At 42.7% G+C, this 144,179-nt stretch overlaps 1 protein-coding gene across 4 annotated transcripts; it reads right to left on the reverse strand.

Annotated features, from left to right (window-relative positions):
* Window positions 1-964: 964 nt before the first annotated feature.
* On the reverse strand, window positions 965-60,029 carry nek8 (NIMA-related kinase 8). Of its 4 annotated transcripts, none has more exons than XR_010968767.1 (16): window positions 59,968-60,029; window positions 56,044-56,249; window positions 53,213-53,442; window positions 50,751-50,882; window positions 49,292-49,500; window positions 49,025-49,104; window positions 44,665-44,849; window positions 42,971-43,118; window positions 39,081-39,157; window positions 37,822-37,939; window positions 28,483-28,633; window positions 27,395-27,558; window positions 18,697-18,855; window positions 13,170-13,328; window positions 12,779-12,888; window positions 965-3,928 (listed from the first exon to the last, which is right to left on the reverse strand). XR_010968767.1 is itself a non-coding variant. In XM_068010475.1 (15 exons), the coding sequence occupies exons 1-15, from the start codon at window positions 60,012-60,014 to the stop codon at window positions 12,860-12,862; spliced, it is 2,094 nt and encodes a 697-aa protein (XP_067866576.1). In that variant the 5' UTR covers window positions 60,015-60,029; the 3' UTR covers window positions 7,033-12,859. The 4 variants fall into 4 exon arrangements, 2 of the variants coding, with proteins under 2 accessions (XP_067866576.1, XP_067866577.1); XR_010968766.1 differs by lacking the exon at window positions 965-3,928 and adding an exon at window positions 7,033-7,939; XM_068010475.1 differs by lacking the exon at window positions 965-3,928 and having other exon boundaries at window positions 7,033-12,888.
* Between the last annotated feature and the right edge of the window lie 84,150 nt (window positions 60,030-144,179).

Here is a 144,179-nt window from a genome sequence, read left to right on the forward strand (position 1 = left end):
GATGTGAAAGATCCCACGGCATTATTTGAAGAGTAGGGCAATTTCCTGGCTAACAGTAATCCCTTAACCAACGTCACCAAAAACAAATCAACAGATTATCATCTTGCTGTTTGTGGGATCTTGCTGGGTGCATAGTGGCTGTCAGGTTTCCTACATTACAACAATGATTACACTTTAAAAGTACTTCATTGGCTATGAAAATGCTTTGGGATGCCCCGAGGACATGAAAGACACTATATAAATACAAGTTCTTTCTTTCTTGTCTTTTCCCATCTATGTTTGTAGAATAGCAATTCCACAGAGTAGGTGGCACCGAGGTTGCAATAATTCAATTTCTAATTTAATGCTTCACATCAGAAATTCACAGGGAATTATTTTTTTATCTGTTATATTACAAGCAATTTGTGTTCCTTAGAAGCAGAGTTAGAAATCGGTACTCCAAGAGTTACCATTACATAAAGGATGGGTTGGATTGCATTTAATATGTACAAGTCACTCCATACGAGGCATCTTGTCCCAATGAGAATATATATGCCTGAGGCCAGATTCTTGCTAAATTTACTTGTTTATCAGGCCATCTTTGAACATACCAAAGCATTGTTCCATTTAATTACTTCCTAGTGAGATTTCAAATTGCACATTAAGCCTCAAAAATGCAATCAAGCAATGTCAAGAGTATTGTTGCAATTTACAAAAATAAATCTTTTGAGAATTTTCATACAGCATAAAGTACATCATTACTTTTTCAAAAAAATATGAATTACATATGGGACTGCTAAGGGATCGGGGGAATAAAGGCACTAAGCGAGATCAGGAGAATTACAAGTTCTAATTCTTGGTCTGGGCTAAGTTAGATAAAATTAGCTATAGCAAGAAGGGAGGAGAAAAAATTGACCTTCATAATCTTGGGCTGTGGAGGTTTTGTAATCTTAATAGCTCTTCATTGCCCTATTCATGCTATATATAATATATTCAAGGCAATAATGATACTGGGCTTTGAATCTGTTTTATAAACAGTTTTTAATGTCAAAAGTTTATGCAATAGTTACACCTAACCTGCCACCTGAGTTGCATTCAAAAACATCATGCAAGTCTCAGTGCTGAGTGGTCACAAACAATCTAAAACTCAATACATCACAGTGCATGTGTACGCCTGTACATGCAAAGTAGTCCTCTGAGTTTTAGAGTAAGCTGAAACAGTCAGTGTGTGTGGCTGGCATATGTTACTTAAACTACCACTGACTGACCCAGAAAAATTCTCATTAGTTGGTGGGTAAAACTGGCAGCTTCAAACACTCATCATGACACAATATGGTGGTTTACAGGCCATCCTATCAATTGATCAGATAGCAATGAAAAAGGTAACTGTTATTGCATCGTCAGATTGAGTGGGTCTCAATGGAGATGATGCAGTTGGGGGCCACTTTGGAATTGGTATATTTATACTCAGATTTTGTACACTGCATATATGCTTCTGTGATCAAAAATGCAGCATAAAGATCCCAGTTAAATATTCATTTTCATGTATCATTTATTCTAGTAAGATTCAGAAATGGTCTAGCTGAATTTATCAGTGAACTGTCTCATTTGCAAAGGTGTATTCTGGAAGTCTTGCCAAAAATCATACAACATTGATATGTGGTGATAAACATTATACCACTGACAACATTACTATTCATACTCATGGGATAGACAAGATAATGGGCACTTGCAGAATAAATGAGATTGCATGGACTATGACCACTCATGAGACAAAAGACATTAGACAGGCAAACGAGATTACACGGGTGGTGGGCAGCAACATTAACTAAGCACACCAATGAAATAGATGAGATTATCATTTACACTGGGAGAATCAAACAAGATTACACTGGTAGACAGCAGTGATTTTATCATCCACGCATAAAGTTTACAGCACAGAAACATCATTCAACCCAACTGATCTGTGCCAGTGTTTATGCTCCACATTGCTTCATCCAACCCTATCAGCATATTCTTCTATTCCTATCTCCCTCATGCACTTATCTAACCTCCTCTTAAATCCATCTCTGCTATTCACCTCAACTAGTCCATGTGGCAGCAAGTTCCACATTGTCCCTATGTAATATGTACGTTGTTACTTTTTGGGATTAGATGGTAGACCAAAATTCTACTGGCCATTAAATGCCAGACCAAAAGCACCGTCCACCATGTTACTTAATTTGGTGTTAAATGGGAATCACATTTAACTCATAGGCATGGATGATGTCTCTGCCACAATCAGTGATTTAATCTTATTGTAAATGAGCGTATCTATAAAAAGGTATTTCATTTTTAATGCAAATATTTAAAAACACAATCAGAAAGTCAGCATGACAGCTTCAGAACAAATTATATCTGAGTAACAAATAAATTACAAATCTACAAGATGAGGGTTAAACTTGGATAATTTTACTAATCTGCGAAGTAGTGGATTATTTTATATCTTTTTGAAAAATGAACATCTGGTTGTATTTATTTTTAAAATGAAGATTCGCATCTACAAAATGCCTTTCACAACCTCGAGACATCCCAAAACGCTTTTACAGCCAATGAAGTACTTTTGAAGTGTAGTCATTGCTATTATGTAGGAAACGGGGCAGCCAATTTGCACACAGCAAGCTCCCACAAATGGCAATGTGATAATGACCAGATAATCTTTTTTTCAAGTGATACTGGGTGACTGGTTGAGGAACAAATTTTGACAGAACACTGGGGTGGGGTGGGGGAGTTACTCACCCACTCTTTGAAATAGTGCCATGGGATCTTTTACGCCCACCAGAGAGGGTAGATGGGGCCTCACTTGAATGTCTCATCTCAAAGAGGACTCCCTCAGGAGCGCACTGGAGTGTCGGCCTAGATTTTGTGTTCTGGTCTGTGGAGTGATGCTTGAACCCACAATCTTCAGACTCAGAGGTGAGAGTATTACCAACTGAGCCACTGTGATCAATAACTAAAGAGAAATCCTTGAGTGACAACTCCAATGATGATTGTGGTGTAAGCTTTACTCTCACCACAACCTGCTAACTGCCTTTGACATCTGCAACAGTTGAATCCAGTCCAGTATGTCACAGCCTCTAAGGAAGAGTCAAATCTACAAACCCAATATCTGATGAAACTCTTCATGTGAACAAAACGTCATTAAAGAATGAACACACAGACAGTGTTGTCATTTCCCCAAAGGAAATAATTTATTTTTTAATTCTCCTGCCTTGTCTGCATGAGAATATATTTCATTTCCATTCCTAGAAGGTACGACGCAAGAGATTTTAAATAGTATCTATGACTATAACACCATCACCACTGACACAAACACTATTTGGATGCCTTTATCGATCAGTAGGAATGTATTTCTTGCAAGTATCCCAAGATTTCAAATTCACCAAAATAAATAGTTGAGCTGTCAGTTCTGCAGTCTTTTTGACACTTCTACTGATATTCTATATTAGAATGCATTTCTGTAGGTTTGAGGCAATCTCAAGAACCTCGGTATTCTGAGGATCGATGGCATGCATGGTCATATCCCCACTATCTCTATGAAATTTAAACTCCTCTCAGGTATACCTATTTTTTTTAAATGTTCCCATTTTTCTTGCTTATTCATGTATTATACTCTTGAGGTTCAGAAAAAATTGACTTTTAATGTGTGATCATTTGATTGTTTATTTGAGTTTATTTCCTTTTCTTCTATCAAGCAAATGCTGAATAGTTTTTCAGCATACATCATCTAAATACTTGCACAGAGGGAGCAAGGGAACATAAAGTGAAGAATGAGCCAACTTGGGCTCGTGTGCACCTTCAAATGGCCATTTAGTAGAGGCACGGGTAGGAACTGGATGGCAGAGACCAGGGAAAATGGAAAGTTACAAAAACAGAAAGTGCTGGAAATATTCAGCAGGTCTGGCAGCATCTGTGGAGAGAGAAACAAAGTTAACGTTTTGAGTCGGATGCCCCTCACAAGAATGTTTAATAATGCTGACTATATATGGCTGGATTTTTACCAATCCCCTGATGCCAGGGGTCGTGGCAGGGTGGGGGGAGGGGGCCCAGAAAATACCTCTGGGAGAGGCCTGCCACAGGCCTTGATGCCGGGAAGGCCCCACTCCATTTTGCCAGTGGCAGCGAGGCTTCATGGTGGCACCCCCGCTGCTCGGCAACAGAAACTTAATTTAAATATTAAAATGAATGCTAATTAATGATTACCTACCTCGCTGGGTCGGCCGTCCCATGCCGTTATTCCAGCTGGTTGCCGGAACTCCAGCGCCGTTCGGAGAGCCGAGGCAGAGCACTGATGGGGAGGAGTGAAATTTTCAGGGTGGTTTGGGGGGGGGGGAAACCTAACGCAATTGGTTGAGGGGATGGTGGGAAGGGGTTTAAGGTTGAAGTCAAGCAAGTTCTGGGTGGGGGGAGGGAAGGTCAGGATCGAGAGTTAAATTTTTTGGGGGGAGAAGAGTACAAAAAAAAGGATTAGTCGTGGGGGGGGGGGGGGGGGGGTAGTGGGAGAGGGGACTGGCACTGTGAATAAATGTTTAATTTTTTTAAAAACTGTGACTTTAAAAATGGAAATGAAATGGAAGGGCCTGAAGCCCTTTAAAAATGGTGCCGGCGCCTGCGCAGTGACACACATCTCATGCATGCGCCGTGCCGTTTTTGAAGCTCACCGCCGATCTAAAAATTCAGCCCATACACCTAACACACATTGTCAGCATGGCCAGTTTCATATAAACTTAAGACAGCAAGTGTTAGAAGCTTATTCCAGTGTAGGTGGCATTACAGTTCAGCTCAAACACAGTCTCAACCAACATTAGTATCCACATTAGTATCTTTTCAGAGAGCGGTGGAGGCAGGGTCATTGAATATTATTAAGGCAGAAGTAGATAAACTTTTGACTAACAAGGGAGTCAAAGGGTATTGGGGTAGGCGGGCAAGTGGAGTTGAGGCCACAATCGGATCAGCCATGATCTTATTAACTGGCAGAGCAGGCTCAAAGGGGCCAAATGGCCTACTCCTGCACCTAATTTGTATGTTCGTATGTACCTTCCAACCCAAATCACCAGATAGCGATAAAGGGCACAAACTAAAGCTTCATTTCCACCCAGCTCAGGCCAATTACAACATGCCTATCAACACCGAAGATCAGCTACTTCAGTACAGTTTACAGATCAGACTGGGACCTTACTGTAAAGGAGTGCAAAGGAAACCTGACCCCAGTCCGAATGCCGGACCCAGAAGCCCGACATGGCCCGGCCCGAACCTGACACGTGTCGTCGGATCCCGTTGGGGTCGGGTAGCAGGCCTTTACATCAGTACATGGGTAAAGGCCTGCTACCCGACCCAACCCCGACGGGTACCAACGACAAATGTCGGGTTCAGGCCAAGTCGGGTCGGATTTCGGGGTCCGGCATTCGGGCTCGGTCGGGTTTCCTTTTCTTTGCACACCTTTACCTTACAGACCTGTGTGACTCAGTTCTGCAGGTACTGCACTTATCAACAGAGCTATCAAAGGGCTTGATATTGCAATTTTTAATATACTTATTTCTTTCACCTCTTTTGTGTCATTTGTATTCTATTACTGCAAGTGTATTCAAGTTTAGTACCGGTGATTAATGGCACCTATCTGGATTCTGTTGATGAGATTTCTTTTGTCAACTGGGTAAACGTGAACTAGTGTGAGAGTGAAAGACCCATGGAGAAATAGATGCAAACTGCACAGGTCACAGCAAGTGCTATACATGGAATTCATGGCTGTTCAACAAGGTTCAGGTTAATAAAATGCCCTCCTCACTAAGTTTCTAGTTCATGTCATGTCCAGCCTCCTACTTGCCATTGTTTAGACATTCCAAAGCAGTAAATTATTAGATAGTGTAACTCCTCCAAATTCATTTTAGTGCATTAAAGCAAAACAGAATCTGCTCGGACAGCTACACGTCCAAAGCATGGGTGATGACATATGAAAATTGTTACATCAGTGTCAATATTAAGATATACAGTGTGCCATTAGGAGTTTGAAAGCAGAAATAGCTGATGTGGTTTGGAATGGAAGATCAAAGCAGATCCCACAAAAAAGTTAAAACACTGCTCACAACAGGCGTCTTTCTTTTGGAACAAAAACAAGAAATGCTGGAATCACTCAGCAGGTCTGGCAGCATCTGTGGAAAGAGAAGCAGAGTTAACGTTTCGGGTCAGTGACCCAGTTCCGAAGAAGGGTCCAGCATTTCTTGTTTTTGTTTCAGATTTCCAGCATCCGCAGTATTTTGCTTTTCTTTCTTTTGGAGCCATTTTGATCACTGGGTAATGTGCCAGTCTTTCTTTATGCAAGTTATTTCACTCTTCCCTCCCTCTACACCACCTTCTAAGCAATGTGTGGCCATTGCTACTTGTTTCCTTCCCTAACAGTTCCATGGTTAAGGGTTTCAGCAGCAGTGACAATGAGAGACACACAGACATGGGCGATATTTCAAAGGCCTAAGTAGGTGGCCTTGGTGATAAACTGGGTTTAGAGCTTGAGATTCAGGTTAACCAGAACACCAAGGTTGCAAACTGGCAGGTTGATTTTCAATGAATGTTCAGGAAGGAGGATGAGATCAAAAGTTATGGTGCAGAGTTTACAACAGGGACCAAACTGCAGATCTTTCCTCTGTCGAGTTGTTAAAATAAGTTCTTACTCATTGATGATGAGCAGTCAGACAGAACAGTAAAAGTTATAGAATCAGTGAGGTGGTTAAAAAGCAAAATTGTATCATCAGCAAACATGAAAGCTGACCCCATGCTATTGGTAATGTCATCCAGAGCACTGAGGGAGGATCACCATTCCTTCAATTACCCCACTTCACTCATGATCTACATTTGAATAACAAATCAGGCACTATCCAAGTCCAATCATTTTCTTAAAACATGTCAACACCTAGTCATTCACGATCTTTACGGCTGCAGTCTGCCAATCACTGGAATTGAAAGAATCGTATGCATTTACAAATTAAACCACGCACAACAAAGTTAATCATATAAAACCTGTTTCTTTAATTCTTTATTGGTGTTAAAGGGGTGTTGGTCAGTCACTGAACTTAGTGGGAAGTTATTTGGTGTCACCATCAACAGTGCAAGACTGAAATGTCTGGTCTCAGTGGCACAGAGCAATATAAAAACAGTTTAAGCACTGTTTAGTCAGTTTAGGTGCAAGGTTGTCATGTAACCTCACTGCAGCATTTAAAATGGCAGACCTGATATTGTACTGGGTGGGGAGGAGAAGACCACCATGATTTCACCTTGCACAGTCCTCCAGCCCCATAACCTCCGAGATCTCTGTGCTCCTCCAACTCTGGCCTCTTGCATATCCCTGATTTTCACTGCTCCACCATGGACGGCCGTACCTTCAGCTGCCTAGACCCTAAGCTCCAGAATTCCCTCTCTAAACCTGTCTGCCTCTTCACCTCTCTCTTCTCCTTGAAACCTAACTCTTTGACCAATCTTTTGATCCCCTGTCCTAATATCCCCTTATGCGACTCGGTGTCAAATTTTGTTTGTTGACACTCCTGTGAAGCACCTTGGAACATTTTATTATGTTAGAGGCCATGTATAAATACAAGTTCTTGTTGCATGTAGGTACAGTATTGTCGTCACTGGCACCATTGTGCCTTTAAGGTTTTCTTCAAATAACAACTCTGTATTGGAGCCCACTTATGAAGGAATGATCAGTTAAGATGCTTTGGTAGAGGTGCAGGCTTTGTGTTGATTTAATCTCACAGATCGCTTCAATTCTTGTGTCGATAACACAAACTTTTAAAATTAGCTAAGTCAGCATAATTTATCTGACATCTGTAGCTTATACAAAGGGGAAAAAACGTACTTTCCAAAAGAAAAATTCTTGGCAAATCAAATTCTTCATGTCATGTATAGGAACATCTTCTGTTAATATTCACTCCTGCCAAGTTTATGTAAAGAAAAACAAAAAAAAATTTGTCAGTATCTAAAGTGACTGCAGTATCATCCGATTGCTTTTCTAAGTGGAATGAATATACTAAAAATGGCAAGAGGGCAGGCCTGCTTGTTTAGTTTGGCAGGAAATCCCCTCAAGATATGCCAAAAAAATGATATGGTTACATCACACATCTGTTTTGAGAAATGAAAATCATATGTATTGGAGCCTCTTCTGTCAAAAATAGCTATCTCACTTGTTTACAAATAGGAACCCATTCCTGAATAATGGGATGTACTCATATCTTCCATTACTATCAGCTCAGTGAGAATTTCCAGCTTTCCTTTTGCTAGCCAATAAATCAGTATTAGGGGAAGTCCCAAAACACTTTTTCAACTTCCATTATTCTTACACCTCCAATTTTCTTGGTTTCTTTCCTGAAGGCAACAAGATGCCGGGGTACAATCCCACGGGCACCAGCATCCCTCCAGTTCCTTGAGCTTTTTTCATGTGTAACCCTAAATAGCAAATGACAACAGGGAAGTCAACCATCCAGGGGAATCACAGGCCTGTCTGTCTTGTTCACATATGCACACTTTCCATATGGGGTTCGTTGTATAGCAATCAGGAGCTGAAAACTCTACTGATTTTCTTCCCGATATGCAGGCTCAGGCCAGTTACAAGCTACTGCCACTATAGCAGAGATTGTCTAACTCAGCACAGACCCAGAATCGAACCCAAGATCTTCCCAGTCCATATGACTCTGTCCCACTTTGATCAGCACACTTGTTATTGCAAGAGCTCTGTCATTTTTTAACCCAATAAGGACTGTAGCAGCAATTTTGTACATTGATAATTGTCATGTGACTGCAATACATGTAAACTAGTTTCTTTTGCCAGTAATCTACTAATCTGCAGTGCACTTAATTGTCAGCTGTTCTGTCACTATTGATTATTCTTTCACCCATAATACCCATCGCATAAAAAAACTCAATGATAAAATATCCTTTACCACATACAATATATTCAGTGAGCTTAAGATGGAAAATGCAATCTCAAATATATGCTAACTATATAACAATTTCTGCGTAACTCTTGCAGGTTATGAGCCGTTTGATTGGAGTTGGCTGTGGGTTCAAGTCCCACTCCAGAGATTTGAACACAAAATCTAGGCCGGCACTCCAGTGCAGTACTGAGGGAATGCTGCACTGTCGGAGGTGACGTCTTTTGGAGGGGACAAATAAAAGCGCTGTCTGCCCTCTCAGGTTGACATAAAAGATCCCATGGCACTATTTTGAGGAGTAGGAGACTTCCGCCTGGTATCCTGGTCAATAATTATCCCTAAACCTGCATCACTGAAACAGATTATCTGGTCATTATCCCACCTCTGCGCAAACTAGCTGCCGCGTTTCCCACACTATAACAGGAAAAGCAGTTCAAAGAGTACTTAATTGGCTGTGAAGCGCTTTGGGACATCCTGAGGTCATGAAAGGTGCTATATAATTGCATGTCTTTCTTTTATACCTTCTACAGAACGCTCCACAGTACTTCACCTTTCCAGGACTAGTGATTCTGAAATCTTAATACAAAATCACTGCAGTCAGCTGTTTGCCAAATTATCCACCAGCATTTGTTTTTCTGCCTATAACACTTATGAATATGATTATTTTTATTATTCGTTTCTTGGGACGTGGGCGTCGCTGGCAAGGCCAGCATTTGTTGCCCATCTCTAATTGTCCTCAAGAAGGTGGTGGTGAGCTGGCTTCTTTAACCGCTGCAGTCCATCTGGTGCAGGTACACCCACAGTGTTTAGATTTAGAGATACAGCACTGAAACAGGCCCTTTGGCCCACCGAGTCTGTGCCGACCATTAACCACCCATTTATACTAATCCTACACTAATCCCATATTCCTACCACATCCCCACCTGTCCCTATATTACCCTACCACCTACCTATACTAGGGGCAATTTATAATGGCCAATTTACCTATCAACCCGCAAGTCTTTTGGCTGTGGGAGGAAACCGGAGCACCCGGAGGAAACCCACGCAGACACAGGGAGAACTTGCAAACTCCACACAGGCAGTACCCAGAATTGAACCCGAGTCGCTGGAGCTGTGAGGCTGCGGTGCTAACCACTACGCCACTGTGTTAGGGAAGGAGTTCCAGGATTTAGATCCAGCGACAGTGAAGGAATGGCAATATATTTCCAAGTCAGGATGGTGTGGCTTGGAGGGGAACTTGCAGTACATTACAGTCGACTACATTTTTGTAAAATATTTTCCTGCTGGGGAGTATCTAAACCTTGGCTGTTGCCAAACTGTGCCTTAGTAGTTTGGACTTGGGTAAGTGAGGTGTGTCCTGACAGGAAGAATGTGCGTACGCCTCATATTGGGCAAACAAAAGGAGTGTCTGTGTGGATTTCTCAGTAACTTTGCATTGAAACTTTTAGAACAAGGTGAAGGGTTTCTGCATGCACCAACATCTAGCTGGTCTCACTCCACCAAAAGAAAAAAACAAAGGATTTGAAAATTACTAAGAACAAAAAGGGGGAAAAGGTCAAAGGAGTGCGTGCCATGGTATTATGCAGTTTGGGATTCAGGATATTAGCTAAATCCCCATAATGTATATTATACTCTAACTGGTTAGTCTATGTAGAATATGACAGGTGGCGCACTTCAAGTCAGAAGTGTTTGCTCGCCATTTTGCAGACTTACAAGGCTGTGTACCACTTGCAAAATCGGCATTACGTGGCCCAATTTCGAGGTTAGTGCAACTCAAATTATCCTGTTATTTATTACATTTTATGCCTCGTCATAAACTTCATGACGTCACTACAAAAGGACACCGTCCATGGACAGAAACCAAGATTCTGTTGTTCCAGAGGCCATGCACTGCCTCTGAACATTTACACAGTTAAACCCATTTTCTGTAGCTTCATGTCAAACTCGTACACTGGTGTCATAGAATCCGAATTAAGAGGATATAAAGGCAACTGAAAATTAGTTTTGATTACAAAAACCCAGCATAATGTAACATTTAAAGTTTGAACTCCATTCTCAATATGTATTTTATGCAAAAGTACAGACACCAGGGACTGAATTACAAAACAGTAATCTAAAGCTAACTATTCAGATAGTGTTCAGAGATGTTTATCACATCCCTTGATTGGGTTATGGTCTTGTAACTCACTCACAGGTATCCATTATTCTAGATGTAATTTCCTGTCAGACTAAAATGGACTACAAATAGATTGATGTTCTTGTGCATTAAAAGGGCATTTGTGGAAAATGCAACAGGGATAGAATTACAACAAGCAAATGTGATACAACACATGAACATCCAAGATTTCTAATGTGGTAATCTGACTGATGTTTCTGCAGACCTAATGAGCTAAATTTTAATTGAGGATATGAGTCATTGAATGGTCCTACTGTATGTGCAGAATAACTAAATTGTTTTCACTGGAAGCAAGGCAACAGGTCACAGTACTAATAGAATAAAATGGTGCATTTTGCATTGATTTATCAGGATTACAACTGAATACTCAGAAGGAAAACTACTTGCATGGTTTTTAAAGGGCCAACATCTCACAGTGATACAGTTAATAAAGGCAGTGGATCATTAGCTCATGAATGCCAGAAGTTCCCTGCATGCATGTAGGGAAGCAACTGCCCTCAATGCTCCAGAAAGGGAAGAGAAAGTCAACAGTGCTCCTGATCACTATCCAGGAACTCCTGCTGGGAAGTATAAGAGTTGACAGTAGGTGAGGCCATGATTGAGCTCAGCATTAATGCCCTCTGTAGCCAAATGGTCTGCTGATGCTCACTGTCTGATTCATGTATGATAAAATGGCCACTATAGCAAAATGCACCTGTGGTATTGCACTGAGAGTCTATGTCTTCGATTAATATGGGGGGGGGGGGGGGGGAGGGGTAGAAAATTGGTACAGAAACAAGAGGATGGTGTCTAATTCCACTGTATCCAGAGAAGGAAGTGAATCAGCTTTTTGTTTCAGTACCTTCCATTCTTGAAAGGGTTAAACTGACCCTACCATCCCCCTCGATTAAGCTTGCAACCATTTAAATCCAATTAAATTCTATCCATTAAATTGTTCAAGTCACTGAACTGTTGGAGTGACTGTCTTTAATACTGTTGGTGGGCAGCATTCTGCCATCACAGAGCACCTTTCAAGTGCAAGCTGTGAAGGCTAACATGAGCCATTTGAACAAAGTAATTTATTGGTGGTTTTCAGTGGCAGCTGTGAAATCCATTGGATTTTCTACCCAAATTAATACCAAAAAAAAAGCTTGGAATAAGTCCCAGAAAATGTCACAATAAAACTGTAGAGCATTACAAATGTCTGCAGAAGATTTAATTTGCAGCTACTTCCTCTGGCCCTATATTACATGTCACCATGCTCATTACTGGACTGAATACCTGGCACTGCTAACAAATCAAAAATCTGGTTGCATTTAACTCTGCGTCTTGGTTTAGTGCTAATACCAAAGGGATTTGGTGGCCCAATTTGCAGAGAAGTTTCCTAATGCTAAGATATATTAATGCATTAATGGTAAAGTGCAGCATGTGACAACCAAAAACATTTTGTACTCTTAACTGTCTCATTAAGAACCATTTAGCAAGATATAATCATCATATTAGAAAATTATGCAAAATTATAGTATGGATTTTTGCCATCAAAACAGAATGTGAAGATATGGGAATATTTGGCTACTCAATGCCTATTCCCAAAAGCCAATGATTACCAGCCATTCTGTGGTATTTATACAGAAAGGCACCTAGAGTGCTGCCGAAGCAAGCATGTCCATTCCTTCAGGTTGGTCACCTTTTCTCCTGGCTTTGTCTCGTTCTAGCCATTCTCTGATCCAGAGGGAAAAAACAACAGCTTCAAGCTGAGAATTTCAGGTCATCTTGAAATGGATTCATCTCCCAAAGCTAGAGTGCAAAATAAAGAGAAAGTGACATCTGAATACCCCTGTTCACTATTTACAAAACAGCATTTCCCACAAAAAACTATCAACAATACTCTTTTGCTTAAAAACAGTATATTTTTGTTTCATTTTCAAATTAATTATGCCCTTGGAATATATGATTATGTGTTAACTTTACTTGTCACCCACTAACAAAATGTTGAAAGAAAACACACTTAGCTGAGAAGTATATAACCAAAGCAGATATTTAAAACAATTAAAAATTGTATTGAGTAGATGCCTTACGTTTTACTGCCAGCAATGTGTTTCCATGACAACATGCAACAGAGGTAACAAAATAGGGGTTTGTTTCATCCAGCTGCACTTGCTTAGGTATCCCAGTGTCGTCTTCTTTCCTTCCCAGTCTTCCTCTGGCACCCTTTCCCCATGTATATACTTCACCTTCTGTTAAAATAAAAGGAGATGCAGTAATACACCCTGATTTCTGCTGCTTTAATCAAACAAGGGTACTATTTTATAACTAAAATGCTAGTTTTGCAAAACAATCACAAGATTATCAGAGGTGCTCAAGTTCAAATATGTGAATCCTACGGAGTGATCTCGCTTGATAGTTCAGTGGCTAAAAGTACAGTCTAGTGTGATACAATGAAGATCTCAAGTTCTATCTTTAGCTAATCTTAGCTGGGGCATTAGTTGGATCCAACAATTAGCTTCAGTACCCCAGGGCTGGGGAGATAGTTTCATCTGGAACTGCTGCTTCTTTTTGTTACCTAGTGACTTCTGCTGAAAAGCACGTGTGTGGCCATTAGATGTGGACAGAGTCAAAATCAACCATGATGCCTCTGAAGGTCCTGTAGCTTATTGACTTTCATCGTCAATGATCACAAATGAAGTATAATCACTTGGGCAAGATACCATAAGGCAGCAAGTGCCCATGAAACTGTACCCCAGTCAAAGGCAATGCTTTCAAGAGAGGGAGATGAGAAAATTGGAGGGGGTGAGGCAAGAGAGAGAGAGAGAGACAGCAACAGAGAAAGAGAAAAAATAAATCTTATTGAGCAGCTTTTCTAAGCTAAAAGGCATGGCACTGGTTAAAAAAAAGCAACTGATTAAGCACAACACTGGAGACCAGATTGTCTGCATCACTGATGGATTGTACAACAACTAGTCTATACCACCACAATTTTAATTTTTAAATGGAAATGCAAACAATACTAAGCAGTATGGAATTAGCAAGCAGTTAGCAAATCGAGTAAAACGTGGGGAGAAAAGAGGAAGGAGGAGCTAAGGGTAGTTTCTCAGAGTGGTTGGAAGTGGGAGCACCTCCATTCACGATGCATATTAATGAATCAATGATTTAGATATAGGGCTGGAGGGAATACTGTCCAAATTTGCATGCAATATGAGGCTTCATAAATAGTTCTGAGGAGCAAAGGAAGCTGCAAGGGGATATTATTAGATGGTGGAAAGGGCAAAAAAAGCAGCAAATGGAATGTAGTGTTGGTGAATGTGAGATGGTGCATGTTGGTTTAAGAATAATAATTATACTTTGAATGGGGGAAAGCTGGGTGATGTAGAAGTGGAGAGAGATCTGGAGGTACAGGTTCATGAGATACTGAAAGCACTTCAAGTTAATAAGGCCATTAAAAAAGCTGATGGAATCCTGAGTTTTATGGCAAGAGGGATAGAATATATAAGTCAAGATGAAATGATGAATTGATCTTAGTAAGACCACAGCTGGAGTACTGTATGCAGTTGTGGGGCTTCGCATTACTGAAAGGTTGTTAAAGTAATAGAGCGTAGATTCACTAGGATGCTGCTTAGCATGAGTAAATAATATTAAGGATTACTTGAAATGTACAGGTTATTTTTGTTAGAAGACAAGATTAAAGAGTGGTTTGATAGAGGTAGTTAAAATTATGAAGGCATCGGGCAGAGTAGGTAGAAACAGTCTAAGCAAGGACAGAGAGATAAGATTAAATGTAAGAAATTTAGGACAGAGAGTAGGAGGAATTTTATTTTTTTATACAGATGGCTGAGAGGCTGTGGAATACACTATGAGCGCCAGTGATTGAAGAGGTAGTATTAGTCATGTCAACATTTAACAATAGGTTAGTTAGGTGGTTGAAGGAAAGGGGGCTAAAGGGACATGGGAAGAAAAAGGCCACGTGTGTTAAGACTATTGCTCAAGTCAAAGATAAATTCAACACGCACTGGTTAGACCAAATGGCATGTTTCCCTGTTGTAATTTTTTATGTAAGTCCCCCAAAAATAGTATTGACAAGGAAAGACAACTTGTTTCTAGCTTCCATCAACTTCTGTTTCATACTCAGCTTCAAATACATTGTTCCTGAAACAGATTCATTTTGGCCATTACTTCCAAAAATAAGTCTAAAATTAAAGGTTTTTCACTCACTGAGAGCAGCATTGATTGCTGTTGGATACCATTAGCAACTTATATTGACAGAGGATATTGCATACCTTACTGAATGGAAACCTACTGATTTCTTTTTTCCACTTCAAATTATTCCCTTTAGCCTTTATCTTCTCAAATCAGTGACTTGTATCCGGCTCCATTTCCACAAGCATTTACACTACCCATTACCTCATAGAGTTATACAGCACAGAAACAGGCCCTTTGGGCCATCGTGTCCGTACCGGCCATCAAGCACCTATCTATTCTAATCCCATTTTCCAGCTCTTGGTCCATAGCCTTGTATGCTATGGATGTTTCAAGTGCTCATCTAAATACTTGTTAAACATTGAGTCTTCAAATCTGATCCTGGAAGGCAACTGCTAGATTTTTCACTTGTGTTATAATCACCCTACCTCCCTCCTCCCCGGACTTGAGCGGATGGAGACAGAAACTTCTTAAGCAGCCATTCCTACTCCTCCCTGCTATTTCTGGGATTAACCCACTAGTAGTGATAGGGGAAGAACAATTAGGTTCACCCATATATGGATGTCTGTATTGCAATGCCACGAAAATGATAAAAATACATCACCAACATATTAATCTTCATTTGTGACATTTTCAATGCATTTCCTACTTGGAATCCAGCAGTATAATGAATGGTGGAAGGACCATTTATTTATCAAAGTAACTCCTGACAACGCAGTGACCTGCCGACGTCATCAGAGCGTTCCAAGCTGCGCACATGCGCAATCGGTCTCCTGCACTCAGAGAGATGCTGCACATGCGCAGCCTACCGTCTCAGCCCTTGCCATGACTAATTGGCGCATGCGGGGGAAAACGATCCCTGCCACTCACTCCCCCCAACTCAGCTACTCACGCCCACCCCACTGGCCGCTCTTCTCCCGCGGCAACACGCTCCAGGCCTCGACGCTTTCTCCCCCCACCCCTCCTCCCCATCGGCCGCTTCCCCCCCTTCAACCGCTCGCTCCCTGCTTCCCTTCTCTCGGCCACTCACTCCTACGTCGCCCCGTCACCCCTCATGGCCCACCTTGCTTCTTCGGGCGGCGTGCAGAGAACGATCAAACATGGGAGCTAGTGGCCGAGAGGAGGGAAGTGGCGTGGCCTAGAGCTAGCGGCTGAAGGGGTTGGGGGTGGGGAAGGAGCGGAGAGCGAGTGGCTGGAGAGCGGGGTGATGGTGGGAGTAGTGGCAAGGCTGCAGCGAGTGCTTAAGGGTAAGTAGCAGGGAGCCAGCGGTAATAAGACGGGCGCAGGAGCGACCGATAGAGAGTAGTTAAATGGCAGGAGGGAGCGGGGAACTGTTGGGGGTGGGATGGAGGCGGCAATGGCAGCCATTGAGTGGATTTTTGGGTTCCATTTGGTTTTCTGTGATAAATTGAGCAGCGCCATCTTAATTCTGGCAGCTGCCTGAACTTCACAGACAGTGATGTTCCAGTGGAAGAGGCTGCATTTGCGCTACCTAGTGGTTGCACTGTCAGCAAACGTAGCCGAATTAATATAGTCAAAAAGCCCATACAAGTGATTCCAGAATGAGTGACCTAGGTGCAGTTTTATTAAAATGAAAGGTTTTCCCTATTTTACTAGGCAGCATGCCAAGCTGCACTAAATTGGCTTTTGAGATATGCTCCAGCTAACCTCTCTCCCTTCACACCCTTTCAGGCAGACTCACAGCTAGAGAATGTGTGTCAAAAATAGTCCTGTAATAAGCCTTCGAGGTCTGCATGAGTTATTCTTTGCCCCATTTCCCTCCTTCAAGCAGATTCACAGCAGGGAGTTGGCCAAAAATACAAGGTTAGAAATTTGTTGGTGGTCAGCAGCGCCTCTTTGCAAAAGTTTAGTTTAGTTTAGAGATACAGCACTGAAACAGGCCCTTCGGCCCACCGAGTCAGTGCCGACCATCAACCACCCATTTATACTAATCCTACACTAATCCCATATTCCTACCACATCCCCACCTGTCCCTATATTTCCCTACCACCTACCTATACTAGGAGCAATTTATAATGGCCAATTTACCTATTAACCTGCAAGTTTTTGGCATGTGGGAGGAAACCGGAGCACCCGGAGGAAACCCACGCAGACACAGGGAGAACTTGCAAACTCCACAAAAGCAGTACCCAGAATTGAACCCGGGCCGCTGGAACTGTGAGGCTGCAGTGCTAACCACTGCGCCACTGTGCCGCCCCAGCCCTAGCGCCAACAGGCTTTCATGTAGCAACCACTGGATCATGATCAGCAACAGGAGCCCTCCCAAACAGGGCTGTGGAAGCCAGCTGTAGTGCTCCTGTTGCAATTCCAGCTGAGATAACTAGGTCAGAACAAGATGAGAACTGAGATCCTGGGGCCTTTCTGGTCTGTGATACTCAATACCAAATCCCATTGTACATTTACTCACTGAACCATTGGGAGACTACCTGCAATTTTTTTTATTCTTTTGTAAAAAAAAAATCTCCCAATTTGTGTTTCAGTCAGCAGCAGTTAGAAATAATGCAGAAATAATTAGTGGCAAGAAGCTGTTAACAACCTCTCTCCATAGCAATGAAAACGCACAGTAAAAACCCATCTTTCCTGAACACAAAATAATAAAAAAATTAGTCCTAGACATCAGGTTTGGGGGCAATGTTCAGCACCTTAAACAGAAACTGTTTGATTATTGGTGTCTACTTTAAACTTCAGAGTGAAGCAATTAAGCAGAACAGATTTTAATTTATTTTATTTTATTTAGAGATACAGCACTGAAACATGCCCTTCGGCCCACCAAGTCTGTGACGACCATCAACCACCCATTTATACTAACCCTACAGTAATCCCATATTCCGTACCACCTACCTACACTAGGGGCAATTTACAATGGCCAATTTACCTATCAACCTGCAAGTTTTGGCTGTGGGAGGAAACCGGAGCACCCGGCGAAAACCCACGCGGTCACAGGGAGAACTTGCAAACTCCGCACAGGCAGTACCCAGAATCGAACCCGGGTTGCTGGAGCAGTGAGGCTGTGGCGCTAACCACTGTGCCGCCCATTTATAATTTATAGAAATGTCTTATGATTAATGCCTTTGTTTGCAGAAATGTATTAAGAACAGAAGCTTGATCGAAAGTGGTTTGTAACCTCCACTGGGCCACGTAATGATTCTAATCATCTCAAGGATACCTTCAAATATTTAAGAGAATGGATTGATCAAGATCAGTGTGATTTTTAAACGCTACCATTTGGCGTCCATTAGCAATATAATGATAGATCAGTCCAAGGGAATGATTTAATTGCTCATCTCACTGAATATTAATTTGATTAACATTATTGGATTTGCGATTTAACATCCTTCAGAGTGTTACTAAAATGCTAATTATCCCTCCATTGATTCAGTTTTTACATACCTGCTCCAATTGCTACTGTGAAAGCATCTCCGCAAGCTACCATGGTAACCTTTACTCCACACAGGTCGGAGACCAAATATGGCAATCGATTATTGTGACGTGTGTTGGTGCCCAGCTGTCCATGTTGGTTACTGCCAAATGTATAGCATCGTCCAGTTTCTGAAATGAACAGAGATAGTCATCATCTTTCAGAATCCTGAGACAAAAGGCTAAGTCGCACAGCCTGATGGCACAGCACAGTGGTGTAATAACAGAGAAGTGACTTAAGACATAGGTTTGCGCTAGAATCAACCACCCAAGGTATATTTCCAGTTTGGGTCAAAGGGTAGGAGGAGAATATGGAGGGAAACGTTAGCACCAAATAGAATTAAGGGACTTCATGCCAGGGTGGGGATTGAGAACAGTCAATGTGTATTGCAGTTGCACACCTCTTCATGTGAGCTCAGTAGCACCATTGGCACAGGTCTGCGTTCTTAGTTGGGAAATGGCTTATGCCTGGGGGATTTTTCTGGGAGGCATTAAAATAACAATTTACATTTATATAGTAACTTTAATGTAGAAATATAATCAAATAAAAACATATCTCAAGTCAAACAGAATTTAATTGTTGTTTGGTCAAGGAACTTTACAGCTAGAATGTTCTCATCAGTTTCAGGCGACAGTTGAGAAGCACCTAGCATTTTAGGATTGCTTGGCATCTGTCATAATGTTTGATATGTGAAGTATGACATCTAGATATATTACAAATGAATCTCTTGTGCCGTTTCTCATTGTTAGCCAGATCTAGCACTGTTTTATAAGGACAGGCAGTATACCATTTGACATTTAAGGTAAAATGCTGCAATGTAGAAATGCCCCCCTTTATGAATATAATTAGCCAAGGCTCAATGATAGCACTCTCACATATTGAGTCAGAAGGTTGTGGGTTCTAGTCCCACTCCACAAATTTAAGCACAAAAATCAAGGCTGACACTTCGTGCAGTACTGAGGGAGTGCTACATCTTCAGAGGTGCCCTCTTTTGGATGAGCCTTTAAACCAAGGCCCCATTTGCCCCCTCAGGTGAAAATAAAAGATCCCATAGCACTACGTCAAAGAATAGTAGGGCAGATCGTCCAGTGTCCCAACCAACATTTATCCCTCATTCAACATCTCTAAAACAATTATCATATTTTGATCAAAGGTCACAGATGTGAACTGTTAACTCTGCTTCTCTCTCCACAGATGCTGCCAGACCTGCTGAGTATTTCCAGCACACTTTCTGTTTTGTATCATATTGCTGTTTATTGCTGTGCACAAATTGCATTTACTACTTTAAAACAATGACCATTTAAAAAGTACTTCCTGGGCTGGAAAGCCCTTTGGAACACCCTGAAGTCGTGAAAGGCGCTAAATAAATCGAAATCTTGCTTTTTTAATTATTCTGCATTCTTGAATCAATATCTAGATCAGGTACAGGTCACATTGCTGCCAAAAAATTTTTTTAAAGTGCTTATAGCAACAAAGCCCAATTGCTAAGCAGACAGAAGTGGAGCTGAATGAGAATTTAATTATTGTTTGATCAAGGAATTTTGTTAATGGATAGTACTCATCTGTTTGTGGGTAGGTGAGAAGCTGACAGGCAGCATTTTCCTTTGTTCTTGGGTTGTGGGTGGCACTAATGAAGCAGTATTTATTGCCCACCCTTGGTTATGCGGGCAAGTCTCTTCCTGAAGGACATTAGGAAACTAGTTGCGTTTTTACAATACAGATGTTTTCATGCTCATTTTACTGATGCCCGCCCACAACATTAATTCAGTTCCGCACAATTTGCCATGGTGGAACTTTAACTCATGATCTCTGGGTTACTAGTGCAGTATCATAGCCACTAGGCCACTGTATACTAAAGTCACAGATGCTGCCTGACCTGCTGAGTATTGCAGCATTTTTGGTTTATATTTCAGATTTCCAGCATTTACAGTATTTTGTCTTTAAGCTCCAAAGTCACTGGCTTTCTCTTTATTATGACTGTTGCGTGTCTGTTATAAAGTGTGACATCTATGCAAACTAGTGAATCTCCTGTATCACTGGTAATGGTAAATCAGAGGAATGTTATACTGTGTAAAATGCAACACATCATTCCGCTGCTAAAGTACAGCTGTGCCTGCATTTTAAGGCTACAAAATTTAGTTGATGTTAAGTAAACACGGAGCCGTACTCATTCAAAGGTTAACTGCTGGAGATCAGAACACTGGCTTTGATAGTCCCACAATCAATTAAGGTCCTACAGACATTGCAGCTCTGCTATTTGTGTTTACAAAGAGATTTTTTTTGTGCATTGCAAATACCAGCATTTATATATATTTTTAAGTGTGAAAACAGAATTTGGCATGAGACAATGTGTGAAATCGGAGGTGTGATGGACAGGAGTGAGCAATTAAGCAAAGTGTTTATATAATGTATTTCAGGCAAAATCCTGATGAGTAATTGAATATTTTCATTAAATGTAGGAGGCACTACAATAGGATATGGCCATTGAAAGCTTCAACAAGAGATTTCTCATGAAATTGACTCATAGTGCTTAGAAAGACTTGGAGAGTGAGGTGGGCTAAAAGGCAAACTAGATTTTTCCCCAATAAAAACAGAAAATGCTGGAAATAACTCATCAGGTCAGGCAACATCTGTGGAGAAACAGAGTTAACGTTTCAGGCCATCGGAACTGATGAAGGATCATCGACCTAAAACGTTAACTCTGTTTCTCTCTCCATAAATGCCGCCTGACCTGCTGAGTTATTTCCAGCATTTTCTGTTTTTATTTCAGATTCCAGCAATTGCAGCATTTTGCTTTTGCATTAGATTTTTCCCTAAATGCATGTTGTGGCTCAGTAAGTGATGTTTAACTCTACAGTTGACTGGCAATACATAAAACTTTGAGTTCTTCGCAACCATAAGCAAGTTACAGGCAGCGACAATCAACAAGAGTTACTGTCATGAGAAGAATGTAAAGCTACTCTGTGAAATTACATTGTTGTAAAAGCCAATTTCAAATCAGAATCTTTATATTAGTCGTCTTAGTATATTTTGTTCATTTTTCTCCAATTCCCCAAATTTACTCTTCCATAGCACAGCCATGTTCTTGCCCCCAACATCACCTCCCCTTTGGCAACTTTCTATCTACCATCTACAAGGAGCCCTGCAATACCTCACTAAATAACCATTCTTTAATCAAGGTAGTGAATGTCAGTGGGCTATTTCTCCTTATAAAGCTTTATTTAATCACCATCCAAAGTCCACAAGCATATACTTTCCAATAAGCAGCACTGAATAGCACAAAGGAATAGAAGCCCAAGCTGATTTCACACACCCGAGCACAAGGGCATCAAAACCAATTGCAGTCCCTAACTAATGTCCTGCGAGGTTAATACTCCTCTGTTTTTAATAGGAGAACTAACAGACAGTATTATTACATGGTTCAGCTAATAGGAGAAGCACTTAATGAAGTGCCAAAATTGCATGTTATTGATTTTTGCTACAGAAGAGGAGGCCCTGAGAACAGCAGTATAGCACACACTGTGGTTGGTAGTTTCAAGCGTGTAATACTACTGGGATTTAAAACTTGACTTCTGTAGTGCAAAGCAATTATCTGAACTGTTATTTCAGATTATTTGCACTGCCTTATTTTTAAAACTGTTTTAAATCAGAGCACTCGATCGTGTATAACTGTTAATGCATATCATCACGGTGCAGCTTTATCATCCTGTTTTCAGTTCCGAACCATCAATAAACATTTTTGTTCTATTTTATTTAACTTCTCCATATCACACATTGCACAATATGAATCAGTGATTTAATTACAATTTTGTATTCTTGTTTCAGGGAAGGTGCCTAGCTTTATCACATAGAGTAGCTAATGTATAAAATAAGCTACCTCAGTGGAATGGTTAAAGCAGAGGATGTTATCAATTTCTAGCAAGTGATGGAATATATTTTTTTGTAGACAGGGCTTGTGAAGGGCATTGCAGATAAAGCACGGCATGAAATTTCTGAATTTTGAAACTGGAAATGGTCTTTATCAGTTCTGTACAGTCCTCTGTTCCTTAAGATATTGCGCCATGGCAGTGGTGGGGTGGCAGGGCGGGGGGTGGGGGGGGGGGCGGTGGAAAATAGAAAGCAGGATATACTTATTAACTATATCTAGTGATGGATTATGGATAAGTATTGTTCCCTGTAGCTTGTTTTATTATATTAAGGAATCAGAGAGGAAGTTCCCCAAGTTTTTACCCACCCCCCGAATTTGGCATTACTTTTGCTTAGGTGATTGGGTGAGGCTGCATCATCTAACACACAGGGGGAATATTAATGGGCCTTGTTATACATTCGTAAAATCCCAACAGTTATAATGCCTGTAACACCAGAAACCACAACATTACAGAATTACAACAACAACTTGCATAAATATTGAGCCTTTAACATGGCAAAACACCCCAAATCACTGCACTATAATCAAAAATACAGATGCCAAGCCAAACAATGCAGTATTAGGTAGCATTACCAAAGTTTAGGCATCTAGACGGGTTTTAAGAAGGTTCTGAAAGGAGGAAAGGCAGAGAAATTTAAGGAGTGAATTGCAGAGTGTATGGCCCAGACAGCTGAAGTTACAGCTACCAGAGCGGAGCAAAGGGAGGGGGAATACACAAGAGGCCACAGTCAGCAGAACAGAGAGTTCGGGGGTGAGGTGAGTAGTTGTAGGGTTGGAGGAGGTTACTGAGATATGGAGGCATGAGACCTTGAGGGAAATTAAACACAAGGCTGAGCATTTTAAATTGGAGGCATTGGTGGACCAGGAGAAACTATAAGTTAGTGAAGACAAAGATGAAGTATAGGATAGGATAGGATAGAGACAGGCGAGTTTTGGATGAGTTGAAGTTTATGAAGGGTGGAAGATTTTCTCTGTGCTTTCCTAACATCTCTCAAAGGCATTGATTCCTGCTGGGGTACAGCTACATGGGCACTAGACACCCTTCAGTAACATCGGAAAATGACAAAGAACTTTCCCTGACATGCTATTAGTCTTGGTGTAAAAGCTCTTGAAAAAGTTACAACGTGCTGAATGAGATGTAACTTGCTTTTTAATAGTATACGATGTTCATAATTACTGCTGAACAGCCTTAATGCCCTGAAAAACTACATTTATATGTGTGGAATGTCAAATCTCTCCATTATGATAAAAACATTCAAATGTCTGAATAACGTCTTTAAAAAAAGTTGATGATATTTCAGCAGCTACCTTAATCCCATGTGTATGACCCATCTATTTCACTAAGATTTTAATTTAAAAGTGAAAAATTCAGTGCATTTTACTTCCTGGTCTGCTGTCTGTGAGAACATTTCAATGTGATTGGCTGCTTACCCTGCTTGATGACATCACTGTTGCTGGGTATCTGGAGATAGGAACATCGGAGCAGGAGTAGGCCATTCAGCCCATCGAACCTGCTCCACCATTCAATACGATCACAGCTGATCATCCACTTCAATGCCTTTTTCCCACACTATCCTCATATCCCCTTATGTCATTGGTATTTAGAAATCTGTCAATCTTTGCTTTAAACATACTCAAGGACCTTCTACAGCCCTCTGGGATACAGAATTCCAAAGATTCACAACCCTCTGAGTAAAGGAATTTCTCCTCATCTCTGTCTTAAGTGGCTTCCCCCTTATTTTGAAATTGTGTCCCCTGGTTCTAGACTCCCCAACCAGGGGAAACATCTTAGCTGCATCTACCCTGTCTATCCCTTTGAGTATTTTGTAGGTTTCAATGAGATCATCTCTCATTCTTCAAAACTCTAGAGAATACAGGCCCAGTTTCCCCAATCGCTCTTCATAGGACAAGCCTGCCATCCTGGGAACACGTCTGGTGAACCTTCATTGCACTCCCTCTATGGCAACAATATCCTTCCTGAGGTAAGGGGACCAAAACGGCACACAGTACTCCAGGTGCAGTCTAACCAAGGTTCTATACAAATTAAGTAAGACTTCACTAATCCTGTATTCAAATACTCTTGCGATAAAGGCCAACATACCATTAGCCTTCTTATTGCTTGCTGCATGTTAGCTTTCAGTGACTTATTGACAAGGACACCCAGGTTACTTTGTACATCTACACTTTCTAATCTCTTACCCATTTAAGAAATACTCTGCACATCGATTCCTCCTACCAAAATGGATAACCTCACATTTTTCCACATTATATTCCATATGCTACGTTCTTGCCCATCACTAAGTCTTTCCAAATCCCCTTGAAACCGCTTGGCATCTTCCTCACAACACACATTCCCACTTAGTTTTGTGTCATCCGCAAACTTGGAAATAATACATTTGGTCCCCACATCCAAATCATTGATATATATTGTGAACAGCTGGGGCCCAAGCACTGCTCCCTGTGGTACCCCACCAATCACAGCCTGCCAACGGGAGAATGACCCGTTTATTCCCACTCTCTGCTTTCTGCCTGTTAAACAATCCGTAATCCATGCCAGTATATTACCTCCTATCCCGTGTGCTTTAATTTTGCTAACCAACTTCCTGTGGGGGGACTTTATCAAAGGCCTTTTGAAAATCCATGTATACCACGTCCACCGACTCTCCTTTATCAATTCCATTAGTAACATCCTCAAAAAACTCCAAAAGGTTCGTCAAACATGATTTCCCATTCATAAATCCATGTTGACTATGCCCAATCAGATCATTATTATCCAAGTGTCTATTTATCACATCCTTTAGAATAGATTCTAGCATTTTCCCAATGACTGATGTAAGGCTAACGGGTCTGTAATTCCCTGTTTCTCTCTCCCTCCATTCTTAAATAGTGGGGTGACATTTGCGACCTTCCAATCTGCAGGAACCACTCCAGAATCTATAGAACTTTGAATGATGATCATCAATGCATCCACTATCTCCATAGCTACCTCTTTCAACACTCTGGGATGTAGAATATCAGGTCCTGGGGACTTATCAACCTTCAGCCCCATAAATTTCTCCAATACAACCTTCTTACCAATACTAATTTTCTTCAATTCCTCATTCCCCCTAATCCCTTGGATCTCTAATTCTGGGAGATTTCTTGTATCTTCCTCAGTGAAGACAGACACAAAGTAATCATTTACCTTCTCTGCCATTTCTCTATTACCCATTATAAATTCTCCTGACTCTGCCTGTAATGGACCCATGTTTGTCTTAGCCAAACGTTTCCTTTTTACATACCTATAGTAGCTTTTACAGTCCGTTTTTATAATTTTTGCTAGCTTACATTCATATTCTATCCTCCCTTTCTTTATCAGTTTCTTCATCCTCCCTTGACGTATTCTACAATCCTTCCAATCCTCAGGTTTACTATTATTTCTGGCAACTTTGTAGGCCTTTTCTTTTAATCTTATACCATCCTTAACTTCCTTTCTTATCCATGGTTGACTACCTTTACTTCTGGGGTTTTTGTGCCTTGAAGGAATGTATAGTTGCTGTATACTGTGTAATATTTCTTTAAAGACTATCCATTGCCTATGTACTGTCAAACCTTTTAATGTATTTTCCCAATCCACCTCAGCCAATTTGCCCCTCATACCTTCATAATTTCCTTTGTTCAAATTTAACACCCTGGCTTCAGATTGAACTACCTCACTTTCAAACATAATGTAAAATACTATGGTCACTCATCCCTAAAGGTTCTTTTACAACAAGATTATTAACTAGCCCTTAACTTAGCGCCAGATTCAAACTGACATCGGGACAGGGAAACTAGGCCACAGAGATCGTTATATCTTTGTGGGCAGCTTTCTTCAAGGTCAGTGGTAAGTACTGTTGCTTCGCCACTGACTGTGAAATCTGGGTCATGGTAACTCAATACCGACCAGGGCCCAAACTTGACTGCTTCTGCTCTGCATGCTCTTCACCCACCAAGCCACAAAAGAAAATGCATTTATTTAATAGCTTTCACAACCTCAGGACTTCCCAAAGTGCTTTACAGACAACGAAGTATTTTTGAAGTGTAGTCACTGTTATAAGGGACGGCACAGTGGCGCAGTAGTTAGCACCGCAGCCTCACAGCTCCAGGGACCCGGGTTCAATACTGGGTACTGCCTGTGCGGAGTTTGCAAGTTCTCCCTGTGTCTGCGTGGGTTTTCTCCGGGTGCTCCGGTTTCCTCCCACATGCCAAAGACTTGCAGGTTGATAGGTAAATTGGCCATTATAAATTTCCCCTAGTATAGGTAAGTGGTAGGGAAATATAGGGACAGATGGGGATGTGATAGGAATATGGGATTAATGTAGGATTAGTATAATTGGGTGGTTGATGGTCGGCACAGACTCGGTGGGCCGAAGGGCCTGTTTCAGTGCTGTATCTCTAAATAAATAAAAATAAAAATAAATAATGTTGGAAATATAGCAGCCAATTTGTGCACAGCAAGATCTCACAAACAGCAATGTGATAATCACCAGATACTGTTTCTGTGATGTTCATTGAGGGATAAATATTGGCCAGGACACTGGGGATAACTCCCTTGCTCTTCTTCAAAATAGTGCCATGGGATCTTAAATGTCTCAACCAAAAGATGGCACCTCAGACAGCGCAGCACTCTCTCAGTACTACTTTGGAGTGTCAGTCTCGATTTCTGATCTCAAGTCTCTGGAGCCAAAGGAGGCAATTGTTTTTGAAATAGTGCCTCATACCTGTGATTGCTGCAGAGTGAGCTGTGCCAACATCCACATGCACAATATTTCCTTCATTCAGGGGGTATGATTGCACAGGAGTGAAAATATGAACTTCTTCAACTTGACTGGAAGGATGAGGATCCTCAGCTGCAGTTATGTTATCCAAACCGAGCTTGTTAAATCTGGGAAGCAAAAGTTTATTTTTAGTTAAACTACAGTAATAAAATTAAATCCAATACAAAAAGTGTATTTTAGCATCTATCATTGATACACATCCTTGAGGCTGGCTTGAGGAATGGCATGCCTACACTAGGGAGTTTCACCAATTGACATGTTAGCAAATTGTGAAGAACCAAAGTTGATAGTGAGGGATACCGTTTTATTTGACCTGCCAGGTGTCTGACATGGAACCTGATTATGGTGTTTAAGAGTTTCCAAATCAAGCTACTGAATAATCTATAATGATCTGTCGGCCTTCTGATTGCTCAATATGAAGTATACATTCATACATTGTCTCCTGGTACAAATACCCAACTCTTAGGTTAGGCAAGGGTTGGAAAAAGGGGTACCCATGTATGCACAAGAGTGTTGCACTGCTCGTCCAAGTAGGTTCATGTTAACCATTGTGACACTGGCTTGATGGTTATCTAAAGCCCCGGGGGATTAATCCTAGTCCTGATGATTTCCATTCCTCGAAAGTCCACTAGCGAGACATGATGGCTAGCCAATCATTAATAGTGATCTGCAGTACTGAGAACCTGGCTGATTCAGGTATAGGATTACTGGGTCTCTCATAGAAGCCAGACTTGGTTCCAATTTCCATTGCCAGGCATATCACCTTGTTATCTCAACGCCAAAGAGATTCTGTTTATATGCCCCTATCAAAGAGAATTGTCACTCATTTGTCATCAAACAACTGATAACTTGTGGCTATGAACTCTCGCTAGAGGTGGACAGCAGGTGCCAGATGCTCCTCAGAAGTAGTATCATGTACTAACACACCATAAAGTTTTTCAAAGCGTGTTTACTCAAAATATAGTCAATTGCAATGTAATTTTCTTGGGTGACATTGTTGAATATTTGTGTTGTTCTAAAGACTCCGTTACCTGTTACTCCCACAGGCCAAAATGTGATTCCGTGTTGTGAGAATCATTGAACAGTCAATTCCACACAAAACTTTCTGGGCCTCATGTTCTGAAGGAACATTCACTTGCTGAGGAGAATTGTGAGACTCCTGAGTTTCCAAGCCTAGCCGACCTTTATTGGAAACAGAAAACAAAATCAAGAGCCTATGGGCAAGAAATTGGATTTGTGAGCACCGTTTTATGGGTATTATGATTTCCCTTAGAGCTTCAAGATGTGCACGGACACACTTGTGGGGCAAATCGCGCCAAATGCCATATTGTTACAGGATTAGCATGTGCACAGTGAATGTCTGCCAGAAGTATGCGAAGCAGGCAGATTATTATGTTAATCTTTAACCTTAGCGATGCCATTTAGGAGCTTAACATTCAACCCAACGCCCTCTCTTAACCTTGCACGGTTAAACATGTGTTCAGCAGCAGGAATCCGCACAGTGCCAACCAGCACTATTTAAAGGGATCATTAACTACTTAAAGGTTAGTGCTGTTGATTTCTTCTGGCTACAATTCCAGAAGTTTTCAGCGTTTTGTATAGTTGTTTCAAGTTGCAAAAGTCTACAAGGAATGGTGTGTGGTGAACTTCAAGGCTTGTGCATAAACCAGTTGCTCCCAGACATAGGTGCATTCACAGACGTTCCATCGGAATTCAGCATGACTTGGAGAATGAACAGAGGTGACTCAGAACACAGGACAAGCTGCTGGAAGAGGGTATGGGGGGGGGGGGGGGGGGGTGGGAGAATGCTGCAGGGGAGAAGGGTTCCCAACAGGAGGCCATATCTGTGTGTTCAGGGAGCTCTTCTCCTATCTGAACCTCAGTGAGGAAGATTGTGTGTGATTGATGTTTGTATTTCACTAAGGACACCCTCACTGAAATTTGCCACCTGCTGCAGCCACAACTGCAACCTCAGGGCAGGGACAGCATTGCCAGTAGCTCTGAAGGTGACCATGATGATAAATTTTCAACTGACTGTCTCCTTCCAGGCTGGAGCTTGAGATATTTACAACAGCTCACAGTTTGCCCTCCACTGTTGTCTAAGGGAGGTTACTAATGCTTTCAATTCAAAGTGAGCTAACTATCTTTGATTCACTCTTGACAGAGACAAGCAGGCGGAGTGAACATGTGGCTTCACTAGGATTGCAGGCTTCCCCATGGTGCAGGGTGCCACTGACTGCATGCACATCACTTTGCGGGTGCTGCATGTCAACTCTGCTCTATACCAGAACCAAAGGGGAAGCTACTCTCTCAGAGTCCAGCTGGCGTGTGACCATATGTAGTCACTCATGCAGATCAATACCCAGTATCCTGACAGCAGTGATGATGCTTTCATTCTGCAGAGTCTGCTGTGCCAGGTGCATATGAGCCACCATGACAAACCAAAGGGTGGCTCACTGGGGCAACACAGTCAATCCACTGGGGACATGGCTGATGACTCCGGTGTGAAACTCATGCACAGCTTGCATACAATAAAAGCCACACAAAATGTAATAGAATGGACCACTGGCACACTGAAACGTTTCTGCTGCCTGAACCGCTCTGGAGGAGCCCTGCAGTACTCACCAGAGGGGACGTCAAGACTTGTGGTGCCCTGCTGCATGCTACACAACCTGACCATCATGAAGGGACAGGCTTTGCCTCCAGCTATATGGCAAACAGTTGAGGAGCAGGAGCATGAGGAAAGGGAAGAGTATGAGAATGAGGAGCAACAGGAATGGAGGAGGCAACCAAGACAGCTCCTTTCCATCCAGGTTATCTGTGAAAAACTTATCCCAGTGCAATACTATTAGCAGCAATCCAAGTTCCCCACTGACCAACAGTCCCACAGCATAAATAAAAACAGAAAGTGCTGGAAACACTCAGCAGGTCTGCCAGCATTTGTGGAGAGAGAAACAGTTAACGTTTCAGGTCTGTGACCTTTCATCAGAACTGGCAACGGTTAGAAAAATAATAAATAGGCTTTGAGCAAGTGAAGGGGTGGCGGGGGGGGGGGGGGGGGGAGAAGGAGGAAGAAGCACAAAAGGGAAGTTCTGTGATAGGGCATAGGGCAGGATGTTAAAGATGTCATGGAAAAAAAGGCAAAGGGAGTAGTAATAGCTGCAGTAAAAGACAAAGCATTTTTCCAGAGAGAGTGTTAATGGCAGAATAATGAACAGCTCTGGTGAAAGCAAAAACATAAGAAACAAATTTAAAGACTGGCACATGGTAAAAAGAAATCAAAATGGCAGTCATGGTCTGAAGTTGTTGAACTCAATGTTGAGTCGAGGTCACTCTGCCGAGACCTGCTGTGTATTTCCAGCACTTTCTGTTTTTATTTCAGATTTCCAGCATCCACAGTACTTTGCTTTTATTTTAGTCCCACACCTTTCCTTCCCTCACTGACAATCACTTGGCCAGAATGCAAAAATAAAAACCACCACAAAACAAACATCCCAAATCAAATTCATAGATGAAATCATGCCATATTGCGTACAAAAGTCAACTAAACACACCTGTGGATTCCCGTTGTGCCTAACTTCTGTGTGCCTTTGCCTGTCCTACTGCTCCTATGCAGCAATACCCCAGTGTCTGCAGCATGGCTGGTGGAAGGCTGCTGACTTTTAGTGGAGGAGATTGCAGATGGCCTTCAGCAGGCTCTGAACCTTGGAGGTCAGGCTGCAGTCTGCACCATCTTGGCATGGGTGGCACTGGTCTAGGTTGACTGGCTGGCAACAGCAAGGGCACTGGGAAAGGGCAGGGGTGGGAGGGCAAATGCCACCTTGCTGAGAGGGGACAGCAGGTTTGTGCTCCCTGGAGCCACTGCCACTGCTCCAGGGTAAGGTCTCAGCAATCCTAGCAATCGGTTGGAGGACAGACTGTTGTGACACCCCGCAAGTCACTTTGCATGCTGTAATCCACAGTCATGAAGGCAGCAGTCTGTATTTGCACAGCAGCAAGCTGACCTTGCACAACAGCAGTCTGAGTTTCCACTGCAGCACTCAGACGTTGGTTGGCTGCTGCTTGTGCTGCAATGAAAGTTGCGACAACGGCCATCAGATGCCGCATCACTGTTGGATCCACAAGTGAGCGAATGGAGTTGCCACCACTTCCATGCTGGAAAGGATGGGCTCCAAGCCATGTGCTAAGTTAATGCTGGACTCCTCCATGCTCCTTAACATTGAACACAGGCTTTCACAGAATCATAGAACAGCTACAGCACAAAAAGAGGTAATTTAGCCCGTCAAGCTCATGCCAGCTCTCTGCAAGAGCAATCCAGCTAGTCCCCTCCACCAATTACCATGCAGCCCTGCAATTTTTTCCCTTCATGTACTTATATCATTCCATTTTCTAGCCATCTCCCCAATGCATCAAGAATTTTGTTATGCATACCCATCATCATTCTACTGTAGGCTGCCCCATCGAAGTCCTCATCTGAGTCCTCTGGCACAGAACCTGTATATGATCTCTGGCAGCTGGTACCTGCATTAGCCTTGCCCCCTGCCCTCACTGAAGCCCATTCGTGCCCGTTGTCTCACCACGTGCAGATCCCACCTCTAATCTATCCTCTAAGAGATGTGGAGTATCTGAGCTGGTGGCTGCAAGTGTAAAATCAAGTGGCAGTGCTGTGAATTCAGCATCACTCTCATCTTGATGTTCTTGCATTGCCAGGGTCGGTTGCACCTCTCTAGGTATCTGAAAGGAAAAAGGCACAAGGGTAAGGTTGTGGTGCGGGCGGGGTGGGAAGTAAGAAGTGCATGCATGTGATGAGGGGGAAGGGGGATGTCAGGAGGACTAGGTACAAGGATCCTGTCATCTTTGATGGTTTCAGAGCACTGCTGGCCATGGTCACAGCCTCAGCTGTTCCAATAATGGCTAGCACTGTCTGCTACGGGTGGGGGGGGGTTAGGATAGCAGGTGCACCTGTTCCCCTCCGGTTAGCTCCTGCTGTCGCCAGTTGTGCACCATATTGTCCTGCAAGAGAGAGGGAAGCGTGTCAGTGAGTGTCTGGCTGATGTGACTGTTATGTCAGTGTGTGCACCCTGTGAGATGGGGGTGTGAGGCTTGCAGCAGTGCTAAATTTATGAGAGTACGGTGAAGCATATGTATGTTAGCTATGAAGCCTGATTGATAAATTGTTGGTATGTGAGTGATGGGGTGTAGGGATTTGAGCAGTGGCTGAGGCTACCGGTGCAGTTGGTAGGATATGCCATTTGAAGGTGCATTCACTCACCTTCATCACCCGTGTGAAGTAATTGAAATTCTTGCAGCACTACATGCCGCTGGGGCTCAACTCTTGGCATTGACCTCCTCGGCTATCTGTTGCTTTTGACCATTTGTCAGGAGAGTCTCCTGGGCCCTTGCGGATACAGGACACCTCTCTTCCTTCCACCTCCTCTACCAAGACCTCCACAGAGCAGTATCAGAAAACCTTGGAGCCTGGTCCCTCCCATGTTGTGCCATTCCTCACCATTTTCCAGGACAAGTCCTCTTCAATCATGACTCTGAGCATCTGCTCCAGTCACAGTATACTTCCCCTTTAAGAGGTGCTGAACAGCTTGAAGCAGTACAGGTCAACTTTAACTCAGCCCCGCTGATGCATCCAGAACTGATCATTCAGATGAGAAGGCAACACAAAGTTGGCGAGCTACCTACATTGCAATCAATGGGGCTTGGGTTAATTGTGCATTGCAATCTGTGTGTCCGTTTTCAGGGGCTATCCAATTTAGCCCCCATTACTTCGAACATTTTCTGATAATTCACTTTACAACTTCAAACAAAAGCCTTAAGCTGTCTTGTTATATCAACTACTGTTATATGAATAGAATGGGATTGGACAGCAAGTCTTTCTTTTGAATCAAAACAATGCAAATACAAATAAAATAATGGATGGTTGGACAAGGTGAGAGACTTGATTGCGGTTTTGAGTTTGTTGAAGATCGCACATTCATATGTGGTCTAGCCAGTTAACCACAAAGGGATTTTGTATAGGTCTGTTATTCACCCTGGCCATCTGTTTTTTTATGTAACATATGCAGGTTAATTTTCTTCTGGAAAAAAGCTACATAATAGGCATGACAGTTGGCAATGAAAAGAGGATTGGTGACATCAGAAGTGCACAATGGCAGAAAAATGAATTGGACATTCTGCTACAAGAGTGTGAAGAGCATAAAGTTTAAGGGAAATATGAGCACTACAGAGTGAAAACAGAATTACAGATCTCATCAGTATAAAAATCCTGAAAGTAATGTGCATACTGTTTCCTTAAACCGATGAATATTACAAAGTAGTCATTTTCGGCCATATTTATCTCCTTTGCTTTTTCTCTCTTTTGGGCATATGTTTAAATTACTGAATTTCAGGCATATAATTTAATAATATTCTCTGTACTTTTCTGAGTCAACATGAGACACTATTGTAAAAGAAAAGGATAAACAATTAATTTCACATACGTGCAATTTCAGATTCTAGATTTAGTCAGCAATTAGAAGACTGCATTGCATTTATAGTGCCCCTCAGTATGTCCTCAAATGCCTCAAAGTGGTGCCACACAATTAATTATTCTGAAGCGCAGTGAGTGGCATTATACAAGCAATGTAGTGACCATTTTAAGCACAGTAAGATCCCACAGGCCACAATGAGATGAGTAACCAGTTAAATTGTTTTTCTGTGATGTTGGTTGAGGGAGGAATGTTGTCCAAGTAGCCCTTCTGTCATGAGACTACCTGCAGTATAAAAACAGGGCAGTTTCATGGAACAGAAGACAGTTAATTCCCATACTGAATCTGGATTGCAGCTTTAGGTCGCAGAAAAGGGTATAATTTATGCAGGCCTCAAACTGAAAGGAAGCAATAAAATCAAAACCTCACTTCAAACCAGACTAACTTAAAACATTCTTTTCAAGAAAAAAGCAAGAACACTCACTGAATTTTCTTACTTTGAAAAACGTGACCAGAAGATTAATATAACCATCAAATGAGACAGGAAATGTTCTTGTCAATGGTTGTCAACCTGTACCACTGTGTTATAGTCAGGAATCAACCTATCAAACCTGCCAACATATCTCATGGAGAAACTTGGGATGGGGCTTACAAGGGTGGTGGAAATTAGGATTTTAAAGAATATATGAGGAGTGGAGTGTAACAGGATTAGGTGCTCAAAACAGGATAAGGTGCCAGGGGAGTTGACGGAGAGACAGGATGTGATTTTATGATATGGATATCACCGTCACCGAGCTGGTTTGGGCAGGGCAGGTGATAGCAAGTATAGCCAGACGGAGAGACTTTGGTAAGAGGTAAAGTGTCGCTAGCTGGGGTTCTCCCTCTCTAGTGAATCAGTGCCACGTTGAGACTCCTATCAGTGTTCCACTTTTTTTTACCACTGCTGTACGGCAATTAATCACAGCTGCATAGTGTGGGCTGGAATATTTCCATGTGTACCATGCAATCACGTTCAGCCATTTTAGCTTACAGCAACAGCAAAACTCTGTCAATGTTCCCAGAGCAGCATCGAAATTGAAGAACCCTGGAGTTTCACCGAGAGGAGAGGGACCTGCTCTGCACTGACTTTCATCCCCTAATGTGGACGTATGAGCCATTCCCCCAAAACACTAACTGTCTTGTCAAAAGTGGACAGTTACCATTTATAATCCTAATTCTTTCCAACTTTCTCCTTTCCTCTCCTGAAAGTACTTAATCATGATGTGTAGCACAGTTCCACCAGCATTAGCTACCCTTCAATATCTCACACAAGTGCTAATTTTTCAAGTCTAGTCTTAAATGGTGAAATTTGATCTTGGGGAGCATCTTCCCCTGATAATCACATACACACACTTTCCACTAGGAGGCAAACTGCAGTGGGAACCCGAGCAGATATTTTTCCCCCTTAGTCACGGGGTGCTGAAGTCAAAAGTAGCACCCCTAAATGTCCTGAGAGGGGCTAGGATCTCCCTGACATGTAGGCACAGTTCCATAGTGGGAAGTGCATTTTATTAACTGAAACACCAGGGTAGGCCTGAAAGAAAATAAGTGAATGAAAAGTCTGTAATAATTCATTTTTTGTGGCAACACGAATTGTATTCTGAGCTCACTGACACCAAGCTAAATGGCACCTAAACTTCACAATAGGGGGAAAAAAAACACTTCCCTCCAGCCTCTTGTGAGTTTTTAAATAATTGTTCCCAAAAAGTAGAAGGTCAGTAACCAGAGGACACCGTTTCAAGGTAATTGACAAAAAATCCAGGGAGAGATGAGATTTTTGTCAACCACAGCAAGTTATGATCTGCAATACACTGCCTCAAAGTGTGCTGGTAATAGATTCAATGATAACTTGCAAAAGGGAAGTGGCTATATACTAAGAAAGGAAACATTTGGAGGGCTGTGAGGAAAGGGCAGGGGACTGGGACTAATTGGTTAGCTCTTTCATAGAGCTGACACAGACACAAAGGTCAAATGGCCTCCTTCTGTGCTGTATCTTTCTATGATTCTAATTATAATCAAATTAATCAGTCAGGTGTATCCCTCTTTAAATGTGAGCTGCAGAAATGCATAATACATCAATATGTCATCACTGTGACATGCTAATGGGTTTCTGTTTTAGGAATCTGCCTCCAATGAGCCTACAAGCAGAACTGAAGAAAATCCCAATACAAATTAGAGTCAGTGAACCCACTGTCACAGGACTTTGTGAGCTAGTTAAAGATTCTTTTCATCTACAAAAGAAGCTGCATAAAAAAGCCATTCATGAGCCTTATCTTGAGTTGTATTAATGCTATTTACCTTGTGTGACTAAGATATTGACCACCAAATAAATTTGGAGCTTGATCCATTGACTCCTCAGTCACAACAGGGCACTGTTACTTACTGATAACAGTGTGTACAAGTACAGATAAATCTGTCCTCAGTGACAGATGGAGAGACAGCAACGGGGTAACAAACACTGCTCACAGCACCCTGCAGGTACCTTCATTAGCACGACAAATGCAAATCTGACAGAATACTTTTGCCTGTCTGTTTACTTTTAGGCGTGTTTACCTTGCCGCTTGTTCAGTTTGGATCATAGGGCTCTTGCGTTTGTGCTCTGGCTCTCTGGGTGCATACTGGTGAAACCAGCCCGCCATTCTGACAGCAGAATCAAAAACCCAGGAAAATCTGTGTCTACAATTGTCCCGGTGGGAATAGGGAACCAGTGTTTGCTGTGTATTTAGAAGAGGATGATGTAAGGATGCTCATCTCCCACAATCTAATCTTAGGTTCTCCTCCTGTACAGAAAATGTCGCAGAGTGCTGGTGGGAAACAGTGATCACTGAGCGGGAGGAAACAATGAAAAACGGGAAGTGTTAGGGTAGGGGGTGAAAGACCTGTTGAGCAGGAGGATATTTAGAAGGTTTTTGAAAGCACAGAGGGAGGTGACAAGGTGCAGGATTGGTGGCGGAGGTGGGGGTGAGGTGGATTTCAGAAGCCAGCAATGGAATAGCAAGAAGTAGTCAAGCTGGCCACATGTGCAGGATAAACTATGAAAATGCATACTTAGAAATATAGGGACTGAATTTTATTTACATACAATATCCCTGACTGCAAAAAAAATACAAATAATCTCTACAATTATCAAATTAGACAGCATTAAACTACAGATCATGAACAGAGACAGCCCCTGGAAGAATGTCTTTTATTTTAAATGGACCGAAAATCATCCAATATAATTCACTTAATATGATGCAATGTCATTTTACATTAGATTTATATATACACTCGCAATATTGTAATGTTATGCTTAGAACATCCCCCCCCCCCCCCCCACCCAATGCCATGAGCTGACTTTTGGCACTCCAACAAAACTCACTTTAACTAAATAATTAAAAACCCTTTAGATATTTTAAAACATTTTATTTAAAAGCCTGAAAATTAATAGGTATTTGCTCCATTCAAGTTATGGCTAAGATAGTTCAAGTAGCAAACTGCCAAGCTTGCAATTAAAAGGTTACAGGTTCAAGTCTCATTGAGGTCCACCATTTGGCATTCCATCATCTCAACATAAGAGCATTACTAAGAGGGTCATAAACAATGCCTCCATGTGTAGAATTACACAACCATGGAGAATTGTCAAACAGCTTTTCTGGCACAAAGTCAACGAAACAGAGCCAAACACTGTCCACCAGAGCACATCAAAATGCTCAGAGGCTGGCACTCTAAGATAGCCCAACACTGGATTAGTTAGGCAACTATTGAAAAAGGGCATTTAACAGCAAGTTTTCTGAAAACTCTGTTCAATCTAAGAGAAAGTGACTGTATATTATACAATATTTTATATTTCAAACAAAAAACAATTCTCACCATTGTCTCCTCTTCCCCACGAGAACACTTCCCGGTCATTGGTTGCTGCCAAAACATGTGATGCCCCACACGAAACCTGGGCAATCTCATATCCAAGCAGTGCCTCGACAATTTTGGGCTGGGTGGGGAGGGGGGAAAAGGGTTCCAGAGAGGTGACAACATTAGCTGCAAAATACAATGTTTCATTGATTTTACAATAAACTACAGAGGTGGCTCCTTGCCACCAACCACCAACCGCCCCCCCACTCCCCCCCCCCCCCACTCCTGCTCCCCACCCCCGCCACCCAACCCCACCCCCACCCAGCCCACAAAAGAGCCTTTTTTGGCAGATATCATCAAAGGTGCTACTATAGTTAATGCCAGAAAAAGTGTTTCTTTTAAATTGAATTATTTTTCCACTTTTGTTGCTAATTTTTCCCCGCTCCTCTTCTTCGAAGGGCAGTAACTAAATGTTGAGGTACAATTCCACAGGTAGTGGGCACCCCCTAGTATCTTATCTAGGTACCAACATTTGTGTGTAACCCATGACGACAACCTGCATTTATCTAGTACCTAATGTACTAGCCACATAAGGAGATATTAGGACAACTGACCAAAAACTTGGTCAGAGGTAAGTTTTAAGGAGTGTCTTATAGGGAGAGAGAGGTGGAAAGTGAAGGGAATTCCAGAGCTTAGGGCCTAGGCAGCTAAGCTGAAAGAACAGCTGCCAATGGTGGAGCAATGACAGCAAGCATGGGTAAGTTATTCAACAGTGGGGGCATCACTGCCAAGCCTGCAATGCCAAATGGCAATTGCACCAGTGGAACCACAGCACAGCAAGAACTAATGGGCGGCACAGTGGCGCAGTGGTTAGCACCGCAGCCTCACAGCTCCAGGGACCCGGGTTCGATTCTGGGTACTGCTCGTGTGGAGTTTGCAAGTTCTCCCTGTGTCTGCGTGGGTTTTCGCCAGGTGCTCCGGTTTCCTCCCACACCCAAAAGACTTGCAGGTGATAGGTAAATTGGCCGTTGTAAATTGCCCCTAGTGTAGGGAGGTGATAGGGAATATGGGATTACTGTAGGGTTAGTATAAATGGGTGGTTGTTGGTCGGCACAGACTCGGTGGGCCGAAGGGCCTGTTTCAGTGCTGTATCTCTAAATAAAATAAAATAAATAAAAATAAACTCAAAGATTCAGGAGAGGAAAAGGGGAGAAATTAGGAAGAAAAGAAAAAGTAAAAAAGCATGCATGAAATAAGGCATAGAAGAAAACTGTCCTTACCTGTGTGACATCATTAAAACTGCCATGACCCAGACAACCATTGCTACCATTTCCAAACGACATTATTATCCCTCTGTCTGAAATAGAACAGTGGGAAAGTATGAAACAAAGGTTTCATCTCAGTAGTGTCCTAAAAACAAACATATGAATTAGGAGGAGTAGGCCACTCTGTCCCTCGAGCCTGCTCCACCATTCAATAAGTTCATGGCTGAACTGATTACTCCACATTTCCACCTACCCCAATAGCCTTCCACCCCCTTGCATATCTAGAATCTATCTGCCTCTGCCTTCAAAATATTCAAAGACTCTGCTTCCACGGCCTTCTACATATTTAGTTGCAGCCCAATTCAAAGTAATAAATTGCACTCTCTATAATTCAGTATGCTTGCTCCACGCTAAACATCTGTAACCATCTTCAAAGGTATAGTAAAATCCCGACTAAAAATGTCATCAAATTTTCCCTTAAATGGGGATGATGCCAAGTCATTTTCCAAATAACAGGGGACGTGGCCCAGAAATATCTTTGCAATTAGATTGTCCTATTCCTGGGTTTTCACTTGCATTGCCAGCTGAACATGCACTAAGACAGCATTAGCATCATATTTGGCTTTTCACAGACTTTGCTATACTTAATATATGTACACAACAGAAAAAATACTCTTCCAAATAAATCTTAAAACTCTGTGGTGCCACAATCAGAAAGAAATGCTGGTCTGAGGCAGGCTGAACTCAACCCTCTGACCACCCCAGTGCCATGGCCAAGTAGTTGCTTCTTCATAATGGCTATTTGATCATTAGGAGCATCACAGTCAATCCTATCTGCATATCGCAATTGTGTGTGTCACACATGAATCACTGAACAGCAATGAGAAATGAGAACATAGGCTATTACAGATTCCAAAGCCAATTGCCAGATTCCCACTGCCACCCCAAGGAACTCAACAGAGACCTGGGAACAAAAAGCAGCTACAATTGTGAAATTATAACCTGAGCCACCAGTGAGCTTTTAGTATAACTTTAAGCTTGATTAAACAGTTTGGGTTTCCACCAATTTAATGGCCAATATTTTCACACTTTGGAGAGGCACAGTTCCAAAATAGGTTATACTCAAGCAAAGCTTTAACTTGCAAAAGATAGTAAATGATTTCTGAACTGATGACTTACAGAGGTACTTTGCTGAAGTAGTTATTGCTAAAGAGAGATTGACAAGTGGAGCACATCACTGTTCTAACGTTTTAGTAAAAACATTTGTGCTTTAAACAAAAAAAAGTAAAAGGAACAAATAAAAAGTATTCTGGTAAAGTGTGCTGAGTGCAGTTAGTTTCAAATCATAGTATCATCGAAATTTATAGAACAGAAGGCGGCCATTCGGCCCATCATGTCTGCTCCAGCCAACCTGTAGCCTTCCAGCCAAATCCCACTTTCCAGCTCTTGGTCTGTAGTCTTGTAGATTACGGCACTTCAAGTGCATATCCAAGTACTTTTTAAATGTTATGAGGGTTTCTGGATCTACCACACTTTCAGGCAGCGAGTCCCTGATCCCCACCATCCTTTGGTTGAAAAGATTTCCCCTCGAATCCCCTATAAACCTGCTAAATCTTACCCTAAATCTATGCCCCCTGGTTATGGACCCATCAAACAAAGGAAATAGGGCCTTCCTATCCACTCCATCTAGACCCCTCATAATTTTATACACTTCAATTAGGTCTCGCCTCAGCCTCTGCTGTTCCAAAGAAAATAACTCTAGCCTATCCAATCTTCCCTCTTAACTAAAATTCTTCACTCCAGGCAACATCCTCGTAAATCTCCTCTGTACCCTCTCTCGTGCAATCACGTTTCCTATAGTGTAGTGACCAGAACTGTAAGCAATACTCCAAGCTGTGGCCGAACTAGTGTTTTATACAGTTCCAGCATAACCTCCCAGCTCTTATACTCTATGCCTCAGCTAATAAAGGCATGTATCCCATTATGCCTTCTTGACCACCTTATTTACCTGTCCAGCCACCTTCAGGGACCTGTGGACATGCACTCTAAGGTCCCTCTGTTCCTCTACACTTCTCAGTATCCTACCATTTATTGTGTACTCCCTTGCCTTGTTAGACTTCCCCAAATGCATCAACTCACACTTCTCCGGATTGAACTCCATTTGCCACTGTTTCACCCACCTGACTAGTCCATTGTTATCTTCCTGCAGTCTACAGCTTTCTTCTTCATTACTGTCAACCATGTGGCCAATTTTTGTATTGTCTGCAAACTTCTTAATCATACCCCCTACATTCAAGTCCAAATCATTGATGTACACCACAAAAAGCAAGGGACTGGTACTGAGCCCTGCGGAACCCCACTGGCAACAGTCACAAAAACAGCAATCGACCATTAGCCTTTGCTTCCTGCCTCTGAGCCAAGTTTGGATCCAACTTGCCACTTTGCCTTGGATCCCATGGGCTTTTACTTTCATGTCCAGTCTGCCATGTGGGACCTTATCAAAAGCCTTTCTAAAATCCATATAGACTACATCAAATCCACAACCCTCCATGTTACCTCCTCAAAAAATTCAATCATGTTAGTCAAACACAATCTTCCCTTAACAAATCTGTGCTGTCTTTGATTAATCAATGTATTTCTAAATGAATATTTAACCTGTCCCTCAGAACTTTTTCTTACCAAAGTTACGCTGATTAGCCTGTAATTACTCGATCTATCCCTTTCTCCGCTTTTAAACAATGTGCTACGACCTCAGTGAGACCGTTAACATTAAAACATGAGATACGAGTTCCACAGACCAATTTAAATAATTACACAAGATTTCACATTTTAAGCAACTAAACTAAAAATCACCATTAACTAAACAGCACTTTGTAAGTAGCTAATACTCCAAATTACAGAGAAAGGTATTCTTCCTTCACTTCGTAAAACACTTGAAAAACCTCACACCGCATTTATACCTTACACAGTCCTCATTGTGGCAATATCCTTTGCAGCTAAAAAGTCCCAGACTCCTCCCAGCTACAACAGCTTGGGTGTCCCCAGTCCTCCTCAAAGTCAATGTCCTCTTTGTTCACTTCTTCTGAGCATTTTCGACCTGGACTTCGTGAATAAGGTGATCTCTGGTGACCCTGTTGGCCTTTTCTCATCTCTGCAAACCTCAACTTTCAAATCAGGTTCAAGTCTTCGCAGCCTTTCAATGTATCAGTGTTCTAAGAGCAGGTGTTTCTTCTCTCTCTCTCTCCTGAGGCTGCCACCATTGGTCTTGGTCTTTCAGTCTTCCTTATAGACCGCAGACTTCTCCAAGCCTGTAGAATTTATCCAGAATCAAAAGTCAATAGTCGTTTGCTTTTTCAATATGCAGAACCCAGAAGTCTGTTCACAGTAGAACCACCCAGGCCTTCTTTTGTTTCCAGGTGTTAGCAATTGCAACTCGCATTTGCATTTTCTGAGCCACTGGCTCCTTGTTTATGATCTGAGAGCCTGAGAAAGTGAAACCTATTGTCCGTCAGGTGTTACAACCTTGCATTCTGCTTTTCAAAAAGGTCCTTCATCTGGGTTCCTTGTTGTCCTGGTGACCAAACTCCTGACTTGGTGTGAGGTCACATGTCTCTTCCGACTCCATTTTAACACTACATTAAAAATCACCATTTTAAAAACATAATCCTGCTACAAAGTCCAGCGTTCATAACAAATGGTACAATGTCAGCTGTCCTCCAGACCTCTGGCACCATACCTGTGGCCAGAGATGATTGGAAAATGATGGTCAGAGCCGCCACTTATTCTTCTCTTGCTTCCCTTAACAGCCTAGGATACATTTCATCTATCAGCATTTAGAGAATAGACTGAATTTATTAAATCTTTTGAGCGCAAGGCAAATATTTCAGTCACCTGTTTTACCCTACCTGTAAGGCATGCTGTAAAAAGGTCTCCACAAGAGACATGCTTGATTGCCACTCCAGACTGACCTTCTAGAAACCTAGAGATAAATTGGGGTTGGGTCTGTTCCATGGAACCAGGGAGAGATGTGTCTCCAGCACCTACAGGAGGAGCCTGAAAAAGAATAGAGGCAGTTACAAATTAAGCATGAGTTAAGATACTTTCATGTTATCGAATTTTGAGAGAGTTGATGTATATTAACCTTTATGTGCACTCTCATTCCCATTTTTGTTACTCAAAATGCAGAAGAAACAGGAAGTCATCAGAAATCTGGAGAATTTGTGGAGAAACAGAGTTAACGTTCTGATGAAAGGTCATCGGCCTGAAATGTTAACTCTGTTTCTCTCTCTCCACAGCTGCTGCCTGACCTGCTGAGTATTTCCAGCACTTTCTTTTGCAGTATTTTGCTTTTGTATCTGCAGTGAAGCAACGTCATTATGGATCTTAATTTCAATCATAGCTTCTAAATCGGCTGCTTGACATTATTGCCATCAGGCGTACCTAACCAGTTCATTGGTCTGAGTGGGCCAGATGTGGAGTGTGTCAGAATGGCTCAAATGACTTTCCTCCTGGTGAGGATACACCTGCTCTCAGGAACTCACTGTGCTTTCTGCCCCATTAACATAGACAGTGCTTCGGACAGAATTAATGATGCACTGTGGGCGGCACAGTGGTTAGCACCGTAGCCTCACAGCTCCAGCAACCCAGGTTCGGTTCTGGGTACTGCCTGTGTGGAGTTTGCAAGTTCTCCCTGTGACCGTGTGGGTTTCTGCCGGGTGCTCTGGTTTCCTCCCACAGCCAAAGACTTGCAGGTTGATAGGTAAATTGGCGATTGTAAATTGCCCCTAGTGTAGGTAGGTGGTAGGAGAATGGTGGGGATGTGGTAGGGAATATGGGATTAATGTAGGATTAGTATAAATGGGTGGTTGTTGGTTGGCACAGATTCGGTGGGCCGAAGGGCCTGTTTCAGTGCTGTATCACTCTATGACTCTATAGGTATCATTCCACATCTGTTCTGAGCACCTGATAAATTTATAGAATTTGTAGACTGTAGATGATTTTCATGTACCAATTTAAAAACAAACTAAACTGCATTCAAATTGAAAGACGAAAAAAGACTTGTACATATTATGTAGAATGTACAGCACAGAAATAAGTCATTTGGCCAAACTGGCATATGCCAATGTTTATACTCCACTTGAGCCTCTTCACACTTTGCCCTGTTTCACTCTAATCCTTATCGTATCTCCCAAAAACTTCTTAAAGTGCTTCAATTATGTGGTATATATGTAAGGCATCCATTTTATTTGCAGCAAAATAATTTAATATTTTTGGCCTTGGTTGAGGGAGGAATCTATGCCAGGACATTGCATGAACTCCCTGAAGTTCTTTGAATTGTCCCGTGGGATCTTTGACATTTACCTGAACCACCAGAACTGGCAGATAGTTTAATGCTTCATCTGAAGGACATTACCTCTAAAAATGCAAAACTCTTTCAGTACTGCACTAGAGTGTCAGCCGGATTGCGTTCAGATTCTGGAAGAGGGTTTGAATCCAGAACCCATTGTCTCACAGGCAGTGCTAGTGACTGTAATTTACCTATATCACAATGACTTTATCCCTTAGACATCACTGTATCTGCAAACTTTCTAAAGCTTACCTCCCACATGATAAGTCGTCCCGATCTGGTCACCCCTGCCTTTTGAGTTCTCCCAGCAGAGACCTGTACTACTTCAGTGTTGAGCATTGGAAGCCTGAGAGGAGAAATGATTCCACTTCCCCAGGTATACACAGTGGAAAGGGGAAGAGGTATTCCTGCCTTACTGGAGTTTGCAAGTAACCCACCTGCCATCACAGAAAATATAAGAATTTTAAATCTGATTTAAGCGCATTGCATTTACAATATCCCTACTAACCTGGATATATTTTACATAAAGGCCGATAAGGCAGTAATCTAATCAAAAGATTTTAGATGATGATAAAAAGTGAGAGTGAATCTTGTTGGCTAATCTTCGGTGAGAAGTACAATGTTTTCAGCAGCAACTATTTAGAAGTTGCAGTAACAGTGTCTATATTACCTGGTGTTGCACTACATAATGTTGCTTTTCTCAATTATATGGAATTGGGTATGGAGGCACAACCTCAAACTTTGGAGATGATAAAATTAAAGAGCATGGTTAACTGTGAAGAAGAATGTAAGCAACTTCACGAGATACTTACAAATGAGCAATGCCCCTCGGTGCAACTTAATTCTCCTCATTGCTGCACTTAATTGTTTCCTAAATGACTCCAATGTTTTCACCTTCACTGCTCTGCCTGGCAGGCATTCCAATTGTTAACCACTCTTTGTGTGAAGAATAATTTCCTGATATGGGCCCTAAATTTACTTTTTTCCAATTTGAATCTTTGTTTCCCCCACTATCTTACTTTCACAGTTTAATTTGAAATAATATTCCATTCTCCTAACTATCTTACGTAACTCTATAAGATTTAATTTTTAATTTTCCAAAATACCCTAGATTCGGGGAAAGTTCCCCTAGACTGGAAAATAGCAAATATAACTCCTTTATTCAAAAGGGGAGACAGAAAGCAGGAAACTACAGGCCAGTTAGCTTAACATCTGTCTTAGGGAAAATGTTAGAAGCTATTATTAAAGACGTTATAGCAGGGCACTTAGAAAAACTGAAGGTAATCAGGCAGAGTCAACATGGTTTAGTGAAACCGAAATCATGTTTAACCAATTTATTGAAGTTCTTTGAGGGAGTTCCATGTGCTGTGGATGAAGGGGAACCGGTGGATGTATTGAACTTAGATTTCCAGAAGGCATTTGATAAGGTGCCGCATCAGAGGTTATTGCAAAAAATAAAAGCTCTTGGTGTAGGGGGCAACATACTGGCAAGGATAGAAGATTGGCTAGCAAACAGAAACAGAGAGTAGGCATAAATGGGTCATTTTCTGGTTGGCAAGATATAATGAGTGGTGAGCCGCAGGGATCAGCAGATCGGCCCATCGTCTGTGCTGGCCATCAAGCACCTATCTATTCTAATCCCATTTTCCAGCACTTGGCCCATAGCCTTGTATGCTATGGCGTTTCAAGTGCTCATCTAAATACTTCCTAAATGTTTTGAGGGTTCCTGCCTCTACCACCCCTTCAGGCAGTACTGGGGCCTCAACTTTTTTTATAATTCATATAAAAGACTTAGATGATGGGACCAAAGGTATGGTTGCTAAATTTGCAGATTACACAAAGATAGGTAGGAAAGTAGATTGTGAAGAAGACATAAGGGGGCTACAAAGGGATATAGATAGGCTAAGTGAGTGGGCAAAAATCTGGCAGATGGAGTATAATGTGGGAAAATGCGAATATGTCCATTTTGGCAGGAAGAATTACAAAGACGCATATTATCTAAATGGAGAGAGATTGCAGAGCTCTGAGATGCAGAGGGATCTGGATGTCCTAGTGCATGAATTGTAAAAGGTTAGTATGCAGGTACAGCACATAATTAGGAAAGCTAATAGAATGTGATCATTTATTGCAACAGGAATTGAATACAAAAGTAGGGAGGTTATGCTTCAGCTATACAGGGCATTGGTGAGACCACATCTGGAGTACTGTGTAGAGTATTGGTCTCCTTATTTAAGGGAGGATGTAAATGCGTTGGAAGCAGTTCAGAGAAGGTTTACTAGACTGATACCTGGAATGGGCAAGCTGTCTTAAGAGGAAAGATTGGGCAGGCTAGGCTTGTATCCGTTGGAATTTAGAAGAGTAAGAGGTGACTTGATTGAAACATATAACATTCTTAGGGGTCTGGACAGGGTGGATGTGGAAAGGATGTTTCCCCTTCTGGGAGAATCTAGAACCAGAGGTCACTGTTTAAAAGGGGTCACCCATTTAAGACAGAGATGAGGAGAAATCTTTTCTCTCAGAGGGTCATCTTTGGAACTCTCTTCCTCAAAAGGTGGTGAAAGCAGAGTCTTTGAATATGTTTAAGGCAGAGGTAGACAGATTCTTGATAAGCAAGGGGGTGAAAGGTTATCGGGGGTAGGTAATGTGGAGCAATCAGTTCAATTATGACCTTATTGAATGGCGGAGCAGGCTCGAGGGGGCGAGTGGCCTACTCCTGCTCCTAATTCGTATGATCACCCCCTCAGATGACTCTTTTCCTGGTGAAAACACCCAAGTTGCTTTAGCCTTTCCGCATAATTCAGACTCCTGAGCATGAATGTCTCCCTTGTTTTCTGACAACCAGAAATGGACCCAGTACTCAAGGTTCAGTCTGACCAAATAAAAACGTACAATTTGATCACAAGTTCCTCTGATTTGTAGTCTGGCTACCTAGCTCAATGTTCTATTCTATTTCAGGAACCAGAGAGATATTGGCAGATTGTAAGGATAAATGTCAAATAAAATTAATGCAGAGAAATGTGAGGTGATACATTTTGTGAGGATAAGTAAGGTACTATATGGTAAAGCCTTTTAAAGGAGTAGAGAAGCAGGCAGATTATCCACTTGAAGGTCCTGAAAAAATGTCCTTTTAAGAATGAAGACCACCTTTAAGGTCCAAGATGCGTCCAGACTTTCTCTTTCTCACTTTATGGCTGCAGTCAATATTGCCCCCCTACTGTTAGTTGTATATCAATTGTTTAATTATACGCAGGTGGAGGGTGTTAACTGGGGTCTCACTTGAGCATTTATAAGGAGACTCTTACTGAGACTAGTGGAGGGTTTGAGTGAGGAGCTACATGTTCATAATCCTTTTACTCCATACAATAAATGTGAAACTGAGTAAAGATAGGCTCTAGCATTATCCTTTCACAAGAAGCTTTCTGGAATTTAACACCTACTCCTGCTCCTAATTTGTATGTTCAGATGTGACCACATACATGCACACCTGCAGAATTAAAATACATGAGTCTCAGCCAGAATGAAGATGATTGGGTAATTCCCCCCGTCAATCACATCTGGGACTGATTTTATGCACATAATTTGTACTATGCAACTAGCCTCCATTCACTGCATTTTGCTGAAGAAATAACTCTGCTTTTATTGGACTTTGCTGCAGTTTCAGTCACGAATTCAGTCTGTTGTTGTTCAAAGAGACTCTTTTTAACTACACTATGTTTGGCTAGCAAATAGACTTTGTTTGTTGTAAAACAGACAACTTGCTATAAATACTGCCATAAATTTCACCCTACTTCCAACTCATTTACTGGCACAGTGGTCTCAATACTCACTTTGTTAAAATTAAAGGCCCAGATGTTTAGACACTTAGGACGTCTAGTTCCCACTGCACCAATTACTCCTGAACAATGCAGAGAGTAAAAGACCAGCCCTAGCATGTCTCTATATCACAACATTGCCCGACAGTAAATCTCTCATAACTACCAGTCACATGTGTAATGTGCTATGCCAGGTATCAGCTGAGGCTGACCCAAGAAGAGCAAGCCCCCACCCCACTTGCCACCCCACACAGCAGGCTGTGTATATGTTGGAAATCAGACAGAGGTGCAAAATACAAACTATAAGTCCAGTGGGTTGTCTGGGCCAAGAAAAAGAGTGGGACATAGTTGTGCAGTGGGAACAATGCTCGCCCACAATCCAGAGATTGAGTCCAAATCCCTGCTAAATTGTGAATTCAATAAATTCAACAATATTTGGCTCGTTGGTGTGAAAGCCGCTGGGTTGTCATAAAAACTTAACTGGTTCACTATTACCCTTCATCTGGCCTTCGCAAGACTATAGTTGCCTCTAAATGGTTGACTCAATGCCTCATCTCATGGCCTAGCAAGCTACTCAGCTGAATTAGAAAACACTAAAACATCCTCACCACCATTCTTTCAGGGCAATTAGGGATGAGCAATAAATACCCACATCCCAAGAACAAATAAAAAAAAGTGCTTAAATAAAGAAATTCACAACAAACACCATTGCCTTGGTATGTGTAATTAGTCAGCTGCTGCTGGAGATCATTTTAGTTTAAAATACAACAGACCCCTGCCAGCGACTCCTTTCTCCTTACCTCTTGACCTAGCACTGCTGACCCTTCCACCTGTCCGCCTGTGGGAAGCAGGTGCTACTGCTGATAACGGTTTTTCAATTCTGTCAAAAACAAATTGGAGCCTGTTTTAATTTCCATTCAATCCTCCTGATAAACTCACATTATTAAATTTATACATATGAAGTCAGACGAAAATATCTGCTTTCTAATTGAAATTTTTAAAAGAAGCATATAAAAGATCAGTAAAATGTGTGCATATTCAAGTTAGAGTTAGACTAGGCCACTTACCTCCTCATCTTGACACTGCCAATGTCAGTGTAAAGATTCAGAAGAGCCCGGATGCAGATTGGCTGAGCCATTATCTCACTGAGCTGAGGGCGTTTGGAGGGGTCAAGGCTCAACATGCTCAAAATCAACTGCCGCAGCTCAGGGCTGTACTGATCAGATATGGGGGCAAATGTACCACTCATAATCTTCAGCACCAGAGCTGGCAAATTCTAGAAAGACAGACAAAATTGAATAGATGTAAAAGATATTGATGCACCTTGCAGAATCTCTTTCCTTTAGTTTAACAAAAGCTTCAGTGCAGAATGAAATGTCAGCAAGTTGCGAGATTCCAGCAATCACAACAGCTTCCATTAAATAACACTATTCAAAGTAACAGTCTGTGGTTCTCGTCTTTTCCAGTTTTATCAACTCTCCCATAGAGAAATACCACTGAATAAAAATTGCATTTCAACCAGTACTTCATCACAGTGTTAAGTTAAAAGAGCTTTATCTAATTTTTCCTGGCTACAAAATATGCTACATTTCCTTCTGATAGCATACAAATCTTATAAATAGAATGTCATAGCCAACAGTGAAATGCATTAAATATACCCACAGGAATCAACTTCCTCAGAGTAGTTATCTAGTCAGCCTGATTGTGGAGATATTTTTCAGATCTCACCACTGGTATTACCTTGCCTTCTGATCAGTTCTTTTAGCATAAAAAATCTTTCCAGAATCTCTACTGAAATTTTTAATGTAAAATCTTTATCACCTCAATATGCCTTTTCAATGCCCTTGCCTTGTCAAAAGTTCTATTGTAGCTTCTTTTAAAAAAAAGAGTCAGAAAGCTGCATTAGCTGTATTTCAGCAGATAGCATTGACCTTTCTCATGCGAAACACCATCTTCTTCCTCATTATTAACAATATTTTCAAAAATAGGGGAACCTCATCATGCAAACTCCTGATGCCTGCCATCCCAATTAGTCGCCAATATTTTCAAAGTCTTGAGTGTGAATAACCTCATCGCACATCTCTTTTGTTACTTAGACTTCATCTTTTAGCTGAGTAAAGTTTTTTTCGTTACTTGCAGTGTTCTCGGACATGGGTGTTTGTAATCATTTACTTTCAAATAAAGAGCACTCTTAACCAGTTTGTTTAGTCTAATCTTGTACGAAAGGTTTAATTCTGCATTACGTTGCCTTTTGCAGAGAGTATTTACAAAAACTCATGATATAGAGGACAGCAAATTAATATGTGCATTTTGACTAACCAATCTTTGCCAACATGCACTAAGTCAGACATTTCAGGTAGTGATCTGGTCAGGAATCTTCAGTATACCAGCCCCCATTGAATAAAACCTGTTCCATTCAGCACCGATGTCCCGAGTATAGACCACCTATTTGCATGGTTATCTAATTCTGTAGTGGGATTATATAGTGAAATTCAATGCTGTTTAGTAAATGCTTTGGTTTCTTACAGCAGCTTCAAATGCCCTCTTCAGACTGGCCAGCTCGTATAAAACGCAGCCCAGTGCCCAGATGTCACTCTTTTGGTTGTATGGCTTTCCTTCACACAACTCTGGGGAGATGTAACATGGAGTCCCCACCACCTATAAAATGACAAACTCGCTTCAATCAAGTCAAAATTTCTAAATTAAACAGGCAACAGGAAGATAGATCGGAACAGAAAATCAAAATAATTAGAGCAACTCAGTTTTACTTTAGCAACATAATAACAGCTCAAAACAATGGCTACCACCCCTTATGATGATGAATCTGTTTTCATGGCCCCATAACACATTCGCGCACCTAGATAAAACTGGGTCCACATGGTTGCCAGGGAACTATGGAAAGCAGAATCGGCAGCATTAATGCTGGGAGCTGGCACACCAACACCTGAATTAAAACAATATGAAAGAAGCTTAAAATAGCGAGCAGACCACTTGGGTACCAACAAAGGTCCTTACGTGCATTAAAAAGTAAGTCAGACTCGCTAGCTATTGCTTCTTGTAAGCCAACAGTAACAGCGACTGAAATAAACTAGAGCAGGATGAGCAAGAATTACTTCACCTGACACTCCAAAATGCTGTACAAAAAATAAGTGGCAGCAGATACACAACTAAGAATAAATTGGCTTCCACTCAGTACTGAATCGCTTATTTAGACATGTGCAATAAAATATTTTTGGCATAATTGAAGTACTGGGAGGCTGCATGAGCCTAAGCATGGAACTAAAATGTCAAGGTTGCTGCATTTAAGAGGCTTTTCAAACCCAAGTGCATTCAATGGTTAAGCTCTGCCAACAGCTAAGAAAACCAGTCCAACAAGACATTACATTTGGAACAAGATTCCTACAGATTCAAAGAGCGAATGGCAACCTTGTGTAACAGAGTTCAGTTAATTGAAGCAGCTGCACGACAACAATTCAATTCAAACACAAAAAGCAGAAAACACCTCAATGAAATGCATGCCAAATAAGAGAACATACATTTAAGATGATCACAAGGGGGGGAGGGGGGTGATAGTGAGGAGAAAATTCTTTGCAGAGAGTGGTTAGAATGTAGAATTCTCTGCCACAGATTGTTGAAGCAGAGTCCTTACTTTCATTTTTAAAAAAAAGGAATTTAGACAGTTGCTTGGAAACAAGATGAATGTGTATTTTTATAGCTTTAACATAATAAAACGTCCCAAGGCAGTGGGAGCATTATAAAGCAATATTAGACACAGAGCCACATAAGGTAATATTGGGGCAGATGGTCAAAATCTTGATCAAAGAGGTAGGTTTAAGGAGCACCTTAAAGAAGGAAAGGGAGGTAGAAGTGGAAAGGTTTAGTGAGGGAATTAGGACATGGCAGCTGAAGGCATGGCCACCAATTTTGCAGCAATTAAAAGCAGGGATGCTCAAGAGGCCAGAATTAGATGAGCGCAGATATTCCAGAGGGTTGTGGGGATGGAGGAGATAGAGAGGAGCGAAGCCATGGAGGGATTTGAAAATAAGGATGAGAATTTTAAAATTGAGGCTTTGCTTGTCCAGGAACCAATATAGGTCAGCAAGCATAGTGAATGGGACTTGGTGCGATAAAAGATACAGGCAGCAATTTTAGATAACTTCAAGGTTACGAAACTCAGATTGTGAGAGACAGACCAAGAGTGTGTTGGAAACAAGTTTCATTAAAAGATGCGATGCTCAAGCAAAAGAGTGAGATTCTATGTTTGGATCAAATAAGCAGTTATCTGGAATTAACTAATTTTGTTGGATTGGTTTTCTTGGCTATTGGCTGAGCTTAAGCACTGAATCCATTCGGGTTTAAAATGCCTCTCAAATGCAGCATGCTTGACATTTTAGTTCCACACTTAGGCTCATGCAGCCTTCCAGTACTTTAATTTTACCAAAAATCTTTTATTGTACAAGTCTAAATAAACAATTCAATACTGAATTGAAGCACTCCAGTGTTTCATCCTATGTAAACTCCAATGCTACATCTTATCTAGCCTTTAATCAGGGTCTTCCATCACTCCAGTCCTTACCAACCTCCAATGGCTGTGTGCCTGACAGTACATCCTTATCCTCATCTGCAAATCGCTTCATGACTTCAAACCTCTCTACTTCTGCAACCTCCTTCACCTCTATGGGCCAGTGTGAGCTCTCTGCTCTCCCAACTTTGGCCTTCTATGCATCCTGTGCTCCATCATTAGTAGTGTAGTCTTCTTGGATCCTATCGTTTAGAAATAACTGTTTAAACACCTTCTTGTTATTTATCTTGCCACTTTCAAAAATCTCCTGAAAACTTCTCTCTAACTCTGCCTTTGGTCACCTCTCCTAACATCAAGCTTCCATTTTTTTCCTTTAAATATCTTGCTCCATTTATTATGTTAAAGGCTATATAACCACAAGTTCTTGTTGATGATGACGACGAAGGTTTTCAGAAAGGTATCTTACAGTGTAGGCTTTACTTTTGCTGCTTAGGATCTTCGAGATACCGAAGTCACCGATCTTCACTATCATTTGGTACTTATCAAGCAGGATATTTTGTGTTTTTAGATCTCGGTGCAGGATAAGCTTATTGTGCACATGATGGAGGGCCAAAAGGATCTGTACAAAGAAGTGCAAGATGGTCTCTTCGTCTAACAGAGAGTTACGCTTCTGGATATACTCAGCCAAAGTACCTCCTGAAATCAAAAGATTCACAGTGAATGAACATAGCAATAACAGTTTGCAACATCTGAGGTACTAACAATACCTCTTTGACATCAAGTCCCACAAGAATATTTCAGCGTCCTAGGATGTTATTAAAATGTTTTTTTTTAATTAGTTACGGGTGCATTGACACTACAAGTTTAGAAATTGGTCCAAATCGGTTACTACTTCACACTGCAAAAGTAATAAAACTGGAGTTGAGGCTCTACCTAACATTGGAAAGAAGTGGAGTGAGATTCCTTCCTCTTGAGGGTCTCAAACTGCTTTGATTTAGTGTTAGGTCAAGCCCTGGCCCTGATTTAGGCTACATTTATACCCTCATTGTAGTGTTGCTAAGTGAAATTGCTTTATATTAATGCTGTAACTGTACTGCAAAAACACCCTCAAGCACTTCCCTTCCCTATCTCCCTCTGTAATGAACTCTTGAACTTTGCATCCCCCCCCAAACAACCTATCTGTGCTCTTCAGTACCAAATGTAACATATTTCCTCCTTCCTACATGCTAATTGCATTGAAATCATGACTTATTGCACCATCTCATACTCAACTTGTTACAAAAGTGCTTCTATATTTTTTGTTAAGTATTTTTTTTTGAGGACTCAGATCTAAATTGTGGAGATGGATTCATTGGAAGGCTGGAGATGTTATAAATGCTGGACTTTGTTCTGTTGTTGACAAGTCACTGAAAGGACACTGAGATGTCATTTGAAAATAACCTTTGCTGGAAATCGTGCTTTATGCTCGATAAACAACAGAAACCTTGGTGACCTTTGGAAGATGTTTACAGAGAAGCCACATGTCAAGGTTAATGGAGGCCAAGAGGTTGACTTTCTGTTTATGGTTTCACTTCTGAGATATTGCTTTGGTTCAGTTGGGGTGTGAACTGTTTTGAAGACAGTTGGTGTTTTGCCTGCCAAGGAAAAAGAAACCCCTGCTCATTTTGTCTGCACCTCTTTAAGAGACCCTAAGGCAGCCAGTATGTCAGCTCCTCTTTCCTCCTGTTTTTGAGAAAACCCAGTGATTCAAGTGTGTGTTGGCTCAAACTCCCAATGCCACACGCCCTGAAAAGCCTACCAGACGATTTCTCGACATCTCCAGAACAAATTGTTTCTGAAAAGATCCCAGTGACCCGTCTCCGTATACCCAGACAACAGACCAAAAGGGACAACTGACTTCCTTCCATAGCTTCTCTTTTTTTTCCTTTAAGAATTAGCAAGTATTTGGCCAAAGTATTCTATTTTTTAAAAACTTTTTTGTAACAGACCTCTGCAGACAGAATTTCTGTATTTTCTTTTCTGTGTGTGTGTGTGTGTGTGTGTGTGTGTGTGGAAGGGGGGGGGAGTTTAAAAGGGAACTTTCATATTTCAATATGTGTGTTAATGCTTTGCTTCATTACTGGATAAGTCTTGTTTGATAACTAACAGATAATTTTGTTGTTTATTAAAGAAACCTGGTTGGTCTATTTTATGCTGGGATAAAAAGTAGAGTACATGATTGACCAAATCGGCAACTGGCAACATTTTTAAAATAAATTTGTGACTTGCGGAGAAATGCGACTAGAAAAGACAGTGCACTCCTCCCAGCTCAGTCATAACAAACTCATTCAGAATATTTACAGGCAGCAAACGTCTGCAGTAGATTCAAACACAATAACCAGAGATGAAAGGGAAAGTGTTTCAATCCACTGCACCTGCACAGTCTAATGGATTTTTAGTGTTTAATTACAAGTCTGGTCTGCACTTTAATTAACCAAAGTACATTATTTAGCAAGTACAGAGCACCCTTAATAACCCTAACCTTGATAGCTCAGCTTCTGGTTTAAAGCAGCTATTTTCCTCCTTTTCATAAGCAATACCTAATTCTGATGAAAAGGTCACAGACCTGAAATGGTAACTCAATTTCTCTCTCTAGAGATGCTGCCAGACCTGCTGAGTATTTCCAGAATTTTCTGTTTTTATTTCAGATTTCCAGCATCAGCAGTATTTTGCTTTTGGCCTAATTCAATTAGGTGGCCTGTGATACAAGTCCACCCAAGAGATTTTTTTTTACATTATTAGCCTGTTCAGTATTTGTCATAACATCAGGGAACAATAGAATGAGAAAACTGCAGACCTAACATTTGTACCACTACAAATGCACAGTGAATCCTGTGCTGGCACTGACCTCCAAATGTGCCGCACAGTTTATACAGATCTATTGGTTGCAAGGGGAAACCAAACCTCCCCCACAACAGTTCAATGAAATTATCCCAAAGCTGAGCCATCCTGACCAGATTTCGGGGCGATAAAACTGAGATTGCTAGATTTACATTAGCAAGAGTATGAATGGACATGGAACCAAGGTGGGTAGATGGAGTTAAAGTACAGATCAATCATAATCTAACTGAATGATAGAACAAGTTTGAAAGGCTGAATGTCCCACTCCTGGTCCAATACCTTGCCCTTATTTGTGTGTAAACCTAGACTGTGACTGTTGGCAGGCTAATCAAATGCATGGGGCATTACAATTAAATATGATACAGTTGTGTGAAAGTACTACTCAATTTTAGTTTCACCCTATCAGTCCTTATATACCTGGTGCATATTCCATGGCTATCATCAGTGCTTTGTCCTCCAGGAAGTTTTCATAGTACTCAATTATATTTGGGTGGTTGAGAAGTTTAAGTACTTGGCATTCATTCTGAGCAGCCAGTCTCTCATCTTTAGTCATCTGCTCCACAGGAATCTGTTTGAGGATCACCAGCTTTTGGTCAGCTTTCCGCAGACACAGGTGGACAATACTGTTTGGAGATATAAATGGACAGTATGGTAAATGCTGTGAATCATTGGATCTCCTGAATTCAAAGCCACCAATATTATAAACCAGCCATAATTATAAATCAGGAATGTCCAAGTGTTTTGGCTTCATGGAATGCTTCTGTGGACACCATAGTGCCTCACCAGCTACAAAGAGGCCAAGATTTTCTGCTACAATGCTATCCAGCCCACTACAATGAATAGATGGAAAATCGCAGGCTGGTGAGCGCTGGAGTAAAAAACCTCGGCTGTAAAATTTAAATTCATTTTCTCATTCAATCTCATAGAAATCAAACAGCAGGCACTTGCACTTCTTGGTGTCCTGACTTAGAACGTGTCTGCTAGTGAGGAAGCAGAGTTAAGAATGGCCCTTTCTAATTCTCCAGCTCCACAAATATGACAAAGAAATGAGTAAGAAGAAAAGTGGGAATAGACCTGAGTTACTAAGGTTACATGGGTCAGATTGGCTAACGTTATGCACTACATGGCTAAAACATAGGCCTGAAATTTACTGAAAATGTGGACCATAGTAATGGTACGTCTACCTGTACCATATTATTTTATAACAGTGGTTCCTGGAAATTATAGGCCTGGATTTCACAGTCAGCGGCAAAGTGATGAAACTGCCCACAAACATCTAGCAATCTCTGTGGTGTGGATTTCCCCTTTCCCAACATTAATTTGAATCAATTGCCAAGTCAAGGAGATCTCCATCGAGCAAGTGATGTCATCAAGCAGCCAATCGCACTGGTATTCTCACAGAAAGCAAACCAGGAATTAAAAGTACTGATATCCTCCATTTTAAATTTTACAGAGAATGAAAGGCAGGAGCTAAAATATCATGAACAAACTTTTTTTTAAAATTACTATTTTAAAAATGTTTATTTTATTATAATGGACAAATTTGACATTCCACAAATATAAAATTAGCTTTTCAGGGCCAGAGGTTGTTCATCAGTAATTATGAACATAGTACACCGTTAAAAACCCAATGACACCTCATTCAACAAGGTGCAACTTTTAAAAGAATTTTTACAGAGAGACTAAAAACACAAGGTCTCATTAGTTCAATTTCTAATTGATTGCAATCTGTTGGGGAAGTGGGGGGCGGGAGAGAACTTCAACAGCACACCCTACGGGAAGCATAAATCATTGACAGCAACTTCTGGATTTCAACGTTTAACTGTGCATGTGCGGACTACAGAAGTTGCTATCAATTTCAGAGGAGTAATCACAGTGAATGCTGACAGTTGCACTGTCATTACTACCGCAAAAGCCGGGCCACAGCGTGATCTCTTATGCTATTAGTTACCCACTCCATAATTTCCTGGGACTTCTGCACTGCTCTGCCGTTACCACCCCACCCCCTGCTGAAAACAACTAGAAGGTAATTATCATTGCTCCAAACCCTTATAACCGATGGTAATCATGAATTTGCTGCATTTAAGCCATTCTTCACACTGCTACCACTTAGACTGAAAGCTAATGGTGCTGGAGACCTGGCAGCGGTGTGATTAATTTGTTTATTCAAGTTGGTTGAAGCAGGTGTGTCCTTTCTGCTTTTGATGCCTCATTATACACACTTAGTGCACACAAAATCAATCCGAAGAGAATCCTAGACTTATCATAAATGGAAACAGTTACTATTTCTGTTAGCAGAAGCATAGCGTTCAATTTAACAGCCAATAACTCAATAGGCAACGCACTCTCATTGAAATATGTCATATGGTATCATAATCAATCTCACTGTAACAAACATTTGGATAATGGAGCATTTCTTATTACTTTACTGCTTTTGAGTTCTGTGTTTCAGTATTACCAGTGTAACAAAGAAATGACAGCGTTAAAATACTTACTTCAAATGCTGAAATGGAGCACAATTGTCTGACTATGGCATTCATCACCAATATCGCCCATGCAACTAGTTCCAGGCCACAGTGCTACATTGAAGTGTCAGTGGAGATTCTGTCATCAAGTCTGGTATTGGGGCTTGAACCCATGACTTTCACCTTCTGACTCAGAGGCGAGTGTGCTACTGCTGTGCCAAAGCTGACGTCAAGGCCTTGTCAACATTCCAAGAACAAAGCATTTAAAAAGATATTGTCCACTTAAGCAAGGCACCAAGAGGCTGAAGGCAACTGCTTCACAAACCCATTTTGGAAGTAGTATAGTACTCAAAAGAGTGACAAGAATAATGTAGAATTGCTGAGCACAGCATTCGTCTGACTTCAACACTGAGCCAAAGGCTGGCTAAATGTCATTAAGCAGAATTTTAAAATTTCTCAAGGGTAACATTGTATTAAATGCCGCCTTGGCACAGTGGTAGCACTCTTGCTGTTATCTCAGAAAGCTATGTGTTTAAATCCCACTATTAGACTTAAATTCATAACTTAGAATGACACATTAGTGCAGTACTGCGGGAGTGCTGTGTTGCTAGAGGTGCCGTTTTTTCGAGCAGTCCATAAACTGATGACCAATCAGCCTGCTCAGGTGGATGCAAAGATCCCATGGCACTACTTGAAGAAAAGCAGGGAGTTTGCTGTCCTGGCCGATATTCATCCCTAAACCAACATCACCAAAACAGATTATCTTCTCAGTTGCAGTTTATGTAGCCTTGCTAATAGCTGCTGCATCTGATGACAAAACACAGTGATTGTACTTTAAAAGTAATTCATTGTTGTGGCATGCTTTGGGACATCCTGAGGTTGCAAATGTGCTCTTTCAAGTCAGGAAGAAATCCCTGTGTCACCCTGAGTAAACAGCTCACGAAAACAGATACCAGAACTCTGATGACTACTCTCTCTGGAGTAGCTGATGTGACCTTTCAGGGACTCGACTTCAATATTTTATGTGGACTTGCAATCACAAAGCTAGACTTAAATGACCTGACATACTAAAATCTCCAAGAGTAGAGTGCTGTTCTCCCTGATCGCTACTGCAATACAAAACATAACCCAATGTTGAATATCAAAATAAACCTTTCCATCAATTATATCAACACAAAATTAAGTTTGTTATTTACTCAGGTCAGCTCATCAATAATGTGTGCGAAGGCACATCCAATAATGTGCATTCTTGAGAATTTTCTTTAAGGAAAAGTTACCAGTACTAAGAAATTGCCATAGTCAACCAAGAAAACATCAAAAACAGAAAATATTGTTAACACTCAGCATGTCAGACAGTATCTGTGAAGCGATATGACAAGTTAAGATTTCATGCATAACCCTTTTACAGAACTGACAAACATTAATCTCATACCATATAATACTGACAGTGCACAATCAATGGGAAAGATGTTGCCAAATGTAATTTAACTCGGAGTCATACTTAGGTGGCTCTATGGCTAATAAAATGGAAAACAATTATTGTTTATTAGAATGCAAGAACATGAGATCCACACAATTTAAAAATACATAAAGTACTGAAAACATACAGCAAGGCCACAGCATCCAAAAGAGAAAAGTGGGCATTTAAAGGTGTTAGCCTTCAGAACTGGCATGAAGAGGGCCATCTATGCAAGTCTGATGAACCGATACCATCCAAAAGATCAACAAGTCTTTCTCTTTTATGCTTCGACTGATCTGCAAACCCGAAGCAAATTGACTCTGACTGAGTTGCTAACTTTTGGATAGAACTGATTTACAACAACTCATTAACTGTCACACAGAGAGAAAGAAAGCCGAACATAAACTCCAATCTCACCCAAACGCTCCTCGTCCCACCACCTTCATCTTCTGGTATTTCTCCATCACCGTCTCCAAGGAGCTCCGACAACTTCCTGTAAGGGCGCCAGCGAGGTTCAAAGCGGCTCCGCTCGAACGCCGTCATTTCGCGATCCAGCAGCCCAGCTGCTGCACCAGAGCCTTCAGAGGAAGCAGTGCCTAGCCTGAACACTGATAACTGCAGATCCTCTCAAATGCCTGTTGTTCAATGGCTTTCAATGTGAAGCTTCATTCCGTGTGTTATTTTTCATACAATTTTCAACATTTCAATAAAAAGTCAATAAAAAGATGGAGGATTATCCTATGGGCTTTCATAGTGTTCCCAGAGCTGTACACATCTGGAAAATGTTGAGTGAGACAAATTGGAAACCCATTAAAGAAATTCAGTTGTGCTTGTCTTCAAGAATGAGACACATCAAAATAGGTTATATTTTCCCCAACTCTCTTAATAAGTGAGGCTTGATAATCCTGTGGTTGGCTGCTAATGAAAGTATTTCTCAATCTGTCCCATCCTGAGTGCAGAAGTGTCAGGGAACTGTGATACTTTATACAGATGCAAATTGGGAGATAGGACTAGAGAGTATGAGGACTTTTAGAGGCTGAAGAGAAAGCTTCAGAGATGTCACATTGAAATATATGAAGACTATTAGGACTACTGAACATCAGAGGCATGAATGGATTCAAGACAGAGGGAAAAAGTAAGCATTAGGCAAGAAGAGTATTCAAGCACATGGGTACTCGGGATCAAAAGGGTTAAGCAATCACTCTGGATACTGGCATCAGAAGCATAAAGGATGTGGAGGGTTTTAGACAATACATACATGAATATTATCTTGAGCCATATACTAGGAGGTGAGTGAAAGCATCCTGTGGCATTCTAACTTCTGAATTTTCTCTCCCTGTGGGAAACTCTTATGTGCAATAAAGAACAGTAGCTCATGGAAAATAATCAGCATAAGTCACATACTGGCACTTCATGGTGCAGTCATACCTCAATCTCAGATTCTGGCAAAATGTACATTGCAAAATGGCTCCAGTGTCAGTTAATTCACTGAAATAAGGACCACTGGTCTTGGTGGACCATTTGGAGAGTTCCATGCCAATCGAATTACAGAGTGTACTGGATAGCATCAAGGAAGGACAAGAGGATGCATTGGTTAACACTCACTTTAGTATTTAAGGATCATTCTGCTTCCATAAAGTCAATTCTCCCATTCCTCATGAGCAGTCAGAATCCTGTTCCCAGTCCCAGTGATGTAACTGGTGTGCATGCTGACTAGACTGTTATCCCTCCTGGCAGCAATGCAGAGGAGCACACTCAAGCCCCAGTAGAAGGCCTCAACTTTACAGGACCAGGATACCAAGGAGCTTATTAACAAAGAGTCAGCCTGTCCTGTGTTCATCCCAGAACTCAAGGACACTGTGAGGAGAGCCATCTTCATCTCAAGAAGCTCATGATAGGTTGTAGCAAACATCTATACTTCAGAACCCTGCCCCTCAGATAGCAAGTAAAGCAAGTGATAGAATAGGGCCAAAGAAAGGATGCATGGTCAAAACAACAAATAATGCTTTTATGGGGTTGACGTTCCAGGTCAGTGAACTGGTGAAGTATAAAGATTCTAGGCAGCATATTGTGAATTCACATGCAAGAAGCTGTTTCTATCATCACAAATGATCTGCAAATTTAGGGAATTGTAGTCTTTGCAGTTGATATATATAGGGATTTAAGTGTGAGGTCATCCACTTTGCATCCGATAAGACAACTTTGAATATTTTCTGAATGATGAGAGATTAAAAGTAGTGAGGGGCAAAGGCATTTTGCTGTCCAAGTACACAAATCACTAAAAATTAGTGCATAGGTGCAAAAAGTAATCAGAAAGGCTAATGGAATGTTGACCTTTATCTCAAGGGGGATGGAATACAAAAGTGAGGAAATTATGCTTCAATTGTACAGAGCCTTGGTTAAAAAGCCCATCTGGAGTACTGTGTTCAGATTTAAGCACCAAATCTCTGAAAGTTATATTGGCCTTGGGGGTAGGGGGTGTAACACAGATACCAGGCTTTAATGGTTTAAATTATGAAGACATGTTGCATAAACATGGTTTATATTCCCTTGAATTTAAAAAGTTGAGGGATGAGCTAAGCAAGATCTTTAAAACGATAAAAGGATTCTATAAGATAGATACAGATAAATTAGTTTGTCTGTTGGGGAATCTAGAACAAGAGGGCTTAATCTTAAAATTAGAAGTAGGACACTTATGAGTGAAATTAAGAAGCACTTTTTCACATAAAGGGTAGTGGGAATCTGGAACTCTCTACCCAAAGGCTATGGATGGTTAGCCAATTGGAGGTTTCAAAATTTCAAAATCATTACATTTTTGTTAGGTATGTGCATCCATGATCAAAAGCAGGTAAATGGAGTTGGGATACAAATCTGCCTTGATCTTATTGAATGGCTTCAATGGCCTGCTCCTGTTCCTATGCCCATTTTAGGTGTTGTATTGCCACTTTGGTAGAAGACACAAAAAACACTGGGCATCCGGCAATTCTGAAAATATGTATTGCCATCGCAATTATCTGTCTATTGAATTGTATAAATTGAGCTATTCTGGCAAAGAAAGCATTGGTGACTCATGTGCAGTAAATTAACTGATCTGGCAAAAATTCTGTGTCTCTCTGGAATGAACCTATTGCCTAAAAGTTGGGAGCTGTGGTCACTTTCTTTGCCACAGTTTTAGCTTTGTCTATGCTGTGGACCTTGATTACAGATCTGGTTGGACCAGTGAGCAGAAGCTCTTCCAAAGCCTCCTGAGACACAGCTCATGTGAGAGAATCTAGAAAGTGCGCTGGGGTCAATACATCCTACTCAATATGTACCACCAGGATGGTCTGGTGCTGCCTGATTAATCTGACTTCCCACACAGCCTCCTACTCTCCTCTTCTTCCAACATGCATATCATGATAAAATTGGGCAGCCAATTTAAGGCTTCCACAGATAGCTGCAATCAATCCCAGGAAATTGCCAAAACTTTACAAAAACAACCTCACCTTCAACAGCTTCCCTTTGAACAACAACTTCCACCATGATAATCAGGTTCTGGCAGCTATGCCACATTATACAGTGGCTTAAAGTCAAAATGGCGCATAGGAAGGCAGAAGTCACAGAATGTAGTACATTCTGTCATAACTCCGTAATTTATAAATGGCTGCCATTGGCAGAGCAGGTGCTGCTTCATTACACAAAAAACCTGCCAGAATTTACAACCTAGTGCTTTTGGGATAGAATCGCAGCAGATCAAGGGTCTCCAAATTTCCTGCCCCAAACAAGGGTAAATCCCAATTTATGTCCTTTCCCAATTCAGGAACTTATAAGCATGAGTGTTGACTGATGGTTTGACCCAGCTGAATCCAATCCTGTTCTCTCCTGGCTACCACACACACACACTTTCCACCAATGCTCATTAGTTAGGAAAGGGAAGCTTGACCTACAGTTCCCTCATTGTAGCCTTACGTTAATGATACCCCAACTCCTGCCCAACTGAAATCGGCTATTTCAGCAAAGACCTAGAATCAATTTTGAGACTTTCTGGACTGTATAGCTTAGTAGTGCATTGGGTGGTGCCTTATACCCAATAGGTTCTGAACACCATACTTTACGACTGAACTGCAGGTACGTATTCTGTGCATAACATTCACATTGCGACAAAAACTTCTGCTTCCCTAGTAAGTCAGAGGCTGCAGTTTAAGAAATCAATGACTGGAACATATTTAAATGCTTGCAGCCTTTTTCCAGCCATTGATTTTTGTTTGTTCAAAATAATGTATTTTTGTCAATTGTAACTTTGAAATTAATATTGCAGCCTCATATAGAAGCCATTATAGAAGCTCTTATATAGAAGCCATTGATTCGAGGACAATGCACTTTCGTTTTTTATGACTAAATTCTAAACAGTCACGTTGGAAACTGAAGCTATTGTCTTGATCTCTTATAAAGGCGAGTAACATAAAGAAACTGGAGCTCATTGCAAAATATCGAGTGCATTATTGGGTTAGCAACAACATTGATTTATTATGTTATGTTTTGTGTGACATGATGCATTGAGCATTTTGGAAGTACTACCTTACCTGCAAAGGTTTAAAATTGTATATTACATACTAATCTTGTCAGAAGTAATCGAATTTCTGTAAATGTGTAACAGTTTTTTCCCCCCACCTTAATTTGTCTTCCCTCCTCCCCAGAGGGTGTAGGACTTATAGGACGCACTGCAACAACTTGCTGAGTTGCCTTCCACAACCCCTCCCAGTCCTGCAACATCGACCACCGAGAAGGTCAAGAACAGCAAAATCAGGGAAGTACCAATAGTAATAATATCAACATGCATTCATATAGCTCCTTTAATATGTAAAATACTTCACAGAGGTAAAATCAAATGATGGACTCTGAGCCAAAGAAGGAGATATTAGGAGTGGTGACCAAAAATTTGCTTCAGGAGGTTTTTTTTAAAAAGAGTCAAAAGAGGAGAGGGAGGTGCAGGAGTTAAGGAGGGAATTCCAGAGTATTGGGCCTAGGCAAGTGAAGGCACAGCCACTAATGGCAGAACAAAGGGAGGGTGGAATCCATAGGATAAGGAGGCGAGGCCCTGGAGGAATCTAAATACAAGGATGAGAACTTTAAATTTTAGCACTGAAGGTCTAGGAGCCAATGTAAGTCAGTGAGGACAGGGATGATGGCAAGTGGGACTTGATGTGAGAAAGGAGCCAGCAAGTTTTGAATGAGTTAAAGTATAGGAAGAGTAGAGGATGGGAGGTTGACCCAGACAGGTAGAGGTGACAAAGGCATGGGTGAGTTTGAGCAACAGATGAGATAAGAGCACAGATGGTCAATGCTATGGAGGTGGTTGTGGGCGGTCATTGTGATGGAAAGGACAAGAGATTGCAGAATGGTTCAGCCCGAGCCAGTGGCTGGGAGGGAAATGGAAGCAGTGACATTGTATAGAGTTTGTGGCGGGGCTGAAGACTATGTTTTCAGTATTCCCAATGTTTAGTTGGAGGAAATTGCAGTTTAGTCAAGACTGGATTTCAGACAAACAGTCTGAAAGCAAGGAGGCAGTGGATGGACTGAGAAAAGTGTTGGAGAGGTAAAGCTAAGTGTTATCAGAGTACATTTGGAAGCTGCTTCCATATCTGCCCATGATGTCACAAAGAGGTAGCATAGAAATGAGGAAGCCGGGGGCCAAGAATTGATCCTCAGGGCACTCTAGAAATAAAAATGTGATGGTGGGAAGAGAAGCCATTGCTGGAGATGCTCTGGCTATGATCATATGGGTAAGAGTAGAAACAAGCGAGGACAATCCCACCTCAACTATTCACTGAATAAACTCATTGAGCCATTAGGGGACTCATACAGTACCACAGGCACCAATTCTAAAGACAGAAAGAAGAAAAAAAGATTTCCATTTATATATTGCCTTTCATAACCTCAGGATGTCCCAAAGCAGTTTACACCCAATGAAATACTTTTGAAGTGTAGTCATTGTTGTAATCAACATCACTAAAACAGATTTTCTGATCAGTATCACATTGCTGTTTGTGGGCGCTTGCTGGACATAAATTGGCCGCCGTGTTACCTACATTACAACAGTGACGGCACTTCAAACGTATTTCATTGGCTGTAAAACACCAATGTCCTGTGGTCGTGAAAGGTGCTATATAAATGCATGTATTTCTTTTATGTAATGCTTATTGAGGGATAAATATTGGCCAGGGTACTATAGTGCCATGGGAACTTTCATGTCCACCTGAGAGAGCAGATGAGACCTCAGTTTAACATCTCATCCGAAAGATGGCACTTATGACAGTGCAACACTCACTCAGAACACTTTCACTCAAGATAATATAAATTGTCATTTTTACCTACATTTTCAAATACTGGATTGATGGCTGATAGGACTTTTGCCTTTTCTGATGACAGCTAACATAAAGTTTGATTTCTATTAGAGTTTGTGTTTACTTTAAGGAAGGAACTACCTCTACTATCCATGGAAGTTATTACCTTTCAAATGTAGAACATTAAGGAAAAGCAGCAGTGTTAATTAAAGGGTGATCAAATTCATCTTAAAAGGAATTTGCCATTCCCAGTAAGGAAGTTTTGTTTCTGGAGTTGGAATCGGCTCTTTGTCCTGTGATTGGGAATCTTTAAAAAATGTCAACAATAGAGTGCTCGTGTTCATTTGAAAAAGAATTTAGTGACATTCCTGATCTAGACACCTACTGAGATTTTAAAACAATAACAGTAAGTGTCAGTCACTAAGACGCCAATTGTTCCCACACAAAGCTGTGACATGTAAAATGTGAGAAACAGAGCTTCTCATGCTGTGTACCTCCCCATCCACTACACACAAAAGTATTGAGGCAAAACCAGAGACATACTTCTTTTGTCTGGTAAATAATTGAACCCAGCTGAAATCTTGTCTCTCCAGAATTTGACAGGCATTTCCAGAGGTTAGACAGTTCACAGTCTGAGATCAGACAAAATTAGCTGGATCTGTAAATTCATAGAACCAAAGGTGAACACTAATCCTTCTTTGGAACGTCATCTCTGTTGATAGTCAAACAAAACAAAACAATTGAAGTCAACTCCACATAATTCCACTTTCTCCTCACTAGTAAAATGTCTTTGACCTCTAAGAGAAGTACTTAGGCTTGAAAGATCATATTTTGTTGCTGAATTCATACCAAGTGCGAATTAAATTGTAGAGGGAGCTTAAATAAATTAACTGAGATAAAGTCATAAATTTGGTTAGTTTCTTATAAATTCCTCATGAAGTGGGCCTACCATTGTGGACAAATAAGGGTCAAAATGCTTGAGGCAGAAGTGATAGATCTCTGAATCCAGCCCTCATAAGTGCTTCGAGGCAACATGCGTGAGAGTTCAACAAAAAAGTGTTGAGATTTATTAAGTCAGATGGACAGTTCCTCTCCTCAATAGTTGAGTGCTTGTACCTGCAGGTGTCACAACACAGCAGTGATGCTTAGCAATTATCTTGTCATGCTTAACTGTTTGCAAAAAATGATTTTCTGGCTTGCAAACCACAAAATAAAATCAGTAGGCACAAGACCCTTAAGATTACTATGCTACAGGAACGAGAAGATTCGAAGCTGCCAATTACCTTTCAGGCAGTAGATATTATTTTTAAAAGATTCTATCCTCTGCATGTTTTTGTATCTCTTTATTGAAACTGGTATCTTGCTGGAATTTGTCAACTACGAACATCTCAGAAATAAAATGATTATTACTGCTGACACTGCTTTGCTCAAAAATAAGAACGAGGGAAGAATGAGATGTGCTCAGGTTGTTCAGTATTAAGTAAAAATATCAATTGAGTAAGAAATCACCCTGGGATATATTGACATGTATGCAAAGAAGCCTTTTTGATGAAACCATTATGATGTAAAACAGGCCAAGTGCTTTGTTTAGACTTTGTAGCTGAATGAATATTTGAAATTGTCTTGTGATGTTTGTTCTTTAGATGGCACTCTCTATGTGTAGAGACTAATAATACAATTCTTTCCAAACAATCTGCTCCCCTAACCACCGCCTTCAGAAGTTTATTCTCTCTCTGAGCCCTTGGCCCCCTTATACCAGGCGATACCAGGCGACAAAGGGATAAGATAGGCTTCATCCATTGTAACTGAAATGGTTAAGAGGAATATAAAACACAAATTGGGTGATTTTCGGAAGGGGTTTCAGCCAAAGGTCCAGAGGACAAGCAGGAAAATCCCTTGCAAAAACTCAAGCTCATTGACTCTGTCCTCTGCTCCAGACGAGAAATGGGAACACGTTGGGCTGAATTTTATGTGCCCGCCGCCGATTTCGGCACAGCCGCATGTCGCGGAGCCGCCGCAATCTTCCTTGCAGCGGCTCATTTAAATAGCCAGGGCGGGCTGCCCACCACCGCCCGATCACAAGGAGGGGGGGCAGTCTGTCCCTGGCAATGGTGTCAGCTGCCTGTGTGCAGGCTGGCGCCCTTTTTAAAGGGCAGCCAGCCCTGTCGGCACATTTAGATTTTTAAAGAAGTAGCCCATTGTTAGGAAAACCACCACCCCCCGCCCCCCTGCCATCTGCCAAGACTGAGGCACAAATGAGTTCGCCACATGAACATTAAAACTTCAAATTGCAAGTCCCTGACTGGAAAGACATTTGCATAGTAACAGACAGTGTTGGATCAAGGGACAAAGGACAACACCCTGACACATTCAACCAACAATGGACTTTTGATTACCAGACATTGAAGATGGGGGAGCTAGCATTCCAGGTTAACTGATAAGATAGCAGAATCCACAAACACAGAAGAAGTGGTCAGATCAGTTTTAGTCACATGACTAACTGACTGTTAGAGCTTTGAATTTGAACTTCCAACTAGGAATTTAAAATCAGAAGGTACTTTTCTCCTGTCTGCTCTCATCTCGCTCTCACCAGCTTCAGAAACCATTGAAGACATATGAACTCCAAAAGGGAAAAGTCTCCTACAGTGAGCAAGGTTTATGAAGAATACTGGGCTCCAACGAAAAGTAAGAGCTGTCTATGATCAAGGACTCTAAGGCAAGCTGGAAACACAGAATAATTTACAAGAAACCCCCTTTAGAGACTGCCTCAAACCTCTCAATTTTGTTTTTATTCTGCTCTTTTCTGTCCCTATTTGCATGTGTATATCATGTGTGCATGCAAGCATGGGCGCGTCATATATCTATAGGCGTGAACCGTATTAGAGTTTAAGTTTAAGGTTTGATAAATTTAACTTATCTCCTTTAAACCAAAGAAAGCCTGTTTATGCTCAATTCTTTGCCTTATAGTTGGAGAACTGTGAACGGGGAATTCACAAAGGGGGAGCTCAGAACACAGTGTGTTTAAAGTTGAACCCTGTTACAATAAGATCTGGTGAAGACATTGGCAGACCCCTGGACACCTTTCTCATCTGGTCATAACACCCACCAAAATTTTTTTGATTCATTCATGGGATGTGAGCGTCGCTGGCTGGGCCAGCATTTATTGCCTGTCCCTAATTGCCCTTGAGAAGGTGGTGGTGAGCCGCCTCTTGAACTGCTGCAGTCCATGTGGGGTAGGTACACCCACAGTGCTGTTAGGAAGGAAGTTCCAGAATTTTGACTCAGCGACAGTGAAGGAACAGCAATATAATTCCAAGTCAGGATGGTGTGTAGCTTGGAGGGGAACTTGCAGGTGGTGGCGTTCCCATGCATCTGCTGCCCTTGTCCTTCTAGGTGGTAGAGGTCGCAGGTTTGTAACGTGCTGTCTAAGGAGCCTTGGTGCATTGCTGCAGTGCATCTTGTAGATGGTACACCCTGCTGCCACTGTGCATCGGTGGTGGTGGGATTGAATGTTTGTAGATGGGGTGCCAATCAAGCGAGCTGCTTTGTCCTGGATGGTGTTGAGCTTCTTGAGTGTTGTTGGAGCTGCACCCATCTAGGCAAGTGGCGAGTGTTCCACCACACTCCTGACTTGTGCCTTGTAAATGACGGACAGACTTTGGGGAATCAGGAGGTGAGTTACTCATCGCAGGATTCCTAGCCTCTGACCTGCTCTTGTAGCCATGGTATTCATATGGCTACTCCAGTTCAGTTTTTGGTCAATGGTAACCCCCAGGATGTTGATTGTGGGCGATTTAGCGATCGTAATGCCATTGAATGTCAAGGGGAGATGGTTAGATTCTCTCTTGTTGGAGATGGTCATTGCCTGGCACTTGTCTGGTGTGAATGTTACTGTTAAATAAATAAATTTATAACACCCCTTTCCCACTCTCCCAATAACAATTACAGTAAGTATTTTCCCTTCCCCTGCAAAACACTTACCTTTTACATCTGACCTTCCCCCCACAAACAGCACAAAGTTTAAAGGTCAACCCTTCCCACCATCCCCTCCACCCGTTACATTTTTTGACCCCATCCCCCACCCCACTGCACTAGAAATCTTACCTCCTCCCCCATCCCCTTCAGTGTGGTGCCAGGTTTCCCCAGAAGCGGTTTTAAAGGCACGAGAGTGCCGGCCACCGTGCCGAAGATCACGGCCGGCCCTCAAGATCGCAGGTAAGTCGATTTAAATGCATTCATTTTATTGATTTGAATATGTTAATTGAGGTCTTCTCACCCAGGGGCGGGGGGGGGAGAGGGGGGGTGCCGCCATGGAGCCTCGGCGCCACCGTGAGGATCGGGCCAGGCCCTCACAACATCGAGGTCCGTGGCGGGCCTCATCTGGATCCATCTTCAGGCCCCCCGCCCCCACCATGGAACCCCACACCTGGGGGAGAACAAAATCCAGCCCCAGAAGTGCCATGGGATGCGCAATGTCTACCTGAACCACCAGAATGGACAGATCCGGCCCCGGTTTAACATCTCATCTGAAGGACAGCACTTCGAACAGACTGCACTCCCTCAGTACTACAGTATGTGTCCAGGTCCGTGGGGGCAGTTTGAATCTATAATATTCTTACTCAGAGGCGAGAGCCCAACCAAATGAGTCAAACCGACACGTGGAAAGAAGATTAAAGGGGTAGTTTTCCAACCTTGTGCAACAAGTGGGAAGCTTCATCTACCGTCAACACCAATTGGAAATTCTGCCTCATGTTGCGCATGTTTTTTCTGACCATTTAAATTGCTGTTCAGGAAATAGTATCCAGTGTGTAAACCCTGCATTTTTGATACTAGGGCTCACTTTTACTATTGTCATGGAAAACAACCAAATGACTCAAGTTGAACAAAAATCTCAATGAACATGCTATGAAGGATAGGCTTAACCAGCTAAGGCACATGTATATGCCCACTAGAAGCACCTGCAAAAAAGATGCCTGAGCCCAAAGTTATTGGGGCAATTGGGAATTGCGATAAAATAGGGGTCTCAAAAACATGGTTAGCCACCAATGATGGTACATGTGTAAAGGTTTAGACTAGACAAGAAAAAGAGTGGAATAGCTCTACATAGCAGGGGCACCTGGGAAGTAAAGAAGTAGACACATTAATACACATTAATATTTCCAACTGGATAGTCTGTCTGACAGAATATAGTGTGATGGGAGAAAAGATAATCGTAAAGGTTTGCTATAGTATAGATGACTGGGTCAAAACAAAAACAAAAGCCAGCTAACTCCACAAAATGATAATGAAGATATGTGAGAATAGAAAGATTCTTTCAGTATAAACTGGGAATGTCCCAACAGTCTAGAACCTAAGCGAGAGAGACTCACGGTTGGTGTGTTGCCTCCCAGGTGCCAGGGTACGTGATGTCTCTGATCGTGTTTTTGGGATCCTTAAGGGGGAGGGGGAGCACCCCCAAGTCGTGGTCCACATAGGCACCAACGACATAGGTAGGAAGAGAGATGGGGATTTAAGGCAGAAATTCAGGGAGCTAGGGTGGAAGCTTAGAGCGAGAACAACCAGAGTTGTTATCTCTGGGTTGTTGCCCGTGCCACGTGCTAGCGAAGAGAGGAATAGGGAGAGAGAGGAGTTGAACACGTGGCTGCAGGGATGGTGTAGGAGGGAGGGTTTTGGTTTCCTGGATAATTGGGGCTCTTTCTGGGGTAGGTGGGACCTCTACAAACAGGATGGTCTTCACCTGAACCAGAGGGGTACCAATATCCTGGGGGGGAGATTTGTTAGTGCTCTTCGGGGGGGTTTAAACTAAATCAGCAGGGGAATGGGAACCTAAATTGTAGTTCCAGTGTACAGGCTGTTGAGAGTAGTGAGGTAGGGGATAAGGTTACAGGGACGCAAGAGGGCACTGGCAAGCAAGAACTTGGTTTAAAGTGTGTCTACTTCAACGCCAGGAGCATCCGGAATAAGGTGGGTGAGCTTGCAGCATGGGTTGGTACCTGGGATCCTGATGTTGTGGCCATTTCAGAGACATGGGTAGAGCAGGGGCAGGAATGGATGTTGCAGGTTCCGGGATTTAGATGTTTCAGTAAGAACAGAGAAGAGGGTAAAAGAGGGGGGGGGGTGTGGCATTGTTAATCAAGGAAAGTATTACAGCGGCAGAAAGGACGTTTGAGGACTCGTCTACTGAGGTAGTATGGGCCGAGGTTAGAAACAGGAGAGGAGAGGTCACCCTGTTGGGAGTTTTCTATAGACCTCCGAATCGTTCCAGAGATGTAGAGGAAAGGATAGCGAAGATGATTCTCGACAGGAGCGAGAGTAACAGGGTAGTGGTTATGGGGGACTTTAACTTTCCAAATATTGACTGGAAATACTATAGTTCGAGTACTTTAGATGGGTCTGTTTTTGTCCAGTGTGTGCAGGAGGGTTTTCTGACACAGTATGTGGACAGGCCAACCAGGGGCGATGCCACATTGGATTTGGTACTGGGTAATGAACCCGGCCAGGTGTTCGATTTAGATGTAGGTGAGCACTTTGGCGATAGTGATCACAATTCGGTTAGGTTTACCTTAGCGATGGGCAGGGACAGGTATATACCGCAGGGCAAGAATTATAGCTGGGGGAAAGGAAATTATGACGCGATTAGGCAAGATTTAGGATGTGTAGGATGGGGAAGGAAACTGCAGGGGATGGGCACAAACGAAATGTGGAGCTTATTCAAGGAGCAGCTAATGCGTGTCCTTGATAAGTATGTACCTGTCAGGCAGGGAGGAAGTTGTCGAGCGAGGGAGCCGTGGTTTACTCAAGAAGTTGAAGCGCTTGTCAAGAGGAAGAGGGCGGCTTATGTTAGGATGAGACGTGAAGGCTCAGTTAGGGCGCTTGAGAGTTACAAGCTAGCCAGGAAGGATCTAAAGGGAGGGCTAAGAAGAGCAAGGAGAGGACACGAGAAGTCATTGGCAGATAGGATCAAAGAAAACCCTAAGGCTTTCTATAGGTATATCAGGAATAAAAGAATGATAAGAGTTAGAACAGGGCCAATCAAGGATAGTAGTGGGAAGTTGTGTGCGGAATCAGAGGAGATAGGGGAAGCGTTAAATGAATATTTTTCGTCAGTATTTACAGTAGAGAAAGAAAATGTTGCCGAGGAGATTACTGAGATACAGCCTACTAGGCTAGATGGGATTGAGATTCACAAGGAGGAGGTGTTAGCAATTTTGGAAAGAGTGAAAATAGATAAGTCCCCTGGGCCAGATGGGATTTATCCTCGGATTCTCTGGGAAGCCAGGGAGGAGATTGCAGAGCCGTTGTTGTTGATCTTTATGTCGTCATTGTCGACAGGAGTCGTGCCGGAGGACTGGAGGATAGCAAATGTTGTCCCCTTGTTCAAGAAGGGGAGTAGACACAGCCCTGGTAATTATAGACCTGTGAGCCTTACTTCGGTTGTGGGTAAAATGTTGGAAAGGGTTATAAGAGATAGGATTTATAATCATCTTGAAAAGAATAAGTTCATTTGCGATAGTCAGCACGGTTTTTGTGAAAGGTAGGTCGTGCCTCACAAACCTTATTGAGTTTTTCGAGAAGGTGACCAAACAGGTGGATGAGGGTAAAGCCTGGATGTGGTGTACATGGATTTCAGTAAGGCGTTTGATAAGGTTCCCCACGGTAGGCTATTGCAAAAAATACGGAAGTATGGGGTTGAAGGTGATTTAGAGCTTTGGATCAGAAATTGGCTAGCTGAAAGAAGACAGAGGGTGGTGGTTGATGGCAAATGTTCATCCTGGAGTTTAGTTACTAGTGGTGTACTGCAAGGTTCTGTTTTGGGGCCACTGCTGTTTGTCATTTTTATAAATGACCTGGATGAGGGTGTAGAAGGGTGGGTTAGTAAATTTGCGGATGACACGAAGGTCGGTGGAGTTGTGGATAGTGTCGAAGGGTGTTGTAGGGTACAGAGGGACATAGATAGGCTGCAGAGCTGGGCTGAGAGATGGCAAATGGAGTTTAATGCGGAGAAGTGTGAGGTGATTCACTTTGGAAGGAGTAACAGCAATGCAGAGTACTGGGCTAATGGGAAGATTCTTGGTAGTGTAGATGAGCAGAGAGATCTTGGTGTCCAGGTACATAAATCCCTGAAAGTTGCTACCCAGGTTAATAGGGCTGTTCAGAAGGCATATGGTGTGTTAGCTTTTATTAGTAGGGGGATCGAGTTTCGGAGGCACGAGGTCATGATGCAGCTGTACAAAACTCTGGTGAGGCCGCACCTTGAGTATTGCGTGCAGTTCTGGTCACCGCATTATAGGAAGGATGTGGAAGCTTTGGAAAGGGTGCAGAGGAGATTTACTAGGATGTTGCCTGGTATGGAAGGAAGGTCTTACGAGGAAAGGCTGAGGGACTTGGGGTTGTTTTCGTTAGAGAGGAGGAGGAGGAGAGGTGACTTAATAGAGACATACAAGATAATCAGAGGGTTAGATAGGGTGGATAGTGAGAGTCTTTTTCCTCGGATGAGGATGGCAAACACGAGGGGACATAGCTTTAAGTTGAGGGGTGAAAGATATAGGACAGATGTCAGAGGTAGTTTCTTTACGCAGAGAGTAGTAGGGGCGTGGAACGCCCTGCCTGCAACAGTAGTAGACTCGCCAACTTTAAGGGCATTTAAGTGGTCATTGGATAGACATATGGATGAAAATGGAATAGTGTAGGTCAGATGCTCGGCGCAACATCGAGGGCCGAAGGGCCTGTACTGCGCTGTAATGTTCTAATGTTCTAATGAAGCAGATACAGGACTGTTTTCTGATCCAATGCATTAGGGATGCTCCTAGAGGTAATTCACGTAGCAACATAGTAATGACATAGTGGGAATGGAAGTAGTGACATCTCTGGGCAACAACAATTATAATATGATCTGATTTGACATGATCTGGGATAAATCAAGCTGATACTCAGGTATGCAACTTTAAAATGGTTAATTTCAAGACAACGAGGGAAGAACTTAAACAAGCATTCCCTCTGTAATATAGTGTAGGCAGCTCACTGTTTAGGAACGGTGGGCTATCCAGCAGGGCAGCCATATAGTATGGGCCTGCATCAATATGTTGAAGGACAAGGTTGGACCAATCATTTAGATGGGAGGGGGGTGGAAAAAAAAGGGGCATAATAATGGGGCTGAGGACTTTGTGAACAAGGAGCTGATGCTGAAGCCACAAAGGAAGGAAAATAGATATTGAGAAGACCGAAGCGATTGTCTTTGGTCCTCACCATAAACTTCCATTTCCTAGCCACTGACTCCATCCCTCTCCCTGACAACTATCTGAGGCTAATCCAGACTGTTTACAGCCTTGGTGTCGTATTTGATGCAAAGATGTGCTTCTGATCACATATCTGCACCATCACTATGTTACAAAAGGTTTTATTTTTGTACTAAAATCTTCCTCTCTGTGTTTTAAAAAACTGAAAAAAGGATTTTTTTACTAGACTTGGGCACCTGCAAGTAGCTGGAATTTTTGGATGTTGACTTTGTATACAAGAATAGGAGAAGCAAGCAGTTTCAAGGAAACAGCAAGGGGTTTTGACCTCCTTTGAGTGACAGAGGGGTCACTGTTTCTGGACATGTGACCATGTTCAGGAAGGTTTTATTCACTTTGGACTTTTAAAAACCAGTGAGTTGAACAAAGAGCAGGCATTTTGAAACTCAGAACTGACCTGCCTGGAGACTGGAGAAAAAGACCTTTCTCTGTAAAGGAGATTTGCATCTCTTGAAAAGAATTCCTGCATTTGAAAGGTGGCACATTCCTATTGCCTCCTGTCTCTGAAGAATTCCTGTACCCAGAGTGGTTCCTGTTGCCTCCTGTGTTTTGGGAAGTCCTGGAACCTGAATAAAGCTTCTATTGCTGTGTGGCTGTGATGAGTCCTGAGCAGACCAGTTGCTGCACCCCTGCTGAAAGACCTGTGTGATGCCTGCTGCCTTGAATGCCTACCCATCAAAGACTGTTCATCAATCTCGCCTGGAGAGACGTCGAGTGGCATCGACTTTTTGACTCTGGGACACCTCACCGTACCGAAAACATCCTACCAGAATATGGCGAACAGATTTATTTTTATTATTCCTTCTATTCCTAAGAAACAGCTTTAAACCAAAATCCTTTCCCCCCGGTTAACCAGTTTTTTTGAATATATGTGTGCGTGCATGAGGGTTAAGGAAATAAGGAGTTTTTCATATCTATAGATTTATTTCATTAGTAGTTAAGACATTATTTCTTTTCCAATAAATAATTAATATTGTTGTTTAAAGAAACCTGGTTTGGTGTGCTTTATTCTGGGAGAGAAAAGTGTTTAATTTGGCAATTCTTCGGTATGTGGGAAACTTTATTTGATATTCTAAGACCTGTGGAGTAGTGGGACTCTATCAGTACATTTCTCCCACCTTGGTCATAACAACTAAGACTGCCTAATTCCACCTCAGTAACATCACCTGACTCTGACCCTGCCTCAGCTCATCTGCTGCTCAAACCCTCATCCATGCTTTTATTATCTTTAGACTGGATGATTCCAATGCACATCATGCCGGCTTCCCATCTTTCACCCTCCATAAACTTGAGCTCATCCGAAACTCAGCTGCCTGTATCCTAAATTGCACTAAGTCCCATTCACCCATCACCCCTATGCTCGCTGACCTACATTGGTTCTCGACTGAGAAACAACTTGATTTTAAAATTCTCATCCTTGTTTTCAAATCCCTCGTTGTCCTCGTCCCTCCCTATATCTGTAACCTCCTCCAACCATGCAACTCTCTGAGATACCTGTGCTCATCTAACTATGGCCTGGCCTCTTGTGCATCCATGATTTTAATCACTCCATCATTCGTGGCTGTGCCTTCAGCTGCTTAGGTCCTAAGCTCTGCAATTCCCTCCATAAGCCTCTTCACATCGCTATCTCTCTTTTCTCCTTTAAAATGTTCCTTAAAATCTCTTTGACTGAGTTTTTGTCATCTGTTCTAATATCTTCTTATGTGGCTGGGTGTCAAATTTTGTTCGATAATGTTCCTGTGAAGTGCCTTGGGATGTTTTACTACATTAAAGCAAGTGTTTTTGTTGAATAATAGTGAACTAGCTAGAGGAGAGTTCATTGGCGTGATAGTTAAACACAACATTGATCACATCCAACCATTGTAGAAATCAATAAAGCCAATGCTGATTGTTACAACCGCTTCCATTTATTTGTTAAAATATGAGGATTTGTGTTTTAAAACTGGAAATATTCCATAAATGCTGGAACTTTGTGTGTTTTTTTGAAAAAGAGGTCATCAGAATGTCTTTGGACTGAGCTTGTAAACAACAGTCCCTGGAAGAATCAAGGAGCGCGAAAAACAAGCCCTACCTGGAAGGCACCTGTCTTCAGATAATTACCCAGCAGGGGTTTTTTGACTTGGGGAAAGATGTTTACAAAGAAAGAACAGGTCAAGAATTATAGGGATTAGGAGGCTTGACTGTTCTGACATTCTGATACCTTTCGCCCCAAGAGCTATATCTAACTTCTTCTTGAAAACATACAATGTTTTGGCCTCAACTGCTTTCTGTGGTAGCGAATTCCACAGGTTCACCACTCTCTGGGTGAAGTAATTTCTCATCATCTCAGTCCTGAAAGGTTTACCCCGTATCCTTAGACTATGACCCCTGGTTCTGGACTCCCCCACCATCGGGAACATCCTTCCTGCATCTACCCTGTCAAGTCCTGTTAGAATTTTGTAGGTTTCTATGAGATTCCCCCTCCAGCAAATATATTCCTAACCGACTCAATATCTCCTCATACGTCAGTCCCGCCATCCCAGGAATCAGTCTAGTAAACCTTCGCTGGACTCCTTTTATAGCAAGAACATCCTTCCTCAGATAAGGAGACCAAAACTGCGCACAATATTCCAGGTGTGGCCTCACCACGGCGCTGTATAATTGCAGCAAGACATCCCTGTTCCCATATTCGAATCCTCTGGCTATGAAGGCCAACATACCACTTGCCTTTTTAACCGCCTGTTGCACCTGCATGCTTACCTTCAGCAACTGGTGTACGAGAACACCCAGGTCTCATTGCATATTCCCCTCTCTCAGTTTATAGCCGTTCAGATAATAATCTGCCTTCCTGTTTTTTCTACCAAAGTGGATAACTTCACATTTATCCACATTATACTGCATCTGCCGTGCATTTGCCCACTCACTTAACTTGTCCAAATCACCCTGAAGCCTCTCTGCATTCACCTCACAACTCACCCTCCCAGCCAGTTTTGTGCCATCTGCAAATTTGGAGATATTACATTTAGTACCCTCAAGTAAATCATTAATATATATTGTGAATAGCTGGGGTCCTAGCACTGATCCCTGTGTACCCCACTGGTCACTGCCTGCCATTTGGAAAAAGACCCATTTATTCCTACTCTTTGTTTCCTGTCTGCCAAACAATTTTCTATCCATCGCAATACACTACCCCCAATCCCATGCACTTTAATTTTACACGCTAATCTCTTTCGTGGGACTTTGTTGAAAGCCTTCTGGAAGTCCAAATAAACCACATCCACTGGCTCCCCCTCATCAACTCTACGAGTTACATCCTCAAAGAATTCTAGTAGATTTGTCAAGCATGAGTTCCCTTTCGTACTCTGTCCGATTCTACCAAGTGCTCTGCTATAAAATCTTTGATAATGGACTCTAGAATTTTCCCCACTACCGACGTCAGGCTGACTGGTCTATAATTCTCTGCTTTCTCTCTACCTCCCTTTTTAAATAGTGGGGTTACATTAGCTACCCTCCAATCTGTAAGAACTGTTCCAGAGTCTATAGAATCTTGGAAGATGACCACCAATGCATCCACTATTTCTGGGGCCACTTTCTTAAGTACTCTGGGATGCAGACCATCAGGCCCGGGGGGTTTATCGGTCTTCAATCCCATCAATTTCCCCAACACCATTTCTCTACTCATACTAATTTCCTTCAGTTCCTCTCTCTCACTAAACCCTGTGTTCCCCAACATTTCTGGTATGATATTTGAGTCCTCCTGTGAAGACAGAACCAAAGAATGCATTTAGTTGGTCAGCCATTTCTTTGTTCCCCATAATAAATTCCCCTATTTTTGACTAAGGGACCTATATTTGTCTTCACCAATCTTTTTATCTTCACATACGTACAGAAACTTTTACAGTCAGTTTTTATGTTCCCTGCAAGCTTACTCTCGTACTCTATTTTCCCCTTCTTAATCAATCCCTTGGTCCTCCTTTGCTGAATTCTAAACTGCTCCCAATCCTCAGGTCTGTTGTTTTTTCTGGCGAATTTATATGCCTTTTCCTTGGATCTAATGCTATCTCTAATTTCCTTTGTAAGCTATTGTTTGGCTACCTTTCCCATTTTACTTTTGCGCCAGACAGGAATAAACAATTGTTGCAGTTCATCCACGTGCTCTTTAAATGTTTGCCATTGCCTATCCACCGTCATCCCTTTAAGTAACGTTTCCCAATCCATCATCGCCAACTCGCGCCTCATACCTTCGTAGTTTCTTTTATTAAGATTCAGGACCCTAGCCTCAGAATCAAATACATCATCTTGTTGTTTATTAAAGACTCTATTTTGTTGTTTATTAAAGAAACCTGGTTGGTGTATTTTATTCTGGGATAAAAATAGAGTCTATGGCTGACGGTATCAGTAAGTGGGAAAAAATATAAATATATGTTGTGACCTGTGGAGAAGTGGAACTAGAAAAACAGTGCATTCCTCCTGCCTTGGTCGTAACATGATCTATATTGTCAGATCAGTACAGTACAAATCTAAAGCTACCATGCTGACTTTGTTTAGTGCCCTTGTCATGCTGCATCTTGAAACACTCTCTGGTTACCCAGACTCAAGGGAAACACCCATGCCCTGGAAAGGGGTCACAAGGCCGACTCCTAATGTCAGGGAACTAAGTCATGAGGAAAGATGAGAAAAATCTAAAGTGTTTAGCTTTGAAAAGGAAACAAAAGGGGTCAAAATGCAAGTTCAGGACAGGCATAAGGAAACATTTCTTCATCGTGATCAATACCTCAAATGATCTTTTCAGTAAGGTAGTGGAGGCAAAAACTCTGGAGTCATGGATGTTTGAAGGCATGAGATAGATGGACCGAGTGGCACCCTTATCAGTACTTACCTTTGTGACAAGAGACCTCCAGGGGAATCCTTATTTCAACACAAGACAGTTTGACAGGCTTAACTCTGCAATGAAAAAAATAATAACTTTTAAGCAAACTAAAACAAAAACGTACTGTTGTCTACAAGGCAATATTTCACAATGTTGGAAGGTATGTGCGTGGCTGTTGGCTGAGGATATTATCAGGATTATGAGGATATTGGCTGTAGCACCCTCCCATGATCAGATAGTCCACCACTGCTCAGAGGCTTGCCTCACCCATGAGAAATGGACAACTGGATGAGGCCTGCCGGGGGTCAGCACCTTCAGGAGAAAAGCGAATAGGAGAGAAAAAAATTCACGCTGCAATCAGCATGGGAGGAGTAAGTGTGGCAACAAAACCAGAAGCCCTGCTTGTGTTCAGTTAGTAAAGGAACAGGGCGCCATTTTTCAATTTAATAATTGACGTAGAGAAGCAAGTTTAAATGCAACTTTAATGTGTCCTCATTCTCCTGGGAATCACTCTATTTTTAGCTAGCATAGCTCGATGTTATTTGGCCCCATTTCGCTCCACTCTGTCAGTCACGGTGACAGGCATGATAATGAGCATATCAGTCAAGGTCATACTGCAGATGGACAAGAACATCCATCTGCAGTTCGCTAACCTGCCTACACCATGAATATTGTAGCCTTAGTAGATGCAGCTCCCTTGGCCATGATAACATTGCCAGTCATGTTGGAGCAAGAGAAGCAAATTTATATTTTAAAATGGCATGGCCTTCAAGCAAAATGTTTGTTGAACATTTTGTGTAGGTTCTTTTACATTATGCCCCAGTGCAGTCATGGTGCCGGTAGAATGATGCCAGAACAACCTCCCTGCATCGCTCTATCATATTTATAGTTGAGATTTGTGACTGGTCCACTGTACGTCTGTTGGAAGCTTATTGGATTCTTGGACATCTTAATTCCAATGACAGATTGGAAGACCCATGAAAACGTGGGTCGCCAGTACTGCTGGAACAAGGTGAAGTGATTTATACTTTGGTTTCTCGGGAGTCAACAGCACTGCAGTATTGTAAAAGTAACTCCAGTTTAAACCTATCTCTTTGACCAAGATTTTGGTCATCTGACCTAACATCTCCTTATGTGGCTCGGTGTCATGTTTTGTTTTATAATGCTGCTGTGAAGCCGCTATATAAACATAAATATAAGTTGCTGTTGTTGTTGTTGAAGGAGAAGTGGGAAAAGCATTTTTTGCGGCATGTAAGTAACAGCGATTTTTGACACAAGTTTTATCATCACATTGTATGTTTATAAAAAAGCAGAAAGGGATCTGTGGACATCTCTTCTTGAAGACCCTTCAAAAATATCTGGGAGATTGTTAGGGGCAAAATTGTAAAGTTAACAATTCTACCATCAGCACCAGCAGATTAAAACTTGTTGCTCTTTCAGGATTCCATCATTCCTCGATCATGTATGAGATTAGAGGTGTACCATAGAAGTAAGGAGTAGTCGCAATTAGGCCAATTCTGGTTTATTTGGAATGAGCTGGATTTAGCTCAGTTTGGGCAGGTTGAGTTCAGATCCAAATCAGATGGCTGATCTCTCCTGTGGACAGAATATATATATATAATATCTTTTTTCTTTTGGGCCTCCTTATCTCGAGAGACAATGGATACGCGCCTGGAGGTGGTCAGTGGTTTGTGAAGCAGCGCCTGGAGTGGCTATAAAGGCCAATTCTGGAGTGACAGGCTCTTCCACAGGTGCTGCAGAGAAATTTGTTTGTTGGGGCTGTTGCACAGTTGGCTCTCCCCTTGCGCCTCTGTCTTTTTTCCTGCCAACTACTAAGTCTCTTCGACTCGCCACAATTTAGCCCTGTCTTTATGGCTGCCCGCCAGCTCTGGCGAATGCTGGCAACTGACTCCCACGACTTGTGATCAATGTCACACGATTTCATGTCACGTTTGCAGACGTCTTTATAACGGAGACATGGACGGCCGGTGGGTCTGATACCAGTGGCGAGCTCGCTGTACAATGTGTCTTTGGGGATCCTGCCATCTTCCATGCGGCTCACATGGCCAAGCCATCTCAAGCGCCGCTGACTCAGTAGTGTGTATAAGCTGGGGGTGTTGGCCGCTTCAAGGACTTCTGTGTTGGAGATATAGTCCTGCCACCTGATGCCAAGTATTCTCCGAAGGCAGCGAAGATGGAATGAATTGAGACGTCGCTCTTGGCTGGCATACGTTGTCCAGGCCTCGCTGCCGTAGAGCAAGGTACTGAGGACCTTATATATAATATTAATATTAATATAATATATAATATATAATATTATATATAATATATATATCTGCATATGTGGCTGTATCAGAATGTTTCCATCCAGACAACTTTCAGCTGTTGGGAGTAGCAGCAAATAGCAGATAATATTAAATGTTGTCAATATGATTATTCAGTAATAATTTACAAGATTTTTATCTAGATACAGGGGGAGGATGTTATACCTGCCCTTCACTCCTTAAAAACGATCTCTGGATTCCTATTCTTGCCAACAGCTCAAGATTCCTCCTGGCCCACAGTCATCCTTTACCCCCCAGCTTCAATCTTAGTGCAGGGATCAGTCTCACCCCAAAACAGCCCCAGATTCAGCCTCACCCCAATATCTTGGATTCAGTGTGAACCTCAGCTCAATACCCAACTTGTTTGCAGATTGTGGCTTGGTAACATGAGGGAAGAACGTAACTTAAAATTATTTTATCCATGATCCAGGGAGATGCAGTAACTGTTAAGGGAACCCCCCAGAGTACAGTGCATTTGAATCCATTGATTTTAATATGTGCACGTGTCAAGCGAAACTTTGCACCTGAAAGTTTGCCAGTTTTTGACGCTTATTTTTGAATAGGTTCTGTGTGTTTGGTGGGGGATGGGTGGCAGATTTTTACTTAACTCTAACTGTACTATCTGAGAGTGAATCAAGCCACTGACAAAGTTCCACTCTTGCTGAAGCGATTGCTTTCCGTTCTCCATAGGGCATGCCCAGTCCCCATTGCTTATAGTGGACGTTTTCATGTTGACACAATTTGCCTGCTATACGCTGTGTATGAGAAACCAAAAATTGAAGTCACAAGTATATTTTAAACCTTAGCAATCCATAAGATGCTGACTTAGGGGCACGAACACTACCACTGTTCCAAGGCTGACAGGAAGAGAGAGCTGTCTCAGGAATCTGATTGCGGCTGTGAATAGAGTGCAGGTGAACCCTGAGATAAATAATAATTTGTCGTTATATAATATGTAAATGTATAGAAATATGTGTACATGTGCATATATTATATGCATATTTATATAAGAATATTTTTGTGTATATTGTTTTTAAAGTACTTCCATTTTTTAATATTTTGTGAGGATTCGTGTTTCAAAATTGTGGAATTAGATTCCTTTGGAGGACTGAAGAGATTACATAGACACTGGACTTTTGTTTTTAAAAAAAGGTTACTGGAAGGACCTTGGGACTTGGTTTAGGAACATACTCACTGGAAGTCACATGTCTTCAACTAGATAAACAGCAAGAGCCTTGGTGACTAGGTGAAGTTGGTTACAGAGAAGTGACATGTCAAGATTTATGGGGTCAAGAGTTGTCTTCGCTTGGATATTGTTTTGAGTCAGTTGAGGATTAGCCTGCTAAGAGAGAAGATACCAGTTCATCCTTTTTCTACCTTTCTGAGAAACCCTGAGAATCCAGTTTGTGATAGCTGAAACCCCTGATGCCACAATTCACCTGGAAAGCCTTCCAGACTAATCCTCGATGTCGCCTGGAGAGAACTGCTCCAGAAAGATTCCAGTGACAGCCGTCTACACATATTTGGGACGCCAGAATAAAGGGACAACTGATATCATTCCATATCTTCTCCATTTCCTTCAAGAATTAACAAGTATTTGGCCAAAGTATTTTTTGTCTTTCTTTTTGTAAAGAGATCTCTGCAGAGAAAACTTTTTTTATTTGGGATGTGTGTGTGTGTGTGTGTGTGTGTATTGGGCTCATCTAAAAGGGAACTTTCATATTTCAATCTGTGTATTAATGCTTTGCATCTCTACTGAATAAATCTTGTTTTATAATAAGTTAATAATTTTGTTGTTTATTAAAGAAACCTGGTTGGTGAATTTTATTCTGAAATAAAAATAGAGTATATAATTAGCCGTATCAATAACTAGGTAAACATTTAAATATATGTTGTGACCCATGGAAAAGTGGAACTAGAGAAAGACAGTGCACTCCTCCCACCTTGGTCATAACAATATATATCCAGGAGAACATGAGACAACTATGTTTTATAACACATTGCCATTACAAGTCAAATTTTGTGATTCCTGAACAGTCTCATAGGCCCCATGTAAACTGACATCCAAAACCATTGCTCAAACACAGTGAAACTTTGTTGTTGTAAATTCAGCATAGGATGGATGTGAACTGCAATTGCTTTTTCAAGGACTCCATCATTTTGTTAGTATCATTGACTTTTCCAATACACCATTAATTGGCCGGAAGGCTAAGATCGTGCCTTGAATCACTTGAGTTGTTCCTCCCTCAAGTGGGTGGAAGTCCCGCCTTGGGACAATTAAAGCCCGGGGACCAGCAAAGGGTGTCATTTACAATGTACCAATAAGTTGGAAGCATTGCTCCTAAACAATCCCACTGGCAGAGTTTCAAAACAGAGAGGTGGATATAGAGACTGATTGTAAATCTTGGGTTGTAAATCTTGGCTTCAACAAATATTGTTAGATATCATTATGTTAGGACACAAGATGGCTCAGTTGGTAAGTGAGTCTTGGAAATCAGAAAGGTCCAGATGCAATGCTTGGTCTGCACTGACTGTATTGATCTCATCCAATGAAGTACGATTGGCCTCAGAGCTCACAGAATAGATTGAGGGGAAAAAATAATTCAGGGTTCCTGCTCCTAACTCCTTTCCAGTGAGAAGTGGTGGAAATATAGACATTGAGTGAAGAAAGGAGAAATCGGATCAGTTGTGATGCCACTGACAGTAAAATAGCTTGCCAGCATTTAGCATCTAAGATCATGAATCACCACATGGGTGAAGTACTGTGGGAGCATACCTCAGAACAAAGTAGTGCCTTCAGTGAAAACAGGGAAGAGGGTGGAGAGAAAACAACTCAAACGTGTGACCATATCATCTGAATAAACTAAAATTCTAGTGATAGAGTATTCATGACAGAAGAGAAAGGCCATATAGGTAAAAGAGACCCTCTCTTTAATAATGTCTTTGGAAGGTATATAAAAGTATCATAGAGAGGGTCTTAAATGAGCCGTCATCATGAGGGAGCTTGATGCAGTCACTCATTTGTTATATAAAGGACATATTGAGTGCTGCAATCATCAGCTACTTATTTAATTGTTAAAGATATGCCAATTACTCTGTGTATGTTTTGTATATACACACAGTCTTAAGATTTATTTAGACTAGATGAGCTGCAGCTTTCAAAACCATTGAACAAACCAGACGGTCCTCTGTTATTAAGGTTCCACTATTCTCTGTGCTCTATATGTAATTACATTTCTGTGGGATGGCACAGCTTGCAAAGTGCTGATAACAATTAACTCGCTTGCTATGAGACAGAAACATGACAGCGGGGGTGGGAGTTAGGGGGAGGGGGGCTTCCAGCATAAGTATAGTATATCATGTATCATTCCTTCAGGGCCTGTCACATTCCCAATGGGATCATAGGCGTCAGAAGCAGTAGGGTTAAGGGCTCAACGGTTCATTCATTCCCTGTAAACGTCAAACCAGGAGCACATTAAGCATACCCTTAAGCCACCATGATTTTTTGTTTTGCTTTGTACTACAAGTACTCATCACCTCTGCAGTTTGGCTCTCTTAAAACCTCAAATCCTCCTAAAAATGGAGTGTCAGACATTATGTGGTTGCATAGAATTTGCTGTGAGAAGATTCTTAGCTTCAAAGCTTAAATGCTTGACAATACAATACAGTGAGGATTTTCAATGTCATTGAAATAAACTTGATTAGTTTTGTCTGATGGCTTAAATCCATTACCATGTCAGTTTTAATGAATGCATTTCATAAGAAAACAAAGACTGGCCTTCAATCCTTTGAATGCTGATTAGTATCTGTAGTGTCAACATTCATCGACTTTATCAAGAAGTGTTAACAGAAATATGACCCAATGCTGAATGAACACCTATTGCAGAATTATAGATATCCAGAATTTACCTCAACAATGTTCTCCAAATTAGCATAACACTTCAACTTTGAAAGAAAAATTGTATATACTAGCAGATCTCCTGTGACATTGCTCGTGGGATTTTGTTCTATAATGGGATATCTACAAAGTTTGATGGGGAAAATGTTACAGAAAGTAAGTGTAACATTTACATGAAGTACATGCTGTACACAAGACTCTTAATTTATCATTAATCAATCCTATGGGGAACCAAGTCAAAATGTTGTCTTAAGGTGAAGTGAGGTTGCAGGGCAAAACAATTGGATCAGGGCGCATAGACATAGTTCAGTCCCCATTTTCAAGCCATACATTTTTGTCCTTATTTTTGTATAGTACCTTTATTTGATATTATTTATAATTAAATAGCAAATGTGTTGTCAACTTGGGACATAGAGTTGATTGGTGATTCGGCAATACAGACTTTAACGAGCTGGGAGATGCAAAACAGAGGTGCTATAGTGTCACCACTGGTGGGATGGTGTCATTATAACATGATAAGTTGACACAGGCAGTTTCCGTTATAAATGTGGACATTGGAATTACAATAGAAAAATTGACACAATAGTGTATCAAAAATATCTATATGTAGTTTATATGGACTATCAGAAGGCATTTGTCAAGGATCTAATTAAAACACTGTTAACTAGAATTAAAACTCATGGATTTGAAGGCAAATTATTGATCTGGTTAGGAGATTGATTAGGTGGTAGAAGACAGAGACTAGGGATACTGGATATGTACTCGAATTGGAATGAAGTGACTAGTGGTGTCCCACAAAGGTCTGTGCTGGGGCCTTAACTATTCACTATATTTATTAATGACTTAGATATTACAATACAGAGCCATATATCCAAATTTGCCAATGACTCATAGTAGGTAGCGTAGATGGGAACATGAAATTATAAACAACCATTGATAGATGAAATGAGTGGACAAAACTATGGCAGATGGATTTCGACATAGGTAATTACATAGCACAGAAACAGGCCATTCAGCCCAACCAGTCCTTACTGGCATTTATATATAAAAAAGTAAGACTTGCATTTAAATGATGCCTTTCACAATCATAGAACATCCCAAAGCGCTTTACACCTAAGAAGTACTTTTAAAGTGTAGTCACATTTGTAATGTAGGAAATGCAGCAGCCAATTTGTGCACAGCAAGCTCCCACAAACAGCAATGTGATAATAACCAGATAATCTATTTTTGTGATGTTGTTTGAGGGATAATAATTGATCAGAATACTGGTGATAACTCCTTTACAAAATAGAACCATGGGATCTTTTACATCCACCTGTGAGGGCAGACAGGGCTTCAGTTTAATGTCTCAACCAAAAGACAGCACAGCACTCACTACTGCACTGGAGTGTCAGTGTAGATTATGTAATCAAGCCTCTAGAATGGGACTTGAACTCACAACCTTAGAGATAATGAATACTACCACAGCAGACACCAACTGATTCACTGCACTACTGTCCTCGTCTAATTCTATCAGCATAACCCTCTATTCCCTTCCCTCTCGTATGTTTTTGTAGATCCCCCTTGAATTCATTTATACTATACATCTCAATGATGCCCTATGGTAGGAAGTTCGACATTCTCACTGTTCTCTGGGTAAGGAGGCATCTTCTAAATTCCCTCTTTGATTTCTTGGTGACTATCTTATACTGAAGTGGTTCAAGAGTTCACCTACCTAGGCTCAACTATCACCAGTAACCTGTCTCTCGATGCAGAAATCAACAAGCACATGGGAAAGGCTTCCACTGCTCTGTCCAGACTGGCCAAGAGAGTGTGGGAAAATGGCGCACTGACACGGAACACAAAAGTCCGAGTGATCAAGCCTGTGTCCTCAGTACCTTGCTCTACAGCAGCGAGGCCTGGACAACGTATGTCAGCCAAGAGCGACGTCTCAATTCATTCCATCTTCGCTGCCTCCGGAGAATCCTTGGCATCAGGTGGCAGGACCGTATCTCCAACACAGAAGTCCTCGAGGCAGCCAACATCCCCAGCACCCTACTGAGCCAGCGGCGCTTGAAATGGCTTGGCCATGTGAGCCGCATGCAAGATGGCAGGATCCCCAAGGACACATTGTACAGCGGGCTCGTCACTGGTATCAGACCCACCGGCCGTTCATGTCTCCGCTTTAAAGATGTCTGCAAATGCGACATGAAGTCCTGTGACATTGATCACAAGTCGTGGGAGTCAGTTGCCAGCGATCGTCAGAGCTGGTGGGCAGCCATAAAGGTGGGGCTAAAGAGTGGCGAGTCAAAGAGACTTAGCAGTTGGCAGAAAAAAAGACAGAAGCGCAAGGGAGAGCCAACTGTGTAACAGCCCCGACAACCAATTATATCTGCAGCACCTGTGGAAGAATCTGTCACTCTAGAATTGGCCTTTATAGCCACTCCAGGCGCTGCTTCACAAACCCCAATGACCACCTCCAGGCGCTTACCCATTGTCTCTCGACACAAGGAGGCTAAAGAAGAAGAAGATCTTATATTGATAGCCTCTACTTTTGCCCTTCCCCACAAGTGAAAACACTCCGGGCTGAATTTTACGCCACCCCAGTGGGTCAGATGGTGGCGTGGGGCCGGCGTAAAATTGAGCGGGAGGCTCCGGGAGGCCTACCCGCCCCGCTCCCGCCTCCGGACAACTTTACAGCGGAAGGTTGGGGGGGGGGGGGGGGGGGGGAGAATGGCCCGCCCACCTGAGGCCAATCAAGACCCTTAAGTGCCCACTTAAAGCCAGGTAAGGGCCCTCACCTGCCTCCACGGGTATTTTACCCGTGGCAAGCGGGGGTGCTGGGGACGTGAAAGGCCACCCAGTGATAGCTGCCAGCCTTTCCGCACCCCTGGGGGAGGGGGTCCATGGCAGTCAGGCACAGGATGCCTGATTGAGGGCCGCCCCGCCTCCCAACCCACCCCTGGGACCCAAGATGCCCTCCTTCCCCCAAACGACCACTCCAGCCTCACCAGGGAAGGACCAATTCCCCCTGGTGAGGCAAGCCCAACTTACCTTGTCTCCAGGCTCCATGGGGGTCGGCTGGGCTGCAGTCCCAGCAGTAGCCACCCCTCCTGGTGGCACTGCTGGGACTAAGAGAGCTGCCAGCCCGCTGATTGGCCAGCAGCTCACTGAGGTGGGACCTCCTCCCTCAAGTGGGTGGAAGTCCCGCCTTGGGACAATTAAAGCACGGGGACCAGTAAAATATGGGACGGATCCCCGGGCTAATTGGAAGTGGGTTCGCCACCGACTTTTACGTCGGTAGCGAATTCCCTTCCACCTAGGGTAAAATCCAACATTCCTTCTGTGTCTACCTTTCATAATGTTACAGATCTCCATTAGGTCATCCTCAGCCTTCTCTTTTCAAGGTAAAAGATACCCAGTCTATTCATGCTCTCCTGATAACCTCACAGTTCTAGTATCACCCTTGTAAATGTTTTGAACCCTCTCCAGCACCTGTATATTCTTTTTATAATATGGAGACCAGAACTTACACAGTACTGCAAGTTTAGTCTAACCTAGATTCGATACAAGTAAGTGTGAGGTCATCCATTTTGGACCAAAAAGGAATGGATCCAAGAGTTATTTAAATCATGGAAAGCTGGGAACAGAGGAGGTAAAAGAAATTTAGGGGTTCACGTACACAGATCACAAAAAATGTAGTGGTCAGGTACCAAAAAAAGAATCACAAATGCTAATGGAATGTTAGCCTTTATATTTAGAGGGCTACAATGCAAAGGGGAGGAAGTTTTGCTACAGCTATACAAAACCCCAGTTAGACCATATCTGGAGTGTACAGCATCTTAGAAAGGATATATTGGCCTTGGAAGGAATGCAGCACAGAATGTTATTAGGGATCCAAGGATTAAATTATGAGATTTATAAACTAGTCTTTTATTCCCTGGAATATATTAGGTTAGGGATGATTTGATTAACGTTTTTAGGATTTTGAAAGTGATTGATAGGGTAGATAGGGAGAATTTTTTTCTGGTGGTGGGGGAGTTTATAACAAGGAGACGTAACTTTAACATCAGAGCCAGGCCATTCAGGAGAGAAGTTAGGAAATACTTCTTCATACAAAGGGTGTTTAGAACTGTGGAACTCTCTCCCATGAAAAACAGTAGATGCTAGCTCAATTAATAATTTTCAATCTGAGATCAATAGATTTTGCTAGCCAAGAGTGTTAAAGGATATGGAGCCAAGGCGGGTGGATAGAGTTAAAGTACAGATCATAATGATCTCATTGAATGGTGAATCATGCTCAAGGAGCTGAATGGCCTACCCCTGTTCCTATGTTCTTAAGTGCAACAACATGATGCAAGATTTTGTCGGCAGGAATTGGATGCACATGTAAGAGTTTTAATATATTATAGGTCGATATTGCTGTCTTTGAAATGTTAAAGCTTTTATGTCTGACAAATATTTTCCTGTAAAGAAATTGGCATCTTTCCTTCATCGACCCAATTTCTCCCTTCTCAAGGTTGTGACTTATCCTGAGCTGGTGGTCTCCCAGTTCCTCATTTATTTGGCTGCTCTGTATGTGTAAACTGAGACAATGAGTGTCACCAGGCTATTTGACCGAAGAAGAGCATGGTAAGAATTGTTAAACCAGGTACAAATAACTAGCATTAAGTAGAGCATAGGTTGTAGCAGTAATAAGGGTTAATCAGAATCAGACCATGTTCAGACAGAGAGATGCAGGACTAGCACTTAGCTGTGGGATGATGTGCGTGTGGAATTTTAATTACTGGACGACTGCCAGCAGGTCTGAGAAGCCAAAAGGGAGTGTGAAAGGAGAATGAAGCACTCTGTAATAAATATTAATGAGAGATAAGGAAGTGAAGGCTACCCAGGAGAGATGCAGTCACGCCTGGATGAAGAATGTCCAAAGAACAATAAACAGATAGTTGCCCTGGTGAGCATGCATGTATAGGGGTAATGGGTCCATGTGTCTGTTGACGTGATGATATAGTGACTAAACGTACTTACATCCTAACTGCGTGTAGCAGAAACACGCTTACATGTCAACCTTACACTAGTCTTATGGGAACAAAAACTGAAAATGCTGGAAATACTCAGCAGGTCAGGCAGCATCTGTGGAGAGAAAAACAGAGTTAACATTTCTGTGTGACCTTTTATCAGAACTGTTTAGTCTTCCGGGGTTTATCATATAAAGGTACTGCACTTTAGGAACTGTACCTAATCTTATATAGGACCAGCGTGAGCAGTCTGGAGAACATAGATTACGAACCCCAATAGTTTCTCTGAACATGTGTATAATTGGTACCAGTCTCATGAGCTTCACATGTAATGGGCTATAATAGTGTGATTATCCATAAAGATTATTAGTCAATCATCTTGAAAAAATCCAAGAAGAAATGTAAAACTAACATGGAGCACACAATGTTACTTTACAATCTCCACAACAATCTCCACAATAATATCAAAATAGTTCCACTGTTTGCTGAGTTCAACTGAATCTGATTATTTATGAAACATTTAGAATCTCCATTGTGCTGATTGACAGAATGGACAAAGCAGCCTTCAAAGTGTAATATTTATGATGAGTCAGAAATGACGCAAATGAAAATTTAGATGTAGGTTTTTATCAAACCTGCAGTGACTTCTTTCAGCAATTTTTGCCACATAAACATAAATGGCTAAGTGCTACTGAGCACCTCTTATCATTGAAAAATGACTGCTATAGAGAGAGCACCTTCAGAGACTACAATGTGCCTTCCTGTGGGTTTACACAGAACAAATTTACATACCAAAGTAGAAAAATTATAAGCTGTGCTCTGATTTTTTTTTCAGCACTGCAGAAAAAGAATACAATCTTTGGCTCTGTCATTCTTCCACATTTCTAGTGAGGCTAAAATACATATTTGATTTTTGTTTCATTTGGCAGCATACTTGACAAGTTCCTGATTCAACCTCCACTCCAAGACTAGAGCACATAATTGAGGCTGACACTCCAACACAATACTGAGGAAGCACTGAATTATCAGCAGCACCATCCTTTACATGGGACTTTAAATTGATGACACTTTTCTTGTTTTATCAATACATTAAGAGTAAAAGGTTAACTAAGGAGAGTAGGGCCCAAAAAAGACCAAAAAGGTAACCTTTGTGTAGGAGCGGAAGATATTGGTATGGTTCTTTAATGAATACTTTGTGTCTGTCTTCACAAAAGAGGGGGAAAATGCAGATATAGTAGTTAAGGAGGAAGAGTGTGAAGTATTGGATGTGATAAACATAGGGAGAGAGAAAGTATTAATGGGATTAGCATCCTTGAAAGTTGATAAATCACCACGGCCAGATGAAATGTATCCTAGTTAAAAGAAGCAAGAGAGGAAATAGCAGAGGGTCTGACCATCATTTTCCAGTCCTCAATGGAATCAGGTGTGGTGCCGGAGGATTAGAGAATTGCTAACGTTGTACCTTTGTTTAAAAGGGGAGTGAAGGATAGACCAAACAATTACAGGCCAATCAGTCTAACCTCAGTAGTAGGCAAATTATTGGAATCTATTCTGAGAGACAGGATAAACTGTCACTTAGAAAGGCACAGGTTAATCAAGGATAGTCAGCATGGATTTGTTAAGGGAAGATCTTGTTTAACCAACTTGGTTGAATTTCTTGAAGAAGTAACAAGGAAGGTCGATGAGGGAAGTGCAGTTGATGTGATCTACATGGATTTTAGCAAGGCTTTTGACAATTTCCCACGTGGCAGACTGGTTAAAAAAATAAAATCCCATGGGATCCAGGGAAATGCAGCAAGTTGGATACAAAATTGGCTCAGTAGCAGGAAACAAAGGGTAATTGTTGACGGCTGTTTTAGTAACTGGAGGACTGTTTCCAGTGGTGTTCCGCAGGGCTCAGTACTGGGTGCCCTGTTTTTTGTGGTGTATATCAACGATTTGGACGTAAATGTAGGGGTCATGCGGATGACACAAAGATTGGCCATGTGGTAGATAGTGAGGAAGATAGCTGTAGGCTGCAGGAAGATATTGATGGTCTGGTCAGATGGGCAGAAAAGTGGCAAATGGAATTCAACTTGGAGAAGTGTGAGGTGATGCATTTGGGGAGGTCAAACAAGGCAAAGGAATACACGATTAAAGGGAAAATACTGAGAAGTGTAGAGGAAGTAAGAGTCCTAGGAGTGAATGTCCACAGAAGGTAGCAGAACAGGTCGATAAGGTGGTTAAGAAGGCATATGGAATCCTTTCCTTTATTAGCTGAGGTAAGAATACAAGAGCAGGGAGGTTATGCTGGAACTGTATAAATCATTGGTTAGGCCACAACTTGAGTACTGTGTGCAGTTTTGGTCACCTCATTACAGAAAGGATGTAATTGCACTAGAGAGGGTACAGAGGAGATTTACGAGGATGTTGCCAGAACTGGAAAAATGCAGCTATGAGGAAAGATTGGATAGGCTGGGGTTGTTATCCATGGAACAGAGAAAGCTGAGGGGAGATCTGATTGAAATGTACAAAATTTTGAGGGCTCTGGATAGAGTGGAGGTGAGGGGTCTATTCACCTTAACAGAGAGGTCAGTGATGAGGGGGAATAGATTTAAAGTGATTGGTAGAAAAATTAGAGGGGAGATGAGGACATTTTTTTTCACCCAGAGGGTGGTGATGGCCTGGAATTCACTCCCTGAAAGAGCAGTTGAGGCAGAGACCTTCAACTCATTCAAAAGGAGTCTGGATATGCACCTCAAGTGCCCTAAGCTGCAGGGCTACGGACCAAATGCTGGAAGATGGGATTAGAATAGGTGGATCGTTTTTCAGCCGGCACAGACATGAGGGGCCAAGTGGCCTCTTTCTGTGCCTTAAACTTTTTATGATTCTATGATTCTATTTAAAGATGAGCAGATAGTTTTTCCAGCGTCCTACCCAAAACTCCATCCTCGATCAGCCAATCAAGGAATTGTGCAGCGGTATCCTTTGTATTAATCAAGCCAAATAGTTTGCCCTTCAGTACAAAAACAGAAAATGCTGGAAATACTCAGCAAGTCAGGCAGCATCTGCGGAGCGAGAAACAGCACTAGTGTTTGAGGTGCATGACCTTTTATCAGAACTAGAAGAAGTTAGAGATTTAACAGTTTTTAAGCAAGTACAGAGGCAGGGAAAGTATTAGGAGGTGAGAGGAGGTGAGGAAAGAACAAAAGGGAAGGTTGATGATAGGGTGGAAGGCAGGGGTGATTAAATAACAACAGTGATGATGGTGCAAGGCAAAAATGAGTGGGAATCGGACAAGTAAAGAAACAAAGAATAATCTAGAGGATCTGTAAATGGCAACAGCACAACCAATGCTAGCATATGTTGTCCAAAAAAATGGAAGCACCGGTTATGTCCTTCATCTCTGCTGCGCACAAATTGGTTTCTGCATTTGCCTACATAATTAAAGTCACAGAATCACAGGGTCACAGAATCGTTACAGCGCAGAAGGAGGCCATCGTGTCAGCACTGGCTCTCTGAAAGTGCAACTCACTCAGTTCCACTCCCCTGCCCTCTCCCCATAACCCTGCACATTCTTCCTTTTCATATAACTGTCTAATTCCCTTTTGAATGCTTCATTTGAACCTACCTCCGCCACATTCTCAGGCAGCACATTCCAGACCATAGCCACTCGCTGCGTGAAAAAGTTTTTCCTCATGTCACTTTTGCTTCTCTTACGAAATAATTTAAATCCATGCCCTCTCGTTCTCGATCCTTTCATGAGTGGGAACAGTTTCTCTCTATCTACTCTGTCCAGACCCCTCATGATTTTGAATACCTCTATCAAATCACCTGTCAGCCTTCTCCTCCAAGGAAAACAGTCCTAACTTCTTCAATCTATCTTCATAATTGAAATTCCTCATCCCTGGGACCATTCTCATTAATATTTTCTGTACTCTCTCCAATGCCCTCATGTCTTTCCTCATGTGCGGTGCCCAGAATTGGATGCAATACACCAGCTGAGGCCGAACTAGTGTCTTGTACAAGTTCAACATAACCTCCTTGCTCTTGTAATCTATGCCCCTATTAATAAAGCCCAGGATACTATATGTTTTATTAGCTGCTCTCTCAACCTGTCCTGCCACCTTTAATGACTTATGCACATATACTCTTGGGTCCCTCCGCTCCTGCACCCCCTTTAGAATTGTACCCTTTATTCTATATTGTCTCTCCATGTTCTTCCTACCAAAATGAATCACTTCACATTTCTCTGCATTGAACTTCATCTGCCACCTGTATGCCCATTCCACCAACTTTTCTATGCCTTTTGAAATTCTACACTATCCTCCTCACAGTTCACAATGCTTCCAAGTTTCGTATCATCTGCAAACTTTGAAATTGTGCCCGGTACACCAAGGTCTAGGTCATTAATATATCAGGAAAAGCAAGGGTCCCAAAACTGACCACTGAGAAATCCCACTACAAACCTTTCTCCAGCCTGAAAAACATCCATTAACCACTACTCTTTGTTTCCTGTCACTCAGCCAATTTCGTATCCATGTTGCTACCGTCCCTTTTATTCCATGAGCTACAAGTTTGCTCACAAGTCTGTTGTGTGGCACTGTACCAAATGTCTTTTGAAAGTCCATGTACACCACATGAACAGCATTGCCCTCATCAACCCTCTCTGTTATTTCCTCAAAAAACTTCAACAAGTTAGTTAAACATGATATTCCCTTAAGAAATCCTTGCTGGCTTTCCTTAATTAACTCGCATTTGTCCACGTGACTATTGATTTTGTCCCGAATTATTTTTCTAGAATTTTCCCACCACCGAAGTTAAACTGACTGGCCTGCAGTTTCTGGGCTTATCTTTACATCCTTTTTTGAACAAGGGTGTAATGTTTGCAATTATCCAGTCCGCTGGCATCACCCCCGAGTTTAAGGAAGACTGAAAAATCATGGCTAGTGCCTCTACGATTTCCACCCTCACTTCCCTCAGTATCCTTGGATGCATCTCATCCGGTCCTGGTGCTTTATTCACTTTAAGTACAGACTGCCTATCTAATACTTCCTATTTATCAATTTCAAACCACTCTAGTGTCTGACTTACCTACTCTTTCAACATTGCCTGGGTTGCATCTTCTTCCTTGGTAAAGACAGATGCAAAGTATTCATTTAATACCTCAGCTATGCCCGCTGTCTTCAAGTGTAAATCCCCTTTCTGGTCCCTAATTGGCCCCACTCTTCCTTTTACCACCCTTTTATTTTTTATATGCCTAGAGAAAACTTAGGGATTTGCTTTAATGCTAGCTGCCAGTCTCTTTTCAAGCTCTCTCTTTGCTTCTCTTATTTGCTTTTTCACTTCCCCTCTGGACCTTCTATATTCAGCCTGGTTCTCAATAGTATTTTCTACCTGGCATCTGTCATAAGCACACTTTTTCTTCTTTATCTTAATCTCTACCTCTTTTCTCATCCAGGGAGTTCTTGATTTGTCTACCGTACTTTTCCCCTTCGAGGGAACAGACCTTGACTATCTCTTCTTTGAAGGCAGCCCATTGTTCATCTACTGTTTTCGTGCCAGCTTTTGACTCCAATTTATTCGCCCCAGCTCCATTCGTACCCCATTGAAGTTGACCTTCCCCCAGTTAATTATTCTTACCCTGGATTGCTCTTTGTCCTTTTCCATAGTCAGCCTAAACTTTATGATGCAATGATCACTATCCCCTAAATGCTCTCCTACTGATACTTGATCCACTTGGCCCACCTCATTCCCAAGAACCAGGTCTAGCAGTGTCTCCTTTCTCGTTGGACTAGCAACATACAGGGGTCGAAAATTTTCCTGAACACACTCGAGGAAATCTTGCCCCTCACTGCCCTTTACACTACTATTATCCCTGTCTATGTTTGGATAATTAAAGTCTCCCATTATAACTGCCCTATAATTTTTGCACCTCTCTGTAATTTCCTTGCAAATTTGTTCCTCCATGTCCCTCCCTCTAGCTAGTGGCCTACAGACAACACCGCGCAAAGTAACCACACCTTTTTTGTTCCTTAGCTCTAGCCAAATTGATTCTGTCCTCGACCCCTCTGGGACATCCTTTTTCTCCAGCACTGCAATGCTCTCCTTAATCAATACTGCACCCCTCCCCCTTTTTTCCCTTTCCTATCTTTCCTGAACACCTTGTATCCAGGAATATTTAACACCCAGTCCTGCTCTTCTTTGAGCCAGGTCTCTGTTATAGCCACAACATTATATTTCCACGTGGCAATCTGCACCAGCACCTCACCAGTCTTATTAACCACACTCCCTGCATTCACATACATGCACATTAACCCTGATTCAGACTTTATTACTTTCTCCCTTACTCTGACACCTAATAACGTGCAATTCCCTCCTCTCGTACTATCTCCCCCAGTATTCTGTGCACCTTGGTATTCCTCTCTAATACTTGCTCCTGGTTCCCACACCCCAGACAAGTTACCAGTTTTGCTTCCCTCCAATCTGAGCTCCCACTGAGGTTACCATCCCCCTGACAATTTAGTTTAGACCCTCCACAACAGCACTAGCAAATCTTCCTGCAAGGATATTCGTCCCAGTCCTGCTAAGATCAACCTGTCCATCTTGTACAGGTCCCACTTGCCCCAGAACCGGTCCCAATGTCTCAGAAATCAGATGCCCTCCCTCCTTCTCCAGCCACATGTTCAACCGTTCAATTCTCCTATTCCTATGCTCACTTTCACGTGGGACTGGGAGTAATCCTGAGATTACTGCTTTTGAGGTCCTGCTTTTTAATCTCCTTCCTAGTTCCCTAAAATCTGCTTTCAGGAGCTCATCCCCTTTCGTACCTATGTTGTTGGTACCAATGTGGACCACGACCTTTGGCTGTTCACCCTCCCCCAGAAGAATGTCCTGCAGCCTCTCCGTGACATCCTTGACCCTGGCACCAGAGAGACAACACACCATCCTGGAGTCACGTTTACTGCCACAGAAACACTTGTCTGTTCCTCAAACTAATGAATCTCCTATCACTACTGCTCTTCCACTCCTCTCCCTCCCCTCCTGTGCAGCTGAGCCACCTGTGGTGCCACAAACTTGGCTCTGTCTGCACTCCTCTGAGGAACCACCACCCTCACCAGTATACAAAATGGAAAACCGATTAGCGAGTGAGATCGTATCAGGGGACTCCTGCACTACCTGCCTGGTTCTCTTAGACTGCCTTGCGGTCACCCATTCCCTATCTGCCTGCATTGCTTATAACCTGTGGTGTGACCACCTCCCTAAACGTGCTATCCACCTAGTCGTCCACCTCGCGGATGCACAACAGTGTCTCCAGCCACTACTCATGTTCCGAAACCCGGAGCTCAAGCTTCTGCAGCCGATGACACTTCTTGTAGATGTGTTTGTCTAGGACACATGGTGCAACCATGACTTCCCACTGCACCTCAAAGTAATTCACTGTGTGTGGAGTGCTTTGAAGAATTTCTGAGAGATATGTGAAGGTGTAATGTAATCCAAGTCTTTCTCTAATTGTTCTTAGATACAGTTAAAGCTGGGTATGGAAATGGAATATAGGTTGTGTTGCCACATCACTTTTACGAACATACGAATTAGAAGCACGAATAGGCCATTCAGCCCCTTCAAGCCTACTCCGCCATTTAATAAGATCATGGCTAATCTGATGTGGCCTCACCTCCACTTTCCCACCTACCCTGATACCCTTTGACTCCCTTGTTTGTCAAGAATCTGTCTACCTCTGCCTTAAAAATATTCAATGACACTACCTCCATCGTTCTCTGGGGAAGAGAGTTCCAAAGACTCATAACCCTCTAAGAGAAAAAATTTCTCCTCATCTCCATCTTAAATGGGTGACACCTTATTTTTAAACTGTGACCCTTAGTTCTAGCCTCTCCCACAAGGGGAAACATCCTTTCAGCATCCACTCTGTCAAGTCCCCTCAGGATCTTATATGTTTCAATTCGATCACCTCTCATTCTTCTAAACTGTAATGGATACAGACCCAACCTGTCCAATCTTTCTTCATAAGATAACCCCCCATTCCAAATATCAGTCAAGTGAACCTTCTCTGAACTGCCTCTAATGCATTTATATCATTTCTTAAATAAGGAGACCAGAACTGTACACAGTACTCCATATGTGGTCTCACCAATGTAGCAAATGACTGTAGCAAAACATCTCTACATTTATATTCCATTCCCTTGCAACAAATGACAACATTCCATTTGCCTTCCTAATCACTTGCTGTATCTGCATGCCAACCTTTAGTGATTCATGTATCAGGACGCCTAGATCCCTCTGTACCTCAGAGTTCTGCAATTTCTCTCCATTTAAATAATATGCTGCTTTACTATTCTTCCTGCCAAAGTCGATAAGTTCACATTTTCCCACATTATACTCCATTTGCCAAATTTTTGCCCATTTGTTTAACCTATCTATATCCCTTTGCAGACTCCTTAGATCCTCTTCACAGCTTACTTTCCTACCTATCTTTGTGTCATCAGCAAATATAGCAACCATACATTCCATCCGTTCATGCAAGTCATTGATATAAATCGTAAATAGTTGAGACCCCAGCACTGACCCCTGTGGCACTCCACTCATTACATCTTGTCAAGCCGAAAATGACCCTATGAAACCCCTTCATAATTTTTAGACCTTTATTCAGTCACCCCTTTGCCTTCTCTTTTCTCGAGCAAACAGCCCCTGCCTGTTCAGTCCTTCCCGATAGCTATAACATCTCAGTTCTGGTATCATCCTTGTAAATCTTTGATCATTTTATTTAAATTAAATCTTCTGTAAATTTCAAACATAAATTAACTAGAGGAGTGCAAAAATATTAATCTATCAATGACTAATTCTGCAAAACATATCTGAATTGGTTGATCGATTAAACATAGGCCGGAGGTTTTCGTTGGACAGGAGGCCCCGTCCACCAGCTGAAAAGCCAGTGGCGAGCCTGCCTCCACCAAGCCTGGGATTTTTCACTCCCCAGGCCTTTAATTCGCCTTGGGCGGGACTTCCACCTCCTTAAGTCAGGAAGTCGCGCCTAATGGAGCTGCTGGCCAATCAGCGGGCCGGCAGCCCTGAGTCCCAGCAGCACCACCAGGAGCAGTGGCCACTGCTGGGATTACACCCAGCCATCGGAAGAAGATGACGGATGGCCCTCGAAAAAAGATAAGTTCTTAGGGCCTTGTTGGGGATAATCGATCAGGCCCCGGCGAGGCAAAGGGAGTCGGTTGGGGGGGGTGGGGAGAGTGTTGTGCATTGGGGGCGATTGGGGCTTCAGGGACGTCCCTCTGTGGGGCACAGGGTGCCCGATCAGGAGGGCCGCCCCACCCCACCCCACCCCCAGCCCGCAAGAAAGCCACCTGGTTTCATCAGGCGGGCTTTATGAGGCCTCAGCCACCACCAGCCAAGGGTAAAATACCCGCAATGGTGGGTGGAGTCCCTTAAGTGCCAGTTATTTGGCCGCTTAAGGGATTTGATTGGCATGGGGCAGGCGGGCCATTTCTCTCCACCACTGCCCCGCATAAATTGGCAACGGGGGAGGGAGGGGGTCGGGAACGGTGCCCCCCCCCCACCCCTCCCCCCACTTCCCACTCAATTTTATGGCCCCCCACAGCCCCTGCCACCAGCCTGCTCAGTTGTGTGGCGGGGGGCCGGGGGGGGGGGGGGTACATTCTGGCCACAGTAACTTGACATTACAATCTCATTGATGAGCGTGGTCAGTTGCTAATCGGTAAGAAGATTTTTTTATTTATATGGCATTTTCTTGCATGCTCAGGACAACCCAAAGAACATGACAGCCCATGAAAATTGATGAAGTGCTGTTGCTGCTATTAAGTAGACTAAACACAGAAGTCAATTTGCACCAAAACAAGAAATGCTGGAATCACTCAGCAGGTCTGGCAGCATCTGTGGAAAGAGAAGCAGAGTTAACGTTTCGGGTCAGTGACCCTTCTTCGGAACCCCAGCATTTCTTGTTTTTGTTTCAGACTTCCAGCATCCGCAGTATTTTGCTTTTATTTAAGTCAATTTGCACACTAGCTCCCCATGAATTGGAAATGAATGAATGATCAGATAAAATGTTTGCCAGTCCACCAGCAGAACTGACTGTTGGACTCAACTGTTACCCAAATTATCCAAAAGCAAGATGGTCTTTAAAATCCACCAGCCACAATGATTATTGAGTGTTGATGAGCCCATTCTTTTCTCTTTCACCATTTGAATGTGTTAAGATACTGTCATGAAGACCCCACCTCCCAAGAATGAGGCATATTATTTTTGTCACATGAAACATTAATTTTAAGCTGTTGCTGGACTGAAGAGATGAATTGTTTAAAGAGATCAACAGTGGCGGGAAAAATTTGCTTACTAAGAGACAGTTGCCTGGAGAGACAATAGAACGGCTCCCTGATCCAATTAACCTAAATGAATTTTGATCACCAGACATTGAATGTGGAAAAAGCCAGCATTCCATTCCCCCACCACCACCCCTCCACCAACCACTGCGGGTGTCTGCTAAGATGAAAGGAATCCACAAAAATGCAGGGGAGTTTGTTAAAAAAAGAACTAGTCACATGACTAACCTGCTGGCCCAAGTTTGGTTTTGAACTGCTCACATAACATTTAGGGTCAGACTGCAACTGAACCTAAAGAAACAGCCTCTCTCCTGTCTGGCTCCCTCTCATGAATTTCCAGTTCCACTGAAGACACTTAAACCTTAAGAGAGAAGACTCCTACATTGAAACAAGCGTGAAAGCAACCACTGGGCCCCAACGAAATGGCAAGATTTACCTGCAATCAAAGACACTACATCGATCTCAAAGGACTGTAAATAAACCCCAACTATTGCTTCAAATTTTTCTCCTTTATTCATTCTACTTTTCTGTCTCTATCTGCGTTTATCGCATATGCTTGCTACCGTGATCGCGTTGTGTATTCGTGGTCGTTTTAACCAAATTAGAGTTTTAAGGTTAATAAACTTCCACCTTTCTTGTTTAAATCTACGAAAACCTATCTGATTGATTTCTTTGTCTTACAATTGGACAGCAGTGAACAAGGATTCACTGAGGGAGAGCTAAAAACACGGTGTTTTAAAAATTGAATCCTGTTATGGTTAAAACAGGCAAAGGCTGAGAGGGAACCCCTAGACCCCTTTCTCACCTGCTCGTAACAGAAATTTGGGGGCTAGCATCCAGATTTGACCCACAGACAAATGAGAAATTGGAAGGGGGATGTCAAATTGATCCCAATCAAAAAGAGAAAAGATTTCAATATAGGTTTTCTTGTGGTTGTGTGTGCCAGAATACTAACATGTCTGTGACTGAAGTCAGTAACTCCCCAAGCCAGGGTGAAGTAACTTGGGATAAGTTAAAAACACTTTCTATGAAGGAGTTGAGGAAAATGGCTGAGCAGTGTACGTGCCAAGACTAGAACGTCTGAACTCCTAAGACTAGTGACCAATCATTTTTCCCTTGAATCTGAAGAAGCAGAAACAGGGTTAGAAGTAGACTCGGACAGGGTATGGCTAGCAAAGATACAATTGGAACAGAAGAAACTTGAATTAGAAGACAGGGAAAGAGAAAGAAAAAGAGAGAAACAGGAGAGAGGAGAAAGAAAAAGAGAGACGAGCGAGAAAGAAAGAACCTTTCAGAAGGAACGTGAAGAAAAAGAGAGACAGAAAAGAGAGAAAGCAAGAGAGGAGAGAGAGAAAGAAAGAGCCTTCCGGAAGGAATGCGAAGAGAGAGAGCTGAGGCGGCTTGAGTTAACTAGGGGGCAACAGAGTAACCCCAGTGAAAGCATGGCCAATATGGAGGATCATAATTCAGGTCTGGGTACAGAATTGTTAAAATTTTGCCAATTGATTCCAAAATTCAATGAAGAAAACATGGAAGCATTTTTTGTATCTTTTGAGAAACTTGCAAGGCAGTTAAAATGGCCAGCTGAGGCTTGGACTCTCCTGCAACAAAGCAAGCTGTCAGAAAAAGTCTATGAGGTTTATTCCCTGTTGCCAGATGAGAGTTCATCAAATTATAAACTGACAAAAAATGCTATCCTCGGGGCATATGAGTTAGTACCGGAAGCCTATCACCAGAAGCTTAGAACCCTCAAGAAGCAAGCTAATCAAACTTATCTGGAGTTTGAGAGAAATAAGCAGCTGGCTTTTGACCAGTGGCTGAGGGCTTTTAAAGTGCAGCTCAGCGATGAAAACCTCAGAGAGGTAATTTTGCTCGAGGAATTTAAAAACTCTCTCCCACTCTCCCATAAAGACACATGTAGTGGAACAGAAGGTTCATAGAGCCCGGCAAGCCACAGTGCTGGCTGTTGAGTTTGCTCTCAACTGACTAAGCCAGTTCCCCAGTGGAAAACCTTTCTTAGTCATCCCCACAAATCCAAAAAGGACAAAGAATGGGACGGTGATTGAGGCCCAAGCAGTCCTGGGAGAGAAGGAAAAGCAGGAGACACCAGGGGGCCCTCCTCCAGCCAAAAAAGGTGCTGTGAGTAGGAGTGAGACCCGGACACCTGTGTGCTTCCATTGTAATAAAGCAGGGCATCTAAGAACTGACTGCTGGACACTAAAGGGAAAACCTGTGGGGTTAATCAGGGCACACCCGCTCAGTGAAGAAGAAAGGACCCTGATGGAAAGCACAGCTGAACAAGCTGTGGCTTTAACTGTAGTAATAATAAGACCCAGGAAGCCTACTGCTGCAAGTGCAGGAAAACTTAATAGGATTCCTGAAGGTTATCAGGATTTTGTGTCTGAAGGGAGAGTAACCCCATACTCCTCGAGTGGGGCAAGCAAGCCCATAGCAATCCTCAGGGACACAGGGGCCATTAGATCCCTTTTACTGGGAAAAGGCCTGACCTTTCGTCCAGAGAGTGCAGTAAACACCAGAATGGTGGTGAATGGTATTGGAGGGCAGTGTATGCCTGTACCTTTATACCAGGTGCACTTGGAGTGTGACCTAGTTTCGGGACCATTGACCGTAGAGATTGTCCTTAGTTTGCCTTTGGACGGGATTGACCTGCTCCTAGGTAATGATCTGGCGGGGGCGAAGGTGGTAGCTTCCCCAATAGTGAAAGAGAGACTGCAAGAGGTCAGAAAGACAGGGCAGTGGCAGGAGACGGTCCCCTGCAGTTTCCCTGAATGTGTAGTGGATCAGGCCATGATCAAACCAGCTCCCCCAGAGGAGACTGCATTGGCACTGCAGGCAGATGACCATGAGGTCTGCCAGTCTGAGACTTTCTTTGGAAAGTTAGAAGACCCAAGGAATTAATTAAATGAATCTTCCCTAGCTGAGGCTCAGCAAGCTGACCCAGTATTGTGAGAGTTAGCGCAGGTTGCCTGGTCTGAAATTGAAGTAAAGGGAGTTCCTGATTGCTACTATTTATAGAATGAGGTACTGATGAGGAAATGGAGTTCTCCTCACAGACCTGAGAGCAAGGAGTGGACAGTGGTTCACCAGTTAGTGGTGCCACAGAGTTACTGGAGAGAAATATTAAGAATGGCCCATGAGATTACAGTGGCTGTACATGTCGGTATACGAAAAACCAAAGTCCGCATAAGACAGCAGTTTGACTGGCCAAAACTCCACAAAGATGTGGTGGACTACTATAGGAGTTGCCATTTGTGCCAGGTTGAGGGGAAACCCCAACCTGCAGTGAAATCTGCACCCCTAAATCCTGTACCAGTGTTTGGAGGATCCTCAAGCAGAGGGCTGGCGAACTGTAAGGGACCCCTGCCAAGAACAAAAAGGGACAGTCAGGCACAAGGCTGACAAAAAGTTAGAGAAGAAAGGGGAAAAGGAACAAAGAGGACAGGTTGAAGGAGATCCGAGGGGAATCACAAATGGAAACCCCTACTGTCCAGTCAGCCAACCCTGAAATCTATGAAAAATTAGATCCCACATCCTCCTATGTAAATGCAGACACCAGAAGTACACCACCAGACTTGCTCACAGCAATTACAGAAACCCGAAGAGACAAAGAAAGTCCTCAGAGGGCAGCGAAACCGTGAGGGTGATGTCTCATCTAGTCGAAGTACCGCAGGGGAGTACAGTAGACTCGGGACAAATACCTGCAAACAGGGTTATCCCAGAGGACAAAGGGAAGATTAACAAATTATCCTCCCCCACAGTCAGGAGGAAAGGGAATCACCCATCCCCCAAGGTGAAAAGCCCTTACATCAAAGCACTCATCAAAGTTCAGAATGGATCCACCCACGACTGACCTTCCTGAGCAGAATTCCAATTTAGGGCTAATAATCTAGGCTGCGTTTGCTGACAACGCTACCACTAGGTGGCGCAGTGGCACATGCGCAAAGAGCTGAACTCAAGAGGTGAGGTGAGAGTGACTGCCCTTGACATCAAGGCAGCATTTGACCGAGTATGGCATCAAGGATCCCTAGCAAAACTGAGGTCAATGGGAATCAGGGGGAAAACCTTCCGCTGGCTGGAGTCAAACCTAGCGCAAAGGAAGATGGTTTTGGTTGTTGACAGCTCCAGGACATCACTGCAGGAGTTCCTCAGGGTAGTGTCCTAGACACAACCATCTTCAGCTGCTTCATCAATGACCTTCCTTCAACCATAAGGTCAGAAATGGGGATGTTCGCTGATGATTGCACAATGTTCAGCACCATTCGTGACTCCTTAGATACTGAAGCAGTCCATGTAGAAATGCAGCAAGACCTGGACAATATCCAGGCTTGGGCTGATAAGTGGCAAGTAACATTCGCACCACACAAGTGCCAGGTAATGACCATCTCCAACAAGAGAGAATCGAACCATCTCCCCTTGACATTCAATGGCATTACCATCACTGAAACCCCACTATCAACATCCTAGGGGCTACCATTGACCAGAAACTGAACTGGAGTAGCCATATAAATACCGTGGCTACAAGAGCAGGTCAGAGGCTAGGAATCCTGCGGCGAGTAACTCACCTCCTCACTCCCCAAAGCCTGTCCACCATCTACAAGGCACAAGTCAGGAGTGTGATGGAATACTCTCCAATTGCCTGGATGGGTGCAGCTCCAACAACACTCAAGAAGCTCGACACCATCCAGGACAAAGCAACCCGCTTGATTGGCACCCCATCTACAAACATTCACTCCCTCCACCACTGACGCACAGTGGCAGCAGTGTGTACCATCTACAAGATGCACTGCAGCAATGCACCAAGGCTCCTTAGACAGCACCTTCCAAACCTGCGACCTCTACCAACTAGAAGGACAAGGGCAGCAGATGCATGGGAACACCACCACCTGCAATTTCCCCTCTAAGTCACACACCATCCTGATTTAGAACTATATCGCCGTTCCTTCACTGTTGCAGGGTCAAAATCCTGGAACTCCCTTCCTAACAGCACTGTGGGTGTACCTACCCCAAATGGACTGCAGCGGTTCAAGAAGGCAGCTCACCACCACCATCTCAAGGGCAATTAGGGATGGACAATAAATGCTGGCCTGGCCAGCGACGCCCACATCCCATGATGAATTAAAAAAAATGCAGCATGTGCCACTAAAACGTCACAGTCTGCGACTTCAGGCAGCTGCCAGGACTAAAGATGGCGTTGCTCAAATAATCACACGGAGGCAACCTAACCTAAACACATGGCAGCACACAATGGTGGGAGGGAGAGAGCAAGCGAGCGGGCCGGGGACAGGGGGGAAAGGAGCGGGCCAGGGACGGGGATTGTGGGGGGGGGGGCGGGTAGCGGAGCGGGAAAACACTGAATTATGTGCATCCTCGATCTTCTTTGGAGAACGTCCTGGATAAGTGTTGTTTGTGCTAGTTTAATTTGTTTTACGACACATAGCTAATGAAAACAATTAATATGCAAACACGTGCAGTCTGTTCTTAACCATTCCTACTGCCAGAAACAGTTAAACAACCCTTTGTACAAAGGGGTCAATCAAGAACATACTCTAAGACAGTTCCTAAACCACAGGCCGTCTTTCAATTATTTTGTATATGCAAGCTACTTTCTTAAAATGAGAAGTTTGAAACAATAGGTCAAAAGTTTGGAATCAAGACAAGTTATGGAATGATTTTGGTTTTATTGTTTTAAAAACATTAATTATTTTCCACTGCAGCGTTCATTTATCTTAGAGACATAGAGCATTTACAGCACAGAAGGAGGCCATTCGGCCCATCGAGTCTATGCCAGCTCTCCGCAGAGCTATGCAGTCAGTCCCACTCCCCCACTCAATCCCCGTAGCCCTGCAAATCTATTTTTTTTAAGTGTTCGAATATGGGATGTCTGATTTTGAATAGTCTCACCTGACTGCTACTTTGAATAGCAAAGCTCTAATTTTAATAATATGCCCCCTTGTTCTGCACTCTCCCACCAGAGGGGATAGTTTTTCTCTATCTACCCTATCAATTCCTTTAATCATCTTAAACACCTCAATTAGATCATCCCTTAATCTTCTATACTTGAGGGAATACAAGCCTAGTTTGTGCAACCTGTGCTCATAATTTAACCTTATTAACCTCAGTAACATTCTGGTAACTGAATTATATTTTAGTACAAAATTAAAAAAGATACCCTTTCTTATAGATTTGTTTCCATATATTGCAAAGTAAATCTTAGGATAATCTGCTTTTTTTCGATATAAGTGTTAAGGCTTTTGTCAAAATGGCCTAGCTTTTCAAGTATGCTGTCGCTTGGCTGGAATGTTTACACGACTGTTTGCGAACATACAAAAGTTTAAACTGTGAAATGTCATTAATACATTCAGACAATTGTACAGTCATGCCCTGCTTGGCATTAATGAGCCTGATGAGATTGCCCCCTACAGGAGCTGGCATTAACCTCCTGTCAATTAGTTTGTCAAAGTATTAGTGGGAGTACGTCAACTAATGAGTAAATTATTCCCTGTGCCTCTGAATTTTTTTAAATTCACTCAGCTGCTTTGTACTCAGACTTGGTGTTCAGTAATGTCATGTAAAATAGCAGGTAGACTCGCAGCCGAAGCAAAACACTCTCAATATAATTTAATATACAGTTTTGATCAAATACCCTTTCATATTTGGTTTTGTGAGATCTTATCCCCAAAGTACAAGCTTATTTGGGAGGAGGGTAAAAAAAATAATTTGTTCATTGGGAAAGGTGAACTGAGAAGGTGCTTTATCTCAGTGAACTCATCAAGTTCAGACTCATGTGACTATATTATTTTCTCACAGCTCCAAATGTCTCTGATTTGTTCAAGGTCAAACTAGTTCTTTCCAAGATAAGTCATGCCTATTGAAACTGCTGTTTCTCTTCAATTTTCTACTCATTCCCACCACCCCTCACAAACTCATGCTGGGATATCGTTCCACAGATGCCAGAAGCCCTCTAGTATCTCACATAGTTGGTTTTTCCTGATGTACAAGCAGAGGTGGTGACGGTGAGGGTCTGGAGCACGACTGTCTGAGGAATTGTACTCGAGATTGAGTCGCCACATTCAAGAGAGAAGGGACAGAGAGGAAGAGTCTCCATGGGCTCACTCACACAATGGGTGAGTTTCCATGTCTCCCTCATCAGGTGTAAAGTAAGTTGTAGTGAACATGAAAGGCACGGGAAAGCAGGATGCAAGTAGGCTTGTAGAATTTAAGCACATGGTGGTCATGCTTAGAAATCATGGACAAGAGAAAACAGGAAATGCAGACGGAGCTTTTTTTTTTAACTAAAAGGTTGGCAAATATGTGAAACAGATTATGGCAAGGTTGGTGGAACAAGAAACCTTAATGTGCTTCAAGAAGGAACTAGACAGGTTCTTGTCAACTAATGGGATTCAGAATACTGTGGATAGGTAGACTAGATGGGCCAAAAGTCTTCTCCTGCCTGAAACTGATGTTACCATTTCTCATCACTCCTTCCACACCAGTGCCTGTTGATACTCATCTGCTTCTGCACTAGGAAGGCACAGCGTATCAGTATCCTTTGAATACCATGGGGCTATTATATGCTTACATGGAGGGAGGAACATAGCTTATAGCCTATGTTACAGGTATTAGCAACATACCACCTGCTCCAGCTGGTTGGTGCCAAAGATATTGCTGAGCATCTGGCCCCCAATTCAGGACATGACTAAAACAAAATGGCTACACCAGCTTTACTTTCTGATTGAATGGGCTGAATTTTATGAGCACGCTGCAAATCGCAGCAGCACGCTCTGATCTCACCGGCCCGCCCACGCAAAGCAGCTGTCGCTTAGCCCCCACGACATTTCGCGCGGGGGCTCGTTTAAAATGGAGGGGCGGAGCGGCCACTCCCAATGAAGTAGAGAGGCCGACCGCTCTGTCCCAGGCAATGGCGCAGGTGCCATTTTTAAAGGGCTTTAAGCCCTGAGTAGAATTTTGATATTCAAAGGGAACGAAAGTGTGAAATTAAAGTTATACATTAAATAAGATCTTCACTCTCCTCACCCACACCCCCAAGGAATAATCTATTCATTAATAGCCCATTCGCCCCAAAAAAACTTTTATTCAGATCCCGACCTTTAATAAATTTAACCCTCAACCCCGTCCCTTCATCCCCCCCACCAATCCAAAGAGTTTTCCCCGGTGGGTGCGCGGGGGCGGGTGCACGGAGGCCTCACTGCCGCTGGTAAAATGCGGCGGAGCATTCCCGGTGTCGGGTGTTGTGGAGGGCCTCTTCCAGAAGAATTTTACGGGCCCCACCCCCCTGCCACGACCCCCGACACCAGAAGGCTCATAAAATTCAGGCCAATATCTGGGCTATTTCATAAAGGATAACTACTTCCATCAGTTTGTTAAAGGTGAACTCGTTGATTATGGACAGGGGAACAGGAAAATTTGCTGTGGTTACTATGTGTGATGACATGTTCTTTTCAACCCAAGCCATCCTTCCCTCAAAGGTTTCTTTGAAAAACAGAAGACATGGCTGAGGACAATTAGTTTTCTGGCTCCAAGTTCTTTAGTACATGTTGCTCGTGGGGCTTTATATTTACTTACAGTCATGCATTTGTGTGAGTTTCTGAGAACTAATTTCAACATTTTCTGGGGTTAGTCAAAGAAATTAACCCTCATAATACTGAATTTCTACAGCAACTTTTATCCTGTAATATATATTCCACAATAATAGCTTTGTTCCACCTGTTCACCAGTACTTTGCTCAATTGGCCAAACGTTAACCTCGGCACTGCGTGTCAGCAGGTTATTTGACCATGGGAAGCGCACGCATACACAAACACACACAGTGGCGCAGTGGTTAGCACCGCAGCCTCACAGCTCCAGGGACCCGGGTTCGATTCTGGGTACTGCCTGTGCGGAGTTTGCAAGTTCTCCCTGTGTCTGCGTGGGTTTCCTCCAGGTGCTCCGGTTTCCTCCCACATGCCAAAGACTTGCAGGTTTTTAGGTTAATTGGCCATTATAAATTGCCCCTAGTATAGGTAGGTGGTAGGGAAATATATAGGGACAGGTGGGGATGTGATAGGAATATGGGATTAGTGTAGGATTAGTATAAATGGGTGGTTGATGGTCGGCACAGACTCGGTGGGCCGAAGGGCCTGTTTCAGTGCTGTATCTCTAAACTAAACTAAACACACACATATTTCACCAGGATAACCGTCTGGCCAATTCTTTCTCGAACTACCTGCTCGCGGAGATCAGCTAACTCAACACAACACAGGAATCAAACCTAGGACCCTTCTGATGTGTATAGCTCAATTATACTTTACCTTTATCAACCGAGTCATCAGCGATTTGTAGCATTCTGTATAGACACAATTATTATGTTAACCGATAGACTGAAAGTGGAATATAAAGCTGGGATTTCTACAATATTTAGGCCAGCTATTTTCATTGCACACAGTCTTGGCAGTGAAAACATCATGACTGCAGGGAGGGTCTCAACTGAAGAGATTTCACTTGGGGAATGATAGGCGTTGCAGGTCAGAGGTTTATCAAACACTTACTGAGATTAAAAGAAAAATTTGGCAGGAATCACCAGGGAAACCAGAATTCATTTGAACTCTGCAATGCACAGACTATTGCAAAAGACTGAATAAGCATATTAGTAACAGCAAAGCCAACATGAACTGATTAAAGGAGCAGCATCTTCATGAAAAAGTGTTTGACAAACTTTGTTTGTTAACAAGCAAACCAGTGATTTTTTTCCCCACTCCCTTGGCTAGGCCACTGAAACCAACTGTAACATCTCTTCAGTTGCACCCCTTGAAATCACCTAATTCAACAAAGATCAGGAATTGATCCTGGTAGGTAGCTTTGGATTTGCACAGCTTAGTAACACACACTAACATTTTCTTGGTCTACTAGACCATTGGGAAGCTTAACCAATGAATTGCGTTGTGACTGTCATGTGTTGTTCTCCTTTTATCAAATGTTTCATTCCTGTAGCATTTACCATATGTCCAAATGAACTATGAATTGCCAGCAGACATGGTAAAGTCAGTTAGTTTGTCCTACAGAATGGCGAAGGATTTGCTCCAAATATGCATAAGACTTGTATAATATTTTTGGAGGGATGTATTTTGCCTGGATGTAGCAACATGTTAGCAACATGATAACATTAGCAACAGGTCATTGATATTATAAGTGCTTCTCAGAAAAGACTGAATTCTATCTTTTCTTTCTTGATGATTTATAAGCAGATGTAGGAGAATCTATGATATAAGTTTATCTCAGTGAACCACGGATGCATTAGCAAATCTTTCTTTTCCTTCGATTTTTGTGTCTACTTAAAATGAGAGATGCCAGGTCTGGGGAATTAAATATGTTCCATTTGTTTGCACCCAGTGTCATCAGTCAAACACTCCCACATCAGACTCAGCTTGAGTTAGATTCTGGATTAGCCTCCCTATATATGATGCAGCCCAGTGTTTTTATACTTATTTCAGAAGAGCATTCACATTCCCCAGAACAGTTATTGTTTTGGACCTTTATGCGAGAATACTAATTTAGAGCTGGATTATAGGCTGCGGATTCGTAGCCATTAAAAAGTGGGTGGGACCATCTAAAGCATGTAACATTTAGGACCTTTCCATTGGAGAGGGGAGGCTTTCATCCAGTCATTCTGGCATGAATTGAAACCAAGGTCCCAAAGATCAAAAGACACCATGCTAACCAAGTGCAGCACCCAGCCCCTCGTTGTCTTCTTTCATGAGCAGTTTAATTAGAAACTTTACCATTGCTTCTGAACTTGGTTGTTGGGGTTTGGCTGAGCAACAAAGGAGTATTCCGTGGTTAGTTATTGGAGAAGATTCCCCCCCCCCCCCCCACTCAGGGCAACTTAAAACAAAACATGAGTTGGCATTGTGATGCTGCTGAACAGTGTTGATCAGGGCAGTTTACATAAGGTTACGCATTCTGCTTCTTCGTGTGCGGCTGCATCAAGCTGTGTGTAGATCCCCAGTACACAAACTCCAAGTGTCACTATGTGCTGAGGTTCTATCTGTCCCCAGTGTTGCGAAGGATGAACCTGGTCACATTGCCGCGGAACACTCCATGCAGTTGGACCGTGCCGTACCTACTATCCTTCGTGGAGCAGTTTCTGCGGGAAAACACCTTTGACCACCGATCCATGAGGCAGTTGAACTGAGGGGCTGGATCCATGGGATACCCCTCGAACTGTATTGGGAAAATTCTGTCTCCTGTAAAATGTAAAAATGTATCTGGCATGACAAATGTGAAATGGAAGGGTTGTGAGGCAACTCATGATTGTATTGAAGCAAACGGACCTCCTTTGCACTGTTTGTAATTTTTGACTTGGTGCTGTTTGAAACTGTTTGGTAATGTATTTTTTACAGATTTTTATGAATAAAGTATATTTTGGAAATAAAAAAAAAACTCTGCTTCTTCACTCATCTCCATTAGGGAGCTGTTAACCAAAGATCCGGCCACCACCAACAACATATATTTATATAGTGCCTTTAACGTACTAAAACATCCCAAGTCACTTCTCAGGAGCGTTATAGAGCAAAATGTGACACCGAGCCACATAAGGCACATAAGTAGGGCAGTTGATTGAAAGCTTGGTTAAAGAGGTAGGTTTCAAGGACGGTCTTAAAGGAAAAAAGAGAGGTAGAGAGTCGGAGAGGTTTAGGGAAGAAGTTCCAGAGCTGAAGGCCTAGGCAGCTGAAGTTACAGCCACAAATTGTGGAGTGATTAAAATCAGGGATCTCAAAAGGCCAGAATTAGATGAGCACAGATATCTCAGAGGCTGTGGGGCTGGTAGAGATTACAGAGATAGGAAGGGTTGAGGCCATGGAGAGATTTGAAAACAAGGATGAGAATTTTAAAATCAAGGCATTGTTTGACTGGGAGCCAATGTAGATCAGGAAGAATAAAGTTAATCCTTGGCAGTTGTGTTTCTGTGCAATGAATTTAAGTTGGATTTGAATTCAATTATCCAGGAATATTTAATTAAAACTCCATTTTGCATCTCGAAGCACCCTGGGGCCACAGGGCAACACATGTAAAAAGTAATCAGTCATCAGCAATTGAAAAGACAAACGTGGAAAAAGCTCTTACTCAAGAAGACAGATAAGACAGATCGACTCCTTATGTGCTTCACTCTTGCGTAAGGTTAGCGAACAGAAAAATTATGTTAGCTCCAGAATTAAACCAAATGTCATTGAAGGCATCTTTATGGCAGAATCTGTGTTCGAAATGGGCCTATACCATTGGAGTCTAGAAGAATGAGAGGTGATCTTACTGAAACATGAGATCCTGAGGGGACGTGATAGAGTGGATATCAGGAGGATGTTTCCTCTTGTGGGGGAGACTAGAACTAGGGTACACAGTTTAAGAATAAGAGGTCTCGCTTTTAAGATGGTGTTACGACCAGGTGAGAAAGGAGTCTAGGTGATCCCTGGCAGCCTTTTCCTGGTCTGACCGTAACAGGGTTTAATTTTTAAAACACTGTGTTTTTAGCTCCCCCTTGTTCACTGCTCTCCAATTGTAAGGCAAAGAAATCAACCAGACAGGTTTTCTTAGATGTTCACAAGAGAGGTGGAAGTTTATTAACCTTAAGCTCTGATTCGGTTAAAACGACCATGAGTACGTGACGCAACCACGCTAGCATGTAAACGCGATAAGCACACAAGCAGATAGAGACAGAAAAGTAGAAAGAATGAAGGGGAAAAGTTTGAAGCAATAGCTGGAGTTTATTTACTGTTCTTTGAGTTCACTGTAGAGCCTTTGATTGCAGGTAACTCTTGCCGTTTCGTTGGGGCCCAGTGGACACTTTCAATGTAGGATTCTTCTCTCTTGAGGTTTAAGTGACTTCAGTGGATCTGGAAATTCGTGTGAGAGAGAGAGAGAGAGAGGCAGGCAGGAGAGAGGCTCTTTCTTCAGGTTCAGTTGCAGTCTGACCCAAACTGTTCTGTGAGCAGTTCAAAACCAAACCTAGGTCAGCAGGTTAGTCATGTTTTTTAACAAACTCCCCTGCGTTTTGTGGATTCCTTTCATCTTCGTAGACACCCGCACTGTGGGTGGGGAGTGGGTGGGGGGGGGGGGGGTGCGGGGCGGAAATGGAATGCTGGCTTGTTCCACATTCAATGTCTGGTGATCAAAATCCATTTGAGTTAACTAGATCAGGAAGCTGTTCTATTGTCTCTACAGGCAACTGTCTCTTAGTATGCAAATTTTTCTAGCCACTGCTGTGATTTCTTTAAACAAGTTATCTTTTCAGTCCAGCAACAGTTTAAAATTAATGTTCATATGACAAAATTAATATGCCTCATTCTTGGCAGGTGGGGTCTTCATGACAATGGAGATGAGGAGAAATATTTTTTCTCAAAGGGTCTTTGGTCTGTGGAATTCTCTTCCCCGGAAAGCAGTGGAGGCTGCTCATTGAATTTATTCAAGACTTAGTTAGATAGATGTTTGATAGACAAGGGAGTGAAGGATTATGGGGGCAGATAGGAAAGTGGAGTTAAGACCACAACCATGATCTTATTGAATGGAGAAGGCTTGAAGAGCCAAATGGCCTACTCCTGCTCCCATGCCCTATATTCCTAGGCCCGAAAAAGACAATCTGTGTTTTTCTAAGAAATGTGGCAAACAGATAAGCAAATGGAACAGATGCACAATCTGCAACACAGTGCAATTACTCAGGAGCAAATATTCTTTATAGCGCAATTTGGTTATATGCAACCAGTTGCATACGTTGTAAAACCCATTATTTTGGGAGAGCATTAAGTTTAATGATTTCATTCTGGTATCGTAAATGTATTTAAAATAGCACAGCTACCATTCATTGCAAAATGATCAAGCTATAAGTATAAACTATGCTGGCAATGGTGTAAGAATTTCTCTGATTACTACGTATATCAAAATGTTTGTCTCTTCCCCATACTGTTAACTACAGCAATTCTTTTTGTTTGGGTGGGTTCAAAATTGTTCACCAAGTACTAACATTAAGTGCTTTTCAACATACTGAAGAGCTTCAGTGGTGAGCCTGTGCTTTGAACATAGCACTGCAAGAACAGACGTTAAAGAGTTAACTAGTAGTTACTAAATCCTTGACTGAGAGTGGATTTCACTCATCAGATTGTGCCAATTACAATTAATTTCTCTATAGCCTGCAAGCGCACTTCAGCTAAGCAGCAGTTACAAGATCGGCAATTAAGAATTAAATCACATGATCTAGTTATGTTTCAGAAATAATTTTGTGTCCCATTTAGATTCACTTACAATTTCATTTTATGCCTTTCAATATAAATTATTGGTGACACCGAAAGCAGCAAAGCCTCCACAAATAAATCTACGCAAATTATACATACCTAAATTTTTATTCATTCACAGGATATGGGCATAGTTGGCAAGGCCAGCCTTTATTGCCCATCTGTAATTGTCCTTTTTTGAGAAGGTGATGGTGAGCTAACTCCTTGAATACAACTGAGTGGCTTGCTAGGCCATTTCAGAGGGCAATTAAGCCATTGCTGTGGATCTGGAGTCACATACAGGCCAGAACAGGTAAGGACAGCAGATGTCCTTCCCTAAAGGACATTAGTGAGCCGGATGGGGTTTTACAACAATCTGGTAGTTTCATGGTCACCATTACTGATACTAGCTTTCTATTCACGATTTATTTAATTAATTGTATTTTAAATTCCCCAGCTGCCGTAATGGGATCTGAACTCATATCTCTGGAAATTAGCCCAGGCCTCTGGATTACTAGTTCAGTAACACGCATGGTTCTAGCTATTCTGCGGGATTTCAAAAAGTAATCAGCAGAGAGCTTTTGTAAATCATTTTCCTCTCGAGCATTGCAAAGCCACTTTGTATTTCTTTAATATTTCTCTAAAAATATGTTTATTCCTGTCTTTCCCCTTTTGAAAGCAATGGCTCATGCCGGTGTATGGATCTAAGGGCACTGGGACCCTTTAGAATCTTACCAAGTTTCTATGCCTGTAAGTCCAGACAGTGAATGCCAGGAAGCTTATTAACTGTGGGAAAGGTGTCACAGTCAAATTTAATCATGAGTTCAAACAATATCCAGACACATACATTTTCCAGCAGGACTCCTGGATAGTTATCAGGAACAGGAGCTCCATTGATTATTACCCCTAGCTCAGCAACAATGAAGTCAATTGTAATGTGCCTACTATTACCCTGGCTAAGATCAGCTAATTCTACAAAGACCGGGAATCAAACCTGGCACCTTCCTGGTCTGTATGTGTCAAAACCACACCAGGCGGTGATCCATCAAAGAAAACCATTGTTTTCATCATTCATTGCTGAGACAACCAACCCAGACCTCATCCGCACCCCCACAACACTTTCTGCGATGTCTTGTTTCAAACTTCATGTTCGTACACTCAGGGCTTTTCATCAGTGTTTACATATTTTGGCAGTGATTAAACTGCAACATTGCTGAGTTTTACACTTTGATGCTAACTATAATAAAATGCAAAGTCATAACACAAAGCTGCATGTGCAACCACAATTCACCAAAAGGAAAAGATTTACTTTGCACTGACTGTCAGAGCAGCTCTTTAAAAAAGTGCCAAAGTTTGGTGAATCCTCTCAGGTCTCATGTCTATGGCTTCTTCAAGTTTTTTCAATGTCTCTTTCATTCTTCACATCTCTTATCTCAGTTTACCCACCTTGCTCATTCTCGTGCTCCTTTCTCTGCCCCACCCACCCCATCCACCCAGGTAGGGAAACCCACAGACAAAAATGGAAATACTGGCTGGACAGAAGGCAGTATGCCCATGATACTTCACTGTCCATAGCCAAATTTTAGTCATTCCTAAAGCATTTCCCTGTCCAGGACAAAATTAATCTATGTACAGTCATTTCTGAAACTCCACAACATGCAAAAATGTACTTACAGTGATGAGTTGTGCACTAGATTTTACAATATTTGTAAGTCCAAAGAAGTGAACTTTCTCATCAGAAATGAATGGCTTTGGCCTCTTAGGGAGCCAAATCTGAAAGTCAGAGGTTCCGTGGTGGGATGAAGCTGATTCATAGATAAATGGAGTCAGCTTGGACCAGCGGCAAACTAATGTCCAGGATCAGAGATGGGCAGGGAGGGTGAATGAGCTGTTTGAGTGGCAGAGTATGTATGGGTGCACTGCTACAGTTATTCCTGTGGAAGATGGAGAGCCAAGGAGGCATGCAGAATTGACCATGAGTCAGCATAGATTGATGGAGGGGTCCAGTGGAAGTGAATGATGGTCTCGGTGATCAATGACGTACACCAAGGATCCAGTATACGAGCAAGGGGATGACAATGGGCAACAGGTGGAAGTGGCAGAGCAAAGGTCATTTGGCAGCAGTGGAGCAGAATCCCAAGCAGGACAGGAACCAGCAGAAACAGATCAGAGCTGACTCGGGAGATATCCAGCTTTGATCCCTGGGGTTAACTCACCCCAGATGGCCTCACTGCGTCTCAGCTAGGGAAGGGAAGAAATCAGCTGAAGTTCCAAATTACTGATTCCTAATAGTATGTGTATGAACTTTGGCTGAGAAAAGAATTGGGTTTGGTTGCCTCCTGTGGATGATTGGCCTACTAATAGCGGTATACACATGGAGAATGACTAGTTGAGGCAGGCTGTTCTGATGAAAGGTCACTGACCTGAAACAGTAACTCTGCTTCTCTCTCCACAGATGTTGCCAGACCTGCTGAGTATTTCCAACACTTTCTGTTTTTATTTCAGATTTCCAGCATCTGCAGTATTTTGCTTTTATTATAGTTGAGGTAGGCATTGGAGTGGGCTAGCATCTGTAGATCCAGACACCATTGTTGGTCAATGTCTTAGGGAAAAGTGGGATAAAATTTAAGGAGGGGGTAAATAAATAAAATGGGGCTATCAGGTTTAGACATATCAGGAAGTACTAGAGGGTGACAGATTCCTTTCTGACAAGTTTATCAATTACTTTCCAAATCCATTGCCTAAGTGATGTAAATTCTATAATGCCATGGGAGAGGGTGGTTTATTAAGTAAGTGAAATTTGTCAATTGAAGTCAACGTTACTACTAGAAAAGGAACTGGCTGAAAGTCTACTCAAAAATCTAACTAGTTGGTTGGGGCAAGATGACTGCTTTGCACAGGAATGGAACCTTTCAACTGGCAACATGTTTGACTTCAGCGATCTTCCTTTTTCACGTATTGAAAGCAAAATACTGCAGATGCTGGAAATCTGGAATAAAAACAGAACGAGCTGGAAATACTCAGCAGGTCTGGCAGCATCTGTAGCGAGAGAAACAGAGTCAACACTGCCAGATCTGCTGAGTATTTCCAGCACTTTCTGTTTTTATTCCCCTTTTCATGCAACTAGTGTACTGTTGTAGTCAGCACATGGGAGGAGCAGCCTTGTAGTATTCATGTTGCTCTTTGTGGGATCAGAGAATTCCAAAATGAACTGTGGGATATAAAGAAACACAGCTTCAAACCAGCAAATGGAAAATTTAAAAAGATGCGCAGAAGCTTTTCACTCAATAAGTAATTAACTAAAATAATGCATTTTGGAACAGAGTGGTGCAGGTAAAATATCTTAAGTCATTTCAGCAAACGTTGAGTACAGTGATGGAGAGGCCAGTAAGGGAGGATTACTTCAAAGTAGATGGAAAATTGGACAAGGTCTCCTTAACATTCCTCTATGTGCTGCAGCCAGACAATCAAATACATCCAGTCTTAAGAGCAGGAAGATCTGCCCCATTGTCTTTCTGGATGGATGAGCTAGTGTAAACAAAAGATGGATGTATTTCATTGGCTGTAAAATGCTCTGGGAAGTTCTGAGGCTGAGAAAGGTGCGAAATAAATGCAAGTTATTTTTCTTACTTTTAACTCCTATCATATCCTTAGGATGTCCCACAAAGCTTCAGACACAATTAACTATTTTGGTAGTAGTCATTTTTGTGTTGGTAAATGTAGCAACCAACTTGCACATAAGATCCTGCAAAACAGCAACAAGATGAATGAAGTTAGGCTGAATGACCTTGTTATGAGCAAATATCTTATGACCAAAAATCTGTGAATCAGACATTTACACAATGTGGGAATATCGGAATTATCCAGCAATGGCATTTGTAGCCAAAGCTATTAATTGTAGAATGATTATGTGCTGAATTAAGCACTGGGATATCTGGCTCAACCTATATATTATGTAGTGACAATAACTAAAAGGAAAGAGTGTGAGATTTAGCTAATAATTATTAAAATGAGTTGAGACAATCCCTAATATGTATATACAAGATCAATGTAAAGTAACTCATGTTGGCCAGGTAGAAAGAATCTGGTCAACATGTATCCAATATAAACATCTTCAGGCAAATAGGCTTAATAAAGAATCCCTCCAATGTCACCACGATATTCAGCACGGCAGCTCATTTAAATGGCCAGCTTGACCACCCCGCCCCCCCCCCCCCACCCCGATGACATGGAGGGGGTGGGTAGTCCGTCTCCGGCAATGGTATCAGGCTCCATTGCGCAGGCATCGACGCCATTTTTAAAGGGCTTCGAGCCCTTCAATTTCATTTAACTATTTAAAGATAAAGTTAATTAAAATGGATTCAACAAAACGAAATAAACATTTCAGGACCCTCTCCCACCAACCCCCCTAATAACCATACAATTCATCCCTTGCCTTCTTCCCCCAACAAATACTTACCTTGTGCACCTGACCTTTCCACCGCCCCACAGTTCGTGAACTATGCACTTTACCCCTTCCCACCATCCCCTACACCAATCAGATGAGCTTGACCCCGCTCCCCCCACCCCACACTGAGATACTTACCTGCTCCCCCCTCCCCACCAGTGTCGCGCACCGGATCCCCGGATGGGTATCCGAAGGCGCAGGAGTGCTGGTACCAATATGGTACCAGAACAGACAGCAGGAGCAGGTAAGTAATTAATTCACTGATTTAAATAAATTTGTCTATCCAAATTTGGCTCCTGTCGCCGAGTGGCAGGCTGACTGCCACGAGGCCTCACCGCTGTCGGCAATATCGGGGCCTCTGCTGGAGGCATTTTCCAGTCCCCGCCACAACCCCAGACGTCGGGGGAGCTGTAAAATTCAGCCCATTGAGTCCCTGCTGGCTCTCCACGGAGCTATCTAATCAGTCCTACTCCCCGGCTCGATCCCCATAGCCCTGCAAGTCTATTTCCCTCAAGCGGCCATCCAACTTCCTCTTGAAGTCATTGATTGTTTCCGCTTCCACCACCCTTGTGGGCAGTGAGTTCCAGGTGCGTAAAAAAGTGGTTCCTCTTATTTCCCCTGCATCTCTTGCCCAAAACTTACTATCTGTTACCCGTAGTGCTTGTACCATTGATTAATGGGAACAGTTTTTCCTTGTCTAACTTATCCAAGCCTGACATAATCTTGTATACTTCTAGTAAATCTCCCCTCAATGTCCTTTGTTCTAAGGAGAACAAAAACCCAGCGTTTCCAATCTAACCTTGTAACTAAAATCCCCCATCCCTGGAACCATTCTGGTAAATCTCCTCTGCACCCTCTCAAGGACCCTCACATCCTTCCTAAAGTGTGGTGACCAGAACTAGATGCAATACTCCAATCAGGGCATAACCAGAGCTTTATAAGTGCTCAACATAACTTCCCTGCTTTTGTACTTAATGCCTCCAATTTATGAAGCCCAAGATAACATGTATTTTATTGACCACTCACTCAATATGTCCTGCAACCTTCAAAGATCGACGTACATGCACCCCAGGTCCCTCTGTTCTTGCACACTCTTTAGAACTGTGCAATTAAGTATATGTTGCCTCTCCCTACTCCTTGTGCCAAAATGCATCACTTCACATTTATCAGTATTAAATTCCATCTACCACCTGTCTCTCCAGTCCGCTAGCCTATCTATGCCCTGTTGTAGGTGGGTTTTTTTATTCGTTCATGGGATGTAGGCGACTCTGGCTAGGCCAGCATTTATTGCCCATCCCTAATTGCCCTTGAGAAGGTGGTGGTGAGCTGCCTTCTTGAACTGCTGCAGTCCAAGTGGGGTAGGTACTCCCACTGTGCTGTTAAGAAGGGAATTCCAGCATTTTGACCCAACGGCAGTGAGGGAATGCAATATAGTTCCAAATCAGGATGATGTGTGGCTTGGAGGGAAACTTGCAGGTGGTGGTGTTGCCATGTAGCAGCTGCCCTTGTCCTTCTAGGTGGTAGAGGTCGCGGGTTTGGAAGGTTCTGTCTAAGAAGCCTTGGTGTGTTGCTGCAGTGCATCTTGTAGATGGTACACATTGCTGCCACTGTGCGTCGGTGGTGAAAGGAGTGAATGTTTGTGAATGGGGTACCAATCAAGCAGGCTGCTTTCTCCTGGATGGTGTCGAGCTTCTTGAGTGTTGTTGGAGCTGCACCCATCCAGGCAAGTGGAGAGTATTCCATCTGTTTTTTAGAATTAGAACATTACAGCGCAGTACAGGCCCTTCGGCCCTCGATGTTGCGCCGACCATCTGACCTACACTATTCCATTTTCATCCATATGTCTATCCAATGACCACTTAAATGCCCTTAAAGTTGGCGAGTCTACTACTGTTGCAGGCAGGGTGTTCCACGCCCCTACTACCCTCTGCGTAAAGAAACTACCTCTGACATCTGTCCTATATCTTTCACCCCTCAACTTAACTAACCCACCCTTCTACACCCTCATCCAGGTCATTTATAAAAATGACAAACAGCAGTGGCCCCAAAACAGAACCTTGCGGTACACCACTAGTAACTAAACTCCAGGATGAACATTTGCCATCAACCACCACCCTCTGTCTTCTTTCAGCTAGCCAATTTCTGATCCAAAGCTCTAAATCACCTTCAACCCCATACTTCCGTATTTTCTGCAATAGCCTACCGTGGGGAACCTTATCAAACGCCTTACTGAAATCCATATACACCACATCCACGGCTTTACCCTCATCCACCTGTTTGGTCACCTTCTCGAAAAACTCAATAAGGTAGTGTTGTTGGAGCTGCACCCATCCAGGCAAGTGGAGAGCATTCCATCACATTCCTGACTTGTGCTTTATAGATAGCGGACAGGCTTTGGGGAGTCAGGAGGTGAGTTACTCACCGCAGGATTCCTAGCCTCTGACCTGCTCTTGTAGTCACAGTATTTATATGGCTACTCCAGTTCAGTTTCTGGTCAATGGTAGCCCCCAGGATGTTGATAGTGGGGGATTCAGTGATGGTAATGCCATTGAATGTCATGGGGAGATGGTTAGATTCTCTCTTGTTGAAGATGGTCATTGCCTGGCACTTGTGAGGCGTAAATGTGACTTGCCACTTATCAACCCAAGCCTGGATATTGTCCAGGTCTTGCTGTATTTCTACACGGACTGCTTCAGTATCTGAGGAGTCACAAATAATGCGAAAAATTGTGCAATCATCAGCGAGCATCCCCACTTCTAACTTTATGATTAAAGGAAAGCCATTGATGAAGCAGCTGAAGATGTTTGGGCCTGGGACACTACCCTGAGGAACTCCTGCAGTGATGTCCTGGAGCTCAGATGATTGACCTCCAACAACCACAACCATCTTCCTTTGTGTTAGATATGACTCCAATCAGCGTTGTGTTTCCCTCCCGATTCCCATTGGCTCCAGTTTTGCTAGGGCTCCTTGCTACCATACTCAGTCAAATGCTGACTTGATGTCAAGGGCAGTCACTCTCACCTCATCTCTTGAGTTCAGCTCTTTTGTCCATGTTTGAACCAATGCTGCAATGAGGTCAGGTGCAGAGCGGCCCTGGCGGAACCCAAACTGAGCGTAACTGAGCAGGTTATTGCTAAGCAAGTGCCACTTGATCGCACTATTGACGACACCTTCCATCACTTTACTGATGATCGAGAGTAGACTAATGGGGAGGTAATTGGCCAGGTTGGACTTGTGTTGCTTTTTGTGTACAGGACACACCTGGGCAATTTTCCACATTGCCAGGTAGGTGCCAGTGTTGTAGCTACACTGGAACTGCTTGGCTTGGGGCGTGGCAAGTTCTGGAGCACAGATCTTCAGTAGTATTGCTGGAATACTGTCAGGGCCCATAGCCTTTGTAGTATCCAGTACCTTCATTTGTTTCTTGATATCATGAGGAGTGAATCGAATTGGCTGAAGGTTCATATTGTCCTCACTTTTTGCCATACCTCCAAGTTTGGTGGCACTGGCAAATTTTGATGTTCTGTTCAGTATTCCAATATCCAAGTCATTTACATACAACAAAAAAAGCAGTAGTCCTAGCACTGACCATTGGGAAACACCACTGTCTACCATCCACCAGTCTGAAAAGCAATGATTTACTATGACTCACTGTTTTCTGTCCTTAAGCCAATTTTTTGATCCAATTGGACACCGAGCCTCCTATTCCATGAGCCTCAATTTCGTTAACCAGTCTTTTATGTATTACCTTATCAAGCGCTTTCTTAAATAACGTATAAACAACATCCATCGCATTCCCTTCATCAACCTATTCTGTTACTTCACAAAAAATTAAATTAGATTAGTCAAGCATGATGTGCCTTTTGCAAATCCATGCTGGCTCTCCCTAATTAACTCAAACTTCTCTAAGTGTCTATCGATATTTTCCCTGATTATTGTTTCTAAAACCTTACCCACCACTGATGTTAAACTAACTGGTCTGTAGTTGCTAGGACTATCCTTACATCCTTTCTTAAATAAGGGTGTCACATTTGTCACTCTCCAATCCTCTGGCACCTCCCCCGTATCCAGGGAAGATTGGAAGATTATGGCAAGCACTTCTGCTATCTCCATCCCCATTTCCTTTAGCAACCTGGGATGCAATCCATCTGGACCTGGTGACTTACCCACCCTAAGCATAGCCAGCCTTTTTAATACACCGCCCTCTCAAGTTTTATCCTATCCATTGCCTCTACTCTCTCTGCTTCGACTGATATTTTGTCAGATTCCATTTCCTTAGTGAACATTGATACAAAGTACTCATTAAGTATATTAGCCTTGCCCTCTGCCTCTTTGCGTATATTACCCTCTTTGTCCCTAATAGGCCCCACTCGCTTACCATTTACAAGCCGATAGAAAATCTTTGGCTTCCCATCTATGTTGAGTGTCATTCCATTCTCATATTCTTTCTTTGCCAGTCTTATTTGGAGATCACCTTGATTTCAGAGTCTAAATTACTCCTTGCTAGTCAAATTGCACTAAATGTAGAATCCCCAAGGCAATTAAGTAATTTTTGGTCACAGATTTTTATATATACTGTCATGCAGGCCCCCACCTGCCAAGCATGAGGCATATTAATTTCACCACATGGACATTAAATTTCAAACTGTTGTTGAAGTGAAGGAAAGACAAAGCAGCCATTCCCTGTCACATTCAACCCACAATGGATTTCTGATCACCAGACGTTGAAGGTGATCTAAGTAGAGTTTAAGTTTAAGTTTAATAAATATAAACTTTTCTTCTTTATACCTCATTCCATGACAATATGAAAGGCACAATTCAGCATAGCGGCACCTCATCAGAGCCCTTTCCAATCCTGAGTGTCGTGTAACAGGGCTGTGTTCTCGCACCAGCACTGTTTGGGATTTTCTTCTCCCTGCTGCTCTCACATGCGTTCAAGTCTTCAGAAGAAGGAATTTTCCTCCACACAAGATCAGGGAGCAGGTTGTTCAACCTTGCCCGTCTCAGAGCGAAGTCCTAAGTACTGAAAGTCCTCATCAGGGAACTCGTCTTTGCTGACGATGCTGCTTTAACATCTCGCGACCACGCTCTGGAAGTGGTTCAAGAGTTCACCTACCTAGGCTCAACTATCACCAGTAACCTGTCTCTAGATGCAGAAATCAACAAGCGCATGGGAAAGGCTTCCACTGCTATGTCCAGACTGGCCAAGCGAGTGTGGGAAAATGGCGCACTGACACGGAACACAAAAGTCCAAGTGTATCAAGCCTGTGTCCTCAGTACCTTGCTCTACGGCAGCGAGGCCTGGACAACGTATGTCAGCCAAGAGCGACGTCTCAATTCATTCCATCTTCGCTGCCTCCGGAGAATCCTTGGCATCAGGTGGCAGGACCGTATCTCCAACACAGAAGTCCTCGAGGCGGCCAACATCCCCAGCTTATACACACTACTGAGTCAGCGGCGCTTGAGATGGCTTGGCCATGTGAGCCGCATGGAAGATGGCAGGATCCCCAAGGACACATTGTACAGCGAGCTCGCCACGGGTATCAGACCCACCGGCCGTCCATGTCTCAGCTTTAAAGACGTCTGCAAATGTGACATGAAGTCCTGTGACATTGATCACAAGTCGTGGGAGTCAGTTTCCAGCGATCGCCAGAGCTGGCGGGCAGCCATAAAGGCGGGGCTGAAGTGTGGCGAGTTGGCAGGAAAAAAAACAGAAACGCAAGGGGAGAGCCAACTGTGTAACAGCCCTGACAAACAAATTTTTCTGCAGCACCTGTGGAAGAGTCTGTCACTCTAGAATTGGCCTTTATAGCCACTCCAGGCGCTGCTCCACAAACCACTGACCACCTCCAGGCGCTGACCCATTGTCTCTCGAGACAAGGAGGCCAAAGAAGAAGAAGACCTAAGAAAACCTGTTTGTGCTGGTTTCTTTGCCTTATATTTGAAAAGCAGTGAGCAAGGATTCACCAAGGGGGAGGTAAAAACACAGTGTGTTTAAAATTAAACCCTGTTACAGTAAGACCAGGTGAAGGCTGAGAGGGAACCTTTCTCACCTGGTCGTAATAATATATAAAAGAAAGTATGTGTATGTAATAGCCCTTGAGAAGGTGGTGGTGAGCTGCCTTCTTGAACCGCTGCAGTCTATCTGGTGTAGGTACACCCACAGTGCTGTTAGGGAGGGAATTCCAGGTTTTTGACCCAGCATATCTATTAAGTATCATTCTATTGCGTGGGGAGGATTATTTGCCTTGCCACAAGAACATTTAAAGAAATGAACTAAAATTGATTTCTCATGTCAAGTACTCCCATACGAAACCACTCCTTACAACAAAGACATAGATAATAAAAAAACACTCACATTAGTTCCTTAAATAAGTGTAAGTTTATATTCTGATGCTGACTAACATTGCAGATGAACAAGAATCATACTGTTGTCCTGCAGGCCCCCACCTGCCAAGAATGAGGCATATTAATTTTATCATATGAACATTGATTTTAAACTTGCTGGGAAGAAGAGAAGGCCTGTTATAAGGGCTGCCAGACACTTATCTGAAAAACATTTGCATACTAACAGACAGTGCTTGTGGAGACAAAACGAACATTCCCTGACACATTGGATTTTGATCACCAGACATTGAAGGTGTAAGGAAGAGCATTCCAGAGACTGCTAAGGTGATACAATCCACAAAAGCCAGGATGGTTTAACCAGCTGGTCACATGAGTAACTGGCTGGTTCAGGGTTTTTTGAACTAGCCACAGAGTTTTTGAACTCAGAAGAAAGACTGTTTGCTCCTGGAGTGAGAAGACCTCTCCTGTCTGCTCCCATCTCTTTCTCACAAGCCTCTGAGCCAGTTCGGACACATGAACTTCAAGAGAGAAAAGTCTCCCACATCAAACAAGGTTTAAGAAGAATACTGGGTCCCAACGAAAAGCAAGACCTACCTACAATCAAGGACTCTACAGCGAGCTTGAAGAGCAGTAACCAAAACCATCTTCAGATATTGCCTCAAACTTTTCCACTTTATTTCTTCTGCTTTTTTTTGTCTCTATCTGCATGTGTGTATCACGTATGCATGCTAGCATGGGCACATCACATATCCGTAGGCGTTAACCGAATTACAATTTATGTTTAATAAAGATCAACTTTTTTTCTTTAAACCTAAGAAAACCTGTTTGTCTAGTTCCTTTGCCTTATAATTGGAAGTTAGTGAGCAAGGAGGAGCTAACAAAAACCCTGTTACAGTAAAACCAGGTGAAGGCTGAGAGGAAACCCTAGTCCCCTTTCTCACCTGGTCATAACACTGTAAATACTTGGCACCTGGGCAATAGAGACGGCAAGTTCATTTTTGAACCAACATTTCTATTTGGTTCCAGCCTTGTTTTCTTTGCCAACTGTCATTTTTGGAAACCCCATAGCTCAGAACATTTTGGAGGAAGGTAATTTAGTAACTTTGTCACATCTTCAAGATTTATGTTCCTTTTAATCCCCTGCTCTGTATGTTCCAGGGAGCCCTATTCCTCTGCATAATTCTGATAATATAATAATGGTACCAGATCCCTCATTTGCTGTTTGTGGGATCTTGCTATGCAGAAATTGTTTGTCTACATAATAACAGTGACTGCACTTCAAAAGTATTACATTGGTTGGAAAATGCCCTCGGATGCTCTGAAAGGTATTCTATAAATACAAATTCTTTGTTCGGGACATTGTTGAGGCAGTGCAGAGAGAGTTTCACTGTTCCCATTTTTGTTTTTACATTTATTATTGGAATATGTGTGTTGTTGGCAAGACTTGTTGCCCATCCCTTGTTGCCCTTGAGAAGATGGTGGTGTGCCTTCTTTTTTAAGGACTGGCATCCAAGTGGTGAATGTACTCACACAATGCTGTTTGGTAGGGAGTTACAGGATTTTGACCTAGCGACTAACCCTCTGTGCCGCCCGACCTGGAAGTATTTGATGGTGCAAAGAGCAGAGCACTTGGATCCCGCCTCTGGATGAGTTTAAAGTCCTGCCTGGAGGGAAAGGAATTATGTTTGAGAAAAGCTTTACATAAAAATAGTTCAATATCTAAACACACACACTCAAGGCAGAGTAAAGGACAAAAAAAATGTCAGTGGTGAGAAATGGCCATTCAGCCCATCAAAGCTCATTCCTTCAGCACTGGTGTTTCCAACATGACAAAAGTTCTGACAGCTTAGGAAATTGGTATATGTGTTATTTATGTAGTGAAAATTTTTAGACAGTTTGAAACCTATGTTAGGAGATCCATTGTTACAGGCAGATGCACTGTTAAGCAATTCTTGTTCAAATTATGGAACCAGTCTTAAAAATACAGCTAGATCTGGAAACCCTGTAAAACTCACTACAGACCCAACACTTCATATGCTATACTATATTTCACTTTCAAATAAAAATCTTTCCGCAAAACGTATTTGGTAAGTCTTTAAAATAAGTGGAATGATAATCACATTTTACAATAATATATTACAATAGTAGCAGTAATATTAATTGTATAAGATGTAAAGAAATGTTGTATATCCCTTAAAGGGAGCAAATACAACTGTGCCTCATTTAACACTTGGCATTAATCACAGCCTTTAACACACATTGTTTGTGACTACTTCTATAATAGAAAAACCAGTTAACATGCACTCAGAATCACTTCCTTTGCAAGATAACACATTTTATATGGAGTCAAGTGTACATATGTAGTTCACTCTTTTATAAGTTTTAGGTTTCTATGATATTTATAAGTGGGGCTAGCCTATTAACAATGTCTTTAATAGCTGATGCCTGTGTGGAAGGGCCTGCATTATTATCAAGAAGCATTGTCTGTTTGAGACCAAAACAATGGAGATCAGGTGTCGCCCACTTAGTGAAGCCACTGCAAAACTTGACAGGGTATGTATTCAGGAGGGAGTGAATTGCACGTAGCTGTATTACATTGACCAGATTCCAGATTCAAGACAAGTTGAAACCGATGACTGGAGAGAGGTGTGTGTCAACCCCAGGGTGGGTCTGGTGTAAGACCAGTGCTGCCACTGTCTACAATGCATTTTGTTTTCCTGCACTGTTTTCAGAAGTTTTACAGACCTTTGATTTTTCTGTTCTGAATGCAGTAATGTCGGCTGAATGTAATGAACCCAAGTGCTGCTGATGGTGCAATTTACCCAGTGTGTCCTTTTTCAAGCCTGAAACCGTTTCAATAAAAATTTGAATAACCTCACTTCAAATACTCAAGACAGAAAAAGTTTATTTGATTTATTTACTCAGTTGGTTTATTTTAATAACCTGGTTTCTCTTTGGCTCTCTTACAAACAGATATGATTTTCATTTTTGATTTGGATCCAAAATCAGCTTCAGATTTGTGAAATTGAAATTAAATATTCAGTCTTTATGTGCTGGTCTACTAGCTCCTTTAACGATGAAGGAGAACAGGCAAGTCCCTGTATTAAATAGAAGAAACAGGTGTGTACTCAACACCCAGGGTCATACACTGACACACTCTGCTTGACTAATTAGCCCAATAACACCCCTGAGGCGAACAGACGCCAGCTCATGCACCAGACTGGCAGAATCAGGCACTAACACACCAGGGAAAACAAATATGGGTTAGACTGCTTGGGTTGGATACCCCTCCCTGTCCCTCCACCTCCTCCTCCAGATTACCAGAAATTGGATACTCCCCACTGGATCAGGCAGACTTAAAAAGTGCAAAATAAATCTACATCTGTTGCTGTGACTCCAATAATAGATGCCAGATTTGCTTTTGTAGAGAAAGGATGTTGACATTTGCTTTAAAGGGATGTGTAAGCCCAAACTCAGAATAACCCTATAGTTAGGTATTCGTGAGTGAGATTAGTTCAACTTTTCTCCCCTCTTTTCGAGACAATTTTTGCCACCAGGTTTCTCCCCTTCCCTCTCCTCCTGAAGGCAGTTGACTTCTTGCAGAGATATCATGCCACAGGTACCAATCGCCATCTAATACTTCAGAAATTGGTCATTATTCAATAGCAAGGCAGGACAGTGAATGTTGGCAGTTTATTCAACAAGCAAAGACCCCTGAGTCTGATCCTGATCCAATTTCTACACAGAGGGAGTGACTGGGCAGCAATGGGGTAGAATCCCTGACTGATTCTCCCCTCACTAACCTAGAATGCCGAGGTCAACCCAACTGCGGATTCAACTCTTAATGTACTGTTAAAATATCGCATGTACATAGGGAATGGCAGAACACATCAAAAATAAATCACTCCATTTCAGTTTCCAGAGGCTGTCAGATCCAAGGAATCAAACAGTTCAAGATTTGAATTCAAGATACCTGAATGTCACATGGTCCTAATTGAAAGTCTGAATATGAACTCTAATCAATTGTGTTATAGCCTTGAAAGTTCTGCTCGCAAATAGGTTTAAACTGTAAACTTAATCCTGATGGTTACTCTAACAAGCAAGACCAATGTTACTGTAAGTCTGTAATCTTTCTAACTGTTGCTGTTTTAACACTGGCATGAGACATGCTGTCAGCTTCCCCAATGACAACACATTTTTGTAAATGACCTGAAAGAGGGTGTAGAAGGGTGGGTTAGTAAATTTGCAGATGACACTAAGGTCGGTGGAGTTGTGGATAGTGCCGAAGGATGTTGTAGGTTACAGAGGGACATAGATAGGCTGCAGAGCTGGGCTGAGAGATGGCAAATGGAGTTTAATGCGGAAAAGTGTGAGGTGATTCACTTTGGAAGGAGTAACAGGAATGCAGAGTACTGGGCTAATGGGAAGATTCTTGGTAGTGTAGATGAACAGAGAGATCTTGGTGTCCAGGTGCATAAATCCCTGAAGGTTGCTAACCAGGTTAATAGGGCTGTTAAGAAGGCATATGGTGTGTTAGCTTTTATTAGTAGGGGGATCGAGTTTCGGAGCCACGAGGTCATGCTGCAGCTGTACAAAACTCTGGTGAGACCGCACCTGGAGTATTGCGTGCAGTTCTGGTCACCGCATTATAGGAAGGATGTGGAAGCTATGGAAAGAGTGCAGAGGAGATTTACTAGGATGTTGCCTGGTATGGAGGGGAGGTCTTACAAGGAAAGGCTGAGGGACTTGAGGTTGTTTTCGTTGGAGAGAAGGAGGAGGAGAGGTGACTTAATAGAGACATATAAGATAATCAGAGGGTTAGATAGGGTGGATAGTAAGCGTCTTTTTCCTCGGATGGTGATGGCAAACACGAGGGGACATAGCTTCAAGTTGAGGGGTGATAGATATAGGACAGATGTGAGAGGTAGTTTCTTTACTCAGAGAGTAGTAAGGGCGTGGAACGCCCTGCCTGCAGCAGTAGTAGATTCGCCAACTTTAAGGGCATTTAAGTGGTCATTGGATAGACATATGGATGAAAATGGAATAGTGTAGGTCAGATGGTTTCACAGGTCGGCGCAACATCGAGGGCCGAAGGGCCTGTACTGCGCTGTAATGTTCTAAAAAAAAAAAATGGCCAGCCATCAGATAAGCTTGTCTAGCTTGTAACACCTCTAGTATTAAACAGACTTAGCATGAGGAAAGGCTGGCCAGTATCTTGACTACTAACTCGTTGTCATGTTTTCATACAATCATGTTATAATTATGAGTCTTTTACAGCTTTAACAATAACTTGCTGGTTCAACGCAGATACCGGTGCCCAAATGAGAATAGCTACAGCATTAGAATATAATTAGAGTGGCACAGCACTGCAACAGTAAGTGATGTAGCTTCAATGTCCCACATCAGAGACTCCAAGAGAAGGTCAGACATCTTCCCAGAAAGGGCAGGAAAAATAAAAGACAGCATTGTGTCCAGGCTACTGCCCATTCATGCATCCTTCAAATTACATCAAGAAACAGATGACTGAGAATGATAACATGAACACTGGAAGATTAACCTTCAGGTAGAAAACAAGGAGAAAATGATTTTGTTGTTGGCTTCAAGAAAATTATAGCTGAACCAAAACAGAGTGAAAAGATTTCAGTTTCAATCCCCATTCTGTAGTGAGTTAGCTCATCTCAGGTGGCTGGGGGATACAATTGACAGGGATGCCACTCTTGCGGAGGTCAGGGGTGAGAGTAGGATCAGGCACAATGATGATGGCCTCTTTAGTTAGGTAACTGGCTGACACTCACTGCAAGGGCTCATGGGAACATACGAACTAGGAGCAGGCGTCGGCAACTCGGCCCCTCAAGCCTGCTTGGCCATTCAATGAGATCATGGCTGATCTGATTGTAATCTCAACTCCACATTCCCGCTAACCCCCAATAACCTTTCACCCCTTTGCTTATCAAGAATCTATCTACCTCTGCTTTAAAAATATTTAAAGACTCTGCTTCCACTGCCTTTTGAGGAAGAGAGTTCCAAAGACTCATGGCCCTCTGAGAGAAATAATTTCTCCTCATCTCTGTCTTAAATGGGTGACCCTTTATTTTTAAATAGTGACACCTAGTTCTAGATTCTCCTACAAGGGGAAACATCCTTTCCACATCCGCCCTGTCAAGATCCCCTCAGAATCTTATATGTTTCAATCAAGTTGCCTCTCACTCTTCTAAATTCCAGCAGATACAAGGCTAGTCAGTCCAATCTTTCCCCATAAGACAACCCGCCCATTCCAGGTATTAGTCTAGTCAAAAAGACAAATTATAGCCAAACAGGTGAAGCATAGATGGGTGACCACTATATGTCGAACCCAGCAAGGAATCAATGCCTTCAAGAAGGGATGGTGGATGGAGGGGAGAAAGTAGGAGGGAAATGGCATGTGGTGTGGGACACTGAATAACAACCACAAAAAGATGGCAGATATATTTTTCTGCTAAAGGTTGTCATTAAAAGAGGTATGATCAGAGGTATTGGGATATGCTAGCAGAGTGGTTATGTTACTGGACTTTTAAGTCCGAGTTCAAATTCCCACCATGGCAGCTGAGGTATTTAAATTCAATTAATTAATTAAATCTGGAATTAAAAAGCTGGTATCAGTAATGATGACCATGAATCTACCAGATTGCTGTAAAAACGCATCTGCTTCATTCATGTCCTTTAGGGAAGGAAATCTGCTGTCCTTACCCAGTCGTTACCCTATATGTGACTTTGTTAGTGATGCGCACATCCTGTGAATGAATAAAAAATGGATGAAGAACCAGGAAAGAAACAGTACAGGAGCATCATATGCCATTTGTCATGCTGTTCCTTCACCCCGTGAAGTTATTAATTTTGGCATTATTTTATCACTTACTGCTCAATAATGCCAATTAAGGAGTTATTAATAGTCCCTAATGCTGATTGGAACTGTTTTCTGTTGAGTGCAATAAATTTCTTCAATGGTACCAGTGCTCTTGCCCTAAGTTAGAGTTACGATATCTTTGGGAAAGATAATTACGCTAGTGAGTGTCACAGCATCAGTATATGCTGTCAGTTCACTGAAAGAGAATGAGGACAGAGTGGGAGGACGGCTGTTCGGAAGACTGGAGAGGCCCACATTTGGGGGTTGTGAGTACAGACCTAGAAGCAGTTACCTATCCCAGAGAAAGAGAAGTGGTAAATTACCAAACTAAAGCTGTCCAGGGAAGTGGTTGTTGATCTATGCCACCTCCTGAATGATAACCTAATAGGACAATTTTCATTAAGACTTCCTTTTGACGGTGAAGATAATGACTGCACTCAATTTTTATGGCACTAGTAGCTTCCAGACCCTAAGAGAGCACAACACATGAGTGAATCACCATTTGTTTCACACAGTTTTGCAGTCGTTGAAATTTTAATTTGGGAAACCGATTAATTGGCCAAGAATCACGTTCGCTGCCCAATTAGCGGTGGTGGATGCAGAAAGAGGCGGGACACAGGGAGGAGCAGGCCTGATTTAAAGGACAAGTGGCAGCTGTTGCTATTTGTCTCAATGTTGAAAGCAGAAGATGAAGCAGAGAGCAATGGGTAGGCACCTGCCGCACCCGCCCCCCCCCCCCCCCACCACACCCACCCCTCCCCCATCCCACCATTTTTCTGATGCATCACTTGAGGTGCTTCTGGAGACGGTGACAGCACGGAGAAGCATCCTGTTCCTGGCCAGCAGCATGAGAAAGCCTGCAAGGCTGACCAAGAAGGCATGTCTGGAGGTAGCTCACGCGGTCAGCGGCAGAGGTGTGGTGAAGAGGAACTGGGTCCAATGCAGGAAACATTTCAATGACCTGTTTAGATCTGACAAGGTGAGTCCAAAGAGAGAGCCAGATGGCATGCCTCATGGTCAGCAGTCAGAATGCAAAAGTGAGGGGCATCCTGAGGGCACATAGAGTTCTCCTGACCAATGGAGAGATGAGTGTAAAGCAGCAATGATGACCCATAAGCATCGTTCATTATCGACAGTAGGCTACGGGGAAGTCTGCAATATCCTATGTGAATGAAAAGCTGTAAATGGTGAGGGAGAGAGGCATTGTCTTAAGGGCATCTTTCTTCACCTTGCAGCCAAACGGGAGAACAATGCCAGGGAGAGCAAGAGGGCACACCTGGATGGCAGGGTCCCTCAGCTCGCATCACTGGTGCATTTCGAGGAGCTGGCCCTTGATCTGGTCAGAGTGGCAAGCCACCGGGATGTTGGAGACGGAGAACTGGGAGCCCAATATAGACGGGTAAAAAGATCTCAGCATTTTCAGGTTCAGGGATGCATGTCAATCCTCCCTGTGCGTAAGCTGTCATCTCATTATTTCATGCAGCTGAAACATCGGTTGATCGTACCGATTTCTCATGACCATCTTCTCTTCTGGCTTCCACAGGGCCAGCTGCAGATGGGGAAGAGTTAAGACACCACCAGCCTGTTCTGGAGGAGTTAGAGGAGGAAGACACCTCAGAGTCTGCACAGTCACATCTTTCTTGTGCACCCTCCACCAGTGCAGATACTCGCACCTCAGTGGGTCCTTGTACATTGTTAGAGAGTGTGGCACAGGGTGACGGGCACATCACTTCAGAGCAGGAGGAGATGGGAGGCAGAGCCGTGGGAGTCACGAAACAGGCAGCTCTGTCTGGAGAACCAGAGTGAGATGTGTGTCCACATGTCGGAGTTACCTGAGGCTCTTCGGGTTCCTGTAAATGCCGTTAGCAACTTTGGTGGGGTGCTTCTAAAGTCTTCATTTACATAGGAGGATGTAAGTTCTATCTTTTCACATTTTTCGGGTTGGTTGATCTGACAGTAAGGCTTTTCATCCAGGATGCTTCCCAGACTTCCTTTAACTTGCCCTCTTGGTCACTTTTTCCTGGGATGAAAATGGAGGAGTCCATTCATCTCATGTGCACCACAATGTCTCACTGCTTTGAGTGCATGAGCTCCTCCATTGAGAGAGTGGCCAACCTCATTGGGAGCCATATGCAGCATCACTCAGAGTGGATGCAGGAATAGCACACTGACATGATCAGAATGCATGCCGCCCTCTGTAGCATAGACCGGTCAGTGGCACAAATGGCGCAACAAAGCCTGGAGTAGATGCCAGCTGCACCTCAGCTGGTGGTTCCCTGTAGAAATCAAGATCACCATGAAAGGGCTGAGGTGGCGACAGATAATGATGAGGGAGACACCTCTCATGGGGCTCAGACATCACCATCCATCTCCATGGCCCCTCCGATGGACGAAGCCTCTATAGAGTCACACCCTGTCACAGAGGCTGCCTCTACAGTAATGCCGTGCAGCAACCTTTGGAGGTATCCCTCCCCCGGCAACTCAACGACATGTCCAACCACCATGAGCACCCAGGCAGGCACTGGCAAGCAGTCCACCTCCACCTCATCCTCAGCCACGGCGGCAGCAACTTGTAGGAGTGTCTGTGAGCACAGGCCACTATGTCGGTAATGTCACTTTGTGCATCACTTGGGTGTTTCTGTTGTACATGACATCAAACTGTTATGCGATAAAGCACTGGGAATATTGTTGCACTAAAGCAGACTTGTGTGTTTCCATTTCATCATGGTGAAATGTAGGAGAATGGAAAATAAGGATTAGTGAGACAAAGGAGTGTATTGGGGAAGAGTGTGTCAGGTAGAGACTCAAGAGCTTTGCAATGTTTGTGCCATTGGAAGGTTTGTGACTTTTGTTCTTGACGGATGCTTGCTGTCACTCAGATGAAGGAGAATCTCTTCTCCAAATGTCCTGCAGACTGAGTATCGCTCAGATGAAACATGTCTGGATCAAAGTGGCCCTCGTGTCCCTGCCATCCTGATAAGCACTCCATTTGCTGAGACTACCATGGTGACATCACTACAAAGGATGGTGACCGTTCTCCAGTTCTCCTTCAGCCTACTCCTCTTTCTTGTCTTCCTCATCCTCTTCTTCCTCCGAGGTGCAATGGTATTCCAGTCCATCTCCCTCTTAAAGGTCCACATCTCTCTGGAGGGCCATGTTATGAAGTGCACAGCAGATCATTCCAATGCACTAGACCTTTGAGGGAGTGTACTGGAGGGTGCCACCTAACCAGTCAAGGCCCCTGAACCTCATCTTCAGGAAGCTGATGGCCTGCTCAATGATGACCCTTGTGCTCAGGTGGCAACAGTTGTAATGTCTCTTAATCTCTCAGCGTTACACACCAGAGTCATCAGCCATCTCGTCACAGGATAAGCCTTATCTGCTAACTGCCATCCACGGATTTCCAATTGCTCCATGAAGAGCTGCGGCACCTGTGATTGCCAAAGGATGAAAGCATCGTGGCAGCTTCCAGGATAGCGTGTACACACTGGCATAAACCACTTGTTGCAGTCACATACCAGCTTGGATGTTAGGGAGTGGACTCCCTTCCTATTAATGAATCTCCCTGGCTAGTCAGTCGGTGCCTTGATGGCCACATGGGTGCGATCGATGATCCTCTACACCTGAGGGAATCCAGCAATGGAGGCATATCCCACTGCCCTTTGAGCTTGAGTATCGCTATCTACCTGGAATTTAATGTAATTCCATGTCCTCTCACACAGAGCATCCGTGATGCAATGATGTGCTGCTGCCTGTGAGATTCCGCCAATGTCGATTTCATTCCTTGGAAGGACATGGTTGCAAAAAAGTGCAAGGTCACTGTGACTTTTACAACCACAGGAAGGCCCTGGCGACGGTTCCTACGAACCCTCGGATGACCCTCAACGAGGGCACACAAGTCAACAACCATTGCCTGGACAGAAGCAGACTTCTGTGGCACTGACGCTCTGACATGTCCAGGTAGCTTCTCCTCTGGTGGTACACCCTCTGCTGAGGGTCTCACTTTTGTTTCCATCCTGCCCTTCATTCCTCAGCCCTGCGCCCCTGTTGCCCAGGGCTCTCCCTCTGTTCCTGTAGATGCTGCTCCTTGTCACTAGTTGATCCTATCTTGGAGTAGCTTCATCCCATTTCCTGTTATGTCCTTCCTTCCTTTCGAGTGGAATGTGAAGTCTTCCTGAATCCCAGCCCCTCATGGACCCCTGAGGCCTGTAAGCAGAGGGACCCGTCCACTCCACCACAAAGTTACTCCCCCCAAAATACCCTTGCCAAGAGTGAAGAGATTTGATAGATAATTCTCTTGACTCTGTACAACTGGTTGCCTGTGAATGGGGCCCTTTTCTGAGCCTTCCCTCTTTAATAGTGCCTCTTGCTGCTGTCCCGCCATTCTCACTGGCTCCTCACTGTGTTTGTGCCTCCTCCTCCTCTCGTGGTTGAGACCCTGTGTGGATCCTGTGCCTTGAAAAGAAAATTCATAACTGGCCCTTAAAGAGCTGACAACAAGCTCAGTGGCCATTTACCAATCTCGGGCTCGCAACAGAGTCATTTAAACTTTGAGCGTGTTGGTTTCGCTCCGGGAAAAGGTACATGAACCCAAGAAGTGGATTTAAGCGACCACCCTCCCCATTCCAGGCCTCTCCTTTAAATAAAAATCTCGCACTGTATGCCAGCGTGAGCTAGATGTAGCTCATTTATCTGCGAATATTAATCTCTTCCTTATATGATGCCTCCCTCTCCATTTCACAAAACTCAACTGCCTTTATTGGATGGTCAGGGGCCAAAGTTCCAATGAAACAGAGAAGAACACAGATCTCACTGTGGCATGGATATTAACTATGGGCTCATTAGCATGTACAGGGCAGGTGGCTGCACCTCCACCTTTCCACCACCATCCCACCTCTGCCAAAATTTAGATCAGGGTGGGAAGGCCTCTGAACGGCCTTCCCACCCCGCTGCCAATTGAGGCCCTTAACTGGGCAATTAAACCCAATTAAGGTCCTCTTCCCACCGCAGCCACAATTCAACATGCGGCTGGTGGCCCTGTTGCCACACAGGAAGCACGGCACGAAAAACCGTGTGGGCTGCTTCCTGGCTCTGGGATGGCAGGGGTGAGGGCTGGCGTTCCTTCGTTAAAACGCACTTCGTGCCTGAGTGAAGGACCCAGTTTGGAAAGGGAGGGCCCCACTGAGAGCCACCCCCTTGCCTTTGCTGCCGACCCCTTACACCCCACTACCCTGCAACCCCCACCCCACGAGACCCCTCCTGCCCTGACCTTTCATGAGGCCTGGGTCAATTGGCTCCTCGGCTTCCAGTAGGTGCTGCTCCAGCAGTAGCCACCGCCTGCGCGTTGGTACTACAACTGCCGCTCCCTGATTGGTCAGCAGCTCTCAAAGGCCAGGACTTCCGGCGATGGGGTCTTTGACCCTGTGGAAGGCCCGCTGCTCTCCACTTAAGTGCCTGATTGGCACTAGATTCGGCGGGCCTTCCCAAGGAGAGGCGACACCAGGATCTTGGCATCGCTGTTTCCGGACGTCAAGACCCCCCGCCACCAGAATAAAATCTCGGCCAGATTGTCTGGTCGTTGATCTCTTGCTGCTTCTGGTAACTTGCTGGGTGCAAATTGGTTGCCAAATTTCCATGGATTACAAAATGACTGTAATTCAAAAGTATTTCATTGGCTAAAAGCACTTTGGGACGCTCTGAGGTTGTGAAAGTCACCACCTTGTGTTATGATGGTGCTTCTATATTTTTTGTTAAGTTTTTTTTTTGAGGACTCATATATTTTAGAATTATGGATATTGTTTTATTTGGGAAAACTGAAAAGGATTCCATGGATGTTTTTTTCACTGGGGTCATTGAATATATAGTGAGGACTTGGTATGTAAACAACCCTTACTGGAAGTCATCTGTCTTTAGATAAATACCCAGCAGGGGCTTTTGGACTTGAAGAAGATGTTTACTGAGAAGTGACAGGTCACGATTTATAGGGGTCAGAAGGCTTGACTCTTGAGATTGTTTTTGGTTTTGCTTTGGACAATCAGTTCAGGTTGGGACAGTGTTCTTAAATAAGTTTAAGAATCAACCAGCCAAAGGAAAAACCCCAGCTCACCCTTTTTTTTTAATCTCTTTGAAAAGCCTGCCAGCTTTTCCATCTCTTTGAGAAGATCTTAGAAGCGAGTGCAGAAATAGAGAAATTGATGTTACATTCCTCCTGAAAAGCCTGCCAGAAACCCTGTTGCCACATTTCTTCTGGAAAGCCTGCCAAACTGATCTTCAACATCACCAGAAAAAAAAATTCTAGGAAGATCTCAGAGACAGCCCTCTACGCATATTTGGGATGCCAAACCAAAAAGGGATAACTGACATCTTTCCATATCTTCTCTTTTTTTCTTCAAGAATTAGCAAGTATTTGGCCAAAGTATTCTTTTTTGTCTTTATTGTTTGCAACAGAGCTCCAAAGAAAAATCTGTTTTTCGATTAACCGGTGAGGTGCTAAGGTAAAAAGGGAACTTTCATATTTCAGACAGTGTGTTAATGCTTTGCTTTGTTACTGGTTATGTCTTGTTTTATAATAAAATGATAATTTTGTTGTTTATTAAAGAAACCTAGTTGGTGTATTTTATTCTGGGGTAAAGAGTATCGTATCGGTAACTGGGTAAACATTTAAATATATGTTGTGACCTATGGAGAAGTGGAACTCGAAAAAACAGTGCACTCCTCCCATAGCTCGATACTTTTGTGTGGGTGAAAAACTTCCTAACCCCTTCTATGTTCTAGGGCAGTCATAGGCATATTATTAATCTTCATCCTGGGCACATTGGTGCAGCTGCACAAGGAAAGAGAGGTTTATGAAGGCAGTTGGTAGGGGAGGAAAGAAACCAGGATTATATTTTCTCTCCAGAGAAATAGTGATCGAATTCTATTGTTTAAAATGTCTTCTTGGATTTACTTCTCCAACAGTACAATCAACATTGAGATGCTTTTGTTCTGCACTTGAGTTTTCAAGTCACTGTGTGGCAGTTAATGGAACTGAAATGTACAAGGCCATTTTATCACTAAGTCAAACACAATCACATTTTAGGGACAAAAGGGTAGTTTGTACTCAAACCAAACATACGTTGTTTGTAAAGAACTCACAGTTTGGTATCTCCTTGCTCTGCTACATTCCAACATGAACTTCGAGTTAAGTTTCCGACGAGACAAGACTCTGTCATTTTACTGCCACTAACCACAATCAGATGTTGAAGTAAAGATCTCACGAAAACACAACAATCCAGTCTGCCACTGTCCTGACGTGACTGAACACCCTCTCCACAGCATCACATTTTTATGTGAGCACTTGCATGGTGTTGGTAACAACATCAACTTGCATTTATATACTTTCTTTAACATAGGAAAACATCCCAACACTTTGCAAGAATGTACAGATAAAAATGGACGCTGAGTCAAAGAAAGAGATATTAGGAAGAATGACCAAAAGCTTTGGTCAAAGAGACGGGTATTAGGAAGACTTAGAGGAGAGGGAGGTGAAAGGTGAAGAGCTTTAGGAAGGGAATTCCAGAGTGTGGGCCCTAGACAGCTGAAGGCACGACTGCCAATGGAATGACCTGTCAGAAATTATGATGGAAGCAGAATCCATAACAACTTTTAATCGGGAAGTGGGGGATAAATGTTTGAAAAATAAAAATGTAAAAGGCTATGGGGAAAAGGCAGGAGATTGGGACAAAGCTGAGGGCTCTTTCAGAGAACTGGGGCAGGTACAATGGGTCCAATAGCCTCCTCAGTGGTTTAAAATGTTGTGATTGTGATGTAAGATTGGAGAATTGCTGTGTGAGGAATTGTGGATGCAAAGCTATCTCATACCATTCAATAGGTGCAAGCTCAATTCACCATATCACCTTATCATCCTCACAGATTGAGTCAATATCCTGAAACCCACTTTGATTATTCAGGTGAAATAATATTTATCATGTCTTGTGCTTGTTTGCAACGAGAAGAGTTAGTGAGTTAGCACATGTTAGTGATATTGACACAGGGAGTGATTTAACTCCTCACAGTGCAAAGCATTTACTCACTCAACATTCTAGGATGTACACTTCGGTGTCAGTCAATACCTCGATCATTTTTTGATGTGTACATTGGGGACAGTACAAGGTGCACTTACTTCAGTTAGCTCTTAGAGCAGGAGAAATACTGGGACCTATTTTCATTGTATGTAACAGACCTACCGCATCTTTGATATTCACCCATATTCACGGCCACCCCCTTGATCTTGTCATCTCACATGGACTTGCTAGTCCCATTGTATCAACTGCAGATAAGGCCATCTCTGATCACTTCCTTGCATCACTCACTATCCCCCTTCCGCACTCCAACCCTACCTCATTCTGTATCTGTCCCGGGAAAAAAAAAATCCCCTAATTTACATTACAACTGCACTTTCAAAATCCCAACTGTCTGGCCCTCCATTCACCACAACATTTCTGCAGCTACTGCTTTGCTCAACCACACCCTCACCTCCACTTTTGATGCCCTAGTCCCCAATAAAACCATTATTCTCTCTCACCCCGGCCATTCGTCCTTATCTCCATTCCCTTAAGTCCCTGTGATGCAGACTTGAAAAGATTTGGCGGACAGCTGCTTTAGAGATCCAGATCTGTCTGGAACACTTAAAACACTAACTGGTCCTGCTCTCATCTGCTGAAACTGCTCACATCCTGGAATGCAAAGATAACCCCCAGCTTCTTTTCTCTTCTCCAAGTTGGACGTCCAAATTCAGGCACAGCTGGGACTGAGAACGTGCAGGATTTCAGAGTTTCCCGGATTTTGGACAATAAAATCAGGTAGACTCTCCTAGGCCAAATTCAATGAATATGAGACACACAATGCCATAGGTTCAATAGTACTACATGACAGAGTTATCAACAGATAGCATTGCTCAACTGAGCGTATCTGTCAAGATGCAGAAACCATATAAAAAACAGAACGTGCTGGAAATACTCAGCAGGTCAGGCAGCATCTGTGGAGAGAGAAGCAGAGTTAATGTTTCAGGTCTGTGACCTTTCGTCAGAACTGGCAAAGGTTAGAAAAGAATTAGGTTTTAAACAAGTGAAAGGGAGGTGGCGTGGTTTGGTGGGGAAGAGAACAAAAGGGAAGGTGTGTGATAGCGCAGAGGGCAGGAGAGATTAAGTAACGAGGCTGTCATGGGACAAAGGCAAAGAGTGTGTTAACACTTTTGGTGAAAGACAAAGCATTAGTCCAGAGAGAGTGTTAATGGCAGAGTAATGAGCAGCTCTGACTACATGAAAAAAACAGGAACGGCACAGTGGCGCGATTCTGGGTACTGCCTGTGCAGAGTTTGCACGTTCTCCCTGTGACCGCGTGGGTTTTCGTCGGGTGCTCCGGTTTCATCCCACAGCCAAAGACTTGCAGGTTGATAGGTAAATTGGCCATTGTAAATTGCCCCTGGTGTAGGTAGGTGATAGGGAATATGGGATGACTGCAGGGTTAGTATAAATGGGTGGTTGTTGGTTGGCACAGACTCGCTGGGCCGAAGGGCCTGTTTCAGTGCTGTATCTCCAAATAAAAATAAAATAAAAATAACAGGCACATGGTTAAAAAATAAAATAAAATAATAAAAAAATAGAAACATTTTAAAAAGGCCAGTCATGTTCTGAAATTGTTGAACTAAAGGTTGAGTCCACATGGCTGTAGAGTGCCTAATTGAAAGATCCAGTGCCGCTCCTCGAGCTTGCGTTGATGTTCACTGGAACACTGTCGCAGACTAAGAACAGAAATGTGGGCGTGAGAGTTGCGGGGGGCGGTGGGTGTTGAAATGGCAAGCAACCGGAAGCTCAGGGTCATGCTTTTGGACTGAGCAGAGGTGTTCCTATATTTGGCCTCTGTCTTAAATTAAATGGCATTTTGTACTTAAGGACCGATTGGACTGAAAGTGATCTGTGCAATATTAGGAACTAACACTTATCTCTGTTTAGTGTATTCGTGAAAATTCTTTTAGTACTAGCTTGCTGAGAAATGTAAACACGAGCATGATATTTAAAGACTTGCAGGTTGATAGGTAAATTGGCCATTATAAATTGTCACTAGTATAGGTAGGTGGTAGGGAAATATAGGGACAGGTGGGGATGTTTGGTAGGAATATGGGATTAGTGTAGGAGTAGTATAAATGGGTTGTTGATGTTCGGCACAGACTCGGTGGGCCGAAGGGCCTGTTTCAGTGCTGTATCTCTAATCTAATAATCTAATCTAATCTAATCTTTTCATGATCTAAAAGAGAAAACTGGCAAGTTTTATTGTTCAAGCTTACAATTGCAAAGGACACGAATACTGCTTCCTGTGATGTGGAGGTGGCCCATTGCTACGGCACAACACTGAGTTTCAAGTGGCCTTGGGTAGGGTATTGTATCACACCAGTCACTGAATCATTTTCATGGTTTAATTGTGTAATACACATTCCCTGCTGTCTGACAAAACAAAGTTAGTTTAAGATAAGTCAAATTGTTGCAGATACTGTCTAATTTTACAAAAACATAAGCTGAAATGATGTTTCGCTGTAATTTACAGCAAATTATTCTCTTCCATGCTTGCAGGAACAATATAACAAAGGAGCCCAATGCCTTTCTATGAATAT

The sequence above is a fragment of the Heterodontus francisci genome, chromosome 30 (genome assembly GCF_036365525.1).
Source record: "Heterodontus francisci isolate sHetFra1 chromosome 30, sHetFra1.hap1, whole genome shotgun sequence".
Classification (NCBI taxonomy): Eukaryota; Metazoa; Chordata; class Chondrichthyes; order Heterodontiformes; family Heterodontidae; genus Heterodontus; species Heterodontus francisci.

Bases quoted from the DNA above. Each gene is read 5' to 3' on its own strand.
- nek8 (XM_068010475.1), bottom strand. From the start codon at position 60,014: ATGGAGAAATACCAGAAGATGAAGGTGGTGGGACGAGGAGCGTTTGG. The intron at 56,250-59,967 runs GTGAGATTGGAG...ATCTCCAAACAG, and splicing joins GTGGGACGAGGAGCGTTTGG to TATTGTCCACCTGTGTCTGC. The intron at 50,883-53,212 runs GTAAGATACCTT...GTCATTTTATAG, and splicing joins GCAAAAGTAAAGCCTACACT to GTGGTGGGGACTCCATGTTA.